The 131,303-nt window shown below is 38.3% G+C and overlaps 2 protein-coding genes across 2 annotated transcripts in view; both read right to left on the minus strand.

Annotated features, from left to right (window-relative positions):
* Window positions 1-75,385: 75,385 nt before the first annotated feature.
* Window positions 75,386-98,717, minus strand: LOC137385463 (receptor-type tyrosine-protein phosphatase epsilon-like). The gene is made up of 11 exons (XM_068071934.1): window positions 98,616-98,717; window positions 92,498-92,609; window positions 92,248-92,345; window positions 87,302-87,426; window positions 86,160-86,256; window positions 85,411-85,469; window positions 84,649-84,768; window positions 83,847-83,963; window positions 83,194-83,339; window positions 82,710-82,845; window positions 75,386-75,520 (listed from the first exon to the last, which is right to left on the minus strand). Exons 1-11 carry the CDS (start codon window positions 98,668-98,670, stop codon window positions 75,437-75,439), a joined length of 1,149 nt encoding a protein of 382 aa, XP_067928035.1. The 5' UTR covers window positions 98,671-98,717; the 3' UTR covers window positions 75,386-75,436.
* Window positions 98,718-124,042: 25,325 nt separating this feature from the next.
* LOC137392854 (N-acetylglucosamine-6-sulfatase-like) overlaps window positions 124,043-131,303 on the minus strand; it is a 10,484-nt gene continuing 3,223 nt past the window's right edge. The window contains exons 4-10 of the mRNA XM_068079194.1: window positions 131,164-131,229; window positions 130,038-130,136; window positions 129,644-129,817; window positions 128,569-128,770; window positions 128,130-128,443; window positions 127,798-127,908; window positions 124,043-124,422 (exon numbers count right to left, since the gene is read on the minus strand). Coding sequence (XP_067935295.1) covers window positions 124,204-124,422; window positions 127,798-127,908; window positions 128,130-128,443; window positions 128,569-128,770; window positions 129,644-129,817; window positions 130,038-130,136; window positions 131,164-131,229 — 1,185 coding nt within the window. The 3' untranslated portion in view covers window positions 124,043-124,203. The remainder of the gene's footprint in view (window positions 124,423-127,797; window positions 127,909-128,129; window positions 128,444-128,568; window positions 128,771-129,643; window positions 129,818-130,037; window positions 130,137-131,163; window positions 131,230-131,303) is intronic.

Below are 131,303 nucleotides of genomic sequence, written 5' to 3' on the forward strand. Positions count from 1 at the left end.
GAATGAAATTATTACTAATTTTCATAAAATGATAACTTTGTAATTATACACAAGGGTAGCTTTGTGAGATTAACCGACACACATTAAAATAGTTATGGTAACATATAGCACAGTAGCCAGCAATTGATGAATATCTGTGACTCTGTCGATGCTCCTAACTTTTGTAACTTTTTAAAAAGCATTAAAATAATTATGGATGCTTTTTATTCTGATTAGTAGTGTTAGCTGATTGATAGCACCAAACAGGCAGAATTATTAGTAGCCTATACTATACTGCCCTGAGCAAGCAAAATGCTGTATCTTGATATTTGTAAATTGTTCAGCACAAGCACAAACGCGTTTTGGTCAAGCCTGGCATCAGTATTAGCAGTATTTTAGTTGTTGTTTTTTATTTATTATGGTGAGATATCCAACAATCTTTACTGAATTTTTTTTTCGTGAAACTTTAAAATCAAAGGAGTTATTTCACTTAGGACATTTTGTTTGCTTAAATTGACAATTTACTAAGCTGGCACTAGGCAATCAAAACGCCCTATCACTGCAGATAGGGCCTTTTGATTGCTTAATTGGACTGGTTTCTCATTGTTAGTTTGCCACAAGACCATTTGCCATGACGGGGTTATCAAAGGATTACAAGTTTAAATTCTGATATTAATCCGCAATTAGTCATCAAAATGATATATGTTGCAATTCCTATTACTCATCCAGTCAACACATGGATTAAAACCCTGTAATAGCCATATTTAGCTCAAAAGTTAAGAGATGATCAAAGATCTAGGTATCCTTCAAACCAGATGTCATGAAATGAAAGGAATAAGTAAAATAGTAGTTTAAAAAAGATCAAACGCTTTTATTAAAAATAATTTAAAGCAAACAACTGAGTGCAATAATGTCAGTATTTTAAAAAAGCAAAACCTTCCAATGGACATGTAATTAAAACAAATTTTTCATCAAATCTCTGAGTCGGATCTTTAAATCGAGACTTTTGTCACTTAGATATCGTCTTGTCATAATAAATATATTATGATAAAAAATATAGCAATAAGATTGAGCACTTAGAAGTGCACTAGCTTGTATGAGCTGCCTTGAAACAACCAAATATATATGCTTCAGTTTCGCTTCCCTTTGTTTATATACTCTTTGATTACATAATGCTGCTCATAATGTCCAACTTTGTGTATGTTCAGGCCAATCAAAACGCTGTATCTGCAGATAGAGCGCTTTGATTGCCACTTTATGTGTGGTAAATGTGGATAGGGCGTTTTGCACATTGTGAAAAGTGCTATTTCTGGTGGTCTCAGATATATGAAATTTCGAGACATGTTAGATCTCAACCTAAATTACATATAAGCACAAAAAAGTGAATTTTGAAAAACTTTTCAGATAGGGCGTTTTGCTTGCTCAGGGCAGTATAAAGTTATGATAATGTATTATTTTCATTGTAATTAACAAGTTGATGCATTTTAGTCGTAATTTGATACGGATTTAAACTAGAGGCTGAGTCATAAGTAAGTGACTGGAGTAAATGAAATTCTTTAAATTGTTGAAGCTTTAAAATCTATGTTTCAATTTTGTAGAAGAATATCGCATGAGATAAAATATTACAGCTTCATAGAATTTTAGTAATGGGAGGTAGGGACACGGGTTTGCTGAAAAACCTAAAAACAACAGGCATCTTTTGCATCACTTTTTAATCTGCATAACATCTGTTTGGGCTATTAAAATTGTTTTGCTTATTTTGGTAGAAACCTGGTCACCGCATCCAAGCACTATATCCACCAGATGGAAAATGGTACGAAGCACAGCTGGACGCTTTCTTGAAGGGGGTATGTTGCTGATTAACGGTTAGTTTCCACAAGAGCGTGCCACATTAATAAAAGTTTTATTTCAAAAAATTTATAAGAAATAATATTACTATAAAATCTATGTTTGAATGCCATGGCACTGCATTTTTTAACCCTTCCAATTATAGTGGCAAAAATTGTTGATTGTGCTTCATAATATATGTTCAATCTTTATTAGCTTCAACTCTATCTAAAACCTTTTTGTTATAGATTTTATTTTTCCAACACGTTAAAAAATAGTACTATTCAAAAAACTTAATGCATTCCTACTTCGTGCATTGCTAATGCTATGTGAAGCTACGATCCCTTCGAATCTCGAAAAACAATGCTCTACCATGTTCCTTACTCTTACAAAAACTATTACTTTGACCACCATTGGAGTCACTATTGGAGCTGCTACTTTAATTATATGTGTAATCACTAAAATCTTAATCCGTCAGTCATCAACAATCATCAATAATGTTATCAACATAAGTAATTATCTGTTTTCAATTCTGGATGTACTTGCGAAAGCTATAATAGCACTAAATATTTCGAAAATCAGAAAGAACAAATGTTTCTTTTTATGTTGAAAAGTCCTAAACAAAAATTTAAAATTGCTTCGTGAGTTTAGGGTAATTTTACAGGGAAACTTTTGGACAACACTGTCAATACCATAAAAAGTCTTAAAGACTGTTAGTTATGTTGTCAACGAATAATAAAATTAAGTTACTACGCAATTGCCAGGAAATTCGCAACATGCACATATGCCGGTGGTCCATTGATTTTGCCTAAATGCGCATGCAGCGGTGAAAGGGTTAATAAAATATTATGTAATCTCTAATTGAATCCCCATTCATTTAAACGCCCCTCTACTAGACCTGTACTATAATAGATGACGGTTAAAGATAGAACGCCGCCGTTCAAGTGAACGTTACTTCTTTTGAAAAAAACACATAAAAAACTATATAACACACAAACTAAGCTGTGATTCAGTGATAACATATACACTGGGCGTTGAGCTTGCAAAATGCCATCGTTAACTGCTTATTCTAATGCTGTAGCATGTGCAAGAAATTTTAGCCTCAAATAGTAGTACAGATTTCATCATATTTGCTAAACCGTTTTTTCATATATGCCGAACTATCAAGGCCGCTTAAACAATAAAATTATTATCAGCCTGATAGAGTTATTAATTATTTCCACGGTGCTGCTTTCAACGCTTTAACGAAAACACTGTAAAGCTTAGAAGTTAGAAAACTCGCTTCAATATGCATTGACAAAAGTATTAATTGCTATTGTTGTAACTGAGTCATTGTTAGTAAAAATTTGTCAACATTTTTCTATCCTTCCTGTCCAAAATCGGATCCAAAGATCAAAGAATGTTGAAGTCGCAGTCAGCTGGATGTGGTTGTCAATTAAAGGGTGACACTCTAGTTTTCAACACTTCTAGAATAGCACTCGAATGAACATGGCCTTCAAATTAAGATTCTACCTTATGTCAATTTAGCTGTATTTCAGAATATTATAATATTGGAGTTTTGGGTCAAGGTTAAAATAGCAAGCATAACTTTGCAAATATTGACGCAACAAGATTTTAGTTTTAAATAAGGCTCTGCTTTCATATATTTGCAAATCACTAATGCATGAATTTAAAAAAAGAACCCAAGGGTATATTTCTCTTTGTGTAGTAGCATCTAATCAAAAATGCATTGATTTTAAATAAGTGCAGAGTGACATACATGGATTATCAACACCGAAGAGTGATTTTCAGATATCAGATTAAATGTGGGTGATGCTATGATAAGTGGCTTTAAACTAACACAATGTACTAGGGAACCAAGCGTGATTATTTTGCTGTAGCTCAAATGCAGTAGAAAAAATAAAGGTGTCTAACTTTTCAAGTATTTCAGTCAAATTCGTTACCTACATAAATGCTGACACTAGTCTTTGTGTTCTGCTGTTGTCAGGTTACAAAACATAGCTCTCCTAGTCAGAGGCATTTAGGTATCTAGAGCAATCTAGGCATTAGTGGTTTCAATGAACACCTGAACAATGGTGTTTAACCACATTGCTTGACCCCATAGGTCAAGTATTAGCCTAATTAATGACTCAATAAATAGCTACCCAGTCAGGTCACACTAAGCTTAGCAGCAATCGTTCTGAACACTGGCCATTGAGACTGCTCAATGAATGTTAATCCTGATCATTTCTCTAATAATTTGAAGCAAATAGAAATCCAAACTGCTCTATCGCATGCATGCAAGTGGCACACCATTTAGTTTCATAATTAGCTACTAAAGTAGTATATAGAAGTGGGCATCAAAGTACCTTTTACAGTATATGTGTGTTTTGAATAACAATACATTGGTTAAGTATTATATTACTAAATGAGAAATGACACTAACGAGCATTAATGTCCTTATTGTTTACTTGTATCTTAGAAACCATCAATTCTGTTTTGACTTGCAGCACGTAAACCAGCTTATTTAACTTTTGAATGGAGCTGAGCAATGATATGTGATTCATCAAAGCCATAGCTTATCAGATTTTTATAAATGATAATTCACATTATTTACTATTTCAGTCAGCAGAAAACGGTAAAGTGCAGAGGAAATAGCAGAATTTGACAAGTACTGGACTGAAAAATCAGGCAAACTGCCAACAAGATCAGTGTTGGATGCTAAACACTCAACGCTGCCTAACAGAAGTGTTACAGTGATTCGGGCTCGAGCCAACAACTTGCTAAAGAAGGCTGCGAAAAAAAATGCCAGCTGAATTTTTTATGTTGTTGAACCTTCTTATTATCATTGCGTTGTATTTGTCAATAAATGTGCTCTTTTTGAAGACTAAAAGAGACCAACTCCGCAGTAATGCACTTGTATAGTTATTTTGTATCAAGCAGTCTTAGCTATTATTTTATGTACAGAAAATGTGCATAAAACAATGACTATGATAGATAATACAATACCGACAATAGATATTATCTGTTGTACTGCACTGTACACTATGATGTATTATTCAAGAAACAAGCTCTAAGATAAATTATAATAATTCTTTTAAAGAAAAACTAAATATAAGGAAATATGCCGCAGCAGCCAGTCTACTGACAACTTACTGTCAAACCGACAAGCCCAAAAAATTACTTAGAACGCTGTGCTTGACTAAAAACAATCAGAAATTCACTACACAATGAGAAATATATCTTCTTGGGTCATTTTCCAAATTTAAGTGAATGTGTCTGAGTAGAATGTTCTATCAATTTCTTGACAGTTCAGGGCATTATTATTACTGGTAAAATGTGAATAATAGCACTCAGTAATACTATTGATCAATAAAACCACCCAAAGTCAAGAGATCTAAAGTTAGAAAAATTTGGTACTGTGCTGGGTCCAGCCCGACTGATCATCGCTAACAATAAATTGCAGTAAGAAAGAAGTTTTGAAAAGCGAAAATGCCCTCAAGATAGAATGTTATTGTATTTTTATTGGCTCTCTATGTGACATTAAGTTTTTCCCTGGGTTCTACATTGGCACAATAGGCTTGTTTGGAATCTACCCAATTTATGGTGCTGTGGTATTGCGCAGGTTTTGCAACCTGACACTCCATTCCCGAGTGGGGAAATGTTTTTACTTAACGTTCTAAGAGTGGCTTAAGATGAATAGAAAGACATTGCTGTTATTGTATGTTAGATTGAATAACAAAGTATGTTGTGCAAGTAATTCATATTATTACTGTAGATGATATGCACAGCAAGCAAAAATGTGTGTGTTTCATTTTAGCAATCACAGTAACTGAGTTGCGTCCATGCATTGTTACCAACTAATTTTTTTTAAGTTTTTGTATGCAGTGCAGCAGCGATATGTGACTGAATAAGAAACTATAACATAGACCATATTTACAAATATTGAGTTACATTATTCGTTTATATTAGTGAGCAGAAAGTTATGCAGCCTAAAAGAAAATTGAGAGTTCAAAAAGCCATGATCGGAAGATTGAGGCAAACTACCAAAAATGCCAGAGCTGTATACTGTTAAAAGAAATTGGTGTTTGAAAATTATAATGATGACTTATGCCCGAGCCCACAACTTACTCAAGAAGCTGCAAAATTAAACTGGCAGCATGGTCTTCTTGTTGTTGAGGCTTTTTTAATATCGCATTAAACTTGACGTCTGAATAAATTTACTCCGTTTGGTGACTAAGCAACGACCATTCTATGGTACTTGACTAGTTGAATTTTTTAGTATCAAGCATGGTGGCTGTTGTTGTTTTAAATACAAATTTATTGATTCCTGCGTTAAAGTTTAACATACTATACAATATGTAGGTTCTAACAACAATTATTGCTGTTTTATACAGATTGTTGTTTTATTGTACAGATTATAGCAGACTCTTAGTTGATCTATAAGTGATAGCAACATCCCAAATTATATGTAAGCCATGGCACCTCTGCATTGATATGTAAGTTATAGCAACCTCCTAAATGATATATAAATAACAGCAGCTTCCTAATTACTATATAATTAATTGTAGCCTCCTGACTGATATATAAATAGTAGCTACCAACTATATAAAATTCAAATTATAGTAAACTCTTTTGTGATCTATAAGTCATAGCAACATCCTAAATTCTATGTAACCCATGGCAACCACTGCAATGATATGTAAGTTATAGCAACCTCCTAAATGATATAGAAATAGCAGCAGCCACCTAGTTAATATATAATTCATAGCAGTCTCCTAACTGATATATAAATAGTACTGTAGCTACCAACTATATGAAAGTCAAATTATAGCAAACTCTCAGGCGATCTATAAGTGATAGCAGCATCCTAAATTATATGTAACCCATAGCAGCCTCTGCAATGATATGTAAGTTATAGAAACCTCTTAAATGATATATAAATAGCAGCAGCCTCCTAATTAATATATAATTCATTGCACCCTCCTAACTGATATATAAATAGTAGCTACCAACTATATGAAATTCAAATTATAGTAAACTCTTATGTGATCTATAAGTGATAGCAACATCCTAAATTCTATGTAACCCATAGCAACCTCTGCAATGATATGTAAGTTCTAGCAACCTCCTAAACAATATATAAATATCAGCAGCCTCCTAATTAATATATAATTCATAGCAGCCTCCTAACTGATATATAAAGAATAGCTATAAACTATGAAAATTCAAATTATAGCAAGGTCTTAGGTGATCTATAAGTGATAGCATCATCCTAAATTATATGTAACTTATAGCAGCCTCTGCAATGATATGTAAGTTATAGCAACCTCCTAAATGATATATAAATATCAGCAGCCTCCTAATTAATATGTAATTCATAGCAGTCTCCTAACTGATATAGAAATAATAGCTATCAACGATGGAAAATTCAAAATATAGCAAGGTCTTAGGTGATCTATAAGTGATAGCATCATCCTAAATTATATGAAACTCATAGCAGCCTTTGCAATGATATGTAAGTTATAGCAACCTCCTAAATGATATATAAATATCAGCAGCCTCCTAATTAATATATAATCCATTGCACCCTCCTAACTGATATATAAATAATAGCTATCAACTATGGAAAATTCAAATTATAGCAAGGTCTTAGGTGATCTATAAGTGATAGCATCATCCTAAATTATATGTAACTTATAGCAGCCTCTGCAGTGATATGTAAGTTATAGCAACCTCCTAAATGATATATAAATATCAGCAGCCTCCTAATTAATATATAATCCATAGCAGCCTCCTAACTGATATATAAATAATAGCTATCAACTATGGAAAATTCAAATTATAGCAAGGTCTTACGTGATCTATAAGTGATAGCAACATCCTAAATTATATGTAACTCATAGCAGCCTCTGCAATGATATGTAAGTTATAGCAACCTCCTAAATGATATATAAATATCAGCAGCCTCCTAATTAATATATAATCCATAGCAGCCTCCTAACTGATATATAAATAATAGCTATCAACTATGGAAAATTCAAATTATAGCAAGGTCTTAGGTGATCTATAAGTGATAGCAACATCCTAAATTATATGTAACTCATAGCAGCCTCTGCAATGATATGTAAGTTATAGCAACCTCCTAAATGATATATAAATATCAGCTGCCTCCTAATTAATATATAATCCATAGCAGCCTCCTAACTGATATATAGATAATTGCTACCAACTATGTGAAATTCAAATTATATCAATTTCTCAATTGATCTATAAGTTATAGCAACATACTTTATTATATGTAAATCAGAGCAGCTTCTAAAACAAACAAGTTATAGCAAACTCCTAAATGATATAAGTTACGGCATCTTACTAAAGGGTATGTAAGCTATGCCATGCTATGTAATGTTTCCATTGTAACTATTACATAAGTTACAATGGTAAAATTCTAATTTATGTGTAATTTGTTGCAATCTGCTAACTGGTAATCATTAATTTTGCTTACTCATTGAGGTATGAATTATTTTACCTTCAAATTGATGTGTAATTTACAACAACCATCTAGACATTCTCCAAGTTTTGACAGTTTTTCTAGTATGCATATATACAAAGTATGATAAGGCGATGAATATATATTGTATGATACCATATTCTCCTAAAATTTCCATAAAAATATATAATAATTAGGAGGTGAATAAATATATATATATCTACAATGTAGATAAATTAGACCATATAGGAGGCTTACCCATATATATTTGCGTTAACTCCTAATCCCTTATATTCCGCAACCTCCTAACTGGTATATATTTATTCAACTCCTAACTCGGAAATATGGGTATATATATATATATATATACATATATATATATATATCTATATATATGTATATATATATATATATATATATATATATACATATATATATATCTATATATATGTATATATATATATATATATATATATACTAATAAATTATTTGAAAGCAATACTTATCTTTTTTTTCCAGCTACTGTCAGTTTCATGATATTCTCATTCGTCAGGCTGTGTTCCAACACAGCCTGACGAATGAGAATATCATGAAACTGACAGTAGCTGGAAAAAAAAAAAAAAAAAAAAAAAAAAAAAAAGATAAGTATTGCTTTCAAATAATTTATTAGTATATAGCTGCTCCAATATATTTGTTGAGCACTCTAATTTTAGTAATACTAGCCCATAATTCTTAGGAATTTATAGTTTATATATATATATATATATACTATATGTGTTACTATGTATGGTGCATGTAGAGTACAGCTGTTACTCTATATTTCATATAGAGTAACAGCTGTACTCTAAATGCACCATTCATAGTAACACATCAAGTCTGTATATATCATATAGAGTAACAGCTGTACTCTATGTGCACTATACAGAGTAATACATAAAGTTGGTGCTTCACATGGTATTATGTTTATATAGCTTTCTATAAAAGCTCTTTTGATACATAGACTTGCTATGAGAAGTCAGTTTTTATGTATGTACATTGTGTCTCCTGTACCAAAGTGGGGAATACATACACCTGTTAAACTGTCGTAGTTTAACAGGTCTATGTATTCATCAACATGTTATCAATTCAGTCTACATATTATATGTACTCTAAATATGACTTTACTTTGCATTATAAACTATACAAGGCCAATTAAAAGAATAATTTGAAACAGTAGAGCAGTGGAAAGTGTTTATGGCAGTCATAGACTTTTTCTTGTCTGTTCTCAACTCTTTGTTGTTTCAGGGTAAATATTTCACCTGTTATTAAAGATTAATATGGATCTAAAGCTAAAATATCTTTAAATAGTTCTTTATTTATATGTAAATTTGAAAAAATTATTCTCTTAAGAAAGTATAGCTTTATACAAGTAATCTCGGGGTATGAAATTGGTTTGCTATGAGGACACAGAAAAAGTTTGATTACCGAGAGATTCCACACAAACTTGAAAAGCAGTTTTGAGAGACATTATTTTCATTGACTTCGGTAAAAAGAATATTTACAGACATCAACATCATCCTATATGCATACATATTGGAATGGTATACCGACAGTCATAATATAATGCTTCATTTTGATAGATCAATTCATCATAGCGAAGCATACATATGCATTGGTGATTCACAGTACTCGTATGTGCTACATAGAGACAGATCAGTATGGCAAGGTACTGTTACATAATGATCAGTGTATCACAGTACCATATACATAAAGATCAGTATATCATAGTATTACATAAATATAGATCAGTGTATCATAGTACTACATACATATAGATCAGTGTATCGCAGTCCTACATACTAGTACATCATTGCATCACAGTACTACATATAGAATTAAAAATTTGTAGTTATAAATTAGTTCATACTTTAGTGCTGTTCATGAGTTCTACATACTCATAGAAATGGGTATGTAGATTGGTACATCTTCCTTGTTTATATCCTTATCTACTTCCATGTATTCTTAAATTACATAAATATGAGTTAGTATTCATCAACTAGTGCAGCCTCAGCCCTGTGCATTTGTAAATTTTTACTCCTTACTTGGTTCACTTTTGCTCTTTTTGGATACCTCAGATCGTTCCAGTCTGTCTTTCTACAATATATTGCTGAAAATAATAATAACATTTAGACAAAAATTGCCTCAGCAGTATAAAATCAACCCACAGCACATTTTTTAAGAAAAAGGGTTTGTATCTGCTGACCAGTTGCATGAGGTATTTGTTTGTAGTAATATACAGACACTGGTAATTATATTGTTTATAGGCTAATGTTTTGAGGTGAATATACTTTTATATACAGAATTCAAAAGATTTTTTTTAAACAATAGCGTCTACTCTTAGAGTTTATTGTATCTCATTAGTCTTAGATTACTCCTAGCTATTAGCTCATCAGCTGCAACTCTGATAAAAAGTAGTGCAATAAACTTAGAAAAGCATATCTTTGGTAATGACTAATGATACAACTATTGACTTCCATATTGATTATTACTTCAAAAAGTATTATATCTGCTGAATAGAACATTACTAATTGCAGGACTACACAACACATGCTAAATACCGTCAAGTGTTTGTTGTCTCTTCTCTAATATCAGACATCATAAAAAAACTGATCATAATCTGTTTACAATGTGATCAATTCTGTTACAAGCTGAAGAGTGAAAAACTTTTTGCCATGAAGCAGCAGACTTTATTGAAGACTAAAATAAGGTTTACATTGGCTGGTTGCTTTGTTGAATCAACTGCAAGGTGTATAGTTTATTTAGATAAGAAAGACTAGCCATGTCTTGCAAAAACCAGCCCAAATCAAATTTCTTTGGTATGTATTGCTGTTTATTGCAATTATATTTTGCATCACTTTCTATCAATATTACACTGTTATTAATAAGTCTATTATATGCTGATGTTACCAAGTTTTTAACTATGTACTGTTATTATTAAGTCTATTCTGTACTGTTATTACTAAGTCTATTATATACTGTTACTAATAGGTCTATTATAATTATACTGTTATTAGTAAGTCTATTCTGTACTGTTATTATACTAAGTCCATTATATACTGTTACCAACAAGTCTATTATACGCTGTTATTGATAAGTCTACTATATACTGTTATTAACAAGTCTATTATATACTGTTATTATTAAGTCTATTATATACCGTTATTAATAAGTCTATTATATACTATTATTAATAAGTCTATTATATACCGTTATTAATAAGTCTATTATATACTGTTATTACTAAGTCTATTATATACTGTTATTAATAAGTCTATTATAATTATACTGTTATTAGTAAGTCTATTCTGTACTGTTATTATACTAAGTTCATTATATACTATTACCAACAAGTCTATTATACGCTGTTATTGATAAGTCTACTATATACTGTTATTATTAAGCCTATTATATACCGTTATTAATAAGTCTATTATATACTGTTATTAATAAGTCTATTGTATCCCGGTATTAATAAGTCTATTATATACTGTTACTAATAAGTCTATTATATACTGCTATTAATAAGTCTATTATATACTGTTACTAATAAGTCTATTATATACTGTTATTAATAAGTCTATTATATACTGTTATTAACAAGTCTATTATATACTGTTATTATTAAGTCTATTGTTTACTGTTATTAATAAGTCTATTACATACTGTTATTAACAAGTCTATTATATACTGTTATTAATAAGTCTATTATATACTGTTATTAATAAGTCTATTGTATACTGTTATTAATAAGTCTATTATATACTGTTATTAATAAATCTATTATATACTGTTAATAATAAGTCTATTATTTACTGTTATTAACAAGTCTATTATATACTGTTATTAATAAGTCTATTATATACTGCTATTAATGAGTCTATTATATACTGTTATTAATAAGTCTATTATATACTGTTATTAATAAGTCTATTATATACTGTTATTAATAAGTCTATTATATACTGTTATTAATAAATGTATTATATACTGTTATTAATAAGTCTATTATTTACTGTTATTAACAAATCTATTATATACTGTTATTATTAAGTCTATTCTATATTGTTATTAATAAGTCTATTATATACTTTTATGAACAAGTTTATTATATACTGCTATTAATAAGTCTATAATATACTTTTATTAATAAGTCTATTATATACTGTAATTAATAAGTCTATTTTATACTGTTAATAATAAGTCTATTATATACCGTTACTAATACGTCTATTATATACTGTTATTAATAAGTCTATTATATACTGTTACTACTAAGTCTGTTATATACTGTTATTAATAAGTCTATTACACACTGTTATTAATAAGTCTATTATATACTGTTACTAATAAGTCTATTATATACTGCTATTAATAAGTCTATTATATACTGTTAATAATAAGTCTATTATATACTATTATTAATAAGTCTATTATATATTGTTACTAATAAGTCTATTATATACTGTTATTAATAAGTCTATTACATACTGTTATTAATAAGTCTATTATATACTGTTACTAATAAGTCTATTATATACTGCTATTAATAAGTCTATTATGTACTGTTAATAATAAGTCTATTATATACTATTATTAATAAGTCTATTATATATTGTTACTAATAAGTCTATTATATACTGTTATTAATAAGTCTATTATATACTGTTATTAACAAGTCTATTATATAATGTTACTAATAAGTCTATTATATACTGTTATTAATAAGTCTATTATATACTGTTAATAATAAGTTTATTATATACTGTTACTAATAAGTCTATTATATACTGTTATTAATAAGTCTATTATATACTGTTATTTATAAGTATATTGTACGCAGTTATTATTCTATACTGTTGATATTGTATACGCTATCTCTATATCACTGTTATAGCGATAGCATATACATTATCTGGAACCATTCGACACCGCACTCATGCTCATGTACATAGAGGTAAAACACATTCAGCTACTGTCCATGAACAGGCTGATTCCTCTGATTTGCTTTTTATTGTGTAACATAAGTGTTTGAATTTTTTTCCCCTACCCTTCCATTGGAACAGAAGAGCTGTTCCAAGTTATTATTATACTGAAGGCATACAATTTCACCTTACTTATATACTTACTTATATCTATAGACAATGAAACAAAATTTATGACCTTCAACTAGTAATAACCACGTAAACACATATGATTCACACTCATTAGCCAGGAGGAAGTAATTGAACAAAAGGTGAGTATCTCAGATTGATCTGACAACAATAGCAAATTACACTAAAAGCAGAGTCCTAATTTATGTCTTTAGAATGCCCTTAAGACCTTCATTTCTGTAAATCAGGGCATGTGTATTTATACTTGACTTCATGTAATTTGAACTACATCTATACACAAGTGAGAGCACATTGATGTGAATCTTATATCAGGTCTGAGATGGTCTACACCAAGAGTTATTCATCATGAATCTTTGACAACTCAATAAGCCTGTCTTTAGTGAAAATACAGATTATGCTTGTGATAGCTGTACCATTTTATGGGCCGCTGAGGAAGATGCTGGTATAGTCATAGTAAAGTTACTACAGAAAATACATTTAATATTAAGAGAATAGTGACCATTTCTTCGTAATAACCTACCTGTACATCTCCAGCAAGCAGCAAATCATCAACCCGTATGTCTTTGGCATCTAAAAACAATTCATATTAACCTTTCATAAGATATTATAAAATAGAACAATATGATAATCTTAAGCACTCATCTGTTATCACTGTTTCTATACAAACTGTGAAAGTCCGTTTGTACTACTTTATTTGCATGAGTATCTGACCAGAGCTGTCATGATGTACTGCTTAGAAGCCTGTAGTACCAGCGCCTATGATTAGTGTCTCATTGTTAATATAAAGGCCTGTGTCTGTGATTCAGTTCCCTTACTATTTCATAAGTTGCCATGTCTCACACGTTATTTAATAAATTAAACCATTATTATCCAACCTTATATCCACCTTATATAATTGTGAATCCCAGGTACTTGTCTTTTTAAGTCTTCATCCCTATGTATATATACTGATATGCTGCATGCAATGGTTGGTGTTCTAGGTTTCAGACATGTCTCTTCTATATTCTACTTGTAAAATATTCAATTAATCATCTATATTGAAGCTGAAAATATGTTGTATAATTTAAATACTACATTGTTTTGATATGATCACATTACTGTCCTATTTTCTACACTTACCTCTTCCATTCAAAATATAGTGAGCAATTGATATGCATCCTTTTTTAACATGGTTTGTAAACTTTACAGCGTGTACTAGCTTTATCTAACTAGTCAGGAATTTGGCCCATGGTCTATTTTTATAATACATAAAATTCACAAAAACAGTTGTAACGTTTGCTATTGATTCACTTTTCATACATTAATTTGCATTTCTTTGACTTGAAGATTGTTAATACCAATTTCTAGGCTTTACTAAGATCAGTTGTAACTCTGTCAAAAGTTAGCATCGCATATGTTTAAAGTAGTCACAGTATCTGTCTCTCCAGGAAAAGTGCATTGACACTTGTTCCAATGTTACACAAAGATACAAACCAGAAACTGTTTTGGTTTTAACAAACATCTACTTTCCTTTTATGTATGGAAACGGAGAAGCACCAATATATAATCAATCTTAAATTCACTAAGTTGTACATACATACTATTTAGTAACTTCATAATGGTTCTGTCCCTGGTCAACTTACAGCTATATCTGTAACATCAATTACAGACAAAAATCAATATCTTGAGTTCATTAGCTGTTTATTGAATATATCATTGACTAATAGTAGATGTTACAAGTAACCAACCCTCATGATTACTCCATTTGCTCAATAATACAGATCATATTAACTACAAGTCAAGAGATATATACCTGAGTTAAGGTGCCATAGCAAAGTCAGTAGAAAGGCTAGTAGTAGGACTCTGTCTGTGCCAGCCATTTGAGGCATTCAATTGAAGCTTTGCCAATGCAGTCCGTCCTTGCACTGCCTTCAGCGAGGCTGACTAAAGCACTACTTCTATTTGATCAACTTCCTCGTTCAATTATGTACGGCTATTCATCATATTCATCGAGAGTTTTTATTACAATTCAAATTTTAACCTTGAATAGAGATTTGGCCGTGATTTCAAGTTGCAATCACAACTTACTACTAACAACTAATGTGTATGTTTGAGGGAAAAACTTGCCAAATCTATTACGAATCATGAATTGATAATGTTTTCTCACTGGCGATGCCCATTTGAGAAAATCTCTTGCAAGTTTATTTCAGTCGTAGTCACAGCTTGAATTCTGGACAGATTTTAAATGATGTGGTACTTGCTGCATGTCGAGGTAGTTGGTCACCTCTGATGTAATTTAACAAAGAATATTGTTTCTGCTGCTATCTTTTCCATAACACTTCACATTTACCTGATACAATGTGATGAGAATTGGAATATCTTAAGGCTATCATTCTCTTTGTACTAAACAGGGGGTGAATCAGTCAGCACATGATGATAGGGGAATTGCCCCATAGAAGTCTTGAAGAGGAAGCAGTCCAGCCTGTTACCCAGCCACCATTCTCCCCCAGATTGATTAGCTATAGCGGGTCTAATATGTAAGGGGGATAAACAGTGAGAAGTGGGTCAGTCAATTTTAGTAGGACTTGCTGGACAAGTTGCTTGATGACCATAACATGCCATACCTCAGCTTACTAGCATGAAGGGCAGCTATGAATTTGACTACCAAAGCATTTTGCTGACTGTTCAGTTCTGTCTACGGTCAGATCCAGCTGCCGAGATGATTGATAGCATGCAGCGGTCTTTGGCACCTCAACTTCGCCAAAAAAGAGTGTTGACTGAAGCCTAAACTAGAACAGTGCAGTAAGCATGTTCTATGCTAACACTGTTATTATTCATGATAATAAAAGCCTTTGAATAGATGTGTAAAAATGATCGGCTTATGCTAATCTAAACAAGGCCTTCTTGAAGCAGTTGTGGAAGAGAATACTAGGATATGCTAGCTCTAACAAGGCATTGCACATGTTTATAGTGTAGGATCAGCCTTACCTCAAAAGCTGATACTAAAATTAGTACGGCACTCCATTTTTATATATTGACGAAACAGCAATTCAAAGCCTAGTAGTGCCAGCCATTACAGATTAACCATAGCCACTCTATTCAGGGTGGGGGAGAAGAGGATGTCTGTTTTTATTTTAATTAATTGCGCACAAATTCAAATTTTTGATTGAACACCCTTAAAATGTTACAGAAGCACACTCTTTAGCTAGACATAGAAGGGCTGTAAGATAACTCCCAATCACTTTTAGCAAACTAAATACAAATACACCTATGATTCCAGTCATGCTAATTGATACTGTACTTTATTGATCAGCAAAAAGCAGCAGTAATGAAGCATCCCACGATGTCTCTAACTTCTGACTAATAGAAAAGTGAGAATATATATAAGAGTTGAGATTCATAAGCTACAAATATTTTGAGAGATCAAGCGCGCTAGAAGTTCTTCTAAAAGACTTCAATGAAAATCTTTTTTTTAAATGGCGATTTGATTAACTTAGAACTTGTCTGCTGCCTTGCATGCTTGACATCGTGACAGACGGTTCCAGTACACTAGGCAAGAGTGGCCAGCGACTCTTCCATAGACTAAAGTACAGACACATCCATTGTTGAGGCGACGTTTGTCAGTTGGTGAGGATCTTTGGCTATGTCATACGCCTCTATGAATAACTGTAAAATTAACAACGTAGTCTAAGTACCAACTCATTGAGTGTAGATAAGGTAGGTTGGATGTGTGGCAAGCCAGAAGGTAAACAACACATGTCATGTTAAGCCAATGAAAGTAAAAATAAAATGAAAACAACAGCTTATTTTACAATTTAATAGTAGAGGCCTGGGTACACACCGACGAAATACCTCACCAACGCAACAACAAGTTGTCGGGTGCACCATTTAGAGATGAACATGTTGGTCTACACCAATACAGATAAACTGACACATATTATGTGGTTGGCTGAAATTTGGTAGCACCTACAAATATTTGCTCATATTTTTTTGTTCAGAGCTAGACGTGTAGTCTCAAGAAGGCGCTTTTATATCAGGGTGAGGTAGTGTAGGCTTTCACCATAGAGCTTTTTATTAGGATCAAAGGCTGATTTTACCGAGTATATTTCATCGGTAGCCTCCTGCTTTCGAGCATTTTGTTCGTTGAGCCAATCTTGGATTTTGGCTCGTTTGATGTTGTAATCCATTTGTTCAGTGTTTAGCTTTTCTAGTGCCGCATTTTGTCTTGTGGCTTCTTCTTGAGCTCCATTTTTATTAATCTCTGAAAAAAGATAATTTCCACCGGCAAACGCTAAAGAGTTTACGACAGCTCCTACCACCATAATCGCGACACTAGCCATTTATTATATCTCACAAAATACTATAAGATCTTTTATATCAGTACTTTATACGATACAGGTCATAATTTCGTCTACCTGAAGATTGATCGCGTGTAGTTTATTAGTTAACAGCCCAGAATACGTTCCTATCTTGGATTCGTCGTTAAAAAATTGTACATCCAACTTCACTACGGATGAGTACAGCCAGTAGAGAATAATATCTTTAATATTTCAACCTCAAGGAATAACTGGCTGAAACAAGGCTTTTTTACCAGAAACACTTACCCGCTTTAGCCTGACTTGATGCACATTCACAGATTTTGATTTTTATTTGCTGCCATACATTTATTATACAGTAACCTGGAGAGATACAGTAACCTGGACACTCCTGACTCTGACCGGGAGAGTGATGAGTCCGTGAAACTGCAGCCGGGTACCATCTGCCATTCGTCCATAGTCCTCCCGAACCTCTAATTTGCTTTTGACATCTTTAGGTAATCGCTCAAAGACATGTCGTCCCAACAAATTAAAGGTGCATCCGGTGTCCACGAGGAATTGGACGGGCTGACCTCCGATGCGACCTGGCAAGAAATAGCTGCTATTATGCGGCTTCCATGATTCGTCTCCGTGAGTCCGTCTGGCTTTGCTCGTCCTCTGGGGGCCTTTTTTGGAAGGCCGAGACGGCTTTGGCCAGACGTACGTTTCGTCCTTGGCTTCTGAGGGTGGGAGACCTGCACACTCAGGTAAGGGTTGATATGGGTTATGCAAGGAGACCGGTGGCGAGCAGGGGGGGAGCCTGTGTCGCCTAGTCCGTCGTGGCCGTTGCCACTGGCCTTGCAAGGGTATATTTGATCCACAGTCAGTACTTCCCCCTACTGCTGTGGATGGTAACCGTTTCCCGACCTCGTGACTTGAGGCGGTTGTCCTTGGGAGGCTTGGGGGCACCGGCGTTGGGTGTGCCCTGTCTGGCCGCAACCCCAACAATTTGGTCCCCTTTTTTCCACTCCCCGTTGTCCCAACAGCTTTCCTTCCCTCAGTCCATCCGCTAATCCCTTTATAGCCATCAGGACATCGTTCAAGGTGGCTGATGGGGGATCCGAATGGACGGGGGCGACTGTAGCGGGGGTAACCTCCTCCTCCTCCACCGTCATTATTAGGGGTCGGGCACCAGGCCGAGGAAGAGTGGGCTGGATTTGCAGGAACTCATTCCCCGCCTGCACTGCTTCCTCCAAGCTCTGGGCCTTCATTGCTAACAGGTGGCGTTGGAGGGGCGTATTTCCCAGAGTCAGAGAAAACGCATCCATGGCCATACGGGACTGGTAGGAGTCTGGAAGGTCAGCGTACGCTATCTTCACCAGACGCTCCATCTCTGTGGCATGTTCTTGGAGGCTCGTCTTTGGTTCCCTCTTGAGGTGGAGCCTACTCTTAGCCTCTCTCGGGGAGAGTCCGTACTTCGTGCGTAAAGCCGAGAAGATGGAGGCAGGTGAGTCCCCTCGACTACAGCTTCTGGCTCCCTCCTTCAGGGTCTCCCGCAGGTGGAGGAGCGTGGCCTTCTCACTCCACTCATTAGCTTCCGCAACCTCTTCGAACTGGGAGATGAATAACTCTACATCTTCACTCCCATCGAACTTTGGAGGCTTGAAGCTAGCTTCCCCTCTGGGTATTTGTAAGGCTCTAGTGATAGCCTCTGTTAGTTGACCAATCTGGTCGACCTGGTGTAACTCTGCCTCAGCCAGATCTCTGGTAGCACTCCGTCGGCTGCTTGGCATGGTTACTAGGTTTATCTTGGAAGTCCGTGGTCAAATCCCACCGCTGCCACCAGTGTGTTGGATCCTGCGACCAACACGTAGAGGCGACCTGGGTCGGCTTACTCTACCGGTCTGCATTCACTCTCCACAGGGGCCGTGTAAGTGTTGCCCGTTGACCAACACGCGGAGGCGACTAGGTCGGCTTACACCACCGGTCTACTACAACCACCTTACACGGGGAATTGCTCCCTGAGTGATATTATGCTCGTGCGACAAGGTCGACCTGAGGTCGACCGGGGTCGACAGTGTTTCTATACTCTACTCCCAAAGCACAGTCCGTAGACTGAGGCTTGGAGTAAATAAGTGCTCAGTGTGATTCTGTTATTGCGCAAGGTAACAGAAGAGTGTGGGTCCAAATGCAAAGCATGTATTGAACGATTTAACTGAGCCGAAGCTCGGCCTTAAATACAATCAAATATGTAAATGAGGTGGCAAGGGCCAGCCTCTTCTAGGGGCGTGACTACATAAAGGAAAAAGAGAACACAACTCTAACGACAATCAGAAAAAGGAGATGGTAACGCACGTTTCCATCACACACGCCGCCCCTATAGACGACCACCGGCTATATAAAACCAAAAGAAAAGAAAAGAAAAAAAAGATACAAGAAATGTAAGAAAACACCAACTAGCTACAACACACAAAAACAAGAAGATATAATAATATGAGAGACACCAATTACTAAAACGTACCAAGAGAAATAATGATAAACAATGTCGATCGTGTCATCTATGAGGTCGACATGCGGTTCGCCAGGTCCTCCAGACGACGAGCCGCCCGTCGGAGGTTGGAGGCCTCTTCAACGAGTCCGTCTCCGAGTCATCCAGGGTCTCGCCAGGCGCTGGGTGGAGCTCCAGTGGCATGGTCGTTACTTCAGACAATAAGGGTAAGGCTCCGATGATCGGTGAAGCCTTCTTCACTGTTTCTTTAGTAATTTCCATATTTAGAAGAAATATAGGTGCGTGCGCTTCGAGTTGACAACAAGTAAGGAGCGCGCTCTGTCTGGGGCCCAAGATGGCCGCCTTCTGACCTTGAACTCTGATGGCTTCTCCCGATTGGACGGCGCTAGTGTCGTAATCGGCCAAATACGCGGGAGGCCTCCTTATTCGTTGGGGCCGTGATGCATTCCCAGCCCCGGTATTACTAGCCTGGGCTCCCGTATTTTCCGTGGTTCTTTCCTCTTCGGTTGTCAATTCGCCGCCAGGGTCGGGGTCAGCCATCGAGTTAGGGTTGCGTTCCCCTGGGGGGACCAAGGAATCTTCGCTGGGAAATCGAAGTGCTTCTGACCTTCCTGGCGACTGGGGTATTCGTAACTTCGTTAGTCGGCTAGGCAGGAGTGGTTCTGGAATAGCGGCCTCTGGATTATGGTTTCCTCGTGAGATTCGTCTTCGGGGTTGACCCCTCATGTTAGGACGGCGAGCAGGCTCGACTTCAACTGGGGCTCGTCCTTGTTGCACCGGACTGGGGCGACAGAGTCTTAACCTTCCCTCAGCTTGAATGGATCGCTGTCCATACCTCTCTATTTCGTAAGTATGATTTTCTTGACTCCTTAATACGCGATAGGGTCCCACGTACTTGGCCGCTAGCTTCGGGTTTTCCCCTCTTCTCCGCCGCTTGCTTAGTAACCACACGAGGTCACCCTCATTGAATAGCGGAGGCTCTCTCACATCAGTTGACACAATTTCCTTCTGTCTATCTCGGAGGAGAGTGTGGGCTTGCATCAACCGGTCGTGGACAGTCTGAACATACTCATGTATGCTTGTAAATGATTCCAGCCTGTTTCCATACAGCAATTGGTCAGGAAGACGTAGCTCTCGACCCAACATCAGATAATTGGGTGTTTCTTTAGTGGCGGAGTGCGGTAACCCTCGCAGCGTCCGCATGATTTGTGGCAGTAACTGATCCCAATCTTCCTGTCCTCTGCCCAGTAAGAGAGCTCGTAGGGAGTCACCCAATACACGATTGTTTCTCTCAACCACACCATTCCCTTCGGGGTGGTACGGAGTGGTCCTAGATTTATCGACTCCCCACAGGTCACATAGTTCTTGGAATAAAGAGGACTCGAATTGGCTCCCCTGGTCGGTGTGGATAACTTCAGGTAGACCGAAGTAGCTAAATATCCTCTCGTCCAGGACCTGAGCTACCGTTGGGGCCGTAGCGTCGGGGATGGCTAAAGCATCTGACCACCGAGTGAAATGATCAGTGAGCACCAACACCCAGCTATTTCCTCGAGGGGTCTGAGGTAGGGGTCCCACTAAGTCTACGGCTAGGCGTTGCCATGGCCTCCCGGCATACAGCCGTTGTCTGTTCCCGGAGGTCCGGCCTTTTCCTGTTTTGGCCCTCTGGCAAACTTCGCAAGAGAGAACTGCCCTCCGGATATCGCCAGCCATACCCGGCCAATACCAGTCCAATTGGACGCGTTTCAAGGTCTTCTCCACACCGCAGTGCGTTTGCTCGTGGGCTTTCCACAGGATTTCCTGTCTCAGCGTTTGCGGGCATACTACCACCGCCCTTTCTCGCCCATTCTGGGTGAGATGAAGGGTCAATACACCCGACTCGTCGAGCTGGAGCTGGTGGAACATCCGGGCCAATCGCTGCAGCTCGGGGCTGCCCACTTGCAGCACGGCCTCTTCCACTCTCCTCCGGTTCCTGACGGCCTGGTAAATGACCCCTAGGTCGGTAGCGGCTCTCTGTTGTAATGCCCGTACTTCATCCAGTGAAGTCTGCACCACCGTCAACCGTTCTGGAACCTGTGGGGCCGTGCTTTCACCAGCTCCCTCAACGATTCCGGTTTCACCTGTTATCTTGATGGCCTGTAACCGAGGATCCTGAAGCCTTCTGGGAGGGTCGTCCGACACTCCGGGTGACCCCGCACTGTCCGGCAGCCGTACTGGGACTGGACCGGCTGGTGTGGGAGTCGGGAGGCCGGGCCCTAAGGTAGGTCCGCTGCCAGGTAGTCGAGGCCATTCATCTTCATCCAACTGGCGGAGGTTGGGACTGGATGTTCCTGTGCCTCTTGGTGGTTGTACTGGAATCCGGTCCACTGGCCCAACAGTTTCCCAGTTTGTCCCTGGGGTTACTAGAGAGTCACACACTTGTGACCTCGTTGGCCCCTGATCCCGCTTCTCAATGGCTGCACACTGCCGGCAGTCGACGCACTGTTGTCGACTCAATCCATCGGCGTTACCGTGTTTATCGCCTTTTCGATGGATAATTCGGTACTTGTGCTCGGCCAGGCTCTCCAGCCACCGGGCCACTTGGCAAGAGGGTTCCTTCCTCCGGTGCAACCAAACCAAGGAGGCATGATCGGTCCGGATGGTAAACTCTCTGCCATATAGGTAGGGCCGGAAATGCCGGACAGCCAGCACAACTGCCAGCAACTCTCTTCTGGTTACGCAGTAATTGCGTTCGGCGGAGGAGAGGGTCTTGCTATAGTAGGCTATGGGTCGCTCCTTGCCCTGCTGGACCTGGGATAACACAGCCCCGGTCCCTACGTTACTAGCGTCGGTATCTAGCACGTAGGGCAAGGAGGGATCGGGATATGCCAGTACTGGAGCGTGTGTCAGCGACCATTTGAGCCTAAGGAAAGCTTCCTGTTCCTCTTCTCCCCATTTCCAGGGGACCCCTTCGCTTGTCAACAAGGTGAGAGGTTTGGCGATCGAGGCGTAGTCAGGCACGTATCTGTGATAGTACCCAGTGGTACCCAAGTATGACCTTAACTGCGTCACATCCTGGGGTGCTGCCCATCCGCTTATGGCCTGAATCTTCTCAGGGTCGGTAGCCACTCCCGTGTCGCTGACTATGTGGCCCAGGTACTTGACTTGGGTCTTAAACAAACTGCATTTAGAGGGCTTTAGCTTCAGCCCGGCCTGACCCAATCGCTCCAACACCTCTGCCAGCCTAGTGACATGACTAGAGAAGTCGGCTGACATGACGATGATGTCGTCTAGGTACAGCAGCAAGGTTTTCCAATGTAGCCCTTGGAGGACGCGCTCCATCAGCCGCTGGAAGGTAGCCGGGGCGGAGGTCAGTCCAAAGGGGAGCACCTTCCACCTCCACAACCCACTGCGTGTGGCGAACGCCGACCGCTCCTGGGCCTCGGTGGAGAGGGGTACCTGCCAGTATCCGCTCATCATGTCCAAGGTACTGAAGAACCTACTGCCAGACAAGGCGTCCAAGCTCTCGTCAATCCGGGGGAGGGGGTAGGCGTCTTGGCGAGTGACACTATTAAGTTTTCTATAGTCTACACACAATCGCCACGCCCCGTCCTTCTTCCTCACCAAGACCACTGGAGAGCTCCAGGCCCCGTGAGCGGGCTCAATCATGCCTTGCTTTTCCAGGGCCGAAACCTGTCGTTCGATTTCGGCTTCTTTCTCGTGTCCTACACGGTACGGGTGTTGACGAATGGGTTGTGCCTCTGGGAGGAGGGGGATCTCGTGTTGTACCAGGGTGGTACGCCCCATGTCTCCACTTCCTTGGCTGAATACATCCGCATAACGGATCAAAAGGTCTTCCATCCTTCGGTGCTCGGTAGGGGACGAGCAATGTGGTGCCGCCTGTTGGAGCAAGTCCAGCATGTGGGGAGGTACGTTGGAAACAGGAGGGGGAGTTTCTTTGGAAATCTCGGCTTCTCCCTTCGCTGTCCAGGAGACCCCTATTTCGTCCGGCCCGACTCCAGTGTATTGTCCCACGACCGTTCCTGCCGTCACGCTGACGGGATGGTCGGTGGGGTTCATACAACGGATGGCCACTCTCCCCTTCTCACCGGGTTGGTGTAAGCTGGCGGCCACCATATATCCGTTTTTTGTTCCCTCGATTAACCCGACTGGTTGATAGGATGAGGACGTGAGACGTCCGGCAACCAGGACCTCGGTTCGAGGGGGAAGCGTTGTGGCTCGCATTATTTGAACGCTGCTTGTCAGAGGTCGACCCTCTCGGTCAGTGCAAGTCAACTTCTGTCCATTTAACACCAACGTGGGTTGCTGAAAGTTCATCTCACAGTGGTGGTCGACCAAAAAGGGCATGCCCAGGATGGCGTCCTCCTTCAGGGCACACACCACGAGAGATACAGTAACCTGGACACTCCTGACTCTGACCGGGAGAGTGATGAGTCCGTGAAACTGCAGCCGGGTACCATCTGCCATTCGTCCATAGTCCTCCCGAACCTCTAATTTGCTTTTGACATCTTTAGGTAATCGCTCAAAGACATGTCGTCCCAACAAATTAAAGGTGCATCCGGTGTCCACGAGGAATTGGACGGGCTGACCTCCGATGCGACCTGGCAAGAAATAGCTGCTATTATGCGGCTTCCATGATTCGTCTCCGTGAGTCCGTCTGGCTTTGCTCGTCCTCTGGGGGCCTTTTTTGGAAGGCCGAGACGGCTTTGGCCAGACGTACGTTTCGTCCTTGGCTTCTGAGGGTGGGAGACCTGCACACTCAGGTAAGGGTTGATATGGGTTATGCAAGGAGACCGGTGGCGAGCAAGGGGGGAGCCTGTGTCGCCTAGTCCGTCGTGGCCGTTGCCACTGGCCTTGCAAGGGTATATTTGATCCACAGTCAGTACTTCCCCCTACTGCTGTGGATGGTAACCGTTTCCCGACCTCGTGACTTGAGGCGGTTGTCCTTGGGAGGCTTGGGGGCACCGGCGTTGGGTGTGCCCTGTCTGGCCGCAACCCCAACAATTTGGTCCCCTTTTTTCCACTCCCCGTTGTCCCAACAGCTTTCCTTCCCTCAGTCCATCCGCTAATCCCTTTATAGCCATCAGGACGTCGTTCAAGGTGGCTGATGGGGGATCCGAATGGACGGGGGCGACTGTAGCGGGGGTAACCTCCTCCTCCTCCACCGTCATTATTAGGGGTCGGGCACCAGGCCGAGGAAGAGTGGGCTGGATTTGCAGGAACTCATTCCCCGCCTGCACTGCTTCCTCCAAGCTCTGGGCCTTCATTGCTAACAGGTGGCGTTGGAGGGGCGTATTTCCCAGAGTCAGAGAAAACGCATCCATGGCCATACGGGACTGGTAGGAGTCTGGAAGGTCAGCGTATGCTATCTTCACCAGACGCTCCATCTCTGTGGCATGTTCTTGGAGGCTCGTCTTTGGTTCCCTCTTGAGGTGGAGCCTACTCTTAGCCTCTCTCGGGGAGAGTCCGTACTTCGTGCGTAAAGCCGAGAAGATGGAGGCAGGTGAGTCCCCTCGACTACAGCTTCTGGCTCCCTCCTTCAGGGTCTCCCGCAGGTGGAGGAGCGTGGCCTTCTCACTCCACTCATTAGCTTCCGCAACCTCTTCGAACTGGGAGATGAATAACTCTACATCTTCACTCCCATCGAACTTTGGAGGCTTGAAGCTAGCTTCCCCTCTAGGTATTTGTAAGGCTCTAGTGATAGCCTCTGTTAGTTGACCAATCTGGTCGACCTGGTGTAACTCTGCCTCAGCCAGATCTCTGGTAGCACTCCGTCGGCTGCTTGGCATGGTTACTAGGTTTATCTTGGAAGTTCGTGGTCAAATCCCACCGCTGCCACCAGTGTGTTGGATCCTGCGACCAACACGTAGAGGCGACCTGGGTCGGCTTACTCTACCGGTCTGCATTCACTCTCCACAGGGGCCGTGTAAGTGTTGCCCGTTGACCAACACGCGGAGGCGACTAGGTCGGCTTACACCACCGGTCTACTACAACCACCTTACACGGGGAATTGCTCCCTGAGTGATATTATGCTCGTGCGACAAGGTCGACCTGAGGTCGACCGGGGTCGACAGTGTTTCTATACTCTACTCCCAAAGCACAGTCCGTAGACTGAGGCTTGGAGTAAATAAGTGCTCAGTGTGATTCTGTTATTGCGCAAGGTAACAGAAGAATGTGGGTCCAAATGCAAAGCATGTATTGAACGATTTAACTGAGCCGAAGCTCGGCCTTAAATACAATCAAATATGTAAATGAGGTGGCAAGGGCCAGCCTCCTCTAGGGGCGTGACTACATAAAGGAAAAAGAGAACACAACTCTAACGACAATCAGAAAAAGGAGATGGTAACGCACGTTTCCATCACAACGCTTTAGGACAAAGCGTAAAAGGATTTAAAGATAAAATTAAAATAGCCTAAGCATTTGATAGCGTAGAAATAAAACCTCCACCACCAAAACCCAAACTTGTAGTGCAAGTGCTAAAACAGCCCAAACCTATAGTTCAACCACTAAAACATCCAAAACCAGCTCTGACACTAAAATCAACTCCTTCTGTTAAGCCATCTATATTTCCTACACAGTTATTTTCACCAAAACCAACGCCTTCTGTAAAGCCATCTACAGAATTGTTTTTACTGGCTGATCCTCTATCCGTAAGAGCGGGCAACATTCACAAAAGAAATAAACTGTTAATCGGTGGCACTACAATCGCCGTGAATGTAGTATATTCCATGATGTAATTTTATACGATCGTATAAAGTTACAAAAACGCGGTTTATAGAGCCGCCTTTTTCATCATTTTGTATCCAGGTATACCTTTTGCTTTGGCCAACTTTTTGAGTTTTGGTACCTTGATGCACAGTTTTGGTAGCATTCTATTCTGATATCTTGGTATGGGTTCACCTAAAAGCATTTATCTTTCAGTAGACTATTTATATTCATTGCATTGATCTTTTTGGGCATAAACTCATCAAAGAATTTAAGCAAGTGATTAAATTCATCCATTTACTATACAAACTTTTAGGAACTTAACATACTGCTTTATTCTATAACGCCCATGCACCAGGCTGTTTACCGCATCCATGTAATAACGCTTGTCATCAAAGGCGGAAAGAGTTTTTTGCTAAAATTCCAGTTCTGGATCTCATGCAGTCGTGATCGGAGGGTTGTCATTTCTGCTTCTGGAGCGGGATTTTCGGTATTCAGACACCATTTGTACATCTCGAAGCCTAAGTTTTTAATTACGCGCTTTTTAACACCTTTGCACTTACTCACATCTTTGTTCCATTTGTTAATTTCTTCCACCAAACACTTGCAGTTGTCAGAGTCTTTACACAAGTATTTTATTTTTTCACTAGGTTACCAGCATGCTCGGAAGTGTGAAAAGAGCTGAGGTGCAAGACCTTGGGTGATTTATCATGATCTCTACCTTAAGACGGATGTCTTGTTTTTGACGAATGTTTTTGAGAGCCATAGATCAACAGCCATGAATGTATATGGTCTTGATCTTTGTCACTACATTTCAGCACTCTCATTGTCATGGAATGCATTGCTTAAAATAACGAAACAAGAACTGGAGCTCATCAGTGATGTGGACATGTACAATTTTGTAGTGAGTGGTATAAGAGGTGGCGTGTGTACAGGCGGAGGCTTGCGATATGCCAAGGCCAACAACACTTACGTGAATGGTCACGACCTGACAAGGCTAGCACTTTCTTGATATACCGAGACAGGAACAACTTGCATGGGCCGGCCATGTTGCAAAAGCTGCCTACTGGTGGCTTTCATCGGGAAGATGATCTGTCAGACATTGATGATAAAAGGTACATTGTGGAGGTAGAGCTAAAATACCCAAAAAGCTACACGACAAACACAATGATTATCCACTGGCACCCAAACCAATGAAACCTGACCGGTGGTCAATGTATATGCGTAATGCGGGAGAGCTTGACGAGCGAGCAGAATCAGGCTATGTAAAAGTTCCTATGCTGGTGCCAAACCTTCGAGATATACACAAGTACATCGTACATCACAAAACTCTAAAGTTTTATTTGGAAAAGGTTCTGCGTCTGACTGAAGTGCACCGAGCGCTCAAGTTTATGGAGAGTGCATGGATGGAGCCGTACATTCGACTAAACACCGAGTTTCGAAAAGAGGCAAAAACTAATTTTTAGAAAGATTTGTTTAAGCTCATGAACTACGCGCTATTTGGAAAATTGATAGAGAATGTTTGCAAATGGAAAGATGTAGAGTTGACTACTATTATGAATTGCAAACAAAAGCTCATAAATAAGCCGCGGTTCAAGTGTAAGAAAGAGTTTATTGATCAACTGTCAGCCATTTTCATAGGAAAATCTACAGTGACCCTAAACAAACCTATTTACATCGAACAGGCCATTTTAAATCTGTCCAAACTGCTCATGTATGAATTCTTTTATGACGACACACGGGGGAGGTACCTATTGATGCTAAAAAGATGCATAATGACATGGTTAGTTTTGTGCTATTCCTCAAAACAAAAGACTTTTATAAGGAAATGCTGCTCGAAAGGTATGATGTGAGCAACTACCCTAAAAATCATTTGTGTTACAGCGAGAAAAACAAGAAAGTGATAGGCTTACCCAAGGATGAAAGAGGTGGAACCCAATTGCAGAGTTTGTGGCTCTTAAGGCCAAATCATATTGTGTAAAGTATCAACCATGGGATCTCGATAATTCTGTTAAGGCAAACTTTGTGAGAGAATAAAATACTTGTGCAAAAACTCTGATAACTGCAAGTGTTTGTTGGATGAAATTAACAAACTAAACAAAGGCGTGCATGGGTAAGTGCAAGAATGTGAAAAAGTGTGTAACTAAAAATCTATGCTTTAAGACGTACAAGTGGTGCTCGAATAGTGGTGATCCAGCTTCGAAAGTGGATATGACCACTTTCTAGTCTAGATTACACCAGATCAAAAATGTGACATTTACAAAAAAACTGACTTTATGATCTGGAACTTTTTTGCCATTTTCTAAAGCAAAATATCAGGGCGAAAATTTTGGCCCAGAGCCCCCATTTCACATACTTTTTTTTTTAAACTAACTTTCTAATCTGGAACTTTTTCAGCATGTTAAAGACAATATGCTAGGTCAAAAACAAGTGAGCCAGAATAGCCGCTATATATACTACTGATAGGTGCTAAAATAAAAATGTCTAAATGAGATTTAAATAGCGAATCTGAATGATCCAACAGTCATGAACTTCGCATGACTGAACGAATTCTCATTGATCACAACTACTGAGCTATATTTGATGTTCCACGCAGGACTGACAACTACTGAACTATATGTAATATTTCACACAGTACTGACAACTACAGAGCTGTATGTATTATTTCACACAGGACTGACAACTACTGAGCTATATGTAATGTTCCATACAGGACTGACAACTACTGAGCTGTATGTAATATTCCACACAGGACGAACAACTACTGATCTATATGTAATATTCCACACAGGACTGACAACTACTGAGCTGTATGTAATATTCCACAGAGGACTGACAACTACTGAGTTATATGTAATATTCCACAAAGGACTGACAACTACTGAGTTATTTGTAATATTCCACACAGGACTGACAACTATTGAACTGTATGTAATATTCCACAGAGGACTGACAACTACTGAGTTATATGTAATATTCCACAAAGGACTGACAACTACTGAGTTATTTGTAATATTCCACACAGGACTGACAACTACCGAGTTATGTGTCATATTCCACACAGAACTGACAACTACTGAACTACATGTATATGTAATATTCCACACAGGACTGACAACTACTGAGCTGTGTGTGATATTCCACACAGGACTGACAACTAATGAGCTGTATGTAATATTCCACACAGGACTGAAAACTACTGAGTTATTTGTAATATTCCACACAGGACTGACAACTACCGAGTTATGTGTAATATTCCACACAGAACTGACAACTACTGAACTATTTGTAATATTCCACACAGGACTGACAACTACTGAACTATATGTAATATTTCACACAGGAGTGACAACTACTGAGCTGTATGCATTATTCCACACAAGAATGACAACTATTGAGCTGTATGTAATATTCCATACAGGACTGACAACTACTGAACTATATGTAATATTCCACAGAGGAGTGACAACTACTGAGCTGTATGTAATATTCCACACAGGAATGACAACTATTGATCTGTATGTAATATTCCACACAGGACCGACAACTACTGAACTATATGTAATACTCCACACAGGACTGACAACTACTGAGCTCTATGTATTATTCCACACAGGAGTGACGACTACTGTGCTATATGTAATATTTCACACAGAACTGACAACTACTGAGCTGTATGTGATATTCCACACAGGAACGACAACTACTGAACTATATGCAATATTCCACACAGGATTGACAACTACTGAGCTGTATGTAATATTCCACACAGGAATGACAACTATTGATCTGTATGTAATATTCCACACAAGACTGACAACTACTGAACTAAATGTAATACTCCACACAGAACTGACAACTACTGAGCTATATGAGTATACTAGCTGCATTACCTGTGTTCGGGAACAGATTTACGTAAAGCAATAGTTTTATTGAGAGTTGTCTTTCATACTGTAAAACAACTCCAAACATGCAATCTACTGAAATTTTTGTGCTGATCTGACTGCATACACATATGCAGTTGTACATATCAATAATGTTGGACAGACCAATGGAAATATGCAATGTGTGTTACAGCTAGTCTACAATGCATCAGTCTCGAACCACTCAAATTGGAATTGTCCTAATTTTGTACACAGAACTGATAATGAAATTGACATTGCTAGGCAAACTGACGCTCTTCAAACTGGCAGTATGGAAAAGTTTTACATATTTCAAGAAATTCTAGAAAATATTTTGCTGTTGCACTGCTTAGCTATCGTCAGCTTTTATTGAATTGAGACTTCTGCATGCTTGAAACACTAATCATGACTCACCAGTCCTTCGTCTATAGCCTGTGTTTTGACATGGTATATACAAACTGTGCAGCAGTAATGCGGTTGTTGATAAAATTTATTATCAATAAAATCTACTATATAAACTACATATATGGCGTCTCGCCTTTTCAACGTAAGGCGTTACATCTGGAGCATTTTTGGACATTCGTCCCATAAAAAAAAATCAACCCTATACTGTGTTGCATGACTGTAGTCAAGCGCGAAGTTTTCTGTTCATACGCGGCGCCTGGTAGCAGCTGCTGTAGTTAGTGCATCTCGCTGTTGCCGCCGTTTCATCCGCTCCGAAAATTCAGCTCGGTGAGCAGCTGTTGTAGCTAGTGCATCATGTTCTTGTCGCCGCTGCGTCTGCTCGGAGGTTTCTGCACGTCTGGCCGAGGTAGCGGCTGCTCTGAGCCGTTTGAGTTACTGCTGGGGACGGTTTAGTAGTCTCTGCACTTCTAGCAGCTGCAGCATCTATTCTGGCCTGCTCTCGATGTACCCGTGTTTGTTCGACGGTTTCTGCTCTTCTAGAAGCTGCAGCAGCAGTTCCGTTTCGTTGTGGGCGTAGCTGCGTTTGCTCTGCAGTTTCTGCTCGTCTTGCTGCTGCTTCGCAAATTCGATCTCTCTCTACAGGAATCAATCTGTTTTTGCGTTTGGGCAGTAGGCTTTTTTGAAGGCATTGTACTGCTTCAAGCATTTCTAACATTGAATGAGATGGTGTGCTTTTTGTAATATACGCTGCTCGCTTTTTTCTCACCGCTGCCTATCGCCAGGCTCGGAGTGCCCGTGCAAGTTTTGTAGTTTCTGTAGTTCTCGTAGCTGAAAAAAGAAGTAAAAGTAACTCAGCTGCGGAAGGAAATGAACATGTTTATTATCACAAACAGTGGCAAATCCAACGTTTTCAACCCTTTCACTGAAGTAGACTCCCTCATGCGTTTTCTATGGTTGACCGCCATAAACACATTTTTGCGACTTTCCTAGCAATTGCTAGTAACTGAACTTTATTATTCGTTGATAACATAACCAACAGTCTTTAAGACTTTTATAGTAGTGACAGTGAGTGTTGTCCAAAGATTTCTCTATAAAATTAGCCTAAAATTTAATTTTAAATCTTCGTTCGAGAATTTCTAACTTGAAAACGAAGATTTTTTGTGCGAGTTCATTAAAGGCGTCCGAGTTAAAAAAAACAAATAACTACTTATGTTGATGACACATGACAGATAATAAAAATGCACAAAATATAGATACAACGATTTTTTGTATAGCAGTGCTTGTTAACATGTTGGCAAAATGAAATATATAACCAAAACAAACAGTATAGATGGAGTTTGAAATTGAAAAAATATCGTATACATATTAAGCAATATCGTCAAAATGGCTGGCAGTAGGCCGATAGCTAAATTTGTACACAGACGCAAGTGAAAGGTTTATGTAGTGGATGTGTGGCAATTCATAGACAATACAACATTGATTAAGAAATACCTACTTTTTTTATGTAGAAATGTAGTAGTTGAGAACTGCTTTTTCCCGTGACCGCAAGAAATCAACGTTCGTGTGACCTTCTCGGTACACGTTGGCAGTAAATATTAATTGCATGTAAATTACTATTCATTAATTTATTTTATTTAATGATTAGTACATTTGTATAGCTGTATATGCCGCCGAACTCAGAACGGTGCTTTTTCACACGGCCGCCATTTTACTGTTCCGAACGCACCAATGTCGTTGGGCGCCGTAAAGAGGCGCGCTAACCAGATATGACGTGCTCTGTGTAAAACTATGAATAGGTTATGTATAGAGGCGTGTAGTAACCGAAGACTCCCAGTAATGCGCCCTAGATACCTAGTAACGGCTAATAGTCCGAAAAGCACGGTACTCTATAAAGCGGACAGACAGATAGATAGACAGACAGATAGACAACGATTGCCGTTTATATAGTAGATGTGATATTCCACACAGGACTGACAACTACTGAGCTGTATGTAATATTCCACACAAGAATGACAACTATCCATCTGTATGTAATATTACACACAGGACTGACAACTACTGAACTATATGTAATACTCCACACAGGACTGACAACTACTGAGCTCTATGTAATATTCCACACAGGAGTGACGACTACTGTGCTATATGTAATATTCCACACAGGAATGACAACTATTGAGCTGTATTTAATATTCCACACAGTTGTGACAACTACTGAGCTGTATGTAATATCCTACACAGGACAGACAACTACCGAGTTATATGTAATATTCCACACAGAACTAACAACTACTGAGCTGTATGTAATATTCTACACAGAATTGACAACTACTGAGGTATATGTAATATTCCACACAGAACTGACAATTACTGAGCTGTATGTAATATTCCACACAGGACTGACAACTACTGAGCTATATGTAATATTCTACGCAGAACAGACAACTACCGAGTTATATGTAATATTCCACACAGGACTGACAACTACTGAGCTGTATGTAATATTCCACGCAGGACTGACAACTACAGAGCTGTATGTGTTATTTCACACAGGAGTGACAACTACTGAGCTGTATGCATTATTCTACACAGGAGTGACAACTACTGAGCTATATGTAATGTTCCATACAGGACGAACAACTACTGATTTATATGTAATATTCCACACAGGACTGACAACTACTGAACTATATGTAATATTCCACACAGGACTGACAACTACTGAGCTGTATGTAATATTTCACACAGAACTGACAACTACTGAGCTGTATGTAATACTCCACACAGGACGAACAACTACTGATTTATATGTAATATTCCACACAGGACTGACAACTACTGAACTATATGTAATATTCCACACAGGACTGACAACTACTGAGCTGTATGTAATATTCCACACAAGAATGACAACTATTGATCTGTATGTAATATTCCACACAGGACTGACAACTACTGAATTATATGTAATATTCCACACAGGACTGACAACTACTGAGCTATATGTAATATTCTACACAAAACAGACAACTACCGAGTTATATGTAATATTCCACACAAGACTGACAACTACTGAGCTATATGTAATATCCTACACAGGACAGACAACTACCGAGTTATATGTAATATTCCACACAGAACTAACAACTACTGAGTTGTATGTAATATTCCACACAGAATTGACAACTACTGAGGTATATGTAATATTCCACACGGAACTGACAATTACTGAGCTGTATGTAATATTCCACACAGGGCGAACAACTACTGATCTATATGTACTATTCCACACAGGAGTGACAACTACTGAGCTGTATGCATTATTCCACACAGGAATGACAACTATTGAGCTGTATGTAATATTCCACACAGGATGAACAACTACTGATCTATATGTAATATTCCACACAGGGCTGACAACTACTGAGCTGTATGTGATATTCCACACAGGACTGACAACTACTAAGCTGTATGTAATATTCCACACAAGACTGACAACTACTGAGCTGTATGTGATATTCCACACAAGACTGACAACTACTAAGCTGTATGTAATATTCCACACAGGACTGACAACTACTGAGTTATATGTAATATTCCACAAAGGACTGACAACTACTAAGTTATATGTAATATTCCACACAGGACTGACAACTTCTGATCTATATGTAATATTCCACACAGGACTGACAACTACTGAGCTGTATGTGATATTCCACACAAGACTGACAACTACTAAGCTGTATGTAGTATTCCACACACAGGACTGACAACTACTAAGTTATATGTAATATTCCACAAAGGACTGACAACTACTAAGTTATATGTAATATTCCACACAGGACTGGCAACTACCGAGCTATATGTAATATTCCACACAGGGGTGACAACTACTGAGCTGTATGTAATATTCCACACAGGACTGACAACTACTGAGTTATATGTAATAATCCACAAAAGACTGACAACTACTGAGTTATATGTAATACTCCACACAGGACTGACAACTACCGAGTTATATGTAATATTTCACACAGGACTGACAACTACTGAGCTGTATGTAATATTCCGCACAGGACTGACAGCTACAGAGCTATGTATAATATTCCACACAGAACTGACAACTACTGAACTATATGTAATACTCCACACGTGACTGACAACTACTGAGTTGTATGTAATATTCCACACAGGACTGACAACTACTGAGCTGTATGTATTATTCCACACAGGAGTGACAACTACTGACCTGTATGCAATATTCCACACAGGACTGACAACTACTGAGCTGTATGTATTATTCCACACAGGAGTGACAACTACTGACCTGTATGCAATATTCCACACAGTAGTGACTACTACTGAGCTGTATGCATTATCCCACACAGGAGTGACTACTACTGAGCTGTATGTTCATAATGGCTATTTTCAATGCACTATTTAATTATTCACGATTTTCTCGAGCCGAAAGATAAAATTAATCTGGCAGGATGCAGTATAAATTTGTCTTGTAAAATTTTTCAACATCATGAAACAGTAATTTGTAGCATGTCTCTATTTAGAGTTCTAAACAAAGTCGTAGTCTTTAGATGGCAGCCATTTTGTTCTGTTATCTTCCAATTACATGTAATTACGAAAAAGACCCTTTTGACTGTTTAAATTTCCATTGGCTAACAAATTTAACGTTTCCTCAAGCAAATATGGTAAAATAATTGTCCTTTTAAAAATAGATTCAAAAGATTTGACTTGACTCAGTTTCATAATCAAAATAGATGATCAACTATCACAAAAAATAAGAACAAGTGAAAACTCATCTATGTAAATCTGTTTGGGGTCTCAACTTGAAATGATCAAAAATTATTTTTATATTTACTACCTCTGGGTGTAGAGTGAAGTCTGCACTTGGCTGCTGATGGTCCAGCAACACAAGCAAATGCGGAGCTTTTTTCAGAAGAACTTGCCAAAGGCTGAGTTCTGTAAAAGAGATATGTACAGGCCACAGCTTTACTATTAGTAAATAGGAAAGAAACGTTCACTTGTTTCAGGAACACACGCATCACACATTTAAAGCTAAATGATACATGATGTATTACAGAAGAGTGTATAACAAAAATAAATTAGCTAACTGAAATATATTATATCTGTGTCTGTAGAAGACAACTCCAGTCATAAGAACCACAATAACAAGAACTGTTACACTAGGCACCACAGAAACAAAACCTTTGGAGTTATTGCTACAAGTCGTAGTCTAGGCTACAGAGATTTCATTTTTTTAAGATTGTGCATAAGGAATCTTTTGGACTTCGATATAAAACTGTTAAAAAAATTTTGAAAGTCGCTTACATTGGCATTAATCCTTTTCTTCACATTATGTAAAACTTCAATTATGTACAACTTTTACCCGTTGTAAAACTTCTTGTTAAACAATACAGATTGTATATATTAACCAGCTGTACCACCTGGCGTTGTCCGGGTAATAAAAAAGTCTTTGGACAGAAAATTGATTTGTAATTAACATAAAACAACATTTTCCAATTTTACTTTCAAACTACATATCATGAGAGAAGTGTTTTGCGCAGTTGAAATAAGTTTAGAGAAAAATAAAAACAACTGTAAAGGTTTTAAAACTTTGCTTAAAAGTTGACTTGCAACAAAATTCACATTACAGTTATTTGGTATCAAAAGATTCACCATGTCTTTCAAGCTATTAGCCTGGCATGTTGCCAATGGAAAATTCCACTAAGCTAGTTAACAAGGTTAGGCTTGTAATGACCGTACTCCATAACGTTACGTTACGTTACATTACCTCAGCATTGTCCAGGTCCGCTGTTCTAATAATAGCTATAGCCGGAATGTGTACTCACATACTTTGAGAAATACAGTGAAACATGGATAACTCGCCCTCGGATATAGCGAACACATGGTTAACTCGACTGGATTTGCTTGGTCCGTTCCCACGCAATGATAAATGACTATATATAACTCGAACTCAACACTGTTAATTTGAACTGTTTTTTGCCCAACGGCTACCGAAACAGTTGCTATCGCTTTAGAAAATCACTTTATTTCAAGCCATAGAGGTAAACCTCAACTTTTCGTAATTCATAAGTGTCGTTACTACCTCCATCGGCAAAATATTTTTGTCAACGACTGTTCTAAAGGTTTGGTGAAATTTGATTTATACGTACTACTATACGATGAATAGCACGGGCTAGCCGGGTCACGGGCGCAAGGATTTTCGCCACGCACATACAAAACAAAGACAGCATGTTGTTTTTGTTTTGTATTTGCGTGGCGAAAATCCTTGAGTGTGTGACCCGGCTAGCCCGTGATGAATAGTTTTCCGACGTGGATTCCGAGTTGAATCAACGTCGGAATGTTGAATGTTTAAAACGTCTTAAAATTGTAATTAAACGTGTACGTTGTCTTAGCTAAAAAAACCATTCATCGTTTGACCTAAACACAGAATACGTGTGTACATTCAATAAGTATCCATTCAAAAAAACGTTAGTGATATACAATGTACCGTTAAACCTCGTACAACTTTTAATTGAACTGCCTCGGAGTGTTGCTCTTAACGAATGCCAGGTAAAGTAAGGTAATCTTTGGATAAACTTCAAGAAAAATCGGCAAAATTGATCGTGGGTAAAACGCTCAAAAGAAAAAGATGTCTTTTCTTTTGAGCATTTCAGCAACGATCAAGTTTTGCCAATGTCAATCTAAAAAACGTCCTGGCAATAACATCACCTCAAACAACAAACCAATCTGAAGTGATAGAAAAATCTCTATACTTTTTGATAAAAAACGTTTTAAAATTTACATTAGAAGCATTTAATTTGAAACAAGCCATTTGTGCTTTTGATTTATATTATAGTTTGTATATGTTCATGTATCTACTAATAAATAAGTAAATACATGGATTTGTGACAGTGCTCTGATAACTTGAACACTCTGATAATTCGAACACTTTTGCTCGGTCCCTTGAAGTTTGAGTTATCCGAGTTTCACTGTATATACAGTCAAACATGGATAACTCATAATTCACGAGACCGAGTGAAAGTGTTCGAGTTATCAGAGCGTCCAAGTTATCAGAGCACTGGAGCATAGGAACAACTGACAAGGAATATAGAAACAACTGATAAGGAATATAAGAACAACTGATAAGGGATATAGGAACAACTGATAAGAATTATAGTATACAGTGTATGATGAGTAGCTGTATACAGTCTATGATGAACAGCTGTATACAGTTTATGATGAACAACAGTAGTATAGTGAGAGCAGATCTACACACACTAGGCGGAGCTTAGGGAGCAGGAAGTGACATCACATCAGGATCTGTTTGATTGACAGTTGGGGGGCGGAGCTAGGCGGTGTTGAGTCATGGTGTGAGTCATGGCGATCTGTGTGATTCGTGGTGCGAGTGAGTAATGGTGTGAGTTGGTTGGTGACGTCGCGGTGGTGGTGTCGGTGGCCGAGTGGTGAGTCGGGCCGCGAGACGATTCGCGGTTGTATTTGGGATTATCGGATTTCGTTGGCGTCCGGTAGAGGTCGCTCTTCCGTGCCGTTTCGGGGATTGACGGAGAGCTCGGTGGCGACGGGTTGACGGACGGTGGCGGATGGATTTCGAGATCGTCGGAGCTTGTATGTATTTTCTTTTTTCCGATCCCGAATGAGAATGATGTGTCTGCGAACGAATATTCATTTTGATTGTAAACTTCATAAATTCTGAAATTATCTATCGCCTCTAAGTCTTCATCAAGATTAAAACTTTTCAGAATTGACGGAGCATGCAATCTGAAGGAATTCAGAGAGAAATTAAAACAAAGATTATAAACTCTGTATATCAAGACAGTAATGAGTTAAGGAAATGATATTATGATTAAATTTTATATAGTTTATTTGATGATATATCATAGGGATTTAAACTTACTATCAATGGATATGTTATTGAATAAAAGTTTTGTATATAAAAATGCTAAAACATAATATAAAAAAGACTATTGAATTTCATTCAATCCCAATTTTCTTCTTCTTCTTTCATTGTCGAATGAGAATGAACTGTCTACAATCAAAACATACATTATTTTTAGTGAGATATAGTAAAAGTAAGACATACAATCAGATTAGAACATTTATTCAAACTAAAAATCAAATATAATGTAATACTTACTGAAGAAGAAGAAGATCCATCCTTTTTCTGAATGGAATCTTCCTGTTGAGATACGGGAGCCTGCAATTGCAATGATTACAGTCAGGATGGTTTACTATATCCTTGCTGAGATAGTAGACTCTACATTCACAATGGACTCCAACTTAAATTGTAAATTTCAATTGCATTAGTCATCGAATCATAGAATGATATGCAAGATGTAATGCAGACAGAATAGGATATGCAATCAGCTAGAGTAGGACATACAGACAATAAGAAAAACAAATATGTTACATCACATAGTCAGACTAGGACACACAGACAGAGGAGGATATTCAGTTAAAATAATCTGTTTTAATCTGAGTAGGGATATAACATACACTTTGCTAAGATATTGGAGTTTGCAATTGCAATGAATACAATCAGCCTAGAACACATAGTTACTACTCAGAAGAGAAGATTCATTGTATCATTCCTACATAACATCTAGATTGAATTTGTAGTACTTACTGTAAACCGTAATCTTTCGTTGAGATCTTGATAGAACTTTTCACGTAAGAGAAATCGACAAGCTTTTCGCTTCCGATCGCTTATTTCCATTCCATGAGAGCAGTAACCCCATCGCTTCACACATTTATCTACACATTGTAATCGTTCTTGAAATTTCCTTTTTCTGTTGTCTCTGGTACTCATTGTGAAGTTATGAACTGAATTGAAAAGGCATATTCGCTCGAAGGTTTTATAACAAGTAGAAGTGTTGTCGCGGTTCAATAATTTTGTGATCTAATGATATATATAAACAGTTTTCGCGAAATTCACTTTCGCGAAATTCAATTTCGCGAAAGTTGACTATATAATATATATGTGTAATTTCGCGAAATCCAATTTCGCGAAATCCAATTTCACGAAATTCACTTTCGCGAAATTCAATTTCGCGAAAGTTGACTATATAATATATATGTGTAATTTCGCGAAATCCAATTTCGCGAAATTCACTTTCGCGAAATTCAATTTCGCGAAAGTTGACTATATAATATATATGTGTAATTTCGCGAAATCCAATTTCGCGAAATCCAATTTCGCGAAATTCACTTTCGCGAAATTCACTTTCGCGAAAGTTGACTATATAATATATATAATGTGTAATTTCGCGAAATTCAATTTCGCGAAATTCACTTTCGCGAAATTCAATTTCGCGAAAATCTGTTTACTATTTTCGCTTCATTAATTCCTTTGGACACACCCATCATTCTTCAATTCACTATATAAGCGTTGCATAATCTGATGGAATATTCTGCCTCATTAACCATCTCTTGATACCTACTTATATTTGAGAATTTGGGTCGATCGAGTGTTGATACCATAAGGCTTGTATGCTTCAGCTAGAATTCTGTTAGCCGGCTACTCGCGATTAAGTTCGTTGAGTGTCGCTGTTTTCAGGGGCTGTTGTGTGGACAAGCGCCTTGGCATTCGACCTGATTGTTTTCCTAGGTTTACCTATGGAATTCTCCTGTTTGGTTTGGCTTAACCATTCCATAACAGTTTCTCGACCAGTAAATAGATGAAGATGATGAACTAGTAAAGGGGCATACATGGATTAATATGTGGATTATTTTGAGGATAGCTCCAACTCAGTGTGAGTATATCAATATATAAAACTTATATCAAAAAGTAAATAATATTCGGTTGTATTTGTTACCAACTTTATTTCGATATAAAGTATATATGTATATTCAATTGTAAAATATAGAAAAAAAAAATTTATGTCAGATCTTCTAGTAATTTAACAATTTGGGAAGTTTCTTGAATATGTACATTGTCAACACCTTCATTTTCTTCGTTATTAAGACTTTTACTAATTTTTTTTCATTCCAATCATATCTATCTAGTATAGTTTTTCGAACTACATGATCTCGTGTATCTGTTTCAGAAATTTTTAGCATAACTGTTAGAAAATCTTATATTGAACATCCTCTGCTCCAAAATATTGCAAAGAGAAGACAGTAATCTCCACATGTTGTTGAAAGAATTGTTTCCAATGAAACAACCTTGTTGCCAATGACGTGCAACTAAATTTTTGGTTCAACAATTCCATTTCTAATTATTTTTTCAAAAACGGTAAAACCAGACCGTTATCGTCATGACAATAAGAAACACACCGAGTTTGTTCAACGCAAAGTGTGATGGAAACATGCAGTACCATCTCCTTTTTGGTTATTATCATTAGAGTTGTGTTCTCTTGTGTTATTTTATATAGTCACGCCCCTAGAGGAGGTTGGCCCTAGCCACCTCATTTGCATATCTGGTTATATTTAAGGCCGTGTTTCGGCCTAATAAGTTGTTCAATACATGCTTTGCATTTGGACCCACACTCTTCTGTTACTTGCGCAATACAGAATCACCCTGAGCACTTACGTACTCCAAGCCTCAGTCCTTCGGACTGCGCTTTGGGAGTAGGGTTATAGATATACTGTCGACCCCGTCGACCTCAGGTCGACCTTGTCGAACGAGCATAATATCTCCCAGGGAGCAATTCCTGGTGTAGGTAGTTGTAATAGGCCGGTGGTGTAAGTCGACCTAGTCGCCTCCGCGTGTTGGTCTACCAGCAATACTTACACGGCCCCTGTGGAGGGTGAATGCAGACCGGTAGAATAAGCCGACCCAGGTCGCCTCTACGTGTTGGTCGCAGGATCCAACACACTGGTGGCAGCGGTGGGATAAGACTGCGGTAATTAGGAATTATAAGACGAATCTAGTAACCATGCCAAACAGCCGACGGAATGCTACCAGAGATCTGGCTGAGGCAGAGTTACAGCAGGTCGACCAGATTGGTCAACTGACAGAGGCTATCACTAGAGCCTTACAGATACCCAGAGGGGGAGCCAGCTTCAAGCCTCCGAAGTTCGATGGGAGTGAGGATGTGGAGCTATTCATCTCCCAGTTCGAAGAGGTTGCGGAAGCAAATGAGTGGAGTGAGAAGGCCACGCTCCTCCACCTGCGGGAGACCCTGAAGGAGGGAGCCAGAGGTTGCAGTCGAGGGGACTCACCTGCCTCCATCTTCTCGGCTTTACGCATGAAGTACGGGCTCTCCCCGAGAGAGGCGAGGAGTAGACTCCACCTAAAAAGGGAACCCAAGACGAGCCTCCAAGAACATGCCACAGAGATGGAGCGTCTGGTGAAAATAGCATACGCTGACCTCCCAGAATCCTACCAGTCCAGTATGGCCATGGATGCGTTTTCTCTGACACTGGGAAATACGCCCCTCCAACGCCACTTGTTAGCGATGAAGGCACAGAGCTTGGAGGAAGCAGTGCAGGCGGGGAACGAGTTCCTGCAAATCCAGCCCACTCTTCCTCGACCTGGTGCCCGACCCCTAATAATGACGGTGGAGGAGGAAGAAGTTACCCCCGCTACAGTCGCCCCCGTCCATTCGGACCCCCCATCAGCCACCTTGAACGACGTCCTGATGGCTATAAAGGGGTTAGCAGATGGACTGAGGGAAGGAAAGCTGTTGGGACAACGGGGAGTGGACAAAAGGGGACCAAATTGTTGGGGTTGCGGCCAGGCAGGGCACACCCAACGCCGGTGCCCCCAAGCCTCCCAAGGACAACAGCCTCAAGTCACGAGGCCGGGAAACGGTTACCATCCACAGCAGTAGGGGGAAGTACTGACTGTGGATCAAATATACCCTTGCAAGGACAGTGGCAACAGCCACGACGGGCTAGGCGACGCAGGCTCCCCCCCTGCTCGCCACCGGTCCCCTTGCATAACCAGTATCAACCCTTACCTGAGTGTGCAGGTCTCCCACTCTCAGAAGCCAAGGACGAAACATACGTCTGGCCAAAGCCGTCTCGGCCTTCCAAGAAGGGCCCCCAGAGGACTAGCAAAGCCAGACGGACCCACGGAGACGAATCATGGAAGCCGCATAATAGCAGCTATTTCTTGCCAGGTCGCATCGGAGGTCAGCCCGTCCAATTCCTCGTGGACACCGGATGTACCTCTAAATTGTTGGGACGACATGTCTTTGAGCGGTTACCTAAAGATGTCAAAAGCAAATTGGAGGTCCGGGAGGACTATGGACAAATGGCAGATGGTACCCGGTTGCAGTTCCACGGACTCATCACTCTCCCGGTCAGAGTCAGGAGTGTCCAGGTTACTGTGTCTCTCGTGGTGTGTGCCCTGAAGGAGGATGCCATCCTGGGCATGCCTTTCCTGGTCGACCACCACTGCGAGATGAACTTTCAGCAACCCACGTTGGTGTTAAATGGACAGAAGTTGACTTGCACTGACCGAGAGGGTCGACCTCTGACAAGCAGCGTGCAGATAATGCGAGCCACAACGCTTCCCCCTCGAACCGAGGTCCTGGTTGCCGGACGTCTCACGTCCTCCTCCTATCAGCCAGTCGGGTTAATTGAGGGAACGAAGAACGGATATATGGTGGCCGCCAGCCTACACCAACCCGGTGAGAAGGGGAGAGTGGCCATCCGTTGTATGAACCCCACCGACCATCCCGTCAGCGTGACGGCAGGAACGGTCGTGGGGCAATACACTGGGGTCAGGCCGGACGAAATAGGGGCCCCCTGGACAGCGAAGGGAGAAGCCGAGGTTTCCAAAGAAACTCCCCCTCCTGTCTCCAACGTACCTCCCCACATGCTGGACCTGCTCCGACAGGCGGCACCACATTGCTCGTCCCCTACCGAGCACCGAAGAATGGAAGACCTTTTGACCCGTTATGCGGATGTATTCAGCCAAGGGAGTGAAGACATGGGACGTACCACCCTGGTACAACACGAGATCCCCCTCCTCCCAGAGGCACAACCCATCCGTCAACACCCGTACCGTGTAGGACACGAGAAGGAAGCCGAAATCGAACGACAGGTTTCGGCCCTGGAAAAGCAAGGCATGATTGAGCCCGCTCACGGGGCCTGGAGCTCTCCGGTGGTCTTGGTGAGGAAGAAGGACGGGGCGTGGCGATTGTGTGTAGACTATAGGAAACTTAATAGTGTCACTCGCCAGGACGCCTACCCCCTCCCCCGGATTGATGAGAGCTTGGACGCCTTGTCTGGCAGTAGGTTCTTCAGTACCTTGGACATGATGAGCGGATACTGGCAGGTACCCCTCTCCGCCGAGGCCCAGGAGCGGTCGGCGTTCGCCACACGCAGTGGGTTGTGGAGGTGGAAGGTGCTTCCCTTTGGACTGACCTCTGCCCCAGCTACCTTCCAGCGGCTGATGGAACGTGTCCTCCAAGGGCTACACTGGAAAACCCTGCTGCTGTACCTCGATGACATCATCGTCATGTCAGCCGACTTCTCCAGTCATGTCACTAGGCTTGCCGAGGTGTTGGAGCGATTGAGGCAGGCCGGGCTGAAGTTAAAGCCCTCCAAATGCAGCTTGTTCCAGACCCAGGTCAAGTACCTGGGCCACATAGTCAGCAACACGGGGGTGGCTACCGACCCTGAGAAGATTCAGGCCATAAGTGGATGGGCAGCACCCCAAGACGTGACGCAGCTAAGGTCATACTTGGGTACCACTGGGTACTATCACAGATACGTGCCGGACTATGCCTCGATCGCCAAACCTCTCACCTTGTTGACCAGCGAAGGGGTCCCCTGGAAATGGGGAGAAGAGGAACAGGAAGCTTTTCTTAGGCTCAAATGGTCGCTGACACACACTCCAGTACTGGCATATCCCGACCCCTCCTTGCCCTACGTGCTAGATACCGATGCTAGTAACGTAGGGACTGGGGCTGTGTTATCCCAGGTCCAGCAGGGCACGGAGCGACCCATAGCCTACTATAGCAAGACCCTCTCCTCCGCCGAACGCAATTACTGCGTAACCAGAAGGGAGCTACTGGCAGTGGTACAGGCTGTCCGGCATTTCCGGCCCTACCTATATGGCAGAGAGTTTACCATCCGAACCGACCATGCCTCCTTGGTTTGGTTGCACAGGAGGAAGGAACCCTCTTGCCAGGTGGCCCGGTGGCTGGAGAGTCTGGCCGAGCACAAGTACCGAATTATCCATCGAAAAGGCGATAAACATGGGAACGCCGATGGATTGAGTCGACGACAGTGCGTCGACTGCCGGCAGTGTGCTGCTATTGAGAGGCGGGATCAAGGGCCAACGAGGTCGCAAGTATGCGACTCTCTAGTAACCCCAGGAACGAATTGGGAAACTGCTGTGCCAGTGGACCAAGTTCCGGTACAGCCGCCAAGAGGCACCGGAACATCCAGTCCCAACCCCCGCCAGTTGGATGAGGATGAATGGCCTCGACTACCTGGCAACAGACCTGTTTTAGGGCACGGCCTCCCGACTCCCACGCCAACCAGTCCAGTCCCAGTACGGCTGCCGGGCGGGGCAGGAACACCCAGAGTGTTGGACCACCCTCCCAGAAGGCCTCAGGATCCTCAGTTACAAGCCGTCAAGGTAACTGGCGAAACCAACATTTTTGATGGAACTGGTGAAAGTGTAGTCCAAAAGGTTCCAGAACAACTGACGGTGGTACAAACCCCGCTGGATGAAGTACGGGCACTACAACAGAGAGCCGCTACCGACCTAGGGGTCATTTACCAGGCCGTCAGGAACCGGAGAGGAGTGGAAGAGGCCGTGCTACGAGTGGGCAGCCCCGAGCTGCAGCGATTGGCCCGGATGTTTCACCAGCTCCAGCTCGACGAGTCGGGCGTGTTGACCCTCCATCTCACCCAGAATGGGCGAGAAAAGGTGGTGGTGGTATGCCCGAAAACATTGAGACAGGAAATCCTGTGGAAAGCTCACGAGCAAACACACTGCGGTGTGGAGAAGACCTTGAAACGCGTCCAATTGGACTGGTATTGGCCGGGTATGGCCGGAGATATCCGGAGAGCAGTCCTCTCTTGCGAAGTTTGCCAGAGGGCCAAAACAGGAAAGGGGCGGACCTCCGGGAATAGACAACGGCTGTACGCCGGGAGGCCGTGGCAACGCCTAGCCGTAGACTTGGTGGGACCCCTGCCTCCGACCCCTCGAGGAAATAGTTGGGTGTTGGTGCTCACTGATCACTTCACTAGGTGGTCAGATGCTTTAGCCATCCCCGACGCTACAGCCCCAACGGTAGCCCAGATCCTAGACGAGAGGATATTTAGTTACTTCGGGCTACCCGAGATTATCCATACCGACCAGGGGAGCCAATTCGAGTCCTCATTATTCCAGGAGCTATGCGACTTGTGGGGAGTCGATAAATCTCGGACCACCCCGTACCACCCCGAAGGGAATGGGGTGGTTGAGAGAATTAATCGTGTGTTGGGTGACTCCCTACGAGCTCTCTTGCTGGGCAGAGGACAGGAAGATTGGGACCAACTACTGCCACAAATCATGCGGACGCTGCGAGGGTTACCACACTCCGCCACTAAAGAAACACCCAACTATTTGATGTTGGGTCGGGAACTACGTCTTCCTGACTAGTTGCTGTATGGGAATAGACTAGAATCATTCGCAAGCATACATGAGTATGTGCAGACTGTCCACGACCGATTGATACAAGCCCATACTCTCCTCCGAGATAGGCAAAAAGAAATTGTGTCAACTGACGCGAGAGAGCCTCCGTTATTCAATGAGGGTGACCTCGTGTGGTTGCTAAGCAAGCGGCGGAGAAGAGGGGAAAACCCGAAGCTAGCGGCCAAGTACTTGGGGCCCTATCGCGTGTTAAGGAGTCACGAAAACCACACTTACGAGATAGAGAAGTATGGACAGCGATCTATCCAAGCAGAGGGAAGGTTACGACTCTGTCGCCCCAGTCCGGTGCAACAAGGACGAGCCCCGGTTGAGGTCGAGCCTGCTCGCCGTCCCAACATGAGGGGCCGACCCAGAAGGCAAATCGCACGAGGAAACGATAACCCAGAAGTAGTTATTCCAGAGTTGCCCCTGCCTAGCCAACTAACGGAGTTGCGACTACCTCAGTCGCCAGGAAGGTCAGAAGCACTTCGATTTCCCAGGGGAGATCCCTTGGTTCCCCCAGGGGAACACAATCCTACCTCGATGATTGACCCCGACCCTGGCGGCGAGTTGATACCCGAGGGGGAAAGAGCCACGGAAAATACGGGAGCCCAGGCTAGTGATACCGGGGCTGGGGATGCACCACGGCCCCAACGAATCAGGAGGCCTCCCGCGTACTTGGCCGATTACGACACTAGCACCGTCCAATCGGGAGAAGCCCTCGGAGTTCAAGGTCAGAAGGCGGCCATTTTGGGTCCCAGACAGAACGCGCTCATTACTTGTTACCAACTCGAGGCGCACACACCTATATCTTTTCTCAACATGGAAGTCGCTAAGGAAACCGTAAAGAAGGCTGCACCGATCATCGGAGCTTTACCCCTGTTGCCCGAAGTAAAGATCATGCCACTGGAGCTCCACCCAGCGCCGGGTGAAACCCTGGACGACTCAGAAACGGATTCTTTAGATAATCACGTTCCACACTCCCCACTACCGACCAAATGGATCGCGGCGGAGACAGCTAAAACGATCTCGAAACTATGTCGAGAGAAAGGTACTAACTGTCCATTGTGCCAACAACTACTCTCTACCCCTCGACGGCGCAGAATCCACATCGCCCAACATTTTACACGCTTCTTCTGCAAATGTGGGAGGAACTCCACATCTCGAGATACTATTGCAAAACATCAGGCTCGGATCAAGGATGCCGAAGTACGGAAGGCGCACGGTGGAAAGGGAATTACTATATACGAGGTCGACCGAGATAGCTACCCGGCCTGGAGCAAAAAGGTACAATTAAATAATCCTCCGGCCTTTGAAAAGCCTACACCCTACGGGCCGATTAAAACCAAGCCACCTACGCGAAGAGGACCCCAGGCACCTCTCCCCTCTCCCCCGAAGAAGAAGTGGTACAGTCCGCCCAAGCTGGAACGACCGGTCCCAGCTCCTAGAAGATTGACGACAATAGGCAGCATCCAGAGCCGGCTGGGGGACGTACGACCCCGGGTCACAGTGGACGCTTTGCGAGAGGAGGCCTCCAACCTCCGACGGGCGGCTCGTCGCCTGGAGGACCTGGCAAATCGCATGTCGACCTCCTAGATGACACGGTCGACATGATTCATCAGTATTTCCCTTGGTATTTAGTAATTGCGGTCTCTCATATTATTATACTCCCTTTTCTTTGTTTGTTTTGTTGTAGCTAGTTGGTGTGTTCCTATATTTCTTGTATTTTTTTTCTTTTCTTGTGATTTTTAGATATAGCCGGTAGTCGTCTATAGGGGCGGCGTGTGTGATGGAAACATGCAGTACCATCTCCTTTTTGGTTATTATCATTAGAGTTGTGTTCTCTTGTGTTATTTTATATAGTCACGCCCCTAGAGGAGGTTGGCCCTAGCCACCTCATTTGCATATTCTGTTATATTTAAGGCCGTGTTTCGGCCTAATAAGTTGTTCAATACATGCTTTGCATTTGGACCCACACTCTTCTGTTACTTGCACAATACAGAATCACCCTGAGCACTTACGTACTCCAAGCCTCAGTCCTTCGGACTGCGCTTTGGGAGTAGGGTTATAGATATACTGTCGACCCCGTCGACCTCAGGTCGACCTTGTCGAACGAGCATAATATCTCCCAGGGAGCAATTCCTGGTGTAGGTAGTTGTAATAGGCCGGTGGTGTAAGTCGACCTAGTCGCCTCCGCGTGTTGGTCTACCAGCAATACTTACACGGCCCCTGTGGAGGGTGAATGCAGACCGGTAGAATAAGCCGACCCAGGTCGCCTCTACGTGTTGGTCGCAGGATCCAACACAAAAGAAAAGCGTCAGGAATTTTGTGAGAGTAAGAGTTGCTAAACAATTTTACACCTATCTTGTGGAGAATTTTGTTCTGAATAAGATACATTTAAAAGTAAAACGATATATGTTTTCATTTTTTGAGATATTGCTTAAATACTAACGGTATATCGGATTTTTTAGAAAATCCGTTTGAATTAACTTGGGCATAATAATCGTTTGGTCAACAATTAACGTGGTAGCGAAAGAGTTAATATACAAGTGAGCAGTGATTATAAATGTATATATAATAATAAAATGTGAGTAAGATAAAAGCTACTGAAGATACAATAAACAAAGCTAGGATTGTGCTAGTCCATGTTGATATACAAGGGAGCAGGGATTATAAATATATATATATATAATAAATCGTGAGTAAGATAAAAGCTACTGAAGATACAATAATCAAAGCAGGGTTGTACTAGTCTATGTTGATGTACAAGTGGGCAATGATTATAAATGTATATATAATAATAAAATGAGAGTAAGATAAAAGCTACTGAAGATACAATAAACAAAGCTAGGACTGTGCTAGTCCATGTTAATATACAAGTGAGCAGTGATTATAAATATATATATAATAATAAAATGAGAGTAAGTAATGTGAGTATATATAATAATACATTTTATTATTATATATATTTATAATCACTGCTCACTTGTATATTAACATGGACTAGCACAGTCCTAGCTTTGTTTATTGTATCTTCAGTAGCTTTTATCTTACTCACATTTTATTATTATATATACATTTATAATCATTGCTCACTTGTACACCAACATAGACTAGTACAATCCTAGTTTTTGTTTATTGTATCTTCAGTAGCTTTTATCTTACTCACATTTTATTATATATATTTATAATCACTGCTCCCTTGTATATCATCATGGACTAGTACAATCCTAGCTTTGATTGTATCTTCAGTAGCTTTTATCTTACTCACATTTTATTATTATATATACATTTATAATCACTGCTCACTTGTATATTAACATGGCCTAGCACAATCCTAACTTTGTTTATTGTATCTTCAGTAGCTTTTATCTTACTCACATTTTATTATATATACATTTATAATCATTGCTCACTTGTACATCAACAGGGTCTAGCACAATCCTAGCTTTGTTTATTGTATCTTCAGTATCTTTTATCTTACTCACGTTTTATTATTATATATTCATTTATATTCGCTGCTCACTTGTATATTAACATAGACTAGCTCAATCCTAGCTCTGTTTATTGTATCTTCAGTAACTTTTATCTTACTCACATTTTATTATTATATATACATTTATAATCATTGCTCACTTGTATATCAGCAGGGCCTAGCACAATCCTAGTTTTGCTTTACTAGTTTAATTTAATTAAAGATCAGGAGTGTTAATAAAGTACAGAGAATAAGTATATGTACAATTATTATAAAGTGCTGTAAGAGATCATCAAGAGTGTTAATAAAGTACTGAGAATAAGTATATGTACAATTATTATAAAGTGCTGTAAGAGATCATCAGGTGTGGTAAAAAAGTACAGAGAATAAGTATGTGTACAATTATTATAAAGTGTAGTAAAAGACCATCAAGAGTGTTAATAAAATACAGAGAATAAGTATGTGTACAATTATTATAAAGTGTAGTAAGAGATCATCAAGAGTGTTAATAAAGTACAGAGAATAAGTATGTGTACAATTATTCTAAAGTGCTGTAAAAGATCATCAGGAGTGTTAATAAAGTACTGAGAATAAGTATGTGTACAATTATTATAAAGTGTTGTAAGAGAACATCAGGAGTATTAATAAAGTACAGAGAATAAGTATATGTACAATTATTATAAAGTGCTGTAAGAGATCATCAAGAGTGTTAATAAAGTACAGAGAATAAGTATATGTACAATTATTATAAAGTGCTGTCAGAGATCATCAGGATTGTTAATAAAGTACAGAGAATAAGTATATGTACAATTATTATAAAGTGTAGTAAGAGATCATCAAGAGTGTTATTAAAGTACAGATAATAAGTATATGTACAATTATTATAAAGTTCTGTAAGAGTTCATCAAGAGTGTTAATAAAGTACAGATATTAAGTATATGTACAATTATTATAAAGTGCTGTAAGAGATCATCAAGAGTGTTAATAAAGTACAGAGAATAAGTATATGTACAATTATTATAAAGTGTTGTAAGAGATCATCAGGTGTGTTAACAAAGTACAGATAATAAGTATATGTACAATTATTATAAAGTGCTGTAAGAGTTCATCAAGAGTGTTAATAAAGTACAGATATTAAGTATATGTACAATTATTATAAAGTGCTGTAAGAGATCATCAAGAGTGTTAATAAAGTACTGAGAATAAGTATATGTACAATTATTATAAAGTGCTGTAAGAGATCATCAGGAGTGTTAATAAAGTACTGAGAATAAGTATATGTACAATTATTATAAAGTGTAGTAAGAGATCATCAAGAGTGTTAATAAAGTACAGAGAATAAGTATGTGTACAATTATTATAAAGTGTATTAAGAGATCATCAAGAGTGTTAATAAAGTACAGAGAATAAGTATATGTACAATTATTATAAAGTGCTGTAAGAGATCATCAGGAGTGTTAATAAAGTACAGAGAATAAGTATATGTACAATTATTATAAAGTACTGTAAGAGATCATCAAGAGTGTTAATAAAGTACTGAGAATAAGTATATGAGTAGTATAGTGAGAGCAGATCTACACAAAATAGGCGGAGCTTAGGGAGCAGGAAGTGACATCACATCAGGATCTGTTTGATTGACAGTTGGGGGGCGGAGCTAGGCGGTGTTGAGTCATGGTGTGAGTCATGGCGATCTGTGTGATTCGTGGTGCGAGTAATGGTGTGAGTTGGTTGGTGACGTCGCGGTGGTGGTGTCGGTGGCCGAGTGGTGAGTCGGGCCGCGAGACGATTCGCGGTTGTATTTGGGATTATCGGATTTTGTTGGCGTCCGGTAGAGGTCGCTCTTCCGTGCCGTTTCGGGGATTGACGGAGAGCTCGATGGCGACGGGTTGACGGACGGTGGCGGATGGATTTCGAGATCGTCGGAGCTTGTATGTATTTTCTTTTTTCCGATCCCGAATGAGAATGATGTATCTGCGAACGAATATTCATTTTGATTGTAAACTTCATAAATTCTGAAATTATCTATCGCCTCTAAGTCTTCATCAGGATTAAAACTTTTCAGAATTGACGGAGCATGCAATCTGAAGGAATTCAGAGAGAAATTAAAACAAAGATTATAAACTCTGTATATCAAGACAGTAATGAGTTAAGGAAATGATATTATGATTAAATTTTATATAGTTTATTTGATGATATATCATAGGGATTTAAACTTACTATCAATGGATATGTTATTGAATAAAAGTTTTGTATATAAAAATGCTAAAACATAATATAAAAAAGACTATTGAATTTCATTCAATCCCAATTTTCTTCTTCTTCTTTCATTGTCGAATGAGAATGAACTGTCTACAATCAAAACATACATTATTTTTAGTGAGATATAGTAAAAGTAAGACATACAATCAGATTAGATGTACATATACTTATTATCTGTACTTTAATAACACTCCAGATGATCTCTTACTACACTTTATAATAATTGTACATATACTTATTCTCTGTACTTTATTAACACTCCTGATGATCTCTGACAGCACTTTATAATAATTGTACATATACTTATTCTCTGTACTTTATTAACACTCTTGATGATCTTTTACAGCACTTTATAATAATTGTACATATACTTATTCTCTGTACTTTATTAACACTCCTGATGATCTCTTACAGCACTTTATAATAATTGTACACATACTTATTCTCAGTACTTTATTAACACTCCTGATGATCTTTTACAGCACTTTAGAATAATTGTACACATACTTATTCTCTGTACTTTATTAACACACTTAATGATCTCTTACTACACTTTATAATAATTGTACATATACTTATTCTCTGTATTTTATTAACACTCTTGATGGACTTTTACTACACTTTATAATAATTGTACACATACTTATTCTCTGTACTTTTTTACCACACCTGATGATCTCTTACAGCACTTTATAATAATTGTACATATACTTATTCTCAGTACTTTATTAACACTCTTGATGATCTCTTACAGCACTTTATAATAATTGTACATATACTTATTCTCAGTACTTTATTAACACTCTTGATGATCTCTTACAGCACTTTATAATAATTGTACACATACTTATTCTCAGTACTTTATTAACACTCCTAATGATCTCTTACAGTACTTTATAATAATTGTACATATACTTATTCTCTGTACTTTATTAACACTCTTGATGATCTCTTACAGCACTTTATAATAATTGTACACATACTTATTCTCAGTACTTTATTAACACTCCTGATGATCTCTTAATACACTTTATAATAATTGTACATATACTTATTCTCTGTACTTTATTAACACTCTTGATGATCTCTTACTACACTTTATAATAATTGTACATATACTTATTCTCTGTACTTTATTAACACTCTTGATGATCTCTTAATACACTTTATAATAATTGTACATATACTTATTCTCTGTACTTTATTAACACTCTTGATGATCTCTTACTACACTTTATAATAATTGTACATATACTTATTCTCTGTACTTTATTAACACTCCTGATGATCTCTTACAGCACTTTATAATAATTGTACATATACTTATTCTCAGTACTTTATTAACACTCTTGATGATCTCTCACAGCACTTTATAATAATTGTACATATACTTAATATCTGTACTTTATTAACACTCTTGATGAACTCTTACCGCACTTTATAATAATTGTACATATACTTATTATCTGTACTTTGTTAACACACCTGATGATCTCTTACAACACTTTATAATAATTGTACATATACTTATTCTCTGTACTTTATTAACACTCTTGATGATCTCTTACAGCACTTTATAATAATTGTACATATACTTATTCTCAGTACTTTATTAACACTCTTGATGATCTCTTACAGCACTTTATAATAATTGTACACATACTTATTCTCAGTACTTTATTAACACTCCTAATGATCTCTTACAGTACTTTATAATAATTGTACATATACTTATTCTCTGTACTTTATTAACACTCTTGATGATCTCTTACAGCACTTTATAATAATTGTACACATACTTATTCTCAGTACTTTATTAACACTCCTGATGATCTCTTAATACACTTTATATTAATTGTACATATACTTATTCTCTGTACTTTATTAACACTCTTGATGATCTCTTACTACACTTTATAATAATTGTACATATACTTATTCTCTGTACTTTATTAACACTTTTGATGATCTCTTAATACACTTTATAATAATTGTACATATACTTATTCTCTGTACTTTATTAACACTCTTGATGATCTCTTACTACACTTTATAATAATTGTACATATACTTATTCTCTGTACTTTATTAACACTCCTGATGATCTCTTACAGCACTTTATAATAATTGTACATATACTTATTCTCAGTACTTTATTAACACTCTTGATGATCTCTTACAGCACTTTATAATAATTGTACATATACTTAATATCTGTACTTTATTAACACTCTTGATGAACTCTTACAGCACTTTATAATAATTGTACATATACTTATTATCTGTACTTTGTTAACACACCTGATGATCTCTTACAACACTTTATAATAATTGTACATATACTTATTCTCTGTACTTTATTAACACTCTTGATGATCTCTTACAGCACTTTATAATAATTGTACATATACTTAATATCTGTACTTTATTAACACTCTTGATGAACTCTTACAGAACTTTATAATAATTGTACATATACTTATTATCTGTACTTTAATAACACTCCTGATGATCTCTTACTACACTTTATAATAATTGTACATATACTTATTCTCTGTACTTTATTAACACTCTTGATGATCTCTTACAGCACTTTATAATAATTGTACATATACTCATTCTCTGTACTTTATTAATACTCCTGATGTTCTCTTACAACACTTTATAATAATTGTACACATACTTATTCTCAGTACTTTATTAACACTCCTGATGATCTTTTACAGCACTTTAGAATAATTGTACACATACTTATTCTCTGTACTTTATTAACACTCTTGATGATCTCTTACTACACTTTATAATAATTGTACATATACTTATTCTCAGTACTTTATTAACACTCTTGATGATCTCTTACAGCACTTTATAATAATTGTACATATACTTATTCTCTGTACTTTATTAACACTCCTGATCTTTAATTAAATTAAACTAGTAGACTTGCTAGCATCACATTCTAACTGATATCTTCAAAATATGGAAAAGACTGTGAAGTGATATATAATACACAATCTTTCGATAAAATCATGACAAAATACTTTTGGTAAAGAGAACCCTGTTATCATTCATCAATCTTTGAGAGAATAAATGATACATACTACATTTATTCAAAACAATACATATATTCATTTTCTTTATATTCTCTTCAAAACGAATATTTACCTATACCTACCTTAGTACAATTCCTCCATCTGTCCATTGGGCCTTCTTTTTTTTTGCTCATACCTCTAATTACTGGGCAAGAGACTGTTATGGAATGGTTAAGCCAAACCAAACAGGAGAATTCCATAGGCAAGCCTAAGAAAACACTCAGGTCGATTGCCAAGGCGCTTGTCCACACGACAGCCTGAACACAGCGACACTCAACGAACTTAATCGCGAGTAGCCGGCTAACAGAATTCTAGCTGAAGCATACAAGCCTTATGGTATCAACGCTCGATTGCCCCAAAATCTCAATTTGTATATAAGTAGGCATCAGGAGCAGGACTAAGTGATGAAAAGGAAAATTACACTGAGCAAGTTTCTTATACAGAGTATTGAAGAATAGTGGCGTATCCAACAAAATCAATGAAGCGAAAATAGTAAACAGATTTTCGCGAAATTGAATTTCGCGAAAGTGAATTTCGCGAAATTACACATTATATACAGATACAGATTGAGATTTTGGGGCAATCGAGCGTTGATACCATAAGGCTTGTATGCTTCAGCTAGAATTCTGTTAGCCGGCTACTCGCAATTAAGTTCGTTGAGTGTCGCTGTGTTCAGGCTGTCGTGTGGACAAGCGCCTTGGCAATCGACCTGAGTGTTTTCCTAGGCTTGCCTATGGAATTCTCCTGTTTGGTTTGGCTTAACCATTCCATAACAGTCTCTTGCCCAGTAAATAGAGGGATGAGCAAAAAAAAAGAAGGCCCAATGGACAGATGGAGGAATTGTACTACCGTAGGTATAGGTAAGTATTCGTTTTGAAGAGAATATAAAGAAAATGAATATATGTATTGTTTTGAATAAATGTAGTATGTATCATTTATTCTCTCAAAGATTGATGAATGATAACAGGGTTCTCTTTACCAAAAGTATTTTGTCATGATTTTATCGAAAGATTGTGTATTATATATCACTTCACAGTCTTTTCCATATTTTGAAGATATCAGTTAGAATGTGATGCTAGCAAGTCTACTAGTTTAATTTAATTAAAGATCAGGAGTGTTAATAAAGTACAGAGAATAAGTATATGTACAATTATTATAAAGTGCTGTAAGAGATCATCAAGAGTGTTAATAAAGTACTGAGAATAAGTATATGTACAATTATTATAAAGTGCTGTAAGAGATCATCAGGTGTGGTAAAAAAGTACAGAGAATAAGTATGTGTACAATTATTATAAAGTGTAGTAAGAGATCATCAGGTGTGTTAATAAAGTACAGAGAATAAGTATATGTATAATTATTATTTACTAAATTATATTTTTGATTAAAGGAAACTTGAGAATATAAACTACATATTAAATATATTTCGAATTATAGGGTTTGCTTAAATGAAACAATTAAATTATACAAAGTAATTTTGGAAATTATTGGAGAAATCGTTGGTCATGCAGCAGCAAAGAGAGGAGTTCTTTCGTAATGTGATGGAAACCTGCAGTACCATCTCCTTTTGGTTATTATCATTAGAGTTGTGTTCTCTTGTGTTATTTTATATAGTCACGCCCCTAGAGGAGGTTGGCCCTAGCCACCTCATTTGCATATTCTGTTATATTTAAGGCCGTGTTTATCGGCCTAGAAGTTGTTCAATACATGCTTTGCATTTGGACCCACACTCTTCTGTTACTTGCGCAATACAGAATCACACTGAGCACCTACGCACTCCAAGCCTCAGTCCTTCGGACTGCGCTTTAGGAGTAGGGTTATAGATATACTGTCGACCCCGTCGACCTCAGGTCGACCTTGTCGAACGAGCATAATATCTCCCAGGGAGCAATTCCTGGTGTAGGTAGTTGTAATAGGCCGGTGGTGTAAGTCGACCTAGTCGCCTCCGCGTGTTGGTCTACCAGCAATACTTACACGGCCCCTGTGGAGGGTGAATGCAGACCGGTAGAGTAAGCCGACCCAGGTCGCCTCTACGTGTTGGTCGCGGGATCCAACACACTGGTGGCAGCGGTGGGATTGACCACGGACTTCTAAGATAAACCTTGTAACCATGCCAAGCAGCCGACGGAGTGCTACCAGAGATCTGGCTGAGGCAGAGTTACACCAGGTCGACCAGATTGGTCAACTGACAGAGGCTATCACTAGAGCCTTACAGATACCCCGAGGGGGAGCCAACTTCAAGCCTCCGAAGTTCGATGGGAGTGAGGATGTAGAGCTATTCATCTCCCAGTTCGAAGAGGTCGCGGAAGCAAATGAGTGGAGTGAGAAGGCCACGCTCCTCCACCTGCGGGAGACCCTGAAGGAAGGAGCCAGAGGATGCAGTCGAGGGGACTCACCTGCCTCCATCTTCTCGGCTTTACGCATGAAGTACGGGCTCTCCCCGAGAGAGGCTAGGAGTAAACTCCACCTAAAAAGAGAACCCAAGACGAGTCTCCAAGAACATGCCACAGAGATGGAGCGTCTGGTGAAAATAGCATACGCTGACCTCCCAGAACCCTACCAGTCCAGTATGGCCATGGATGCATTTTCTCTGACACTGGGAAATACGCCCCTCCAACGCCACCTGTTAGCGATGAAGGCACAGAGCTTGGAGGAAGCAGTGCAGGCGGGGAACGAGTTCCTGCAAATCCAGCCCACTCTTCCTCGACCTGGTGCCCGACCCCTAATAATGACGGTGGAGGAGGAAGAAGTTACCCCCGCTACAGTCGCCCCCGTCCATTCGGAACCCCCATCAGCCACCTTGAACGACGTCCTGATGGCTATAAAGGGGTTAGCAGATGGACTGAGGGAAGGGAAGCTGTTGGAACAACGGGGAGTGGACAAAAGGGGACCAAATTGTTGGGGTTGCGGCCAGGCAGGGCACATCCAACGCCGGTGCCCCCAAGCCCCCCAAGGACAACGGCCTCAAGTCACGAGGTCGGGAAACGGTTACCATCCACAGCAGTAGGGGGAAGTACTGACTGTGGATCAAATATACCCTTGCAAGGACAGTGGCAACAGCCACGACGGACTAGGCGACGCAGGCTCCCCCCCTGCTCGCCACCGGTCCCCTTGCATAACCAATATCAACCCTTACCTGAGTGTGCAGGTCTCCCACTCTCAGAAGCCAAGGACGAAACCTACGTCTGGCCAAAGCCGTCTCGGCCCTCCAAGAAGGGCCCCCAGAGGACTAGCAAAGCCAGACGGACCCACGGAGACGAATCATGGAAGCCGCATAATAGCAGCTATTTCTTGCCAGGTCGCGTCGGAGGTCAGTCCGTCCAGTTCCTCGTGGACACCGGGTGTACCTCTAATTTGTTGGGACGACATGTCTTTGAGCGGTTACCTAAAGACGTCAAAAGCAAATTGGAGGTCCGGGAGGACTATGGGCAAATGGCAGATGGTACCCGGCTGCAGTTCCACGGACTCATCACTCTCCCGGTCAGAGTCAGGAGTGTCCAGGTTACTGTGTCTCTCGTGGTGTGTGCCCTGAAGGAGGATGCCATCCTGGGCATGCCTTTCCTGGTCGACCACCACTGCGAGATGAACTTCCAGCAACCCACGTTGGTGTTAAATGGACAGAAGTTGACGTGCACTGACCGAGAGGGTCGACCTCTGACAAGCAGCGTGCAGATAATGCGAGCCACAACGCTTCCCCCTCGAACCGAGGTCCTGGTTGCCGGACGTCTCACGTCCTCCTCCTATCAACCAGTCGGGTTAATTGAGGGAACGAAGAACGGATATATGGTGGCCGCCAGCCTACACCAACCCGGTGAGAAGGGGAGAGTGGCCATCCGTTGTATGAACCCCACCGACCATCCCGTCAGTGTGACGGCAGGAACGGTCGTGGGGCAATACACTGGGGTCGGGCCGGACGAAATAGGGGCCCCCTGGACAGCGAAGGGAGAAGCCGAGGTTTCCAAAGAAACTCTCCCTCCTGTCTCCAATGTACCACCCCACATGCTGGACCTGCTCCGACAGGCGGCACCACATTGCTCGTCCCCTACCGAGCACCGAAGAATGAAAGACCTCTTGACCCGTTATGCGGATGTATTCAGCCAAGGGAGCGAGGACATGGGGCGTACCACCCTGGTACAACACGAGATCCCCCTCCTCCCAGAGGCACAACCCATCCGTCAACACCCGTACCGTGTAGGACACGAGAAGGAAGCCGAAATCGAACGGCAGGTTTCGGCCCTGGAAAAGCAAGGCATGATTGAGCCCGCTCACGGGGCCTGGAGCTCTCCGGTGGTCTTGGTGAGGAAGAAGGACGGGGCGTGGCGATTGTGTGTAGACTATAGGAAACTTAATAGTGTCACTCGCCAGGACGCCTACCCCCTCCCCCGGATTGATGAGAGCTTGGACGCCTTGTCTGGCAGTAGGTTCTTCAGTACCTTGGACATGATGAGCGGGTACTGGCAGGTACCCCTCTCCGCCGAGGCCCAGGAGCGGTCGGCATTCGCCACACGCAGTGGGTTGTGGAGGTGGAAGGTGCTCCCCTTTGGACTGACCTCCGCCCCAGCTACCTTCCAGCGGCTGATGGAACGTGTCCTCCAAGGGCTACACTGGAAAACCCTGCTGCTGTACCTCGATGACATCATCGTCATGTCAGCCGACTTCTCCAGTCATGTCACTAGGCTCGCCGAGGTGTTGGAGCGATTGAGGCAGGCCGGGCTGAAATTAAAGCCCTCCAAATGCAGCTTGTTCCAGACCCAAGTCAAATACCTGGGCCACATAGTCAGCAACACAGGGGTGGCTACCGACCCTGAAAAGATTCAGGCTATAAGTGGATGGGCAGCACCCCAAGATGTGACACAGCTAAGGTCATACTTGGGTACCACTGGGTACTATCACAGATACGTGCCGGACTATGCCTCGGTCGCCAAACCTCTCACCTTGTTGACCAGCGAAGGGGTCCCCTGGAAATGGGGAGAAGAGGAACAGGAAGCTTTTCTTAGGCTCAAATGGTCGCTGACACACGCTCCAGTACTGGCATATCCCGACCCCTCCTTGCCCTACGTGCTAGATACCGATGCTAGTAATGTAGGGACTGGGGCTGTGTTATCCCAGGTCCAGCAGGGCACGGAGCGACCCATAGCCTACTATAGCAAGACCCTCTCCTCCGCAGAACGCAATTACTGCGTGACCAGAAGGGAGCTACTGGCGGTAGTACAGGCTGTCCGGCATTTCCGGCCCTACCTGTATGGCAGAGAGTTTACCATCCGAACCGACCATGCCTCCTTGGTTTGGTTGCACCGGAGGAAGGAACCCTCTTGCCAGGTGGCCCGGTGGCTGGAGAGTCTGGCCGAGCACAAGTACCGAATCATCCATCGAAAAGGCGATAAACACGGGAACGCCGATGGACTGAGTCGACGACAGTGCGTCGACTGCCGGCAGTGTGCTGCTATTGAGAGGCGGGACCAAGGGCCAACGAGGTCGCAAGTGTGCGACTCGCTGGTGGCCCCAGGAACGAATTGGGAAACTGCGGTGCCAGTGGACCAAGTTCCGGTACAGCCGCCAAGAGGCACCGGAACATCCAGTCCCAACCCCCGCCAGTTGGATGAGGATGAATGGCCTCGACTACCTGGCAACAGACCTGTTTTAAGGCACGGCCTCCCGACTCCCACACCAACCAGTCCAGTACCAGTACGGCTGCCGGGCGGGGCAGGAACACCTAGAGTGTTGGACCACCCTCCCAGAAGGCCTCAGGATCCTCAGTCACAAGCCGTCAAGATAGCTGGCGAAACCAAAAATTTGGATGGAACTGGTGAAGGTGTAGTCAAAAAGGTTCCAGAACAACTGACAGTGGTACAAACCCCGCTGGACGAAGTACGGGCACTACAACAGAGGGCCACTACCGACCTAGGGGTCATTTACCAAGCCGTCAGGGACCGGAGAGGAGTGGGAGAAGCCGTGCTACGAGTGGGCAGCCCCGAGCTGCAGCGATTGGCCCGGATGTTTCACCAGCTCCAGCTCGACGAGTCGGGCGTGTTGACTCTCCATCTTACCCAGAATGGGCGAGAAAAGGTAGTGGTGGTATGCCCGAAAACATTGAGACAGGAAATCCTGTGGAAAGCCCACGAGCAAACGCACTGCGGGGTGGAGAAGACCTTGAAACGCGTCCAACTGGACTGGTATTGGCCGGGTATGGCCGGAGATATCCGGAGAGCGGTCCTCTCTTGCGAGGTTTGCCAAAGGGCCAAAACAGGAAAGGGGCGGACCTCCGGGAATAGACAACGGCTGTACGCCGGGAGGCCGTGGCAACGCCTAGCCGTAGACTTGGTGGGACCCCTGCCTCCGACCCCTCGTGGAAATAGTTGGGTGTTGGTACTCACTGATCACTTCACTAGGTGGTCAGATGCGTTAGCCATCCCCGACGCTACAGCCCCAACGGTAGCCCAGATCCTAGACGAAAGGATATTTAGTTACTTCGGGCTACCCGAGATTATCCATACCGACCAGGGGAGCCAGTTTGAATCCTCATTATTCCAAGAGCTATGCGACTTGTGGGGAGTCGATAAGTCTCGGACCACCCCGTACCACCCCGAAGGGAATGGGGTGGTCGAGAGAAACAATCGTGTGTTGGGTGACTCCCTACGAGCTCTCTTGCTGGGCAGAGGACAGGAAGATTGGGACCAGCTACTGCCACAAATCATGAGGACGCTGCGAGGGTTACCACACTCCGCGACTAAAGAAACACCCAATTATCTAATGTTGGGTCGGGAACTACGTCTTCCTGACCAATTGCAGTATGGGAATAGACTAGAATCATTCGCAAGCATACATGAGTATGTGCAGACTGTCCACGACCGGTTGATACAAGCCCATACTCTCCTCCGAGATAGGCAAAAAGAAATTGTGTCAACCGACGCGAGAAAGCCTCCGTTATTCAATGAGGGTGACCTCGTGTGGTTGCTAAGCAAGCGGCGGAGAAGAGGGGAAAACCCGAAGCTAGCGGCCAAGTACTTGGGGCCCTACCGCGTGTTGAGGAGTCACGAAAACCACACTTACGAGATAGAGAGGTATGGACAGCGATCTATCCAAGCAGAGGGAAGGTTACGACTCTGTCGCCCCAGTCCGGTGCAACAAGGACGAGCCCCAGTTGAAGTCGAGCCTGCTCGCCGTCCCAACATGAGGGGCCGACCCAGAAGGCAAATCGCACGAGGAAACGATAACCCAGAAGTAGTTATTTCAGAGTTGCCCCTGCCTAGCCAACTAACGGAGTTGCGAATACCTCAGTCGCCAGGAAGGTCAGAAGCCCTTCGAATTCCCGGGAGGGACCCCTTGGTTCCCCCAGGGGAGCACAATCCTACCTTCATGATTGACCCCGACCCTGGCGACGAGTCGATACCCGAGGAAGAAAGAGCCACAGAAAATATGGGAGCCCAGGCTAGTGATACCGGGGCTGGAGATGCACCACGGCCCCAGCGAATCAGGAGGCCTCCCGCGTACTTGGCCGATTACGACACTAACACCATCCAATCGGGAGGAGCCCTCGGAGTTCAAGGTCAGAAGGCGGCCATTTTGGGTCCCAGACAGAACGCGCTCATTACTTGTTACCACCTCGAGACGCACACACCCATATCTTTTCTCAACATGGAAGTCACCAAAGAAACCGTGAAGAAGCCGGCACCGATTATCGGAGCTTTACCCCTGTTGCCAGAAGTAAAGATCCTGCCACTGGAGCTCCACCCAGCGCCGGGTGAAACCCTGGACGACTCAGAAACGGAGTCTTTAGATAATCACGTTCCACACCCCCCACTACCAACCAAATGGATTGCGGCAGAGACAGCTAAAACGATCTCGAAACTATGTCGAGAGAAAGGTACTAACTGTCCATTGTGCCAACAACTACTCTCTACCCCTCGACGGCGCAGAATCCACATCGCCCAGCACTTTACACGCTTTTTCTGCAAATGTAGGAGAAATTCTACATCTCGAGATACTATTGCCAAACATCAGGCTCGGATCAAGGATGCCGAAGTAAGGAAGGCGCACGGTGGAAAGGGAATTACTATATACGAGGTCGACCGAGATAGTTACCCGGCCTGGAGCAAAAAGGTACAATTACATAATCCTCCGGCCTTTGAAAAGCCTACACCCTACGGGCCAATTAAAACCAAGCCACCTACACGAAGAGGACCCCCGGCACCTCTCCCCTCTCCCCCGAAGAAGAAGTGGTACAGTCCGCCTAAGCTGGAACGACCGGTCCCAGCTCCTAGAAGGTTGACGACAATAGGCAGCATCCAGAGCCGGCTGGGGGACGTACGACCCCGGGTCACAGTGGACGCTTTACGAGAAGAGGCCTCCAACCTCCGACGGGCGGCTCGTCGCCTGGAGGACCTGGCAAACCGCATGTCGACCTCCTAGATGACCCGGTCGACATGATTTATCCGTAATTCCCTTGGTATTTAGTAATTGCGGTTTCTCATATTATTATATTCCCTTTTCTTTGTCTGTTTTGTTGTAGCTAGTTGGTGTGTTCCTATATTTCTTGTATTTTTTTTCTTTTCTTGTGGTTTTTTTTTCTATCTATATAGCCGGTAGTCGTCTATAGGGGCGGCGTGTGTGATGGAAACCTGCAGTACCATCTCCTTTTGGTTATTATCATTAGAGTTGTGTTCTCTTGTGTTATTTTATATAGTCACGCCCCTAGAGGAGGTTGGCCCTAGCCACCTCATTTGCATATTCTGTTATATTTAAGGCCGTGTTTATCGGCCTAGAAGTTGTTCAATACATGCTTTGCATTTGGACCCACACTCTTCTGTTACTTGCGCAATACAGAATCACACTGAGCACCTACGCACTCCAAGCCTCAGTCCTTCGGACTGCGCTTTAGGAGTAGGGTTATAGATATACTGTCGACCCCGTCGACCTCAGGTCGACCTTGTCGAACGAGCATAATATCTCCCAGGGAGCAATTCCTGGTGTAGGTAGTTGTAATAGGCCGGTGGTGTAAGTCGACCTAGTCGCCTCCGCGTGTTGGTCTACCAGCAATACTTACACGGCCCCTGTGGAGGGTGAATGCAGACCGGTAGAGTAAGCCGACCCAGGTCGCCTCTACGTGTTGGTCGCGGGATCCAACACAGTAACTTCGATGTTACATTGACTTTAAAAGTAAGTATTACATTATATTTATTTCGTCTAATATCGTTGTATAATGATAAAACATGTAACTAAAGATCAAATACATTCAACAAAATTCACTCCAATTGGTTTGTAGGAATGTTAAAATGAGTATCAATCTGTGAAAACAGTAATTAATATTTTGTATAACTCCACTTTAAAACAAAAGGAGTTGGAATTGAAATTCAAAGTAAGACCTGACTGTGTTTTAATTTGTCTGCATGTTCTACTCTGACTATAATCAATGCAATTGTAGGATCTTGGGCATCACCGAACTAAATATAGTCCTTTTCGGAGAAGGCTTTATGAATTTGAATCTTCAGTAAGTAGTACATTATATTTATTTCTTAATTTTAACTGAATATCCTCCTCTGTCTGTGTGTCCTAGTCTGACTATGTGATGTAACATATTTGTTTTTCTTATTGTCTATATGTCCTACTCTAGCTGATTGCATATCTTATTCTGTCTGCATTACATCTTGCATATCATTCTATGATTCGATGACTAATGCAATTGAAATTTACAATTTAAGTTGGAGTCCATTGTGAATGTAGAGTCTACTATCTCAGCAAGGTTATAGTAATCCATCCTGACTGTAATCATTGCAATTGCAGGCTCCCGTATCTCAACAGGAGGATTCCATTCAGAAAAAGGATGAATCTTCTTCTTCAGTAAGTATTACATTATATTTGATTTTTAGTTTGAATGAATGATCTAATCTGATTGTATGTCTTACTTTTACTATATCTCACTAAAAATAATGTATGTTTTGATTTTAGACAGTTCATTCTCATTCGACAATGAAAGAAGAAGAAGAAAATTGGGATTGAATGAAATTCAATAGTTTTTTTTATATTATGTTTTAGCATTTTTATATACAAAACTTTTATTCAATAACATATCCATTGATAGTAAGTTTAAATCCCTATGATATATCATCAAATAAACTATATAAAATTTAATCATAATATCATTTCCTTAACTCATTACTGTCTTGATATACAGAGTTTATAATCTTTGTTTAATTTCTCTCTGAATTCCTTCAGATTGCATGCTCCGTCAATTCTGAAAAGTTTTAATCCTGATGAAGACTTAGAGTTCATGTAAATCTCACTTCGATCCAATATCATGAGAGCTGGTGTCAACCATTGAAATGATGAGGGAATGTTATACTTTTGAGGATCGATGATCGAACATAATACCACACACTCTCCCTTACGTTCAACGAAGAATTGCAACGCAATCTCACAATTGTCATTTTCTTCAGACTTATTTGCTTGTATTACTTCTAACGAAGCTGGAATATCCAAAACTTTTAGATCAATCCATTTCCATGGTTCTTGCATTTCCTCGGTTTTAAAAACTGTTGCAATAGGTGACGTAATTTTCTCATCTCCTTCCATATAATTTTCCTTGGATTCGAATAACCGCTTTACTACCGAACTTTTTCTTGATGATCTTTGTAATGACGTAGTTCTGTTCAATCTAGACTTGGTTGGTCTTCTATACTCTCTTTGTTTCATATTCAATTGGGAAGTTCTTTCAGAAATAATGTCGATATTCATACTATTGGAAGTTGACTCCTCAGAAGCTCCAGTAACAATCAACACTAACTAATAATACTTCATCAATTTATACATTATCTTTAAAAAAGTAGTGGAACCATAACAGCGATGGATAATTTCAGAATTTATGAAGTTTACAATCAAAATGAATATTCGTTCGCAGACACATCATTCTCATTCGGGATCGGAAAAAAGAAAATACATACAAGCTCCGACGATCTCGAAATCCATCCGCCACCGTCCGTCAACCCGTCGCCATCGAGCTCTCCGTCAATCCCCGAAACGGCACGGAAGAGCGACCTCTACCGGACGCCAACGAAATCCGATAATCCCAAATACAACCGCGAATCGTCTCGCGGCCCGACTCACCACTCGGCCACCGACACCACCACCGCGACGTCACCAACCAACTCACACCAATACTCGCACCACGAATCACACAGATCGCCATGACTCACACCATGACTCAACACCGCCTAGCTCCGCCCCCCAACTGTCAATCAAACAGATCCTGATGTGATGTCACTTCCTGCTCCCTAAGCTCCGCCTATTTTGTGTAGATCTGCTCTCACTATACTACTTATATGTACAATTATTATAAAGTGCTGTAAGAGATCATCAGGAGTGTTAATAAAGTACTGAGAATAAGTATATGTTCAATTATTATAAAGTGTAGTAAGAGATCATCAAGAGTGTTAATAAAGTACAGAGAATAAGTATATGTACAATTATTATAAAGTGTATTAAGAGATCATCAGGAGTGTTAATAAAGTACTGAGAATAAGTATGTGTACAATTATTATAAAGTGCTGTAAGAGATCATCAAGAGTGTTAATAAAGTACAGAGAATAAGTATATGTACAATTATTATAAAGTACTGTAAGAGATCATTAGGAGTGTTAATAAAGTACTGAGAATATGTATGTGTACAATTATTATAAAGTGCTGTAAGAGATCATCAAGAGTGTTAATAAAGTACTGAGAATAAGTATATGTACAATTATTATAAAGTGCTGTAAGAGATCATCAAGAGTGTTAATAAAGTACTGAGAATAAGTATATGTACAATTATTATAAAGTGCTGTAAGAGATCATCAGGTGTGGTAAAAAAGTACAGAGAATAAGTATGTGTACAATTATTATAAAGTGTAGTAAAAGTCCATCAAGAGTGTTAATAAAATACAGAGAATAAGTATGTGTACAATTATTATAAAGTGCTGTAAAAGATCATCAAGAGTGTTAATAAAGTACTGAGAATAAGTATGTGTACAATTATTATAAAGTGCTGTAAGAGATCATCAAGAGTGTTAATAAAGTACTGAGAATAAGTATGTGTACAATTATTATAAAGTGCTGTAAGAGAACATCAAGAGTGTTAATAAAGTACAGAGAATAAGTATATGTACAATTATTATAAAGTACTGTAAGAGATCATTAGGAGTGTTAATAAAGTACTGAGAATAAGTATGTGTACAGTTATTATAAAGTGCTGTAAGAGATCATCAAGAGTGTTAATAAAGTACTGAGAATAAGTATATGTACAATTATTATAAAGTGCTGTAAGAGATCATTAGATGTGGTAAAAAAGTACAGAGAATAAGTATGTGTACAATTATTATAAAGTGTAGTAAAAGTCCATCAAGAGTGTTAATAAAATACAGAGAATAAGTATGTGTACAATTATTATAAAGTGTAGTAAGAGATCATCAAGAGTGTTAATAAAGTACAGAGAATAAGTATGTGTACAATTATTTTAAAGCGCTGTAAAAGATCATCAAGAGTGTTAATAAAGTACTGAGAATAAGTATGTGTACAATTATTATAAAGTGCTGTAAGAGATCATCAGGAGTATTAATAAAGTACAGAGAATAAGTATATGTACAATTATTATAAAGTGCTGTAAAAGATCATCAAGAGTGTTACTAAAGTACAGAGAATAAGTATATGTACAATTATTATAAAGTGCTGTCAGAGATCATCAGGAGTGTTAATAAAGTACAGAGAATAAGTATATGTACAATTATTATAAAGTGTAGTAAGAGATCATTAGGAGTGTTATTAAAGTACAGATAATAAGTATATGTACATCTAATCTGATTGTATGTCTTACTTTTACTATATCTCACTAAAAATAATGTATGTTTTGATTGTAGACAGTTCATTCTCATTCGACAATGAAAGAAGAAGAAGAAAATTGGGATTGAATGAAATTCAATAGTCTTTTTTATATTATGTTTTAGCATTTTTATATACAAAACTTTTATTCAATAACATATCCATTGATAGTAAGTTTAAATCCCTATGATATATCATCAAATAAACTATATAAAATTTAATCATAATATCATTTCCTTAACTCATTACTGTCTTGATATACAGAGTTTATAATCTTTGTTTAATTTCTCTCTGAATTCCTTCAGATTGCATGCTCCGTCAATTCTGAAAAGTTTTAATCCTGATGAAGACTTAGAGTTCATGTAAATCTCACTTCGATCCAATATCATGAGAGCTGGTGTCAACCATTGAAATGATGAGGGAATGTTATACTTTTGAGGATCGATGATCGAACATAATACCACACGCTCTCCCTTACGTTCAACGAAGAATTGCAACGCAATCTCACAATTGTCATTTTCTTCAGACTTATTTGCTTGTATTACTTCTAACGAAGCTGGAATATCCGAAACTTTTAGATCAATCCATTTCCATGGTTCTTGCATTTCCTCGGTTTTAAAAACGGTTGCAATAGGTGGCGTAATTTTCTCATCTCCTTCCATATAGATTTTCCTTGGATTCGAATATCCGCTTTACTACCGAACTTTTTCTTGATGATCTTCGTAATGACGTAGTTCTGTTCAATCTAGACTTGGTTGGTCTTCTATACTCTCTTTGTTTCATATTCAATTGGGAAGTTCTTTCAGAAATAATGTCGATATTCATACTATTGGAAGTTGACTCTTCAGAAGCTCCAGTAACAATCAACACTAACTAATAATACTTCATCAATTTATACATTATCTTTAAAAAAGTAGTGGAACCATAACAGCGATGGATAATTTCAGAATTTATGAAGTTTACAATCAAAATGAATATTCGTTCGCAGACACATCATTCTCATTCGGGATCGGAAAAAAGAAAATACATACAAGCTCCGACGATCTCGAAATCCATCCGCCACCGTCCGTCAACCCGTCGCCACCGAGCTCTCCGTCAATCCCCGAAATGGCACGGAAGAGCGACCTCTACCGGACGCCAACGAAATCCGATAATCCCAAATACAACCGCGAATCGTCTCGCGGCCCGACTCACCACTCGGCCACCGACACCACCACCGCGACGTCACCAACCAACTCACACCATTACTCACTCGCACCACGAATCACACAGATCGCCATGACTCACACCATGACTCAACACCGCCTAGCTCCGCCCCCCAACTGTCAATCAAACAGATCCTGATGTGATGTCACTTCCTGCTCCCTAAGCTCCGCCTAGTGTGTGTAGATCTGCTCTCACTATACTACTAACAACTGTATACGTTGAACAACTTGGCATCATCATAAGGCAAAAATGTCTCATAGAGTAGTATAAAACCTGTAGCAATTATCTAATGCAAAAACCTCCTGATAAGAATCATTAAAATTTTATATGCGTAGTGTACATATTAAAAATTAGTAACAAAATAATATGTTAACCTTAGTAACTGTATTTATCTTCATTAACTTTAGGGTATTTAGTAGTTATGCTCAGCAAGAAAATGTAGCATTACATTGTAGTACTCGCAGTATGTACCTGTAAGATACCTGTGCACGCCCTAACACATAGCTTGGTGACTTTGCTTGAACTGATTTGTATTCTCACAACAGCATAATATGACAGCAATATAGTAGGTAATTATTAGGTGAATAATGCCATAACATGGTTGATGTCCAAACATGTTGCAGTTACATTAGCACATAAACACTACAGTACCATGGGGAGTTCTTACCTTCGAAACAGACATATACTAGAAATTCCCGTCATACAGCCCACGACCAAAGTGATATTGGAAAAAAGAAAGGCTACTGATGGTTGAGAAATGCAATATTAGCAGTCAAATGGCACTGAGTGCAATAGGATAGCTGCAATGGTAGCTATAATGTACCTGGTGTGGGTGTTATCCCACGACCAAACGCGAGCGAAGCGATTAGTTTGGGAGATTTATGATAAATGCACATGTGCACACAACTCCTGAAAGATTATCTGGTAACGGCCGTCATCAAACCCTTGTAACAAAATCCTATCAACAAATTTACCTATTTTTCATTAAAGTCGTTTAAGTATAATAATGATACAAAACGCATATAAACCTATTTAAATATGTTACCAAGCCTTTGAAAGGTTACCGCAAATTCCTAAAACTAACCCATCTCATCAGATTATATATAAATAGACAGATTTATTTGGTCGAAAATCGTTATTAAAACTTGTTAAGCCTCACTTTTATCAAAGTTAAGACCGGAAATTCAAACGCCGAGCGACAGAGAATGGAACGATTAAGTCGTGCGGATTTCACGAAAAAAATAACGTGCACGTTTCACCAGTCTATAGCATTGTCGAATTGCCAAAGGTTTCTGTAATTAAGTTAGGAGTACTGAAATTGTTTCATTTTTCCCGATTTAAAAGTAACTGACATTTTAGACAATTTGGAGTACTTTGGTATTCTAACTGATGTCCAACGCAGTGTAAGTAAAAATGACAGTGATATTTTTTTTAACGGTTCTTATGAGATTATTACAATAACTAATTATAAGTTTGGATCACTACAGAACAATGACTACTTAGTACAGAATTTCTAAAAATCTATATAATTATCACAACTTCGTGATATTGTTAGCTATGACGTTTTGAAATGTGAACAAAATTGTGCATTGGTTTTATATTATTACTATGTTAATAATATTGGTTATTCTAATAATATCAGTGCATTTTACTTCTAATATTGGCCAACATTGCATTTCTCTTATTGCAGGGGAGATATATAAACATATAATCTTTTCCTTTCATTATTGCTATTTGTTGTATATAATAACACCCACACCCAGTACATTACAGCTACCATTGAACTTATCCTATTGCACTGCAGTGCCATTTGACTGCTAATATTGCATTTCTCAACCATCAGTACCCTTTCTTTTTTTCCAGTATCAATTTGGTCGTGGGCTGTATGACAGTGGAACTTCTAATTATATACAACAAACAGCCATAATGAAAGGAAAAGATTATATGTTTATATCTTTCCCCCTGCAATAGGAAAAGTGCAATATTAGAAGTAAAATGCACTGATATTATTAAAATAACCAATATTAGTAATATAGTAATACGGTAATAATAAAAAACCAATGCACAATTTTGTTTACATTTCAAAACGTCATCGCTAACAATATAAAGAAGTTGTAATATTTATATAGATTTTTAGAAAATATATTTAACAAAACTATTTAGAAACAATAATAACAGTAACATATTGCTCATCATCGATGTTGTTAGTATGACTATTACACTTCAATAGTCATCCCAACTTATAATTAAATATTGTAATAATCTCATGAGTCGTTAGAAAAAAATATCATCGTAGTTCCTTTACTTTCACTGCTTTGGACATCACTTAAAATACCAAAGTACTCAAAGGTTTCCAAAATGTCAGTTACTTTGAAATCGACAAAAAAAAACGGTTTCAGTACTTCTACGTTAATTACAGAAACCTTCGACAATTCGCCAGTGCTATAGACTGGTAAAATGTGCACGTTATTCTTTCGTGAAATGCGCACTATTTAATGGTTCTATTCTCTGTCGCTCGGCGGTTTGTTTGCCGGTCTTTATTTTGATAAAGTGAGGCTTGGCAAGTTTTAATAACGATTTTCGGCCAAATTAATCTGTCTATTTGTGTATAATCCGATCAGATGGGTAAGGTTTAGGAATATGTCGATAATTTTCAAAAACTTGGTAACATATTTAAATATGTTTTTATGTGTTTTGTATCGTTATTATACTTAAACGACTCTACACAAAAATAGTTAAATTTGTTGATGAGATTTCGGTACAAGGGTTTGCGATGTTGTTGATGAATAATTTTCGTGAGTTGTGTGCACATGCATTTATCATAAAACTCTCAAACATTCGCTCCGTTCGTTTGGTCGTGAGAACATGAACGGGGATTTTAACTTGAATAAATTTAGCTTATTAAACACATATTGTACTCAAAGCCAAGTTTTCAAATGTACATGTATTTTACTAAACTAAACTTCAACTTTGTCATAGGCTAAAAGTTTATCACTTATCTGCTTTCAGCATTGTTTTTACTATAACTTGATAACGAATAACGCTAAAGTGACATAGCAAACCTCATACATGTATCTCTTTCAGGCATTGTGGGAGGGTTTCAGCAAATGGTATATATTGGCATTTCAATTATTTCACAGTAATCAGTACACCGACTGCTAAATTTTAATTTTGAAAAAAATTATTGGCGATATAGTATGGGAGAAAATGAAGCCAAAACAATTTTATCTTCATGTGGCGAGGACAAAAAGCATCGTGTTCCATTTAGTAAAGCAAAAGAAATCTTCTAACAGGAGTATCATAACTCAAGGGTCCACTGTATTAATTAATTATTTAGCGTGTGTAATCACGAAAAGGGTGTGCAGTATATGGTAAGACTGATGGGCATGATAAGAACGGCCTTAGCCTTGTGGTTATGCACGGTGTTATTAGACTGTCATGAGTTGAAATCCAGTACGAAGGTGAATTTTAGTTGCTAATACTTTATAGCTATAATTTGATAAATGAACGACAAATGACAGCCAAACTTTGAGATTTATATATAATGTATATAGAGAAGTAGTTCGACATACGATGGTTTGAATATACGTTGACTTAAACATGCATGATGACATCATATGATGACACTCCAACATATGATGACTCCAACATATGATGACTCCAAAATATAAAGCTAGCCCCAAAGCATTCAACAAGATGTTTATCTGGGAGATTAAGACAATTTTGCACAGTACCAATACTAGTTTAACTAGGACATCTGTCAAGTATTATTTTATGAATTCGCTTTGATGAGCAGCAGATCTTGATTTTGATGAAAGACAGTCATCCTTGACAAACTGCATTCTAAACTGGCTTAGCTACAAAACAGTGCCTTGTAACGATAATCCTTAAGACATGTGCCATCAGCTATGCCATCTAGCTTCTCTCAAGTGACAACAGTATTAAAACAAGCAGTACATACCACTTCTCTCAAGTAACAACAGTATTAAAACAAGCAGTACATACCACTTCTCTCAAGTAACAACGGTATTAAAACAAGCAGTACATACCACTTCTCTCAAGTAACAACGGTATTAAAACAAGCAGTACATACCACTTCTCTCAAGTAACAACAGTATTAAAACAAGCAGTACATACCACTTCTCTCAAGTAACAACAGTATTAAAACAAACAGTACATACCACTTCTCTCAAGTAACAACAGTATTAAAACAAGCAGTACATACCACTTCTCTCAAGTGACAACAGTATTAAAACAAGCAGTACATACCACTTCTCTCAAGTGACAACAGTATTAAAACAAGCAGTACATACCACTTCTCTCAAGTGACAGCAGTATTAAAACAAGCAGTACATACCACTTCTTTCAAGTAACAACAGTATTAAAACAAGCAGTACATACCACTTCTCTCAAGTGACAGCAGTATTAAAACAAGCAGTACATACCACTTTTTGTTTCCACAAACTCTGCCGGCAATAGCCAGTAGTATAGTGGAAAGGTGTTTACTCATCAGCAACAATAGTGGGTAAATATGAAAGTTCAGTGTCATGCTGAGTATCATCACATTCAACACTAGTAGATTGCTGCATATCAAAAAAATCACCAAAATATTCTCTGTGTTCAAAGTTGGTAACTTGTAGGATTGTGCTGTCATCACTAATTTGAGATTTTTCACAGCCTGCTATGATGTTAGTACATAACTTTTCATCCTAACTGTGGTAAAAAGATTTTTCAAGGGATTTAAAAAACCAAAATATCAACAAAAAATCCTGTTTGTTCACTATTTTACTAAAATCGTATATTGTAAATTTTGTCTCATGCTGCTCCAAGCTAGTATCCATTTGTATCAAAGACTAATAAGAAAAGTTAGAATGCTTTAAAAATTATGCTTTAGGCTGATGCTACTTGATATAGATAGTTATACTCAGGGTCTAAATGCCCTTAATGCTGATAAGATAAATATGTTTTTAGATATTTGCTGTTTCAAGTACTCAAATCGTAGCTCCAATCTGCCTGACCATCCATTATACTCCTACTTCCACTGTACCTTATACCGGACACCAATGCCTTGCCGATTTACATTTTAGAACAGAGTTATGCAAAAAGAGCTTTTTTCATGCAAAAAATAGCAAATACACCTAATTTACTTAGCTATTTTTTTTGTTTCCAGGTCTAATTTGCTAGTCTGTTCACTTCTACTTACCTGCAGATTTGGTATGTTATCATTTCTAGCACCTGCCAGTGATCTAATTAATAACGTATACATGTTACTCCTAAAATAAATAATTTTTAAATATTTTTGTTTATCACTACTGACCTTGGATGCAAGTGTTTCTATTGAGGACAAGAAACTTCACCATTTATGTACAGTGCATATACACATGTATATATGTGCCGTACATACACATACAAGATAAACATCATAATGACTTGATAAACATCATCATCAAAAAGACATCAGAGAGTATATATACGCCTTCAATTTTTCAGACCGGCTCATACCAACAGTTTGTGAGCCAATCTCTGCGTAATAAATTTGAAATTGTTAGCAAAATAAACTGGTTTACAGCCTCTAGTCTGTGTTATACCTTAAGGTAAAGAGGTGAGGCTATACAGCCATAGAACTGATTAATAGAACTAAACTGTATTATATCAAACATACAGTAGATTGATTATTTTTACAGAATGTTCGCATTATAACCATTTGGTGACTTGAGATCACGGGAGGTCACATAGTATGTGTGGTTTGGCTAGTTAGGCTGTCCGGGCTGATTTCAAATCTGCGTACTTCGTCAAGGTATGCATAGCTTTTCTGTAAAATACAATTGCGTATTAGACAGCAGTAATACATATCAAGCAGTGAGTAGCAGTATATTACAGCATACAGTAGCAGTATATTACAGTACACAGTAACAGTATATTACAGCATACAGTAGCAGTATATTACAGTATACAGTAGCATTATATTACAGCATACAGTAGCAGTATGTTACAGCATACAGTACCAGTATATTGCAGTATACAGTAACAGTATAATACAGTATACAGTATACAGTAACAATGCATTACAGCATACAGTAGCAGTGTATTACAGCATACAGTAGCAGTATATTACAGTATACAGTAGCAGTATATTACAGCATACAGTAGCAGTATATTACAGCATACAGTAGCAGTATATTACAGCATACAGTAGCAGTATATTACAGCATACAGTAGCAGTATGTTACAGCATACAGTAGCAGTATATTGCAGTATACAGTAACAGTATAATACAGTATACAGTATACAGTAACAATGCATTACAGCATACAGTAGCAGTATATTACAGTATACAGTAATAGTATATTACAGCATGCAGTAGCAGTATATCACAGCATACAGTAGCAGTATATTACAGTATACAGTAGCAGTATATCACAGCATACCGTAGCAGTATATTACAGTATACAGTACCAGTATATTACAGCACACAGTAGCAGTATATTACAGTATACAGTAACAGTATATTACAGTATACAGTAGCAGTATATTACAGTATACAGTAACAGTATATTACAGTATACAGTAACAGTATATTACAGCATGCAGTAGCAGTATATCACAGCATACCGTAGCAGTATATTACAGTATACAGTACCAGTATATTACAGCACACAGTAGCAGTATATTACAGCACACAGTAGCATTATATTACAGTATACAGTAGCAGTATATTACAGTATACAGTAGCAGTATATTACAGTATACAGTAGCAGTATATTACAGCATACAGTAACAGTATATTACAGTATAGAGTAGCAGTATATTACAGTATACAGTAGCAGTATATTACAACATACAGTAACAGTATATTACAGTATACAGTAGCAGTATATTACAGTATACAGTAACAGTATATTACAGTATACAGTACCAGTATATTACAGCACACAGTAGCAGTATATTACAGTATACAGTAACAGTATATTACAGTATACAGTACCAGTATATTACAGCATACAGTAGCAGTATATTGCAGCATACAGTAGCAGTATATTACAGCATACAGTACCAGTATATTACAGCACACAGTAGCAGTATATTACATCACACAGTAACAGTATATTACAGCATACAGTAACAGTATATTACAGTATACAGTAACAGTATATTACAGTATACAGTAACAGTATATTACAGTATACAGTAGCAGTATATTACAGTATACAGTAGCAGTATATTACAGCATACAGTAACAGTATATTACAGTATACAGTAGTAGTATATTACAGTATACAGTAACAGTATATTACAGTATACAGTAGCAGTATATTGCAGCACACAGTAGCAGTATATTACAGTATACAGTAACAGTATATTACAGTATACAGTACCAGTATATTACAGCATACAGTAGCAGTATATTGCAGCATACAATAGCAGTATATTACAGCATACAGTACCAGTATATTACAGCACACAGTAGCAGTATATTACATCACACAGTAACAGTATATTACAGCATACAGTAGCAGTATATTACAGTATACAGTAACAGTATATTACAGTATACAGTAACAGTATATTACAGTATACAGTAGCAGTATATTACAGTATACAGTAGCAGTATATTACAGCATACAGTAGCAGTATATTACAGTATACAGTAGCAGTATATTACAGCATACAGTAGCAGTATATTACAGCATACAGTAACAGTATATTACAGCATACAGTAGCAGTATATTACAGTATACAGTAACAGTATATTACAGTACACAGTAACAGTATATTACAGCATACAGTAGCAGTATATTACAGCATACAGTAGCAGTATATTGCAGCATACAGTAGCAGTATATTACAACATACAGTACCAGTATATTACAGCACACAGTAGCAGTATATTACACCACACAGTAACAGTATATTACAGCATACAGTAACAGTATATTACAATATACAGTAACAGTATATTACAGTACACAGTAACAGTATATTACAATATACAGTAGCAGTATATTACAGCATACAGTAGCAGAATATTACAGCATACAGTAACAGTATATTACAGTATACAGTAGTAGTATATTACAGTATACAGTAACAGTATATTACAGTATACAGTACCAGTATATTGCAGCACACAGTAGCAGTATATTACAGTATACAGTAACAGTATATTACAGTATACAGTACCAGTATATTACAGCATACAGTAGCAGTATATTGCAGCATACAATAGCAGTATATTACAGCATACAGTACCAGTATATTACAGCACACAGTAGCAGTATATTACATCACACAGTAACAGTATATTACAGCATACAGTAGCAGTATATTACAGTATACAGTAACAGTATATTACAGTATACAGTAACAGTATATTACAGTATACAGTAGCAGTATATTACAGTATACAGTAGCAGTATATTACAGCATACAGTAGCAGTATATTACAGTATACAGTAGCAGTATATTACAGCATACAGTAGCAGTATATTACATCACACAGTAACAGTATATTACAGCATACAGTAACAGTATATTACAATATACAGTAACAGTATATTACAGTACACAGTAACAGTATATTACAGTATACAGTAGCAGTATATTACAGCATACAGTAGCAGAATATTACAGCATACAGTAACAGTATATTACAGTATACAGTAGTAGTATATTACAGTATACAGTAACAGTATATTACAGTATACAGTACCAGTATATTGCAGCACACAGTAGCAGTATATTACAGTATACAGTAACAGTATATTACAGTATACAGTACCAGTATATTACAGCATACAGTAGCAGTATATTGCAGCATACAATAGCAGTATATTACAGCATACAGTACCAGTATATTACAGCACACAGTAGCAGTATATTACATCACACAGTAACAGTATATTACAGCATACAGTAGCAGTATATTACAGTATACAGTAACAGTATATTACAGTATACAGTAACAGTATATTACAGTATACAGTAGCAGTATATTACAGTATACAGTAGCAGTATATTACAGCATACAGTAGCAGTATATTACAGTATACAGTAGCAGTATATTACAGCATACAGTAGCAGTATATTACAGCATACAGTAACAGTATATTACAGCATACAGTAGCAGTATATTACAGTATACAGTAACAGTATATTACAGCATACAGTAGCAGTATATTACAGTATACAGTAACAGTATATTACAGTACACAGTAACAGTATATTACAGCATACAGTAGCAGTATATTACAGTATACAGTAACAGTATATTACAGCATACAGTAGCAGTATATTACAGTATACAGTAACAGTATATTACAGTACACAGTAACAGTATATTACAGCATACAGTAGCAGTATATTACAGTATACAGTAGCAGTATATTACAGCATACAGTAGCAGTATATTACAGCATACAGTAACAGTATATTACAGCATACAGTAGCAGTATATTACAGTATACAGTAACAGTATATTACAGTACACAGTAACAGTATATTACAGCATACAGTAGCAGTATATTACAGCATACAGTAGCAGTATATTGCAGCATACAGTAGCAGTATATTACAACATACAGTACCAGTATATTACAGCACACAGTAGCAGTATATTACACCACACAGTAACAGTATATTACAGCATACAGTAACAGTATATTACAATATACAGTAACAGTATATTACAGTACACAGTAACAGTATATTACAATATACAGTAGCAGTATATTACAGCATACAGTAGCAGAATATTACAGCATACAGTAACAGTATATTACAGTATACAGTAGTAGTATATTACAGTATACAGTAACAGTATATTACAGTATACAGTACCAGTATATTGCAGCACACAGTAGCAGTATATTACAGTATACAGTAACAGTATATTACAGTATACAGTACCAGTATATTACAGCATACAGTAGCAGTATATTGCAGCATACAATAGCAGTATATTACAGCATACAGTACCAGTATATTACAGCACACAGTAGCAGTATATTACATCACACAGTAACAGTATATTACAGCATACAGTAGCAGTATATTACAGTATACAGTAACAGTATATTACAGTATACAGTAACAGTATATTACAGTATACAGTAGCAGTATATTACAGTATACAGTAGCAGTATATTACAGCATACAGTAGCAGTATATTACAGTATACAGTAGCAGTATATTACAGCATACAGTAGCAGTATATTACATCACACAGTAACAGTATATTACAGCATACAGTAACAGTATATTACAATATACAGTAACAGTATATTACAGTACACAGTAACAGTATATTACAGTATACAGTAGCAGTATATTACAGCATACAGTAGCAGAATATTACAGCATACAGTAACAGTATATTACAGTATACAGTAGTAGTATATTACAGTATACAGTAACAGTATATTACAGTATACAGTACCAGTATATTGCAGCACACAGTAGCAGTATATTACAGTATACAGTAACAGTATATTACAGTATACAGTACCAGTATATTACAGCATACAGTAGCAGTATATTGCAGCATACAATAGCAGTATATTACAGCATACAGTACCAGTATATTACAGCACACAGTAGCAGTATATTACATCACACAGTAACAGTATATTACAGCATACAGTAGCAGTATATTACAGTATACAGTAACAGTATATTACAGTATACAGTAACAGTATATTACAGTATACAGTAGCAGTATATTACAGTATACAGTAGCAGTATATTACAGCATACAGTAGCAGTATATTACAGTATACAGTAGCAGTATATTACAGCATACAGTAGCAGTATATTACAGCATACAGTAACAGTATATTACAGCATACAGTAGCAGTATATTACAGTATACAGTAACAGTATATTACAGTACACAGTAACAGTATATTACAGCATACAGTAGCAGTATATTACAGCATACAGTAGCAGTATATTGCAGCATACAGTAGCAGTATATTACAACATACAGTACCAGTATATTACAGCACACAGTAGCAGTATATTACATCACACAGTAACAGTATATTACAGCATACAGTAACAGTATATTACAATATACAGTAACAGTATATTACAGTACACAGTAACAGTATATTACAGTATACAGTAGCAGTATATTACAGCATACAGTAGCAGAATATTACAGTATACAGTAACAGTATATTACAGCACACAATAACAGTATATTACAGTATACAGTAACAGTATATCACATCATACAGTAGCAGTATATTACACCATACAGTAGCAGTATATTACAGCATACAGTAGCATTATATCACAGCATACAGTAGCAGTATATTACAGCATACAGTAGTGGTATTTTGCAGCATATTACAGTATAGCAGTATATAGCAAAATATTACAGTATAACAAGTCATGCTGTACAACAGTTTGTCACCGTGTAATGCAAAATTATTCAAAACAAATAAAATTACAATTCTACAATTTACTCCACAGTATAGCCAGTCGGACAGTGTAGTGTATTGGATTAATGCTGTCTGCAGAACTGGAGGATTGTTGTTCAAGTCAAGTTTGCAACAGATTTCTGTCTCTTAAAACTTGATTGCTATAACTAGACAGACAGACAAACACTGAGATGTATATATATGCATGTAGATTACTTTGACACCGGTTAACAGGAAGTTTATCTTAAACCAATGCAGCAGTTAGTTTGCAAGTGTTAAGAATAATTTGTGCCTCAATATGGTTCAAATATTCAAGATTATATTAGACATCAAAATGAAATATATACATGTATCTATAACTAACACTTCTACAGTAAGTAACTTGTTTTACTGTCCATAGAATAAATATTCAGTATTGGCATATATAAAGTTAGTCAACAGTACTAATATAGTTAAAGCAGTTGATACTAACACATATAGAACAAGTATCCAGCACTAACCATTTAACCTCAGTGTTTGACACCAACATAGTTATAGTAAGTGCTCAGTACCAAGATATTTGATTGAGTACCCAGTACTAACATAGTTATACCAATGATATAACTCTCCCACGAGGATAGGCCACGGCTATCATATGGGCGGGGTTGAATGATCGAGCTCTGTTGGAATAAACTCGAACATAGCACCAGAACAAAGAAGTATGCTGAATAAAGCCCCTTGTAAATTTACAAATATTATGAACAATTGTGGTTATTTTAATGTAGTTGTCAAAAATATAGTTGTCCAATACTGTCCCCGTTATTATCAGTCAGTTGCCATTCACAAGCATTCGTAATATTAATAGTCACCATTGAGTAAATACCCAGCTTTAACATAGCTAATGTAAGTACTCAAAACAAAGATATTCAATTAGAAATTACCCACATTATCATATTTATAGTGATTGTTCATTATTAACATAGTGTAAGTACTAATTTTTAATATAGTGTGAATACTCACTATTAACATCATGTAAGTACCCATAAATAACACACTGTAAGTACTCATTAGTAACGTGGTGTAAGTAACCATTGTTAATATAGTTTGAGTACTCCCTATTAATATAGTATAAGTACTCATTGTTAACATAGTGTAAGTACTCATTATTGACATAGTGTAAGTAACCAGTACTGAAGTACTTAAAGTAAGGACTTGGTACAAATTAAATACTGAACTCAATACTTGATAACTCAGTACTTAACAACTCAGTACTTAACAGCTCCGTTGTTAACAACTCAATACTTAACAATTCAGTACTTAACAACTCAGTACTTAACAACTCAGCACTCAACAGCTTAACACTTAACAACCCAGTTCTTAACAACTCAGTACTTAACAACTTAGTACTTAACTCAGTACTAAACGGTTTAAAGTAAAAACTCAGTACTATCATAGATATTTAAAGTAAGTATTCTGTACTAACATGTGTAAGTTAAGTAAGTGGTATTAATATGTATGTGTTAAATAACTAGCATTAACATATACACCTCAAGTATCATGTACTACCATTTATATTTTAAGTATCCGATATTAACATACCAAATCAGAAACAAACTGTGGCCTCCTCTGACGAGCCTCTAAAACTGTTTCGTAAAGATTAGGCTGATGTTGAGATTTAATGGCAGCCACGAGATTATAACCTGTTATAAAAACACCGACTTGTTGGCTGCCCGTTCTACAACACAAAGTAGTACAACTAATAAATACATTAAACTGGTAGACTGAAAACGAATGAAGACTGTTAACTAATAGGTACTGTAATTTAGCAGACTATAAGCTAGTAAAAACGGCTTAACGTCAAGGTAGTAAAGAATTCAGTTAAATACTAAGTCATGAAGCTGTAGATTGATATGTTCAAATGAAACGTAAGCGTCGGCGCTACATAAGGAGGAAGAGCGTTGTTGCAGTAATAACTATGGTTATACCATGGCAGTTGGTGAGCGTGCAATCGCTGGTTTGGAGTACCTGTCTATTTTCAGACCCAAACTACTGATAAAAAATTGATGTTGGAATTTTTGCTTACATATCTGTAACACATATGCTTCCACCATTAACATATGAGTCAACCACTTGAAAGTAATACAACAGCGAAGAAATCTTTGGCATCTCACTCCCTTCCTGTTGATTATCTGACCAATTCCGCACCTTTACCACCGAGACTGATCTGTCCTATAATAGAGACTGTAAACTACTTTAGGGCAAGTAGTTCATTACTTTTAACACTGATCTTTCTAAGATGCATAATAGCTAGCGTGCATTTGAGTTGCTTTCATTGATGATAATGTTTGTTATGTGAGTATGTTCAACATACACTTCAAATGTGAGCTGAACCTGTATACATGTAGATGTTAGCAAAGCTGATTAGCTTTCATAGGACAATTTTAATCAATAGACTAATATAGAAGAAATGTTACAAAATCTTAGTGTATGGCTGTTTATCTACTTCAGCAAAAAGATTAAAATAAAACAATTAATACTGAGTATAAAGATATATCCTTTGTCATTCAGTAGAATGCTGCGCTTCTGGGGTTTTTGGCACATTTTCACCTGGTTGTGTGAATAAACAAGAAAACAATTTATACTTATAAAAATGGCGAGGATTCATAATAGGTTCGTGATAAAGTGTAATCATTGTCACACCATTATGTCAGTGAAAAATGCTACAAAAATGCTTACCTCTACAGTCAGATGAACTAACTGTATGAGGCTGTTCTCAGAGGAGTCGTCTCTCTGCATTTCACCCCAATCAAGGTAAAACTCATCTCCATCCGCATCAGGAAAATAGTCCAGCATCTTGAAACACGATTTGATTTTGATCCAAACACGTAAGGTACAGGTGCTAACAGAGTGCATAATATAACAGAAAGCACTCATACCGCATACATACTAGCAATCTGATCCGTCACTTGGGGCATTTGGTAACACGAGAACAGCTTAAAGATTGATCAGATGGTGCAATACAATTGATAATGAAGCAGGCCAAAAACCATATAATTGTTCGCATCTGAAATCTATTTTTTATCAACGCGTAACTGTGAATGGCCTGCACATGAATCATCCTGTTGCCCATGACATACTGACATCCCAGCCAATAAGGCATACTGACATGCAACTCAACCTGGTATACTGACATGTTAGTCAACCTGGTATACTGTCATGCTAGTCAACCTGATATACTGACATGCTAGTCAATCTGGTGTACTGACATGCTAGCTAATCTGATATACTGACATGCTAGTCAGCCTGATATACTGACATGTTAGTCAACTTGATATTCTGACATGCTAGTCACCTGATATACTGATAGGCTAGCTAAACTGATATTCGGACATGCTAATCACCTGATATACTGACATGTTAGTCAACTTGATATACTGAAATACTAATAAACCTGGTATACTGACATACTAGTAAGCCAAATGTCTCGTTTTCTACATATCCTCGATTTGATATAACTGTCGTTCTAACAATTGCTCACCTGAGGCAACAGTTGAACTACAACATTAACTTTTCTCTCATGAATCATTTTCCAGAAATTACTAGTTGTTTGAGAGAGTGGAAGTTGTGTAGCAATGAACTGATTCTCTTGCAGAAAAGACTAGAAAAGAATAACTCATATCAGCCTCCATCAAAAACCACTGATTTGATAGTATATTAAAAGTTAGTTGACGGCACTTTAACATTACATATATATATATATATATATATATATATATATATATATATATATATATATATATATATATATATATATATATATATATTAATATATATATATATATATATTAATATATATATATATATTAATAACAATATAATCCTGATAATAATAATCATATAATCATTTTTCACCATCAATTTTGAGGATAGAACAACTGAAAGTGCAAAAAAGTATAAGGTAAAATGTAAAAGCTAGTGAACATTTTTACTACAGAAAAAGAGATGCAGTTAAGCCACAAGTTAGATATACAGCTATAAAACAAAAACGTCTATAAAAGTTTTGAGCTACCATGATATTATTACTAATGCCCAAAAACATACACTTTACTTGAGCTAATCCACACCTTTCACCACAGTCTTTTACCTGCTGCCTCATAAAACTAGCCTTCAATCTGTATAAAAGCTCAAACATCTAGTAAATTAATAATTAAGTAGAAATCTAACATAATCTCATTATCAATGAAAGTTAAATATATACATGTACGTGTATATCTATATATATATATGTAGATATGCTTACATTGACGAAGACGGCATTAATATAGTCTGTACCATAAACAGTAACCGCGTGTTGAGCAGCTGTAATAAATAATCATTGACAGTCACTGAAATTTCAATGCAAGTTAATTATTTTCTTGTGTTATTTACTAAATAGTGTGACTAGTTATAATATTGTTCAAAAAAGAAAGTTGCTTATATTCTAATACTCTGCCATGAATCAATGAAGTATAATTCTGAACCCTGAAACTCAACATTGTTTTGGCGTTATTAGTTTATATGCTACATGTATGTCAGCAATGTGTAACTTAATTGTAGCTGTACATAATTATAGCCATAATTACTTTTTACAGCTGTATCGAACATGCAGTTTAGTTAGGTGGTTAGTATTTTACTGACACTGTTTGCTAGTACTCAAATAAAGGCATCATATAATATGTTTAGAAATAGATTATGGGTGTAAAAATTGTCTATGAAGCAAATTTTCTTGAACCTGTGTTTTTTAGGGTTTAGGGCTAACGCTCTTTAGGTTAGTCCATGTACAAATAAACAGGTCAAAAGCTAATCATGTTACCTATCTAGCGAGTCTTTGAATATCAATGGATGAGTAATGTTTGCTGAGGTACTTATAAAGTCCAGAAGCTCAATGACAGTATGAATATGTTGAAAGTGTGTAGTTTACTATTCAGTAAACTTTTCAAGTGCTGAACTTAACTAGACAAACATCTACTGCTAGATTATACCGTCAACTGTCACAAAGAAAGAACTCACTTGGGAGAATATCAGCAAATCTGTTCTTTATAACATTCAAGGGAAGTTCAGCGGTACTATAGTCAAACCTTATTTGTGCAACAGCCCGCTCCAATCTCTACAGTAAACAGTTTAGACTAGAGGATTATGACAACGGCTGGTAGTGATGGAATATCATGGCAATGAGTAGCAGATGGGAACAGTCAGTGCCACCGTATGAACACTGTAAAGTTGGTTATAACATAATAATATGGCTGTCTGTTGGAAATTGACAATGACTTGCATCTTAGTGATGCATGCTTGGGTCAAGCAGTATAGTAAAAAAGAGGTTCTCAGTATCTGCTACTACTGGAACTGTCAGATTAATTTGAGAGATGGCGGTGCAACACGTCTAGTCTGACAGAGCCAGGTAGCCATTTCCCTTGCTCGGTGTGCAAAGAACAGAGGTGGATCTTTAACGTACCCACATTGTCAGTGTGGTACATGGGAGGAAGTTGGTTTGTGAGTCAAAAATATTGAGTTCCTTACTGTGAGTAGGTGTCAGTGACACAATGGGTGATCTTGGAGAATGACTGCAAGTAGGTATCAGTGACACAATGGGTGATATTGGAGAATGACTGCAAGTAGGTGTCAGTGACACAATGTGTGATCTTGGAGAATGACTGCAAGTAGGTATCAGTGACTGCCTGAGTGACACTAAGAAACTGGCTGTGTCACTGCCAATGAGAATGATAATAAATTACCAACCACAGTATATACTGTATGTGTATTTTGTTTATACTTAGTGAAAGTGAGAGTGTTCGAGAGTAGATGTTAGTGTCTGAGTATATGGAATAGAAAAGATCACAGGAAGCAACTCAGTGACCTTAAAAACTAGCCGGAATTAAAAAGTTTCACAAGCCTCAGAGTTTTGCTCTCCTTTAAGACAAGCAGATTGCTTGTTTACATTCTCTCTAAACAGTCTTTGTATTTTTATTCAGAGCCAGCTGTACTGGAGGAGTGTTAGACAAGTATACCCACAAATACTTTTACTGTGCTCAGACTATGTCAAGGATGAATTGGGTCTTAATTGGATATCAATTGATAGACTGTCTGTGCGACTTGAGGTAGTCAATACTATTGTTGTAAGTACATAAGTAAATACATAGAAGATTGTCTCTTACCTCGAACTGTGTTTCAACAGACTGATCTGTCAGCAAGACAGTCTGGTAGGCTTTACCATTCATTTGTTGAGACATTGTGCTTACTTGTAGTCCTTCATAACCATTTGTGGAGGTGTCTCCGTTTCCTGAATGACAAAAGCTATTATATTTTATAAATTTAACGATGATGTAAGGGTGTTAAGTAGATTTTGTGACATGTATCAGCAAACAGTCTGTAACATACAGTAAACTGGTTTATATGTAACAGCAAAACATTGTGTTACCATCTATATGGATTAGGATAAAATCTATAATTCTAGAACATGAAAAAGTTGTCTATATATTATGGTACTTTTATATGCAAGTAACAACCAATTATATGGCTAGAGCTTTGTCGATAAATAATTTGCAAAATTAATTATAAGAGGCTAAAATAAATCTCTATGAGTGGAGGTAGGAATGCTACTGATAGACTAGTTGCATTAAATACTATGATTTGAATGATGAGATTACAAGGGTAGACAGTAGATGATGTTAAAATCACCAAAGTATACCTGGTTGAAAAATACTGACCTAGGCTCTCATAATATTCAGCAACCAAATTAGACTCCTTTAAAGGGTGACTTGCAACAAAATTCACATTACAGTTATTTGGTATTAAAAGGTTCACCATGTCTTACTCTGCTGTGTTATAGGCACAACATATGTGAAAATGTGATTACAAGTTCTAAAAAGCCTAAAAGCAAACAGTTAAAAAAATGGCCGTGGGTCGGAATTCCTTTAATTTGATGACGTACCCGACTCAACATGGTTATTGTTTTGACATGTGATATTATCACGTAAAATGAAAGGCCATTAAAAGGCTCAATATAACACTTCTCGTAGCACTAGTTTATGACAAACGCTTTGGGTTTTACCAAAAAGCCCATATCAAATATGGATGTTCGCTACTTTACAGTTTTGTTTCACCTTGGTCTAATCATCTAGTCATAATCTGATCATGTGACCCATATTTGCAATCAAATTTAACGCACAGCTTTTGCAGCATTTTTCAACCATCACAGATTACCAGTAGTCTCCTCATGTTTATCAGAGGATGGTATGTACCCCTTCAAGCTAAAGTTAAAAATTTAAACTAATTTTAAGCTAGGTTTTGAGATACTAGTGCTCAATGTGACAGCATTACAACAATAATAAAATAAGGACAATAGACAAGGTTTTATTAAATGTGTGAAGTATATTTGTGTAAATATTTCAAGGAATGAGGTTGCCTGAAAGTGTAAACAAAAGCGCATCAGAGCCCTTTTGAGAGGGATTCCAATCTACGGCATTTTCGTGATTAACTGTTCATTTCTGAGCTTTTAAGAGCTTGTAATCACATTTCCACATATTTTGGACCTAACACAACAGAGTAAGACTTGGTGAACCTTTTGATACCAAATAACTGTAATGTAAATTTTGTTGCAAGTCAACCTTTAATAATAACTAAAAATGCATTTAAAATTTATCAGTGATTAAGTATCACTATCACCTCAGCTATCACTTAGTAAAACACAACTAACTGTATTGTCATTGTTACCGCTATGACCAAGTTTGATGTGCGACAAGAAAGTCGTAGGAGTATTTAATCCGCTTCCAGTAAATGACCACTTTTCTTTTATGTTATTAATTCGTAAAAATGCAAATGAGTTGGCTCGATAAAATTATATAACAGAGAGATATAACATTCAAACTGCCTTTTAGCTCTAGTAAACAAGTCTTAGTTGCAACTGAACAACCAACATAGGAATCAAACTTTCATTTCTCTTCATTATTACACACTAACACAATGATTATTTATCTCAAAAATTCTGCTTTATATAAAAAATAAGTGTCTCCAATTTCATGAAACTTGTTTGATAAAGTTCCAGGGTTGTTTCAAGAAGAATGCTAGTTTGTTAAATGTAACTTACAAGTAAAATTTCTACCAAAAGTTGTTATTGGTTTTTATTTGACAAACTTTTGCTCAAATGATGCTGTTCAACCTTTAAACAATGCGTGACCATAAAGAGTGGGCATAATGGCTATGTTTCCTGTACTAAATGATTGTTCATAATAGTTTAGTTCAATTTAGTATATGATTGCTCATAATGACTATGTTCAATGTACTATATGATTGCTCATAATGGTTTAGTTCAATTTAGTATATGATTGCTCATAATGACTATGTTCAATGTACTATATGATTGTCATAATGGTTATGTTTGATGTACTATATGATTGTTCATAATGGTTATGCTCGATGTACTATATGATTGTTCATAATGGCTATGTTCGATGTGCTATATGATTGTTCATAATGGTTATGTTCGATGTACTGTATGATTGTTCATAATGGTTATGCTCGATGTACTATATGATTGTTCATAATGGTTATGCTCGATGTACTATATGATTGTTCATAATGGCTATGTTCGATGTGCTATATGATTGTTCATAATGGTTATGTTCGATGTACTGTATGATTGTTCATAATGGTTATGCTCGATGTACTATATGATTGTTCATAATGGCTATGTTCAATGTGCTATATGATTGTTCATAATGGTTATGTTCGATGTACTGTATGATTGTTCATAATGGTTATGCTCGATGTACTGTATGATTGTTCATAATGGCTATGTTCGATGTACTATATGATTGTTCATAATAGCTATGTCCGATGTACTAAATGATTGCTCATAATGGCTATGCTCGATGTACTGTATGATTGTTCATAATGGTTATGTTCAATGTACTAAATGATTGTTCATAATGGTTATGTTCGATGTGCTATATGATTGTTCATAATGGTTATGTTCGATGTACTAAATGATTGTTCATAATGGTTATGTTCAATGTACTGTATGATTGTTCATAATGGCTATGTTTGATGTACTATATGATTGTTCATAATGGCTATGTTCGATGTACTATATGATTGTTCATAATGGTTATGTTCAATGTACTGTATGATTGTTCATAATGGTTATGTTCGATGTACTATATGATTGTTCATAATGGTTATGTTCGATGTACTATATGATTGTTCATAATGGTTATGTTCGATGTACTGTATGATTGTTCATAATGGCTATGTTCGATGGACTAAATGATTGTTCATAATAGCTATGTTCGATGTGCTATATGATTGTTCATAATGGTTATGTTCGATGTGCTGTATGATTGTTCATAATGGCTATGTTTGATGTACTATATGATTGTTCATAATGGTTATGTTCAATGTACTGTATGATTGTTCATAATGGCTATGTTTGATGTACTGTATGATTGTTCATAATGGCTATGTTTGATGTACTGTATGATTGTTCATAATGGCTATGTTCGATGTACTGTATGATTGTTCATAATGGTTAAGTTCGATGTACTAAATGATTGTTCATAATGGTTATGTTCGATGTACTAAATGCTTGTTTATAATGGTTATGTTCGATGTATTATATGATTGCTCATAATAGCTATGTTCGATGTACTATATGATTGTTCATAATGGTTATGCTCGATGTACTGTATGATTGTTCATAATGGCTATGTTTGATGTACTATATGATTGTTCATAATGGTTATGTTCGATGTACTGTATGATTGCTCATAATGGTTATGTTCGATGTACTAAATGCTTGTTTATAATGGTTATGTTCGATGTATTATATGATTGCTCATAATAGCTATGTTCGATGTACTATATGATTGTTCATAATGGTTATGCTCGATGTACTGTATGATTGTTCATAATGGCTATGTTTGATGTACTATATGATTGCTCATAATGGTTATGTTCGATGTACTATATGATTGTTCATAATGGCTATGTTCGATGTACTAAATGATTGTTCATAATGGTTATGTTCAATGTACTGTATGAATGTTCATAATGGTTATGCTCGATGTACTGTATGATTGTTCATAATGGCTATGTTTGATGTACTATATGATTGTTCATAATGGTTATGTTCGATGTACTGTATGATTGCTCATAATGGTTATGTTCGATGTACTAAATGCTTGTTTATAATGGTTATGTTCGATGTATTATATGATTGCTCATAATAGCTATGTTCGATGTACTATATGATTGTTCATAATGGTTATGTTCGATGTACTGTATGATTGCTCATAATGGTTATGTTCGATGTACTAAATGCTTGTTTATAATGGTTATGTTCGATGTATTATATGATTGCTCATAATAGCTATGTTCGATGTACTATATGATTGTTCATAATAGCTATGTTCGATGTACTATATGATTGTTCATAATGGTTATGCTCGATGTACTGTATGATTGTTCATAATAGCTATGTTCGATGTACTATATGATTGTTTATAATGGCTATGTTCGATGTACTAAATGATTGTTCATAATGGCTATGTTCGATGTACTATATGATTGTTCATAATAGCTATGTTCGATGTACTATATGATTGTTTATAATGGCTATGTTCGATGTACTAAATGATTGTTCATAATGGCTATGTTCGATGTACTATATGATTGTTCATAATTTACGATTTTTTAAGCCAAAATATGAGATTAATCTATCTGGATACGGTATAACATTATTTTGTAAAAGTTTTCAACATCATGTAAAAATAAATTATGGCATGCCTTTATTTAAACAATATTGTAATCTTTAGATGGCAGCCATTTTGTTCTGTTATTCTCCAATTACTTCTAATTATGAAAAAAATCCATTTGACTGGTTTTATTTCCATTGGCTACCAAATTTAAAGTTTTCTCATGCAAATGTGGTAGCATAATTGACATTTAAAAATAAATAAATTTAAGTTTTTGACTTGACTCAGTTTCATTATAAAAAACAATGATAAACCTTCACAAAGAGATAAGAAAAGAGAAAAACTTATCAATGTAAATCTGTTTGGGGTCTCAACCTGAAATGATCAAAAATTATATCTACATTTATTACCTATGGATGCAGAGTGAGGTCTACATTCGGCTGTTGATGGTCCAGCGACACAAGCAAATGCAGAGCTTTTTTCAAAAGAACTTGTCGAAGGCTGAGTTCTGCAAGAGATATATGTACAGACTACAGCTTTACTATTAGGAAGTAGGAAGAAAACATTACCTTGTTTCAGGAACACATGCATCACACTTTTAAATCTAAATGAGACATGATGTATTACAAAAAGATTTTAGCATGCTGAAATATATTATACCTGTGTTTGTAGAAGACAACTCCAGTGATAAGAACCGCAATAACCAGAACTATTAAACTCGGCACCACAGAGGCAACAACTATGGAGTTATTGCTAGGAGGCATAGTCTGGGCTACAAAGATTGCGCATAAGGAATCTTTTAGACTTGAGAATAAAACTGTTAAAAAACCTTTTTGTAAGTCGCCTACATTGGCATTAATCCTTCTCTTCACATTATGTAAAATTTCAATTATGTAGAACTTTTACATATTGTAAAACTTCTTTTTAGACAATATAGCTTGTATATATTAATAAGAACAACTGATAAGAAATATAAATACAACTTATGAGTAATATAGTAATATTTGATAAGAATATAATAAGAACTTATAAGGAATATGGAGACAACTGATAAGGAATATAGGAATAACTGATAAGGAATATAGTAACAACTAATAAGGAATATAGGAACAACTTATAAGGAATATACGAATAACTGATAAGGAATATAGTAACAACTAATAAGGAATATAGTAACAACTTATAAGGAATATAGGAACAACTGATAAGGAATATAGGAACAACTGATAAGGAATATAGTAACAACTAATAAGGTATATAGTAACAACTGATAAAGAATATAGGAACAACTAATAAGGAATATAGTAACAACTAATAAGGAATATAGGAACAACTTATAAGGAATATAGGAACAACTAATAAGGAATATAGGAACAACTAATAAGGAATATAGTAACAACTGATAAAGAATATAAGAAAAACTAATAAGGAATATAGGAATAACTGATAAGGAATATAGTAACAACTAATAAGGAATATAGTAACAACTTATAAGGAATATAGGAACAACTAATAAGGAATATAGGAACAACTAATAAGGAATATAGTAACAACTAATAAGGAATATAGTAACAACTGATAAGGAATATAGGAACAACTAATAAGGAATATAGTAACAACTGATAAGGAATATAGGAACAACTTATAAGGAATATAGGAACAACTAATAAGGAATATAGGAACAACTAATAAGGAATATAGTAACAACTGATAAGGAATATAAGAAAAACTAATAAGGAATATAGGAATAACTGATAAGGAATATAGTAACAACTAATAAGGAATATAGTAACAACTTATAAGGAATATAGGAACAACTAATAAGGAATATAGGAACAACTAATAAGGAATATAGTAACAACTAATAAGGAATATAGTAACAACTGATAAGGAATATAGGAACAACTAATAAGGAATATAGTAACAACTAATAAGGAATATAGTAACAACTAATAAGGAATATAGTAACAACTAATAAGGAATATAGGAACAACTGATAAGGAATATAGGAACAACTAATAAGGAATATAGGAACAACTAATAAGGAATATAGGAACAACTAATAAGGAATATAGGAACAACTAATAAGGAATATAGTAACAACTGATAAGGAATATAGGAACAACTGATAAGGAATATAGGAACAACTGATAAGGAATATAGTAACAACTAATAAGGAATATAGGAACAACTTATAAGGAATATAGGAACAACTAATAAGGAATATAGGAACAACTAATAAGGAATATAGTAACAACTGATAAGGAATATAGGAACAACTAATAAGGAATATAATAACAACTGATAAGGAATATAAGAAAAACTAATAAGGAATATAGGAATAACTGATAAGGAATATAGTAAAAACTAATAAGGAATATAGGAACAACTTATAAGGAATATAGGAACAACTAATAAGGAATATAGGAACAACTAATAAGGAATATAATAACAACTGATAAGGAATATAAGAAAAACTAATAAGGAATATAGGAATAACTGATAAGGAATATAGTAACAACTAATAAGGAATATAGTAACAACTGATAAGGAATATAGCAACAACTGATAAGGAATATAGTAACAACTAATAAGGAATATAGTAACAACTGATAAGGAATATAACAACAGCTGATAAGGAATATAAGAAAAACTAATAAGGAATATAGGAATAACTGATAAGGAATATAGTAACAACTAATAAGGAATATAGGAACAACTGATAAGGAATATAGGAACAACTAATAAGGAATATAGGAACAACTAATAAGGAATATAATAACAACTGATAAGGAATATAAGAAAAACTAATAAGGAATATAGGAATAACTGATAAGGAACATAGTAACAACTAATAAGGAATATAGTAACAACTGATAAGGAATATAAGAAAAACTGATAAGGAATATAAGAAAAACTAATAAGGAATATAGGAATAACTGATAAGGAATATAATAACAACTAATAAGGAATATAGGAACAACTAATAAGGAATATAGTAACAACTTATAAGGAATATAGGAACAACTAATAAGGAATATAGGAACAACTAATAAGGAATATAATAACAACTGATAAGGAATATAAGAAAAACTAATAAGGAATATAGGAATAACTGATAAGGAATATAGTAACAACTAATAAGGAATATAGTAACAACTGATAAGGAATATAGTAACAACTAATAAGGAATATAGTAACAACTAATAAGGAATATAGGAACAACTAATAAGGAATATAGTAACAACTTATAAGGAATATAGGAACTACTGATAAGGAATATAGAAACAACTAATAAGGAATATAGGAACAACTAATAAGGAATATAGGAACAATTAATAAGGAATATAGTAACAACTAATAAGGAATATAGGAACAACTAATAAGGAATATAGGAACAACTAATAAGGAATATAGGAACAATTAATAAGGAATATAGTAACAACTAATAAGGAATATAGGAACAACTAATAAGGAATATAGGAACAACTAATAAGGAATATGTAACAACTTATAAGGAATATAGTAACAACTGATAAGGAATATAGTAACAACTAATAAGGAATACAGTAACAACTGATAAGGAATATAGGAACAACTGATAAGGAATATAGGAACAACTAATAAGGAATATAGGAACAACTAATAAGGAATATAGGAACAATTAATAAGGAATATAGTAACATCTTATAAGGAATATAGGAACAACTGATAAGGAATATAGGAACAACTGACAAGGAATATAGTAACAACAAATAAGGAATATAGGAACAACTGATAAGGAATATAGTAACAACTTATAAGGAATATAGTAACAACTAATAAGGAATATAGGAACAACTAATAAGGAATATAGTAACAACTTATAAGGAATATAGGAACTACTGATAAGGAATATAGAAACAACTAATAAGGAATATAGGAATAATTGATAAGGAATATAGTAACAACTAATAAGGAATATAGGAACAACTAATAAGGAATATAGGAACAACTAATAAGGAATATGTAACAACTTATAAGGAATATAGTAACAACTGATAAGGAATATAGTAACAACTAATAAGGAATACAGTAACAACTGATAAGGAATATAGGAACAACTGATAAGGAATATAGTAACAACTAATAAGGAATATAGGAACAACTTATAAGGAATATAGGAACAACTAATAAGGAATATAGGAACAACTAATAAGGAATATAGTAACAACTGATAAGGAATATAGGAACAACTAATAAGGAATATAATAACAACTGATAAGGAATATAAGAAAAACTAATAAGGAATATAGGAATAACTGATAAGGAATATAGTAAAAACTAATAAGGAATATAGGAACAACTTATAAGGAATATAGGAACAACTAATAAGGAATATAGGAACAACTAATAAGGAATATAATAACAACTGATAAGGAATATAAGAAAAACTAATAAGGAATATAGGAATAACTGATAAGGAATATAGTAACAACTAATAAGGAATATAGTAACAACTGATAAGGAATATAGCAACAACTGATAAGGAATATAGTAACAACTAATAAGGAATATAGTAACAACTGATAAGGAATATAACAACAGCTGATAAGGAATATAAGAAAAACTAATAAGGAATATAGGAATAACTGATAAGGAATATAGTAACAACTAATAAGGAATATAGGAACAACTGATAAGGAATATAGGAACAACTAATAAGGAATATAGGAACAACTAATAAGGAATATAATAACAACTGATAAGGAATATAAGAAAAACTAATAAGGAATATAGGAATAACTGATAAGGAACATAGTAACAACTAATAAGGAATATAGTAACAACTGATAAGGAATATAAGAAAAACTGATAAGGAATATAAGAAAAACTAATAAGGAATATAGGAATAACTGATAAGGAATATAGTAACAACTAATAAGGAATATAGGAACAACTAATAAGGAATATAGTAACAACTTATAAGGAATATAGGAACAACTAATAAGGAATATAGGAACAACTAATAAGGAATATAATAACAACTGATAAGGAATATAAGAAAAACTAATAAGGAATATAGGAATAACTGATAAGGAATATAGTAACAACTAATAAGGAATATAGTAACAACTGATAAGGAATATAGTAACAACTAATAAGGAATATAGTAACAACTAATAAGGAATATAGGAACAACTAATAAGGAATATAGTAACAACTTATAAGGAATATAGGAACTACTGATAAGGAATATAGAAACAACTAATAAGGAATATAGGAACAACTAATAAGGAATATAGGAACAATTAATAAGGAATATAGTAACAACTAATAAGGAATATAGGAACAACTAATAAGGAATATAGGAACAACTAATAAGGAATATAGGAACAATTAATAAGGAATATAGTAACAACTAATAAGGAATATAGGAACAACTAATAAGGAATATAGGAACAACTAATAAGGAATATGTAACAACTTATAAGGAATATAGTAACAACTGATAAGGAATATAGTAACAACTAATAAGGAATACAGTAACAACTGATAAGGAATATAGGAACAACTGATAAGGAATATAGGAACAACTAATAAGGAATATAGGAACAACTAATAAGGAATATAGGAACAATTAATAAGGAATATAGTAACATCTTATAAGGAATATAGGAACAACTGATAAGGAATATAGGAACAACTGACAAGGAATATAGTAACAACAAATAAGGAATATAGGAACAACTGATAAGGAATATAGTAACAACTTATAAGGAATATAGTAACAACTAATAAGGAATATAGGAACAACTAATAAGGAATATAGTAACAACTTATAAGGAATATAGGAACTACTGATAAGGAATATAGAAACAACTAATAAGGAATATAGGAATAATTGATAAGGAATATAGTAACAACTAATAAGGAATATAGGAACAACTAATAAGGAATATAGGAACAACTAATAAGGAATATGTAACAACTTATAAGGAATATAGTAACAACTGATAAGGAATATAGTAACAACTAATAAGGAATACAGTAACAACTGATAAGGAATATAGGAACAACTGATAAGGAATATAGGAACAACTAATAAGGAATATAGGAACAACTAATAAGGAATATAGGAACAATTAATAAGGAATATAGTAACAACTTATAAGGAATATAGGAACAACTGATAAGGAATATAGGAACAACTGACAAGGAATATAGTAACATATAATAAGGAATATAGGAACAACTAATAAAGAATATAGGAACAACGGATAAAGAATATAGGAAAAAATCATAAGGAATATACCTGCTAGCACATTTTCCTGTGGCTTTTTCCTACAGAGCTGAGAAATGTGCCTGTTAAAAAGGATTACATTTTCAGAGGTCTGACAAGGCTTTTGGACCTCTTCTCTGTTTGATTATCTAAAACCATTTTTTCCCTCACTTCTCATCTCTTTTCAGTGGTACTTTTTAATAATGCACTTTTGTTAAATTCAAATAACTGCAAAGTATTGGTTATTGTGCCACTTTGCTGTAATACCTGTTTAAACAGATGCTACCTGTTCTTTGTGTAATAATCATTCATATTTTTATTGTTTTTCTGCTGTTGAGCAAGCTTTGCAGTGCATTCAGTAAAGCTATATTGCAGAACCTGGGCAACAAAGTGGAGGTTGAGCAAGCTAGGTGACCTTTAAACTTAAGCCATAATAGATTTTAGTGCAAGACCGATAGTCTGATTTAGTCCATAATGACCAAGGCTCAGTGCTAGCAAACATAAATCAATACTTACACAGACTTGTACTTTTTGGTGTTGTTTTCTTTTGTGTCGTATTTTCTGGTGTCATACTTTTTGGTGTCGTACTTTTTGGCGTTATGTACCCTTCACGGTAGACCCAAGTACTTTCTCCAACAGCATTGGTTGCAGAAGCATTACAAATGACTTTGGCATTAGGGTTGAGGTCACATCGTATCCGTTCATTGGCATTTCTCACATTTGATACATTTTCATCCAGAAGTAATTCTGGTTCAGCACCAGCGTCAGCATAATAACAGCGGAGCTAAAATAATAATTACGGTATTTAAGAGAAACCCGAGATAAAATGGACTAAAAGCCACCTAATATGTTTGGCATACTGTTGAGGTGAGTTTGAAATTGTGGTGATAGGCGTGGTGATAGCTTAAACAATTAGCACTTCTTTTAATATTGTTTTACCCGGTCAGTAGAAATGAAAATGTCTGAAGTTTGTAACCCTTTGTATAACATAAATATTAAAGCTTCATATGATTCCGGTTGTGGGAATACCTGATGTTTGCACGTAGCAACAATAAGAACCAGTTACACTATTACTTCTTTATAATTTACTTAGACATTCATTCCATCTTTGAATAGAAACAACAGTTGACATAACAGCAACTAATCACATATGTATACATAGATGCACGGAAGTATTAACATATATGATAACAGATCATAACGTAAAGTAACATATTATATTAACATAACACAGTAGATTATAACTTATTATAATATGTAGTAATAGATACTAACATATGATAATATATATCAACATATAGTAATTTGTGAAAATGTTAATAGCATATGATAATATATGCCAAGACACACTGTAGTTCATAATCATAAAGTCAAACTTGTGAATAAACTGTAACACAGGGCAATTTAATCATAGTGTTACAGGAATAATTCAATATAATATATTTTATAAGTAAGTTACCTTATATTGGGTGACTCTGTAGTACAAACCATTTGAGTCAGCCATTTGGACCTCAAAACAGCTGCTGTTAAATGCCAAAGCAATGTTTGGTGGAGAAGGAACTAGAATAAACAACAAATAATGGTTATCTACAGCATATCATAAACACTCACATACAACCATGCACCCATTCACCCACTCACATACCTACACACCTACGCACTCACATACACCATGCACCCTTTCACCCACTCACATACCTACACACCTACGCACTCACATACACCATGCACCCAATCACGCACCCACATACTTACACACCTTTGCACTCACATACAACCATGCACCCATTCACACACTCACATACCTACACACCTGTGCACTCACATACAACCATGCACCCATTCACACACTCACATACCTACACACCTGTGCACTCACATACAACCATGCACCCATTCACACACTCACATACCTACACACCTACGCACTCACATACACCATGCACCCAATCACGCATCCACATACCTACACACCTATGCACTCACATACAACCATGCACCCATTCACACACTCACATACCTACACACCTGTGCACTCACATACAACCATGCACCCATTCACACACTCACACATCTACACACCTGTGCACTCACATACAATCATACGACCATTCATGCACTTACATACAACCATGCACCCAAGTACACACCCACATACCTACACACCTACGCAGTCATTCACACACTCACATACCTCCACACCTATTCATTCACCCACACATCAACAAACCCATGCACCCACACACCTACGCAACTACACACTCATGCATCCATACCCCCACACACTCATGTAATTACTTACCCACTCATGCCTGCAACAACATGCACACAGCTCTGCTCAGCTGTAGATATAAAACTTCCAAGTACTTACGAATAAGCTTGGTTGTAACATTCCGTGTTGATGTGGCTGTAAGATTTTCATTGTTAACAGCCATCACCGACAGAATGTAGGCGGTTTGAGGTTTGACATCCGGGAATGTTATCTTCAATTCATCTCCCAGAGAAACTAGCTTCTCAGTTGAGCTAAGAGCTGCTTTGTAGTATTTGATATACTGGCAGTTAGGGTTTGGTGCCTAAAAGTATTATATATAATATATTATAATTCAACTCAAAGTCTCTACATGGACATTTTGAAAAAGTAGGAGCCAGGTATTTATATGTCTGTAAACACAGATAACATACATGTAGCTCTATATTATACGACCGATCTGCGGCATCAAGTTTACTAGAACACTTTGACTGTGCAAAGAGTCGCACTTTCCTATAGAACTAATGTTTGGCTTTTATAATGTTCATCCAGCTTAAAGCTAATGTCTTATTGACAAATTAAAACTACAAAAACTACTGATCTACCTCCCAGCTGAGGGTAACTGTAAGTCGCTGTGTTCCATTTTCTAAAGTGATTGTAGTGTCTGTTACTTGAAGGACTGGCTTCGAAGGTGCTAAAAGAACAAATATTTTATAAATTATTATAAGCAAACATACGCTCTCTTTGTAAAAGAATAAAATAGTACCAGTAAGAGTGTACTGGTCACACACCCGTATTACAAACTTTTATCAAATTCTCAGTTTACTCAATATGGAATTATTATTTTCAATTATCTACATCCATACTATTCAACTGGTGAGTTGGCAAATCTGGCTCATTCAGTTTTATTTAATGTGGAAAAACCTGCTAGATAATTTTGTCAAGCACGATAGAACTAGTGAAGTGAATGTTAGTTGCAGCTTTAGCAACAGTCTACTGTCAGTGTTCAACTTACCTGCACACTTGGTGAATATAGTTGAACTATCAGTGCGCTCACTGTAAGTTAAGGTGTTTTTAGCTCTGACGCGACATCTGACCATTTCATATGAGAAAAATCCACATTTCTCGTAGCTTGTTCTGTTGCCAATATTTGTGTAGGATTCGGTATCTTTGCATTTTATCTGGTAATATGTCATTTTGTAAAAAAATAAGTTAAGTTTAAAGTTTTTTTACTCTGTAAGAGATGTTTATGTTCACCTAATATGATGGGAAAATAAGTAAGTGAAACTAAAGAGACAGCTCTGTATGCTATAGTAACTGTAGTGGATTCTTCTTGTTAGTTTGCAGACTAAGACCTCAAACCAAACAACATCAAGTGCAGAGTTCTAGTATAAATACATGTATACCAATTAAATTCAATTCAAGTCAGACATTTATATTAGTCAACCTTGATATACTCTACAGTTAACAATCACACTAACATTCAATACGTAGTCTGAATGCACTAAGATGAATCAGATACTGTAGCGAAGCATACTATCATGTTATCATGCCAACATTGAGAGCTTGCTGTCATATACTGTATATCTATTACATGAGCATACATGACAACTACACAATAAGGAACAGATAATCTACCTGATAGCCTGTGATAGGTCCATTCGGATATTGTGGTTCTAGCCAGGTGAGCCGCACACATGACTGGTTTAAACCAGTTATCGTAACATTTCTTGGACCAAACTGAGGAGCTGAATAAATAAGCACATACTCTGTAATGAATTCATGCTCAAATAGAGTCACAAGAGTTGGCAGTGAAAAGCAACTTAGCTGCTTGCATGATCATGGAAACCTTGACCAAATTAATCATCATGAGCACCTTTAAAGTGTACAAAATCAATCATTATCGTTCTGCAATGGTTGGAAGGAAGTTTTTACTAGTTGTAACACTTTTTAATAGCATCTTGTCCTCTGGTGACATTCACGTATATGATATACCATACACCTCCTGACTGCATCAAACATGTTGTGCTCTAGTGACATCCACGTATATGATATACCATACACCTCCTGACTGCATCAAACATGTTGTGCTCTAGTGACATCCACGTATATGATATACCATACACCTCTTGACAGTATCAAACATGTTGTGCTTTAGTGACATCCACGTATATGATATACCATACACCTCCTGACTGTATCAAACATGTTGTGCTCTAGTGACATCCATGTTTATGATATACCATACACCTCCTGACTGCATCAAACATGTTGTGCTCTAGTGACATCCACGTATATGATATACTATACACCTCCTGACTGCATCAAACATGTTGTGCTCTAGTGACATCCACATATATGATATACCATACACCTCCTGACTGCATCAAACATGTTGTGCTCTAGTGATATCCACGTATATGATATACCATACACCTCCTGACTGAGTCAAACATGATTAAATAAAGATGACTCCTTACTTGTGATGAGCTGAAAATTTCCAGTTCCAACTTACCCTACTTTACCTAGCTTGACAAATGTATAAAGTTTATGATGAACAAATGTATATGGTTTACCATGAACAACTGTATACAGTTTATGATGAAAAACCTTATAAAGTTTTTAAACAACTGTATATACGGTTTATGATTCTATAAATTAGTGAATACCAAACATTTACAGATTGCAGTCAATCTATTGTACTGCACACTCTTGTGTATTGCTAACCAAACCTGCATTGCTCAGCATTGCTAAGCATTGCTAACCAAAGTCAGCTATAGCTAAGAGAGGTCAAACTAGAAGAGAGATAACAGGTTAGTTATGGTGATATTGAAGTGGTATTAATAGATGCATGCATGTATGACCGCTAAACACATAAGTGTGATGTTTAATACGATATTTTCTTACCCAAAACTGGTGAAATTAAGTTTGTCGTAGCATTGCTTGAAAAGAAGTAGCCATTGTTCATCGCTGATACTCGTACTTTAAGACTTTTGTAACCATCCATGACTATTCCAGTGCTGATAGGCTCTGTCAAATTTTGAAACCTCCACTCATCTCCTTCTACTTGATACCAGAGAGAGTATGAGATGATGTTAGAGCATGCAATGACATCTGGTTCCTACAACAGGTAAGCATTCTCATAGCACTACATACCATATGCGAATAAAGATCAAATTGATAGACGAAGCACACTGAGTATTGTCAATAGACTACTACACAAACTTGATCAGCAATATGTATGTTTTACATGAGTTCTAGACATTTAGAGTTGCAGACAGATAAAGTTGATAGTTCAATACTTGTTAGAGTTACCCATAAATGCCATGAACTTCTAGCATAATAATGCGATTTCTCTAATAGGAGATGAGGTTTAATACACACCTGCCAGCTCAGTGTCACATTCCATCGCAGCCTGTCGGAGTAATTCAAATCTTTGTCTTTAATCTGAATATTTAGTGGTGGATTTGAACCTGTAAGTAGATATTTAATTCTAATAATGTTTAAAAACTCTCTCTTACTAAAATCTGTTTAAAATCTCTCTGTTTGTGCTTCAAATTCTCAAATTTGCATAGTTGTAATTAACATTATATCCAAAATTGTGTATTCTTCTTGGCTGAATGGTTTAAAAGAGAGAGAAAAAAGTCATACTTGTTTGTTTGGCAGCAGAAGGAAACAATCATTGTTTTTGTTGTTATTTTGACTTTGGGCGTTTAATTTTTAATAAGCTTCAACGATTTTTATACATTCATCAGTCTTTTACAAACCTCAGTAAAATTGGTTTTAGATCAACGTTTACCTGCGGTTACATGTATACTCATGGTTACTTATGGTCACATGTATACTCATGGTTACCTATGGTTACATATAATTTATACTCATGGCTACCTATGATTACATATATACTCATGTTTACCTATGGTTACATATATATATATACTCCTGACTACCTATGATTACATATATACTCATGGTTACCTATGGTTACATATATACTCATGGTTACCTATGGTTACATATATACTCATGGTTACCTATGGTTACATATATACTCATGATTAACTACGGTTACATATACACTCACGGTTACTTATGGTTACATATATACTCATGGTTACCTATGGTTACATATATACTCATGATTAACTACGGTTACATATATACTCACGGTTACTTATGGTTACATATATACTCATGGTTACCTATGGTTACATATATACTCATGGTTAATTACGGTTAAATATATACTCATGGTTACCTATGATTACATATATACTCATGGTTACCTATGGTTACATATATACTCATGGTTACCTATAATTACATATATACTCATGGTTACCTATGGTTACATATATACTCCTGGTTACCTACGGTTACATATATACTCATGGTTACCTATGGTTACATATATACTCATGGTTACCTATGGTTACATATATACTCATGGTTACCTATGGTTACATATATACTCATGATTAACTACGGTTACATATACACTCACGGTTACTTATGGTTACATATATACTCATGGTTACCTATGGTTACATATATACTCATGATTAACTACGGTTACATATACACTCACGGTTACTTATGGTTACATATATACTCATGGTTACCTATGGTTACATATATACTCACGATTACCTATGGTTACATATATACTCATGGTTACCTATGGTTACATATATATTCATGGTTAACTACGGTTACATATATACTCATGGTTACCTATGGTTACATATATACTCATGGTTACCTATGGTTACATATATACTCATGGGTACCTATGGTTACATATATACTCATGGTTACCTATGGTTACATATATACTCACGGTTACCTATGGTTACATATATACTCACGGTTACCTATGGTTACATATATACTCACGGTTACCTATGGTTACATATATACTCACGGTTACCTATGGTTACATATATACTCACGGTTACCTATGGTTACATATATACTCATAGTATCTAGCTATCATTTTTCTTTTTCAAGTGATTTTTAAAGATGCTTACATATCATCTCATTAAATACTCAAGTAGTCAATTCTTGACTTCAACTACTTTGGAGTAATATAACTTGTTATCCATGTCTGCCACCATGGTATCCTGTTGTTGTTTACCACTACAGTATCCTGTTGATATTTGTCACCACGGTATCCCGTAGTGGTTTACCACTACAGTATCCTGTTGCTGTCTGTCACTACAGTATCCTGTTGCTGCCTGTCATCACAACATCTTATTGCTGCCTGTCACCACAGTAACCTGTCAATGTCTGTCACCACAGCATCCTGTTGCTGCCTGAAATCCCAGCATCCTGTTGCTGACTACCTTTCAAATTTTCTTTTGGATTTTTGTGGCAAATTTTGAAACGGTAGACATTTCCTAATGCCATTTTGCTTCGTTTACTTTGCACTTATAAATTGCAAACCTGTTTCACCGTTCTCTCATGTCTTTCTTCTTTACCAGACAAGACTATGCGGTTGAACCAGAATCTTCTGTTATTTTCTCCTCCAATGGCCCTCTTCAAGCAACTGTCTCGCAGGAGCCTTATCTTATTTGGTGCTCCACACAGGGACACAAATATTGATGATTTTTAGAACAAGATGCAATTGGTCAAGTGATGCTTGCCATTTACCTTGTCGAGTTTTGTTATTCCTACTGAGTGAAAATATGGCCAGTAAACAATATGTATACCAAAATATGCTGCCAAATATTTTTAGCTCCAGTTATCAATAAAAGGCCACTACTGTCAATTTCTGCCAACAGACGCTGCCACAGAGTACAGACTGGGAGGTGCTATCTATGCAGGTATTAAATAGCTATGGTTAGTTCTTTTGAGAGACCTACTTGCTGATTGGCTAATTATATAAAAAGTCAAAACCACAATTGAAAGCAACACCCATTTCTTGCCATGACCTCTTGCAGTAACAGCTGCCAGCAGTTACTGCCTTTCAAACTTTTTATGATGAAAACGCATCTCGAGAACACCCTGATATCAATGAAGTACGGTAAAATTTCACAAACTTTAAAAGATCTTTTGCTGTTCATTTACTTTTATACACGCAATGTAAGGTTTGAGCCGATAAGCTTAAAGAAATACAACAAATCGTATTATGATAAATAAGTGCAAAACCTACTGTTTAGCAGAGCACTACCTCCAGCAATTTAGAGAAAGTGATCATGAAGCCGCCATTTTGTGCAGAAACACATGAAGATCTTGGGTTAAGCATTTTGTTGTCGCCTTTAATTACATTTTTAATATTCATATTTTAAAACAACTGTTGAACACGCTTTGGTGAGAATTCATCAAAACAACTTTTAAAAACTTTCAATTAATTTTAAAACAGTCGTGCAACAGTTATCGTATTCTAAAATTTAACTTCTTTAGAGTTTTGTATAGTCATGTTCAGCAAGTTAACCTGGGTAATATCAACATAAAATAACTGATGATAAATTATACAGTGATATTGTGGGACAGATGACATACCAGTGCATTTGGTGTATGTACTGACATAAACATAGTCACTTTCATCACTTGTGTAAAGAGCTCGTACGTGGCAGCCAACATATTGAAATGCCTTATACCAGCAGATGTAGATCCTTGTAGTGCTAGCAGTCACATTTTTATAACCATTGCCTGAACAGTAATACTACAACAATAAGAATATTCCAGTGAGATCTGTAAGGTGAAGCAGCATGGTACAACATAGTGAGCCATCACAGCTTAGAAAATCAGTAAAGTTGTTGCATCTGTGTTATATCACAGCCAAACCAGTTGATCATAATTACCCATACTAGTACTATCAGCAATACCTAACACTAACACAGAATATCATACTAAAGACCTAGCAACACACTACCTGAAGAAATGCATCGTTTAAACTGCCAATACATTGTCAATGTGTTGTCTCAACAACCAATATGTCAGTCTCTATAGGAACCAATGCAACTGTGATTGACTGAGATGGACGGTTATAATGATCTTGAGTATATTGTATATTTTTCCAACAAATTGTTCAAAATATAAGTGATGATAACAGTGCTTCACACAAACATTTATTTATACATGAAAAAAGATGTTTTTTATAACAGCCATATGACAGCTACCCTTACAGATCAGAATAATTTATAAGACATCTAAGATATTTCTAATATAATTAGATATCTTATCTTCTTTGTAGTTTAACATATGTCATAACTGCGGAGTCTTTTCGCTATTTGTGTTACCTTTGCTGTCTGTAACAATATTTCTAAGCAAAATTTAGCAATACAAACAGCTGCACAAACGTCATTGCTATCACAAATTGATGATTATCCGTATTAGATGATAAATATCCTGAGATACTTGAGATCCTGAGTTTCTGAGTTCCTGAGTTCCTGAGTTCCTGAGAATATCCTGATAAATATCCTGATAATACCCAAAGAAATCTTGTGGAAAATCTACTAGTGACGTCTTGGGTTTCAAACACTCAGTAGCATCGGCGTAAGCAGCCACAAAAAATTATCTACACTCGGGGTCAAGAATGCATTTTATCGGCATACACAGCCAGAAGTAACAATACAACCTGCAGTGTGTATAGAGACTATTTAATGAATGTAAAGAGAGCCTACTCTCAAAGGAATGTGATCGATATATATTGTAGTAAGCTGCTGGTTTATATAGCCAGTAAAATCTCAGTATTATCCGATCTATATTATGACCTAATACTTTGAACATTATCAACACATGATGCAAATGAATGAGTCAAGGACTGCAATTAACAAAAGGAGAACATACCTTATACCCTGTCAATGTTTTCAGAGTACCTGGTAGGGGTGCATCCCATGTAAACCGTACACATGTATAATTCACTGCTACAACTTCAGGGTTTTGAGGTCTTTCCAAATAACGTGAACTCCGCCGAAATCGTACATCTAGGACATTACAGAGCGGGTCACTCAAGACATGCATTACAGCAGTTCAATCAATGAAAGTGTCTTAACAGTTCATTGACAGATAGGTACTTTTCATAATTGCACAAACAACTGCTAAATAACCCACTGATGATCAAAGACAAGTCAAAGAGAGAAAAAACTTGGTAAGCTCTTTTGGTTAGCAAATGGAAACTTAGAATATTATAAGGAGAAATATTGTTGTAAAGAATTTAGACATCATTAACTTTTCAAATATGTTAATATCCGATCCTCTTATCTTTCAGTAAGAATGTACCATGTATTCTGTATAATAATGCTACTCAGATATTCTTAAAGATACGTTAACCGTATGACAAGTTTAAGAATATCAAATCTTTGTTCCTTCCTGTACAATAGTATACGTAGTATAAGTATACAGTCATCATATGTCTGTTGGTGACCAGGCCCATAACTTTTAGAGAAAAAAATTGTGCTTTATCAGTTTTATTAACACTTCATTAAATCAGAAATATTTTAAACTTGAAAATTTTTTAATTTTTTGCAAGCAGCATCTAGAGTAACAAATGCAATTATACACAACATACAGACTCTAACAATCATGTTACACTGGAGAAGCAGTCTCACCTGTACTCATAAGACCCTGTATAGAATATTACAAAGACTTTTCTCAGAGTAACGCATGCACTTTACAAATACTTCATTGAATAACATTTGCACTCTACATGCACCATACAGAGTAACACATCCAGTCTGTATATATCATATAGAGTAACAGTTGTACTCTATATGCACCATACAGAGTAACACATAGAGTCTGTATATATCATATAGAGTAACAGCTATACTCTACATGCACCATACAGAGTAATACATCCAGTCTGTATATATCATATAGAGTAACAGCTGTACTCTATATGCACCATACAGAGTAACACATTTAGTCTGTATATATCATATAGAGTAACAGCTATACTCTACATCAGTGGTTCCCAACTACCTTGGCACTATGGACCCCCTGAGCTCCTTATCTAAAAGTCATGGATCCCTTTATAAACATCATAATATATGGTGTTTATAACGATGCATTGTAGATTGAAATGTTTTATTTTCCATGGATCTTAAGTATATCGCTGAAATTGAAGAGGGAAAGACTGCATTACGTGTTTGTTGGTTACAGGTTTTGTTGTTTTGTACTACTAACCAGAAATCAGGTACTATCCAGCGATTGATGCCCATAGGTGATAAAAGTCTGGACCCAAAAACCTAACAAAACAATGTGACCACCCCATGGGAATTGCATTAGCCCCGAAACCTAAGCTAGCACAATCCCAACAGCGCTCGTTCATTAAACCCGCCCATATGATAGCCGTCGCCTATCCTTTTAGGGTTTTATATCATTGATCCAACCACTATAAAACAGAAATAGCTGTAAATAACTAGCTAAAAAAACCAATACTGGCACTAGCCAGTGGACCCCCTCAGAACCTCCTGTGGACCCCTAGGGGTCCATGGACCACCAGTTTGGAACTACTGCTCTACATGCACAATACAGAGTAACACATCCAGTCTGTATATATCACATAGAGTAACAGCTGTACTCTATATGGACCATACAGAGTAACACACCCAGTCTGTACATATCATATAGGGTAACAGCTGTGTTCAACATGCACCATGCAGAGTAACACATCCGGTCTGTGTAGATCATATAGAGTAAAAGCTGTACTCTACATGAACTGTACAGAGTAACACATTCAGTGTGTGAATATCATATAAAGTAACAGACGTACTCTACATGCACTATACAGAGTAACACATAAATTTTGTGCTCTACGTGGTATTGTGATGGAAGAGCATAGCGAACGAAGCCGGTGCTGGCGTGATGAACGGTTGCCGGGCCGGGCCTGTCCCTTTTACTCGGAGGTCTGGCCAGCGATGGAGGGCAAAGATGACTCGGCAGTCCATGGGGCACATAGGCAGAACAAAGATTAAAGCATTACGGCGAAAAGTAGAAACCGCAAGGAGGCGGAGCCAAAAGATGAGAAGATTATAAAAGGAACAGGATCTTAAAAAAACAGGCAGAGCAGCGCAGCTCCCTGCATACGATAGACATTTTGCATTGGCACTTGTTTATCTTTTATGTATGCATGCTTTGACCACTGTTAGGATGATGCAAATATATTTATTCTATAAATATATGTTTATGCTCTGATAACAAGTCAGCTTTTTTATTTATCTGGCTTGTGGATAAAGTAAAGGGGGCATGGTAAAATCATTCACACTGGTGGCAGTGGTAGGATTGTTAACCCAGATTTACAACAACCGATTAAGCACCACAAGGAGTGAACCTGATCTCGGCGGTCATTTTTGCTTTTAAGCATCGATCAAGCACACTGGGGTTAGTTAGCACTCAGGTAGAGGAGCACACCTGATCCAGCTGCCAATTTTGCTTTTGCATCGATCGGACACACCGGATTGGTGAAGGCCTCATAATAGAAAGACCATACCCAGACGTTATTCCCTGCTACTGGCTAACCGCGCTGAGCAACGCAGTCGATTCCCAATAATAAAAATACTTTCGGCTAGGGAAGAATAACGAGACCTTATTCCCTGCTACTGAAAAAACGTGCTAAGGCACGTAGTCGATTCGCAGTAACAGGCATACTTTTGGCTAAAACTGCAAAGAAGAGCACAGAGTGGAGCGCAGTACCGACTGGTTAGCCGAAGTGCTGGAGCGCTTTTCCGGGCCACAGTTCGAGGCCTCTCAGTACAACGGGACCAGCGACGTGGAGTATTTCATTTGCCAATTCTAAGAGGTGGATTTCTTGACCAACTCGGGCTTATCTTCCTTTAAAACTACTACGAGTCTTTGATATGATTGGACCCGACTCCTGCCAACAAAAATGAGGAGACTGGCCCCAGTGTCCCCAGACACCGAGCGCAGGGAAACCGGGGAAGCGGCCCGCCGAACCTGTTGGTATCTCTGAACCCTGGTCGAAAGGTGCAAGAACGAGTTCCCACCTAAAGGACCTCGGGAGCCCCTGTAGGGTGGAGCGAAAAAAGGGACCCCTTTCGCCCAGTGAGAAGCCTGCCTTAAAGGCGGCAGGGCTCACCTCCAGCGAAGCACCGTAACCCTCCTTGCGGATATCCCAGGGCTCGAGCCTAGGAGTATCCGGACTTGTTGGAGGTGTATGCAACAGTGCTGAACCAGTCAGCGCCCAAGCACTGAGCCGGCCTCACTCCATGATCTACTTCCTTTCAGGAAAGGTGGAGGGGAGGCCTGGTCAGTTTCTGATGACGCGAGGTGCACCACGAACCTGCTGAGCAAACAGGTGTTTGATAAGCTCTCTCCGGCCATGAGGAGCTTGATTGGAGAGAGTGACAGCCACGGTCTCATGGTCGATGGGACCTGGCTGACATTCTATGGGGTTGTACGCCTGCCAGTATGACTCCGGGACGTAAATACCGAGGAGGTATTTGTGGTGAGTCAAGTAAGCAAGGGCGCTATCTTAAGAATGCCTTTCCTGGTGGCCCACCAGTCCGCAATGAACTTCAAGCAGCTCGTCGTGTCTGTACGAGGTCATCTCGTGACCTGCACAGATCGACATGGCCGGTTGCTCCTGAGTGAAGTTCAAATATTGCGGGATGTGGTGGTACCCGCTAAGACAAAAATGACAGTGCCTTGCCGAGTCACTAACAAGAACCACTGCCTGCTCGGATTAATAGAAAGTTGCTCCGGGAGGCTGCCCCTGGCTGCCAGCTTGGTCTGGCCTGGGCCGAAGGGAGGCGTGACAGCTAGGTGTCTCAACCTCACAGACCAACCCTATTACTTGCGTTGGGATCGGTCGTCGGCAGCTATACAGGAGTGGAAAACCATCAGGTGGATGACGAACCACCTTGCCCCAGATCTGGGCCCACCCTAAGAGGCGTGGAGGCAATGCTGGGTGTGAAGGTGCCAGCCCACCTAAAAGATCTTTATGTGTCTGCCGGGAAGAACTGCCAAGGGTTGAACCAGCTGGCACGGCTGGGGCAGCTACTGGTGCGCTATCAGCACACCTTTAGCACGAGCGACAAGGATTTGGGTTCTACTCCGTACCTCCGAGGTAGAACACTCCATTCCACTAAAAGAAGGTACTGAACCCATCAAACAACCACCCCACCATCTGGGAGTGGAGAAGGAGGCAGAGGCCGAGCAACAGGTACGGGCGCTGCTGTACAAAGGATTAGTCAAGCCAGCTGGGGAAACTTGGAGCTTCCCAGTAGTATTGGTCCAGAAGAAGGACGGGAAGTGGCAGTTCTGCGTCGACTACCGGCGACTTAATGCCATAACCAAACAGGACGCCTACCCCCTTCCCTGAACCGACTATAGTCTCGATGCCTGGTTTGGTAGCCAATATTTAGCACGCTCGTACTGGTGAGTGGATATTGGTAGATACCCCTAGACGCAGACGCGCAAAAAAAGTCCACCTTCGCGACTCGATCCGGGCTCTGGAAATGGAAGGTGCGACCATTCGGTCTGACCTTGGCACTGGCCACATTCCAGTGGCTTATGAAGCCAGTGCTGCGCGAGCTGCACCGGAAGTCACTCTTGCTGTACCTTGATGACATCATCGTCATCGCCCCAGACTTTGACACTAACTTGCAACGATTAGAGGAAGTATTGCAGCGCTTAAAGGGAGCTGGACTGAAGCTCAAACCTTCTAAGTGCGAGCTCCTGCAGACGCGAGATTTTGGTACTTGGGACATATAGTCAGCGAGGAAGGAGTAGCCACCGACCTAGAAAAGACCCTGGTAATCCGGCAATGGCCGAATCCTAGGGGTCTCCGCGAGCTACAGGGCTTCCTGGGTACGGTAGGGCACTACATACAGCACATACCCGGCTTCACTGACAAAGTCTGTATTTTAAACTGACTCACCAGCAAGGGGGAGGCCTGGTCTTGGGGTCAGGAGGAGCAAGAGGCCTTTGACAAGCTGAAGGAGACGCTGTCTTTAGCTCTTGTACTGGGCTACCCAGACCTGACTCAGCCGTACATATTAGATACAGGCGCGATCAATTGCGGAGTTGGAGTGGTGTTATCTCAGGTACAAGGGGGAGCTGAGTGAGCCATCACGTACTTCAGCAAGAAACTAAATCCGGGGGAGCGGAATTACTGTGTGACTCGGAAAACAAGGAAGGCTTGCCGTGGTGAGGGCCGTAAAACATTTTTGGCCTTACCTCTATGAGCGCCAGTTCCTCCTCTGCACAGATCACGCATCTCTTCGATGGTTGTGCCGATGCAAGAAGCCTTCCAACTAGGTGGCCAGATGATTGGAGTTCTAGTTTGCCGAATTCCTTGCCGAGTTCCAGTTTACCCTGAAACACAGAACCGGCCTTTGACACAGCAATGCAAATGGGCCCAGCCGACAGACCTACGAGGACTGTCGACAGTGCGAGCTTATCGAGTTGCGAGATGGAGGACCGACCCACAGGGAGTTGACCCTAAAAAGCCAACAAGGGAAAAACCCAAGTCTTGACCCAAAAGTCACTGAAACCGCGCCCGAAATGGCCGGTCGTTTGAGCATGCCTCTGCCCCTAGGAGTATCGAGGGCTAGCTCGAGGCCAGCTGAGGCCACTCCAAGACTCTGTGGGATGACTCGGGTAAAGACCAGAAAGACCGCCACGGGGTAGTGGGCACGCATGCAGGTGGCCGGAAGTGGACCAGTGGCCTACATGTATCTCTCTATGCAGCAGGCGACAGAGTTAACTCCCTAGCAATTGGAGTTTGGCGGGTTCAAGCTGCAACAGCTACACTGCATTCGCCCATTTCTCCGGCTGCAGAACAGAGTACTGGAGGCACATACTGCCCCACACGGCCAATCGAGGTGGTGCTCGGTCTTTCCCCCTCTCTTCACCTGTTTGACAAACAGTCGTTTGGCAGACTCACAAGTATGATGGCCAAGGTGAGGAGAATGGTCAGGAGCTGTGAAGTCTGCCAGGTAGCTAAGCACAGTGGCAACAGGAGAGCAAGTAGTTGGCAGAGGCTATACGCAGGTCACTCTTGGTAAAAGGTGGCAGTGGACCTGGTTGGATCGATGTGGGAGACACCGAGAGGGAACCAGTGGATCCTGGTGCTAACAGACTATTTCACTCAGTGGTAGGATGCACTGGCCCTCTCGAATGCCACAGTTCCAGTAGTTGCCAATGCGCTAGATGAATGAGTATATTGCTACATGCGCTCGCTGGAGCAAATACATACGGACCAAGGGACATGGTTCGAGAACCAACTGATAGAAAAACTGTGCCTGCTATGGCGATTAAAAAAACATGCACCACACCATACCACCCTCAGGCTAGTGACATTGTGGAAAGAAACAACTGGCAACTTTAAGACTCGTTGCGAGCGCTTCTGCTAACACGAGGACAGGAGGAGTGGGACAGGCCGCTACCCCAGCTGATGCGGGCCTACAGGGGTATGCCACACTCTGCTACGGGTGAAAGAGCAAACTTACTGATGTTCAGCCGAGAATTGCGCCTCCCTGACCTGCTAGAAATCAGCCCACCTCCACTGGAGGAGCGGCCGTCCCATCAGTATGTACAAGAAACACAGAAAAGGTTAGAAGCGGCTCACAAGATACTGAGGGAGGCCCAACAGGCTGTGAGACAGGAGGACCAGGAGGAGGAGCCACCATTGTACGCATCAGGAGAGTGAATGTGGCTTCTGAACAAACGCCGGCAAAGAGGAGAAACCCCAAGCTACAGGCCAAATACGTGGGCCCTTTTAAAATTATAAAAGCCTGGGCAAACCATATTTATTTGATAGAGAGACAGGGCCAGTCCTCTGTTCAAACTAAGTGCCGGCTCAAGCCTTATTACGCCTGTGAGGAAAAGCTTGGCTGAGCACTAGCTATAATTGAGCGGCGACGCGGCCCAAACATGAAAGAGGCCCACGACAGAAGACAAGAGGACTGCCAGCTTAAGCTAGACTTGGCCGGGAGGCAAGCAGAGCAAATCTCACAATGAAAAACAATAGGCAGTGAGAAAGAAAGCCAGTTGGAGTTGGCTCGGAGGCAGGCAGAGCAGCTACTCCAATTTAATCAAGGGATAATAGCCAATGACAACTCACAACAAAAGGAGCTGACCACAGAAAAGTCAGTTAGTGAGAAGCTAGCAGGTTTAGCTGAGCTAGCCCGGACTGAGAGCCCTCCCCCATCCGACATAACCCCCAGCCGGCCCGAACTATTAGGCCACCGGACAGGTATGGCGATTGGTAGCGGCTGCAACAAATAGCAGCCAATCCGAGCCCTCTTTCAAACAGCAAACAGACGTGTAGAGGATCCGTGAGGGAAGTGAAACAGGGATCACTTGCGTTTACACCCTACAGCTACACAGACCGTTTTCAGGATCTCTACACTACCGCTACTACTAACACTTTTATCGACATGGCTAGAACAGGTGAGCTCGCTAGTTTGTTATCTACTGAGCTTTGCCTGTCCAAACCCATGGAAAGCAATGAGAAAGTGAGGCTGGTGGACTTACTGGTCTTGGATGAGAAGAAGTTTGCGCTCTCGAGCCAAACTGCCTCTGACGAGTCGGTTGGTGCCACCAGACTGAGTGATGGAGTGCTCTGGCCAGGCTGCTTCCTCGAGCCCTGCTCAAGTTGAGTCACACCTGGTTGACACTCTGTCGGTCGTCGACCAGTCTCAACCCACGGGGATAGTTCACTACAAGTCTATCTCCAACAGCCAAGAGGACACTGGCAAATTGGCCCCGGCCGACTCGGCAGCATCTGCTACCGAGGAGGTACTCAGAATACATGAGAGGTTGGATTGGGTGGCCGAGATTGAGGCAGCCGAGGCAGCTGAGACGGCTCGGGTCTCTTAAATTTTAGAGACTGAGTCCAATCAGTTGCTGGCATCTCCCAAGCCTAACAGAGAGCCGACACGGCCGGACCAAAATGCACAAAAAGGAAAGAAGCCGATCGTGAGGACCAAGCGCTTTGTGGACAACAGCATTTGGGAGAGGATACAGGCCGCCATCTCAACACCTGGGACCTGTGACCTCTGCCAGGTTAAGAAAAGCGCACGGAGGATTCGGCAGCAGGTCCTGCAGCACTTTACTGTCTTCATGTGCTCCTGCCAACATCAGCACGTGTCACGCGATCAGCCGATGTCGCATAGGAGGACATGCGGAGGCAGCGAATGTGGGACTGTCATTTACCTGGTGGACAGGCCGCGCTAGCGATTCTTCTTGCGCCTCTGGGGATGGCCAGCCAATCTGCCCATGCAGGAGTGTTGGCCCACACTTACGCCAACTAAGAGGCCGACCAGGGCCTCGGCCGTTTAGACAGAAGATGACCACCCCCGGGAGAGGCCACGGCAGGAGAGGCCAGACCAAAAACAGTTCGCACCTAGAGAGGTGAGAGTTGGAGCCACAGACCGGCAGCCTTCCCAACCACCGTACGAGAAAGGAGACTCCCCAGCCTATGCCTACCCTGCCCACTAAAGCGGACTGGTTCCAGGGCCTATTGGGAAAATGATTTGAGGAGGAAGAGCTTCGGCAGCTACGAGAGGCTCACTGCGACCGGTTTTTAGAGGATAGCCGCCGGTGACATAAGATGGCCCTCCGAGCTCAAAGGCTCTCTAGGGATGCTCAACATCGAAGCCATGATGCACTGTTCCTGGAGGATACCATCTCCCAGTGAGAAGAAGAGGCTCGACAACACCGGCTCTGGTCGCAGATGCTCTCTCCAGCGTCGGTCGGATGGCCCCTGTGACCAGTCCTGGGGGATAGTGTGATGGAAGAGCAACGCGAATGGTGCCGGTACAATGATTGGTTGCCGGGCCAAGCCAGGCTTTTCCCTTATGTTCGGAGGTCTGGCAGAGGATAGAGGGCAAAGATGGCTCAGCAGTTTATGGGTCACGTAGGCAGAATGAAGAATAAAGCGTTACAGCGGGAAGCAAAAATCGCAAGGGGCGGAGTCAAAAGACGAGAAGATTATAAAAAAAGAGCGTTTTAGAGAAACAGGCAGAGCAGTGCAGCTTCCTGCATACGATAGACATTGTGCATTGGTACATGTTTATTCTTTATGTATGCATGCTTTGACCACTGTTATGATGATGCAAATATATTTATTCTATAAATATATGTTTATGCTCTGATAACAAGTCGCTATTCTTTATTTACTCGGCTTGTGGATAAAGTGAAGGTGGCACGGTAAAATAGTTCACAGTATTATGTTTATATAGCTTTCTGTAAGGGCTTTTTTGCTACACAGGTCTGCTATGAGGAGTCAGTATACATTGTGTTTTCTGTAACCAAGTGGGGAATACATACACTTGCTAAATTGTCTATTCATCAACATGTTATCAAATCAATCTACATATTATATGTACTCTATATATGACTTTACATTTTAAACTATACAAGGCTAATTAATAGGATAATTTGAAACAGCAGAGCAGTGAAAAGTGTTTATGGCAGTCATAGAATTTTGCTCATCTACTATCAACTCTTAGCCGTCTCAGAGTAAACATGAATCTAAAGCTAAAATATCTTTAAATTGTTCTTTGTAAATATTAAAAAATTACCCTCTTAAGAAAGTATAGCTTCATACAAGTTATTTTTGGTTTATGAAATTGGTTTCCTATGAGGATACAGAAGAAGTTTGATTACTGAAGGATTCTATATAAACATGTAAGTTGATTTAGTGACACTATTTTCATGTCTTCAGCGTAAAAGAGTATGCATAAACATCAACATCCTGCTATATGCATACAGATTAGCATTTTATACACAGAGGTATAATATAACCCTTCATTTTAATAGATCAGTTTAGCATGGTAATACATAAATATAGATGAGTGTTTCATAGTACAATTACATTTAGATCAATGTTTCATGGTACTATTACATTATAGATCAGTGTTTCATGATACTATTACATTATAGATCAGTGTTTCATGGTACTATTACATTATAGATCATTTTTTCATGGTACTATTATATTATAGATCAGTGCTTCATAGTACTATTACATTATAGATCAGTGTTTCATAGTACTACCACATTATAGATCAGTGTATTATGGTACTATTACATTTAGATCAATGTTTCATGGTACTATTACATTATAGATCAGTGTTTCATAGTACTACTACATTATAGATCAGTGTTTCATGGTACTATTACATTATAGATCAGTGTTTCATGGTACTATTACATTATAGATCAGTGTTTCATGGTACTATTACATTATAGATCAATGTTTCATGGTACTATTAAATTATAGATCAGTGTTTCATAGTACTATTACATTATAGATCAGTGTTTCATGGTACTATTACATCAGAGAAGAGTTTATCATAGAACTACACACAAAATTAAAAATTGGGAGTTAAGGTATGAATTGATTAATAATAGCTATAACTACTAAATTAGTAGCTATAGTTAAAACTTATAGCTATAGTTATAGCTATAAGATATAGCTATAACTTATAGCTATAACTATAGAGCGGCTAATAACTACGAGTATGTAAATTGGTACATCTCACTTGTTTAAATTCTTATCTACTTCCATGGATTCTTACATTACATAAATATAAGTTAGTGTACATCAACTAGTTTAGCCCCAGCCCTGTGCTTCTGTAAGTTGTTACTTCTTACCTGGTTCACTTTTGCTCTTTTTGGATACCTCATATCGTTCCAGTCTGTCTTTCTACAATATATTGCTGAAAATAATAATAGCATTTGGACAAAAAATGCCTCAGCAATATAAAATCAGCCCACAGCACAATTTTTAAGAAAAAGGGTTTGTATCTGATGACCAGCTGCATGAGGTATTTGTTTGTAGAAGTTTATAGACACTGGTAATTATATTGTTTATAGGCTAATGTTTTGAGGTGAATATACTTTTACAAATTTCAAAAGATTTTTTTTAAACAATAGCGTTTACTCTTAGAGTTTATTGTATTTCATTAGTTTTAGATTACTCCTAGCTATTAGCTCATCAGCTGCAACTCTGATAGAAACTAGTGCAATTAACTTAAAAAACATATTATTGGTAATGATACAACTATTGACTTCCATACTGATTATTACTTCAAAAAGTATATTTATATCTGCTGAATAGAACATTACTGATTGGAGTAATACACAACACTTGCTAAATACTGTCATATACTGTCAAATACTGTATTTTAGTAAACTTCAAACTTGTAACTAAAATTTTATCACTCATCCGTTTGCGAATCCATTTTTACCGTAACGGATAACGCTGAACTGAGATATCGGCAAAATAGTATATCAACATTTTTATTCTTTCGTCGTAATCAGTACAACAATAGCCAAATTTTAACTTTTAGAGAAATCGTTGCTGATATCGTATGGCAGAAAACAAATTTGCCCTAGGATGGACGAAAAAGCATCGTATTTCATAGTCAGGCAAAAAGTATTTTATAACAGGGGCATTGTAATCCGTGAGCACAATGTATCAATTAGTCAGTTATTTAGCGTGTGCAATCGAGATAAAGGTATGCGGTAAATGATAAGAGCGATAGAGTTCTAAGGACTGTGTAGCTCAGTGATTGAATGCGTGGTTAAAACTTGTGGTCGCAATCTATGTGAGTTTAAAGCCAGCGCGAAGCGAGCTTTTCACTTTAAGACTTTAATAGCTATAACTGGACAGACAGACATCTGAACAGACAAATGAGGATGATAAACTTTGAGATTTACATATATAGGTTAATCCAGTGGAATTCTTGGCATTGCATGAGTATTAAAAAATAGCTTATAAACCGTGGCAGGTATTGTAGTTGCATGCCACTTGCCAATATGCACCATATGACCAAGCCAGTATCCGGAATGCTGAACTTACTAATAAGAGCCATGAGAGCAAGCTTTAGTGACATTGCGCCGCAACGTAATACAGAGTCGCTATGCTAATTTAACCTAGATAATCACTCATACCGCCTAATGAATCCTATGCTTCTCCCGCAGCTCAATTGGTTAGCTTATTGCCTGATGAAAGAGAGGTTCCGAGATGAAAGCTTCTGCATTACGGATTCTTCATACCAAGATTCTAATAGCTATAGCAGGACAAACACAAACATGGACATGCAAACTTTGGGAAGTATATATATAGATTACTGAGTCTACTCTATATCACTGTTATAGAGATGGCATATAAAATATCTGGAACACCGCACTTACGTACACAAAAGTAAAACACTTTTCAGCTGCTATCCATGAACAGGCTGATTCCTCTGATTTGCTTTTCATTGTGTGAAGGAAGTGTTTGAATTTTTTTCCCATACCCCTTCACTGGCACAGAAAAGCTGTTCTAAGTTATTAGAACTGTTTATTAGAAGTTACTATACTGAAGGTATACAATTTCATCTTACTTAACAGCAATATCTATGGACAATGATTCAAAATTCTTGGTCTTCAACTAATAATAACAAAGTGAACGCATGTGATTTAAATACTCATTAGCTAGGGGAAAGTACATGTAATATAATTGAACAAAAGGTAAACATCTCAGATTGATTTGATAACAATAGAAAATTACACCAAAGGCAGGAGTCATAATTTGTTTTCAGAATGCCCTTAAAGGCCTTCAATTCCGTAAATCGTGACATATGTCTGTGTGTATTTACGCTCGACCTCATTGACGCTTGAATCTGCACTATGTAAGTGAGTGAGTACATTGACATGAATCTTATGTCAGGTCTGAGTTGGTCTGCACCAAGAGTTATTCATCATGAATGTTTGGCAACTCAAGAAGCCTGTTTTTAGTAAAAATACAGATTATGTTTGTGATAGCCGTACCATTTCATGGGACGCTGAGCAAGATGCTGGTATAGTCATAGCAAAGTTACCATAGAAGACACGCTTAATATTAAGAGAATAGTGACCATTTCTTTGTAACAACCTACCTGTACATCTCCAGCAAGCAGCAAATCATCAGCCTTTATGTCTTTGGCATCTAAAAGTAGTCCATATTAAGATTTCATAAGATATTATAGAAGAGAACATTATGATAATCTTAAGCACTCATCTGCTATCACTATATCTATATGAACTGTGATAGTCAGTTTGTACTACTTTAGTTGTATGCGTATCAGATAGGAGTTGTCACGATGTACTGCTTAGTTGCCTGTAGTACCAGCGCCTATGATTAGTATTTGATTGTTAATATAGTAGAGGCCTAAGTCTGCGTTTCAGTACCCTTTACTATTTCATAAGTTGCCATGTCTCACACGTTATTTAATAAATTAAACCATTATTATCCAACCTTATATCCACCTTATATAATTGTGAATGTTGGGTACTTGTCTTTTTAAGTCTACATCTCTATGTATATATACTGATATACTGCATGCAATGGTTGGTGTTCTAGGCTTCAGGCATGTCTCTTCTATATTCTATTTGTCAAATATTCAATTAATCATCTGTATTTAAGCTGAAAATATGTTATATAATTTAAGTACTGTATTGTTTTGATATGATCAGATTACTGTACTTTTTTACACATTGACCTCTTCAATTTAAAAGATTGTGAGCAATTGATTTCTATCCTTTTTGAAAATGGTTTGTGAATTTTAAAGCATGTGCTAGCTATATCTAATTAGTCAGGAATTTGGTCTATGCTCTATTTTTATAATACATAAAATTCAAATTTGCTATTGATTCACTTTTTATACATTAACTTGCATTTCTATGACTTTAAGATTGTTAATACCGAGATCTATGCTTTACTGAGATCAGTTGTAACTTAGTCAAAAGTGAGCTTCACATTTTTCAAAGAAGTGACAGCATCTGTCTCTCCAGGATAAGTGCATTGACACTTGTTCCAATGCTACATAAAGATACAAACCAGAAACTGTTTTGGTTTTAACAAACATCTACTTTCCTTTTATGCATGGATACGGAGAAGCACCAATATATAATCAATCTTAAATTCACTAAGTTGTACATACATACTATTTAGTAACTTCATAATGATTCTGTCCCTGGTCAACTTACAGCAATATCTGCAACATCAATTACACACAAAAATCAATATCTTGAGTTCATTAGCTGTTTACTTAATGTTTTTGACTAGTAGTAGCTGTTACAAGTAACCAACCCTTATGAATATGCCATTTGCTCAATGATACAGATCATGTTAACTACAAGTCAAGAGATATATACCTGAGTTATGGTGCCATAGCAAAGTCAGTAGAAAGGCTAGTAGTAGGACTCTGTCGGTGCCAGCCATTTGAGGCATTCAATTGAAGCTTTGCCAATGCAGTCAGTCCTTGCACTGCCTTCAGCGAGACTGACCAAAGCACTACTTCTATTTTATCAGCTTCCTCGTTCAATTATCAACTGCTATCATCAAGAGTTTTTATCACAATTCAAATGTTAGCCTTGAATAGAGACTAGGTCGTGATCTCAAGCTGCAAACACAACTTAATACTAACAACCAATGTGTATTTCTGAGAGAAAAGTACAAACTTACCAAATCTATTACGAATTATAAATTTAAAATAATGTTTGTTACAGGAGATGCCCATTTGAGAAAATCTCTTGCAAGTTTATTTCAGTCGTAGTCACAGCTTGAATTCTGGACAGAATTTAAAAGATGTGGTATTTGCAGGGTGTCGAGGTAGTTGGTCACCTCTGATGCAATTTAACAAAGAATATTGTTTCTGTTATCTTTTCCATAACACTTCACATGTACCTGGTGCAACGTGATGAGAATTGGAATATTTTGAAGATGTCATTCTCTTTGTACTAAACAGCTGGTGAATCAGTCAGCACATGACGATCGAGAAATTTCCCCAAAGAAGTCTTGAAGAGGAAGCAGTCCTACCTGTTACCTAGCTATAGCGGGTCTAGTATGTGAGGGGGATAAACAGTGAGAAGTGGGACAGTCAATACTAGTAGGACTTGCTGGACAAGTTGCTTGATGACGATAAGATGCCATATCTCAGCTTACTAGCATGAAGGGCAGCTATGAATTTGATGGCCAAAGCATTTCGCTGACTGTTCAGTTCAGTCTAGGGTCAGTTCAAGCTGACGAGATGATTGGAAGCATGCAGCGGTCTTTGTCACCTCAACTTTCCCAGAAAAGTGTGTTGACTGAAGACCAAACTAAAACAGTGCAGTAAGCATGTTTTATGCTAACACTGTTATTATTCATGATTAAAAAAAGACTGGCGTTTCTAATATAAACAGGGCCTTCTTGCAGCAGTTGTGGAAGAGAATACTAGGTGATGCTAGTTCTAACAAGGCATTGCACATGGTTATAGTGTAGGATCAGCCTTACCTCAAAAGCTGAAACTAAAATGAGTACAGCACTCCATTTTCATATATTGACGAAACAGCAATTCAAAGCCTAGTAGTGCCGGCCATTACAGAGTAACCATAGCCACTCTCTTCAGGGTGTGGGAGAAGAGGATGTCTGTTTCTATTTTTATTAATTGCGCGCAAATTGAAATTTTTGATTGAACACCCTTAAAATATTTCTGGTACTCAGCCATTAGCTAGACACAGAATGGCTGTAAGACTGAACACCCTTAAAATATTTCTGGTACTCAGTCATTAGCTGGTCACAGAAGGGCTGTAAGACTAAACATCCTTAAATATTACTGGAGCTCAGTCTTTAGCTGGTTACAGAAGGGCTGTAAAACTTAACACCCTTGAAATATTACTGGAGCTAAGTCTTTAGTTGGTTACAGAAGGGCTGTAAGATAACTCCCAATCACTTCTGGTAAACTAAATATAAATACATGTATGATCCCAGTCATGCTAATTGATACTGTACTTTATTGATCAGCAAAGAGCAGTAATAATGAATCATCACACGACGTCTCTAACTTCTGACTAATAGAAAAGTGAGAATAAATATAAGAGTTGAGATTCATAGGCTATGAATATTTTGAGAGATAAAGCGCTAGATTTTCAGACTTCAATGAAAATCTTTTGTTTAAATGGTGATTTGGTTAACTTAGAACTAGTCCGCTGCCTTGCATGCTTGACATCATGACAGACGGTTCCAGTACACGAGGCAAGAGTGGCCAGAGACTCTTCCATAGACTCAAGTACAGACACATCCATTGTTGAGGCAACGTTTGTCAGTTGGTCTGGATCCTTGGCTATGTCATACGCCTCTATGAATAACTGTAAAATAAACTACGTAGTCCAAGTACCAGCTCATTGGGTGTAGATAAGGTAGGTTGGAGGTGTGGCAAGCCAGAAAATAAACCAGACATGTCAGGTTAAGTCAATGAGAGAAAAGATAACATGAAAACAACAGCTTATTTTACAATTTAAAGGTTTACTTGCAACAAAATTCACATTCCAGTTATTTTGTATCAAAAGGTTCACCGTGTCTTACTCTGCTGTGCTGTAGGTGCAAAATATGTGGAAATGTGATTACAAGCTCTTGGAAGCTCAAAAACGAACAGTTAATCACCGCCATCAGGAAACCGCCGTATATCGGAATCAGTTTATTTCTCTGACGTAGTTAATTCATTTGGTTATTATTTTGACACAGGATGTTCTCATGTGAAATTAAAGGCCAATAAAAGGCTTAATATAAAACTTCTGGCAGCACTAGTTTATGACAAATACTTCAGGCTTTACCGAAGACACCGTATCAAATATAGATGGTCGCTACTTTACAGTTTTGTTTCGGCTTGGTCTAATCGTCTAGTCGTAATCTGATCATGTGACCCATACTTCCTGCCAAACAGCGCGAATAATTTCTGCAGCATTTTTTGATTATCACAGGTGACCAACAGGCTCATCATGTTTATCAGACAATGATATGAACTCCTGCAAGCAAAGGTTGAAAAATTAAACGAATTTTCACTGTAGGTTATAAGATATCAGTGCTGAAAGTGACAGCATTACAATGACGATGAAATAGACGCGTAAGAACAATAGACATAGTTTTATTGAATGCATGAAGTAAATTTGTGAAAATATTTCGACAAATGAGGTTGCATAAAAGTGTAAACAGAAGCACATCGCCTTCAACTAAATCACATTTGAGCCGTTTTGAGAGGGATTCCAACCGATTAGCTGCGGTTAACTGTTGGTTTTTGAGTTTTCAACAGCTTTTAATCACATTTCCACATATTTTGCACTGACAACACAGCAGAGTAAGACATGGTGAATCTTATGATACCAAATAATTGTAATGTGAATTTTGTTGCAAGTAAACCTTTAACGATAGAGGCCTGGGTACAAACCGACAACATACCTCACCAATGCATCAACAAGTTGTCGAGTGCACCATTTAGAAATGAACGTGTTGGTCTACACCAGTACAGATAAACTGACACATATTATGTGATTGGCTGAAATAGTTTATTACAACCATCTGAATTCAATTCAGTTGTTTCCAATGCATGCTAGTTGCATCCAGGTTTGGCTTCCAAATGACTAAAAACAACTACATGTATTAAGGTATAGACAAAAATACACTCACTTTTAACATCTATACAAAAGTCACTAGAATAAATTGGCACTGGTGATATTTTTTTCAATAATTAAATACGTTAAAACCCTTTTTTCAATAGTTTAATTTATGTTATGAAATTAAAGTATTTTTGCACTTAGTTAATTTTATCAATAATGTGTAGCATTTTTTCTTTGACAAATATAGCAATGCAAACAGTTGTACAAACAATATCGCTATGACAAATCGTTGATGATAGATGCTAAAATAAAAATATCTGAATGAGATTTGAATAGCGAATCTGAATGATCCAGCAGTCATGATCTTCTCATGATTGAACGAATTCTCATTTGTCCCGACTACTGAGCTGTCTATGTAACAGAGCTTGTCAACATGACACATCCTTTAAAACAAGCGAAGTGTTTAGCCAAAGCAAATATCTAATCTGCATCAGCAATGCATTTCATCTATCTATCCAGGTATCTATTCCAGGTATCTAACCAGGCCTAAGACAGGACTGACAACTACTGAGCTGTATGTAATATTCCACAAAGGACTGACAACTTCTGAGCTGTATGTAATATTCCGCACAGGACTGACAACTACTGAGCTGTATGTAATATTCCACACAGGACTGACAACTACTGAGTTATTAGAGGTGGAACGAGACAGGTTTTTTAAGCTCGAGACGAGACTCGAGACACTGTCTTGTAAAAATTCGAGACTCGAGACACGAGACAGTAAAATAATGAGCATTTGGTGATGATTTCACTACACAAGTACTAGCTACTTGGTATATATAAAATTAATAAAACTATTATTAGATTGAATTTTCACCTGGTGTAAACGATTTAAATACAACATTTTAAAAGTGATATGCATGTAGTTTTTGTAAACAAAAGTGTCACAAACAGCTCTAAAATACCGAAGTTATATATTCTAAGAATTTTGAGCTTGATTGATCATAATTATTATAAACATATTGCTTTGTACATGTATATTTTTACCATCTATTGAATAGTTCTTACTTTTTAATGTAATGTGTAATGAAACCGATAGCCGTCGCTCTACAAAGAAATACCGCAACTAAAAGAACACACGATAACACTTTCATTCTTATCGTTTCATTAATGTTAAGTTTTGTTTGTGTATTAGCTGTAGTATGTGAATTATATTTAAATTGTACTCATGAAATTATATTAATTACTGTATACATGCACATGTATATTCTTATATTGAGCTAACAAAACGTCATTGTTAACCGAACACGGACTATGGTCGACACGGCCTTTCGTTCGTTTCTCTGTGTCCGGGCAAGTTTTACCCGCGATTGGTAGTATATACGTAAAAGAGGCCCGAATTTTATGAAGGGCAGTTGGTGTTTAGACACGATACGATAAAATACAGACATTTTACCCGCAAAAGTCTAATTTATTAAATTGGATTATCCGAAGAGTAATTAGATACGACCCGGTATCTGTTTTAAGGACACAGAACCGAACTAAAAAATAACAGGGCCGTTGTCCGGACTACATGATTAGACTCAGTGGCCAACATAATCAGTAGCAACAGGTAGTAACGGACTGGGTATAACTTTAAAGGCAGTTGCCCGCAATCCATTACAATATATGGAGTTGTTGCTACCGCAAGAAACCATGTTTCAACAACCGTGCGCAGGCGCTCTAGTTCTATTTCCTGTCTCGAGTTTGGCAATAGTTAAGTCGAGACGAGACCGATACGAGACGAGACAGGTCGATACTCGAGACGTCTCGTGTTTCGTTCCACCTCTATGAGTTATATGTAATATTCCACATAAAACTGACAACTACTGAGCTATATGTAATATTCCAGACAGGATTGACAACTACTGAGCTGTATGTAATATTCCACACAGGACTGACAACTACTGAGTTATATGTAATATTCCACACAGGACTGACAACTACTGAGTTATATGTAATATTCCACACAGAACTGACAACTACTGAGCTCATCAAGCAAGCAACTTGTCAGCTATATTTTTTGACGACAAAAATAATGTCAGAGGAATGGTTAGTTGTTGGTTTGCAAGTAATACTGAGTATGGATACCTCTGCATCTGTAAGCCCGCAGTACATGAGATTCTGCACATCAGACAGCCTCCTCACACATAAATACGTGTTATTTTGAGAGTCCTCGCACACGCAGTCCGGAAAACAATTCTATAACAATAAAATATTAGTAATATTATGACAACTGGCTTAGATACGGCAACAGACTGGGATTAAAAGTTTTGATAAACAATTTATTTTTAAACATAGTATTAGTTTAACATTAACATTAGTTTTACCGCAACAATTTACGCCTGCAGACAAGCCTCAGGCATATTCTATAGTCACACAAGCTGAATGAAACACAGGAATACGATAGAATGAAGGCTCACACTTAATGGCTGCCCATTATACTGAGGGCATCCTAGATGTCTATAACTGTACTCTCCACTGTGCTCCACCAGAAAGTCTGTCCTGTTGACAGCCTGCTCTCCAGAACTTAACAAGATCTCTTTAAATGACTGCCCATCCATGTAGTCAGGGGGAGGTATGCCAGCCAAATCCAAAAATGTTGGAGCCAAGTCAATATTTAGTACCAGTTCCTTTTTGCTTTGTGAGGCAGCAACACCAGGCCCTCGTACCATGAGAGGAACTCTGATGTCAAATTCATAAAATTGTCTCTTGTCATTGGGCAGAGAGAACTGGCCTACAAAACAAAAGAGTTCAATGTTTGCAGTTTGACCATGTGCTTCCTACCAAAAACACAAAGTGGTCAGTGTAACAATGTGAAAGCTATGCCTCACAATCTCTATCATGAACATGTGAGCTTACCTGAGTGAAACCCATTGTCAGACGCAAATAGTATATAAGTGTTGTTGAGGAGCTGTCTTTTGTCGAGAAGTGTGACGATATCTTCTATCATGTCATCTACGGAAAGCAGCGTTCTCCATCGGTTTCTGAACGTCTCATCCAAATAGGTCAACGAGTCATTGCTCATTGGGTTCTTAGCCTGTCGTATCAACCAGTGTTTATCCTGAATAACAAACAGTATTTTAATAAGCACTAGCCACAGGGAATATATGTTACGAAGCAATTCATGTTTTAACTCGCTAACTTATTAATCAGAAACATATAATGTAATATTAAAATATAGTTAGCCTTATTCGAAAGACGTTCTGAAAAATGTGATTTTATTTAATTCAAGATGCATGAAAAGAACCTGATTCATAAATGAGAGACAAAGTCATAAGCAGAATGGTTGCTATGCGGTGTAGCAAAGTAAGGTAAATCTCTACGCCTGAATGTCTTCTAAACAGTCAGCTAAAATATCACATCCTATGAGCGATACTTAAAATATTTTACTGAAGGGTGACAACTCCTTGCATGCCTCCAGCCTGGATTTGACTTTATTCTTTTTCTTTTAAAAAATGTTTCTAAGGAGATTCTGATAGAGCTGTCCAATGTCGTGGACAGTCCAACATGTTCATGATAAATTTTAGATACCGTAGTAGTTTTTGAAAGGCAAAACATTAATAGGAAGGAATTTACTGCCTCGCTGACCACATAAGTCGGTGATAGTAAGTATATCAGCTACTTCACTCAACAGGTAGGAAAAAGCCTACAACTTATTCCAAATAAAAATTATTCTGTATTTTAAACAGGTAAACAGATACTAAAAGAATCTTTCATAGTCTTTTGACTAAACGCTAGAAGAAATCTGATAAAATGTGAGTCATGAGATGAGGAATGATCTCTTCTCCAGCAGTAACGTCAGAAACACAATGAAAACATTACAGAAAGCTTAAGAAAAAGAATTAGTTGGCAATAAAAGGTGTCAAAATCGTGGCATAAAATCATTTATTGAGTGGAAAGCCCACAGCCAATATACTTCTGAGTGGGAACTTACTGTGCCCAGCTTGTTGAAACTACCGGTCCTGGGAGCGGATATGTTGGCAAAACGTTTGCTGTACTGGGGAGCTGGTGTGAATGGAGCATGACAGGATGGGGTAGAGAGCATCATAAAAAATGGAGAGTCTATACCAAGTTTGTGGTTGTTAAGAAAGCTTGTAGCCTTGCGATTCTGTGAAATAACATAAGAAATAGTAGTAATTTTTTCATAAATTCCTTTTCAGAGACACCTTTTCAAAAGCATAGCCTACCATAATGGTTAGTTGATTTGCGATGCTTGTTGGTAAGAGCAACTCAATCAACCCAGAAGCAGACAAACCCATCAGATCAACTATATGAGCTATTGTGAACAGACTGAGATGAGGCAACACAATAAGCTGATGACAACATACGATGACATCAGTGAGGTAGTCTGTAGCATAGTTGTCTCCATGCTTCTCCTCCTTTCCATTCACAGACAAGGAATAGTTATAGTAGACTGAGTTCCCTTTCTATAAAAAGATTATAGTTCTCAACATTCCTAACTCACAGGCTCAATATTTACAAGAGAAGTAGGAGTGTATCTCTCAACGTAATTTGTCTATTGTTAGAAAACTGTGACCTGAAAACCCGTCTCCAATAGCACATTCATGTGTTTACCACAAGTATTAAAACTGTCACATTGTTTCTGATGACACTGTCAAAATTCCTTTCATCAAATAACACATTTGCCATTGACCCAATAAGGTTTACCCTGTCTGTTAATACAAGTTCATATCAATGATAAGGGTGTATCAATGTTTTTAAGGAGTGAACATCTCGACTCCCTCACAAGGTAAAAATTATTGGAAATAACAAAGTCTGGAAACTTGACTAAATCTAAAAATGATTTTTGAAGTCTTAATAGCACTTAGTAGCATTCAAGGTTGCTGCCGCCGAGGCTGCTAACGAGGTTGCTGCCAAGGCTGCTGCCGAGGCTGATGCAAAGTAGCTAGTAAAATAAGTTATTATTTCAGCAACCTAAAAGATCTTGTGCTAATCCAATGTTCTTTTTGACTGACGTCATCAATCCGCTTGCACATGCGCTCGTTCACGAAAAATCCGCCATGTTTGTAGAAAATGATCGTTTTTCTTTTATTTACTAGCACTTTTTGGTGTTGTTTTAATACTATAATAAAAAAATTGCAAACAAAAGCATCATTTTCAAACATTTATTGCAAAAGCTTCGTGTTTTTAACGATAAAATTGTCTACAAAGATGGCCGACAACGATAAAATTAAGTCACAAAAAACGAAGGATAGGAGGCCAATAGCCAAACTCTTGCACAAAAATGTTCGATAGTATAGTTTATTAATCTACATAGAATAACTCCTGAATGTAGATATTGTTTCTTAGTCTTCTTCACACAACTAAAAATAATTGTTTGGAACAAGATTTCAGAAATACATGTACATATTTTGACTATTGTTATGAGAATATATTTATACACCATAAACCATAAAAATAAGGTGGCGACATACAGCAAAGGGATGCGCTTACCAGACCATGCCAATCATCCCAGCCTGGTGGAATATGACCAACTCCCCCAGCAGTCTTATCACCATACTGTCAACCAGATAGAATAGCCATGAACTGGCAGGTTAATCAACATGCGGATGACAGAGTTGAAAGTAGCAAAG

Source organism: Watersipora subatra, chromosome 1, assembly GCF_963576615.1.
Source record: "Watersipora subatra chromosome 1, tzWatSuba1.1, whole genome shotgun sequence".
Taxonomy (NCBI): Eukaryota; Metazoa; Bryozoa; class Gymnolaemata; order Cheilostomatida; family Watersiporidae; genus Watersipora; species Watersipora subatra.

Excerpts from the sequence above, each read along its gene's own strand:
- LOC137385463 (XM_068071934.1), bottom strand. The coding sequence starts at position 98,670 with ATGACACCAGAAAATACGACACAAAAGAAAACAACACCAAAAAGTACA. Across the intron at positions 83,964-84,648 it reads TAGTTCAACTGTTGCCTCAG|ATGCTGGACTATTTTCCTGA; the intron begins GTGAGCAATTGT and ends TCGTGTTTCAAG. Across the intron at positions 82,846-83,193 it reads AGCATATGTGTTACAGATAT|AACGGGCAGCCAACAAGTCG; the intron begins GTAAGCAAAAAT and ends TTTGTGTTGTAG.